Source organism: Mauremys mutica, chromosome 6 (genome assembly GCF_020497125.1).
Source record: "Mauremys mutica isolate MM-2020 ecotype Southern chromosome 6, ASM2049712v1, whole genome shotgun sequence".
NCBI classification, from domain to species: Eukaryota; Metazoa; Chordata; order Testudines; family Geoemydidae; genus Mauremys; species Mauremys mutica.
This window is the reverse complement of record NC_059077.1, coordinates 20644736-20788914: the sequence shown is the minus strand read 5'-3', so window position 1 is coordinate 20788914 and position 144179 is coordinate 20644736. Positions and strand designations below refer to the sequence as shown.

Here is a 144179-nt window from a genome sequence, read left to right as displayed (position 1 = left end):
TTATGGTGCTCTCTGTAATGCTTTCACCTTAAATATAAATGTTCTTGCTTGCAAAGGACGGTGTGGTAAGGTAACTGTTGGCAATTACAGCAAAGCATAGACTCTGGCCTGTTAAGGCAATCTGGCTTGATGGGGACATCACGGTGTAGTCAGGGAACTGTGCAGCCTGGACAAAAACCCAGTCGGGAAAAAGAAAGATGTAGATCTCCATCCAAGAGAGGTGACAGCTGAGGAGCCGGGAGCCTCAAGTGGTGATGCCCTCGGGGGACCACAGAGGGGGAATACAGGTACAGTTGCCCTGATCTATGATAATACTTATCAGAGATATTAGCATACTATTATGCTGGAAGGTGTTAATGACCGGCATCAAGCAAGTCTTTTGTTCATAGACAATCACAGTATGGTTAAAATCAACAAATGTGGTAAGCACCCTTCTTTCAGGCTAAATGGAAGGAAAAATTAAGCTACTTTACGTAATGAGTTAACTGCAAATAAGAGAAGCCACTGCCCAAGACAAAAGACAGCATGACAAGGCCTGATCAGAGGCTATAAAGTGGGCTGAGGGGTTCCCTGATTGAAACACAGGAGTTGGGGGATTGTTTGGCAAGCTGTGTAAGAGAGACAGAAAGCCAACGGATGACAAGAGAATCAGTCATGATTGTGGCCCTGACAGGGAGCCTAAGCTATTTGGGCACAGAATGTGCTAGAAAGGCAGGCATGGGAAATTCTGAGCAATTTGCCTGCTGTTATTTGTTTCTACCACACTAAGGGAAACAGGCCTTTGTGTACATTCTTTGTAAATAAACAGGGTTGCACAAAATAATTATACCTGACTCATCTCATCAGTTTCTCCTCCTAACAGAAACAAAGCTGTAAGGCCCCAGATTCACTTGGGCCAAAGGGACAATAATACTGTGATTGGATGAATGACATGATACAATCTATACATAACTGGATTAATGGCATCATCTCTCCTGTAGGAGTCACTAACATAAAGATGAAAGCAGCCTCTATTTCAGGGTACCCTCCCGGACAGACTCAAAAGGCCATCAGGGTGAATGCAAAACAAAATTCAATGGGTATGTTTTTCTAATTCAGTTTAATATGGCCCCAATTTGCCAACCATGCCACAGTATTTAGAGATACTAGGCTACATTCACCACAGAGCCCACATTGGCAGATAGTCCAACTGGGCTAATTTAGCAGATCCCCCGACATCTCTCTGACTGAGATTAAGGCTGCCATATTTTGGCAGAGCCGTCATGGGGAGGGTGCAGTTGAAAGGCCCCCAGTAGAGGGTTTTGTGTGGGAGGCCATGCTCCCTGCGACTCCAGCAGAAGGCTACATGTTGGGAAACACCCTGTCACCTCAGAAGAGGACCTCCTGCCACTTCTCAGCAACCCAAACCCAACAGAAGATTTTGTGGAGCGGGCCTCAGCTAGCACTCCATCAGAGAGTACTGCTAGAGAGGTGTCTCCCTCTCTCATACACTTGCATGCCAGGAGGAGGGCTCTGGCAGTAGGCCTGAAGCCTGTTAATCCCTGGACTGGCCCCTAGCCCACATGAAGGCTGGAGCAGTAGGCAGGAAGAAGGGAAAGTCACAGCTCTCCTAAAGACCAGTGGCAGTGGGTCAGACCTACCACCACCCTATAGTGGGCTTCTGTGTGAATGGGCCCTGCTACCACCACCCCAAGAAGGGGGAAAGGCCACGGTGTGTAAGAAGGGCATTTTAAACCCTAGTGATGGCCTTGCAAAATCTGGACAAGGAGAAACACCTTTGCTCTGACAAGGGAAGAGCACTGAAGACCTTTAAAGACTCTAAAGTCTCACCAAAGGAGAGAGTAAAAGAAAGGACAGACATTTCTCACTGGGGAAGATGTATAATTTGAAACCAATGATATTTTTCACTCTCAGGAGTTTGGAAATGCCAGATTTACACTGAGTCACTCCAGCAGCACTGAGTGGATTGCCAGAGTATTGCACTTGGTAAAATCATAGAATACCAGGGTTGGAAGGGACCTCAGGAAGTCATCTAGTCCAACCCCCTGCTCAGAGAAGGACCAATCCCCAAACAGATTTTTGCCCCAAATCGCCCCCTCAAGGATTGAACTTACAACCCTGGGTTTAGCAGGCCAATGCTCAAACCATTGAGCTATACCTCCCACCATAGTCTAGCTCCATCCTCTTTGGAACCCCCTTTCAGGTAGTTGAAAGCAGCTATCAAATCCCCCCTCATTCTTCTCTTCTGCAGACTAAACAATCCCAGTTCCCTCAGCCTCTCCTCATAAGTCATGTGCTCCAGTCCCCTAATCATTTTTGTTGCCCTCTGCTAGACTCTTTCCAATTTTTCCCACATCCTTCTTGTAGTGTGGAGCCCAAAACTAGACACGGTACTCCAGATGAGGCCTCACCACGTCGAGTAGACGGAAATGATCACGTCCCTCGATCTGCTGGCAATGCCCATACTCATACAGCCCAAATTGCCGTTAGCCTTCTTGGCAACAAGGGCACACTGTCGACTCATATCCAGTTTCTCATCCACTGTAACCCCTAGGTCTTTGTCTGCAGAACTGCTGCCTAGCCATTCGGTCCCTAGTCTTTAGCAGTGCATGGGATTTTTCCGTCTTAAGTGCAGGACACTGCACTTGTTTTTGTTGAACCTCATCAGATTTCTTTTGGCCCAATCCTCTAATTTGTCTAGGTCCTTCCGTATGCTATCCCTACCCTCCAGCGTATCTACCACTCCTCCCAGTTTAATGTCATCAGCAAACTTACTGAGGGTTCAGTCCACGCCATCCTCCAGATCATTAATGAAGACATTGAACTAAACCGGCCCCAGGACCGATCCTTGGGGCAGTTCGCTTGATATCAGCTGCCAAGTAGACATGGAGCCATTGATCACTACTCGTTGAGCCCAATGATCTACCCAGCTTTCTATCCACCTTAGAGTCCATTCATCCAGCCCATATTTCTTTAATGTCCCGGCAAGAATACTGTGGGAGACCGTATCAAAAGCTTTGCTAAAGTCAAGGAATAACACATCTACTGCTTTCCCCTCATCCACAGAGTCAGTTATCTCATCATACAGGCAATTAGGTTAGTCAGGCATGACTTGCCCTTGGTGAATCCATGCTGACTGTTCCTGATCATCACTTTCCTCTCCTCTAAATGCTTCAGAATTGAATCCTTGAGGACCTGCTCCATGATTTTCCCAGGGACTGAGGTGAAGCTGACTGGCCTGTATTTCCCCAGATCCTCCTTCTTCCCTTTTTTAAAGATGGGCACTACAGTAGCCTTTCTCCAGTCATCCGGGACCTCTCCCGATCACCATGAGTTTTCAAAGATAATGGCCAATGGCTCTGCAATCACATCCGCCAACTCCTTTAGCACCCTCCGATGCAGCACATACGGCCCCATGGACTTGAACTTGTCCAGCTTTTCTAAATAGTCCTGAACCACTTCTTTCTCCCCAGAGGGCTGGTCACCTCCTCCCCATTCTGTGCTGCCCAGTGCAGCAGTCTGGGAGCTGAACTTGTTCCTGAAGACAGAAGCAAAAAAAGCATTCCGTACATTAGCTTTTTCCACATCCTCTGTCACAAGGTTGCCTCCCTCATTCAGTAAGGGGCCCACACTTGCCTTGACCACCTTCTTGTTGCTAACATACCTGAGGAAACCCTTCTTGTTACTCTTAACATCTCTTGCTAGCTGCAACTCCAAGTGTGATTTGGCCTTCCTGATTTCACTCCTGCATGCCTGAGCAATATTTTTATACTCCTTCCTGGTCATTTGTCCAATCTTCCACTTCTTTATAAGCGTTTCTTTTGTGTTTAAGATCAGCAAGGATTTCACTGTTAAGCCAAGCTGGTCGCCTGCCATATTTACTATTCTTCCTACACATCGGGATGGTTTGTTCCTGCAACCTCAATAAGGAGTCTTTAAAATATAGCCAGCTCTCCTGGACTCCTTTCCCCCTCATGTTATTCTCCCAGGGGATCCTGCCCATCAGTTCCCTGAGGGAATCAAAGTCTGCTTTTCTGAAGTCCACCACTAATGTCTTCAGAGTGATCTTTTAAATAAAACTATTTGATTCAATGTTGTCTCTATGTATTCGCTGGTTGGCTTCAGTGTATGGACCTATGATCTGATTGGAGATAGATCTGATGGCAATCAGATCTCCAGCACAGAATAGCCTTTTACATTTTCTGGGCTCCTGCTGGGCAGGGCCGGCTCCGGGCACCAGCATTCCAAGCTGGTGCTTGGGGCGGCAATCTTCAAGGGGCGGCAGTCCCTGTTGTTTTGCCCCCAAGCAGCGCGCTGAATTGCTGCCGCGGACGGCGGGGGCAGTCCGTGTGCCCTTAGGGCGGCACGCGTGTTTCCACGGTGGCGGCAATTCAGCAGTAGCTTCTATATTTAGCTGTCCGCGGGGGCTTCAGCTAAACATAGAAGCTGCAGCCGAATTGCCACCGCCGCGGAAACGCACCTGCGGCCCTAAGGGCACAGGACTGCCCCCGCCGTCCGCAGCGGCAATTCAGCGCACTGCTTGGGGCGGCGAAAACTGTAGAGCCAGTCCTGCTGCTGGGGGTCAGAGGCAAGGATTTTACTGGGAGCAGGTAGTAGCCTATTAGAGGCAGTGAGTCCACGAGGTAAGTCACTCAAACAACTGCACATATCCTTCTGCCTATTTTGTGGCCACTGGCATATTTCTGAGCTCAGTGGGAGGCCATACCCTGGAGTGTGCATAAATACAAGTCCCCATAAGACCATTTATGGAGTCCCTCTGACTAGAGCTAATCAAGAATTTTGCAACAAATTCTTTTTTTGTCAAAAAAAAGAAAAGAAAAGAAAAAGAAAACCAAATTGTTGAAATTGAAAGTGTTCACAAAACAGAGTCAGGTTCAATGAATTTCCCTAGCTGAAAAAATGTCAAGAAAAAAAAAAGTTTCAAAACATTTCATTTAGACATTTTCAAAATAAAAACTACTGGTTTTCTATTTCAAAACAACTTTTTGTTTAGAAATTTACACTAACTATGCTGACAGAAAGTTAAAGAAAAAAGGTCAAAATCTAAACTAAATAAATTGAAATTATCAAAATGAAATGTTTTGATTGCCTGAAATGAAAAAAAAAATGTTTTTTTTCTGTGTGTAAATATTTCAAAGATTTCAACTTTTTGTCTTGAACAAGACTCTTGAACTCTTGAAATTATTCTCAGGATGGAAAAACTATTTCCGACCCAGCTCTACTTCTGACCATAAACACAGTTAGACAGTTTAGGTGATAATAATGGTATATAAATCAGCACTGTGTGTCTGATATTAAGTCATGCTGATGATGCTGTTCTATTGGAAATGTACCATAGCTTTACCTATGTCGGCAGGAGGATGCCATTTGCTTAATCCCAGACATTTCTGGACATGGAAAGGAAAGGGATGAATTTTGTGATTTATCTACACTTAAATAGGAATTTAATCTGACTTGGAATATAACATTCAGATTTTATTACAACATTACAGGTATTATAAAGGATTGTAGGATGGCTGGACCAGCCACCTGATAGGAGCATCACAGAGATGTTTGTGTTTTATCTATCTTCTTTCTCGCAATTATATGGTCCCTTTTATCCTTTAGGCCCATAGTACCTGCACACTACACAATCTTTAATGTATTTACCCTCACAACACCCCTGTGAAGCAGGGAATTACTATTTTCCCTATTTTACAGATTCAGAACCGAGGCTGAGAGAGACTAAAAACTTGTCTTCACTCAGTGCAGTGCTGACGTGAATTATCTACACTCAGGTTAACCTAGTTTGAGTGAGAAATGACAAACCACAAAACAACACTGGAGCTGCACAGATAGGGTGACCAGATAGCAAGTGTGAAAAATCAGGACAGGAGGTGGAGGGTAATAGGTGTCTATATATGAAAAAGCCCTGTATATCGGGACTGTCCCTATAACATCAGGACATCTGGTCACCCTGTGGATTAGCAGCACATAGTAGCTGAGTCCCTACTGCATTAGCTCAAGCATCTGCAGTACTCAAGCTTCAACCCCCATTCCCTTCCAGGCCAGTTAGCTCAAGCTAGAGATTTTTGTGTGTGGACAGGAGTCAGGTTAGGGGCAACACCCGAGTTATACCTTGAGCTAACAACTGGTGATGGCAAACTAAGTTATTTGCCCAACATCACAGAGGGAGTCTATGGCAGAGCAGGAAATCAAACCCGGATCTCCCAAATCCCAGGCTACTGCCCTGTGCACTGGTTCATCCTTCCTCTAGTAGTATCACATGCAGATCACATGGCTCTAACCACAAAGTACAGAGCTAATGGATCTTCTCATGGGCTCTGTAGTTCCTTCTGCTTACTAATGCCTGCAAATTCTATGTCACAAGCACCTCACTCAAACCTCTCCACGGGTCTTATGCATGCACATGATTAATGTCTAATATAACCAAGCTTGTCAGCCTGGGAAATTGAAAAATGCCTTTTTTGTTCCTGTAATGTGCCATATGTATGTTTTTGCTTCGCTTAATATTTATTCAAAGGCACTTGGATTATTGCTAAATTATTCATCTTACAATATCTGATTAGACTGTGGCTCACACTGCTTAATGACTAAGCCATTAGCCTTTTGCAGATGGTGCTATCATCAGCTATTTGAATGCTACATGTTCACCTGCATTTACACAGGCGTGTAGAAAGAAGGCTGGAGTTGAACTTTGTATATAGGATTAACTGATTATTTACTTCAACTGAGACATCGTGTCATCTATCTACTGGTGGCTGACTCACTGTCAAGCCTCCATTGCATTGTACGTGTGGTGATTCTCCTGGCCACAAACGCTAGGAGAAAAATTTCTCTGAATCCCTCTTCTCTGCTAGTCTGAACTTCTTTTCCTCTCAAAGGTAGAATTCCACAGTTTGGACTATATTGATGGCACTTGTCTTCAGTTTTATACTGTATCCGATATCTTTTCACTGAAATATTCAATCATTTTGTGTGGTAGAACATTTGCAATATTGTCCTTCAAAGCATCTGTTACTTCACCTCAGGCAATAAAATAGGTCAAAAGTGCTAATTATTATGGTCCCTTGCAAGTAACAGACAAAACCTTTCATCCCAAAGGACCTGAAGTGTCTCACTAAAATCTGGGCTCTTTTGTGGCTTTCAAAGCCATAGTTTCAAAGCTGCATGATGGGGACAGAAGAGGTCACACATCAGATGCAGATTCCAGCTGCATTTTAGCTGCTGCTGCAGTGCTGAGGCAAGCAAAATGCCTCCAGGATCATGCTTGGAATGACTCCTAAAGTGCTTCTTTGGAAGTGCAGTGTGTGCTTCTCCACCAATACATGGTTTATTCTGAAAGCCAGTGCCTCCCTCGCCCCTTCCTGCAGCTTTTGGAGAGACAATATCACTGGCAGAGCTATGACTCCCCTTCCCTTCAACTCAAGTTCAAGGCCTGCAATTGGGCCTGGCACCCACATGTTGGGGATGTTCCTGCATAAGGCCATGTTCCTTCATGTCTAGCAATCACTTCACCCACAACTGAAAAAGGGCAGCCACCGTTGCAGTGTAATTTGGTGTCTCTGGTAGCATTGCACACTAATGGAATAACTTTTTTAGGTGCTGAGCATCTGTGGCTTCCGTAGACTTCAGTGGGAATTATGGGGGCTGAGCATTTTTGAAAATCAGGCCTCAAGGATAGGGAGTGAAAAATGTTCAGACCTGCCAACTCTCAGGGTCTGTAGGATTTGTCAGGTCTGCCTCTATAATCTGAGGACTTTCAGAGCTGTAGCTGTGGGATATGGAAATAGGTCTTATTAAAACAGGCTGCAAAGAAGACACCATTTGAGCTCATGAAACATGTCCAGAGTCACTCAAGTTACATTATATATAATTTTCCTGATTAGAAAAAAATCCATTTCTTTTATGCCAATATTTCTGTATGTATATCTAAGGGCAAAGAAAAACCTTAGAGACAGGTGTGCAGGAACAGTCAAGATGCAAACCTCAGGCTTTTCAGTTGCCCACTGTAGGCAGGTGTGGCAATGCTGCAATTAATTGAAACTGCAGGTGTAGTTTAGATTGCACAACTATTATCATCCTGATTGTATTTGGCCAGGAAACCAGTTAAACTCCTCCTGTTCTTGCAAAACAGTCCACGGAATCTTAAATGCTACACCTGATCAGGACATGTCATCCTAAAAACAAATTCCAGCAGTCCCTCTACCAGTCTACATGAAAACTTGAAGTGCCAGAGTCAATTCTATAGCTGCCTTAAAGCTAATTTGGCAATAATCAGACCAGTGTGCTGTAACAAAAGCATCAAATTAATCTATTGCATCTTGGAAGCCAGCCTGCTGTACTGCTGCTTATTGCAACAAAGTGATGAACACTTCCTCTGAGGCAGAGCAGGAAATGGAACAAGAGTACAGCATGGCCTGGTGTCAAAGTAAAATTAATCCTAGAAATGAAAGCAAGCAAACCAAAATCCTCTGGCCATGTAGAGAGCTGCCCTTAATCAGAATGAATAACATTTTTGCTAGGAGACTCTTTCAAGCAAATGTGCAGAAAACTGGAGATTCATCAAATTTAGGGCTGGCTCCTGGCTTTTAAGACCTGCATAGGAAGCAGCACAGGACTATTAGGATGGTGCAGATTGTTCTCTCCTGCCTGCCAGACCTGCTCCCTTTGCTTCTGTGAGTGAGTGGAAAAAAAGAAGGCTGAAGGTTGAGGCCATGACCCCATTTTCTTCCCACCATTTATTGGAGTCTAGCTTCTCCCAGCAAGAAGTGGTCAGTGAGCAATGGCGCAGAGGGCCTTCACACACTCTAGTCCTCAATGTGCACTACCAACATACAGCTCCTGATAACATGAGGCACCAACAGACACAAGGAATACACTTGTATTTCCCAAGTGCTTTTTATGGCACAAGTCTCAACAGTCAGGAAATAATCCAATTAGGAACTGGAAAACAAGCAAAATGGACCAACAATTTGGTTTAATTGCACCTGCCTTATCTTTTGAGTAAAAAATGGTGCGATTAGTTCTCAAATCCAAGTTCCCCATCATCCCCCAAACCTGCTGATCAGTACGGAATGTGTGATGGCCTGAATCCTGGGGACGTGGACAGAGTGGGCACTGATTATGCTGGGCTCAGTACTTTATTAGTTTCTTGCCCTGGGAAAAAGGGGAGAGATGGAAGAGAGCTGAGCTAATAATTGATTGGGGCGGGAGGGCTGTGATGCTGTATACAAACCCCACACTTGGCCCAAAGGGGTTACAAGGCAATGCTGAGCAACTACGGTGGCCAGCTGTCCCAATTTTATAAGGACAGTCCCGATATTTGGGGCTTTGTCTTATATAGGTGCCTATTACCCTCCAACTCCATCCTGATTTTTCACACTTGCTATTTGGTCACCCTAGCTGAATCCAGGTAGCCCTGCCTAGCAGACTCCACCTGGAGGAGTGGGTTAAAAGGACCTCAGAAGCACAAGCAAAGGGTGGTGGACAGGCTGCAGGAGAAAATTCTTCTCCAGGAAGCCAGACAGAAGGTGGACTCTGAGAGGGGAACCACAGAGTAGATAAGGTTCTCAGGCAGAGCCTTCTTCAACCACCACTTCAAGAACCAGCAGATCTTGCAGGGCCCTGCTCATTTGGACTTTGTGAAGCTATTCACTGTTTGGACTATAGGGTCAATGCCCCAGATTGAAGGAGCACATAGATAGGAAGTAGCCCAAGAGAGCAGACTTAGACTCACTGCACAGAGGACCTTGCTAGTGTTACTTCCCAGAAGGCCCTGGGTTTGCCACCCAGTGGAGAAGGGAAGACCGGGGTCCACCTACCACACCCTACTTAAGGGCAAAGGCCCAGATGGAGGGGGAGGAGGTCCAAACACTCCCGACCTGAGGTCAGGAACCAGGTACTGCTATCTCCACCCTGACAGAGAAACAAGAGTTTGGAGGTCTGGGGCACTAACCACTAGGGCCTGGGGCAGAGCGGGGGTCGAGCACCACTTGAGAAGTTGGTGCCTCTGCTTCCTGGCACAGAACTTGTCAGGATAAGATGACATCCTCGATACACAGAGGTCATATAGGTTACAGAGATCCTTGTCAGTATGGGAGCATCGAGTATAGCCAAGACTAACGTGCTTACCCTGCAGAAAGAAAGCTAAATTGATAATCTTGAAGTAAAGGTGATCTAGGTTTCCCTTAAAGCCTGGGAAAGGCCCAGCTCATTCATTCTCAACATCCATTTCGATAGGTTATGCAAGAGTGACATTACTTTAACCTCCTTTCTGTTGTGTTTGCCTCAGGAAACACTTTCCTCACAGATAAAGTTGCCATTAGCAGTTGAGGCTGTCTGCGGTCACTAATTTAAGGCTGAATGTTATGTTCTTTCTACATTGAAGTGGATTTGAAAAAACAGGGGCATTGATTTACAGCCAGAACTTCTGAGCAATCAGAAACTTTCTTTAACCATCATTATCTAGTGTATGCTGCTAGAGGAAGGTGACCTGATTCATCGCCACCAAAGGTTATAAAGGATGAGTCTCATAAACTAAATGAGATTTATGTAGAAATACACGAGTTCTGTATTTGAGAATTTCCTTTTCTGATGCTAAAAGGACACTGCCTGTTCCTCTACTGAACCAAAACCTAATTACATAGTTTGACTAAATACCAACTAAAAAGGGGTAGGAAGAATGTGATAACCATCTACAAGCATCTGATAAACACCAAGAAAGGGTGGAAATTGTTTAAGGTGGCAAAGGAGGGGGATGCAGTTAGAAATAAAATGAATGATAGTAAGGAAAGGAAAATGTAATCTGAATGTCAAGAAAGACTTCCTGGCAGTGAGATCTATTAGGATGCAGAAGTGCCTTCTGAGGGAAGTAGTAGACACCCTTGCACTTGGAACAGCTTAATCTAGATGGAACAAAGCACTGGGGAATCAAGGTGCTGCAGGGTACAGTCCTTCTCTGGGAGGAGTCAGGGGAGGGAAAGGGAAGGATCAGAAGTTCTCAACTTGAAGTGTGTGGACCACTAATGGTCCACAGAAAGTTTGCTGGTCAAATGATGCTGGCTGCCCTCCTTTTGTCAAAATCCATAAATATTACTTTTCCATGGAAGTGTAACCCATGCTAACACCATATGACTCTCTGTCACCAACTAGAGCACATATAAAGGTTTAGAAGTCTGCTACTGCTTCTGAGCCAACGCACCTGGGGTGAGGTTCTGTGCTGCACCACTTGGAGACACAGCACAGAACTAACAGCCCAAGAGGAAGGGAAGAGAGGTTAAGTCTCCTTTGTATTTTCCCAATCCTGGGTTATTCTATAGACCCTAACATAATTTAGAAAGTCCTGGGACCATTGTGTCACCTGTCTACTGGTGGCTGACTCACTGTCAAGCCTCTACCACTTTGTATATGTGATGATTCTTCTGGCAACAAACATTAGGAGATGCATTTCTCTGAATCCTCTTCTCTAGTCTGAACTTCTCTTCCTTCCAAAAGCTAGAATTCCATAGTTTGGATAAGTGAAGTGCAAAGTATATTGATGGCACTTGTGTTCTGTTCTGCATAGTACCTGAAACCTTGAAATATGTAATCTTTTTGTATGGTAGAACATATGCAATACTGTTCTTCAAAGCATCCATTATGTCACGTAAAGCAATGGAAATAAATCCAAAGTGCTAATAATTATGATCTTACATGTATCATATAAAGCCTTTTACCCCAGACGATCTCAAGTGCCTTATAAAATCTGGACTCTACTGTAGCTTTCAAAGCCATAGTTTAGCTGCATTATGGGGACAGAAGAGGCCGCACATCAGACACAGATTCTATCTGCATTTTGGCTGCTGCTGCAGCCTGCAGTGCTGAGGCAGGCAAAATACCTCCAGGATCATGCTTGGAATGGCTCGTAGGCTGCCTCTTTGGAAGTGCAGTGTGTGCTTCCCCACAAAGACATAGTTTATTCTGAAAGTCAGTGCCAAAGGAGGGAGCCTCCCGCACCCCTTCCTGCAACTTTTGCAGAGTCTGGTGTCACAAGCAGAGCTATGACTCTCCCTCTCCCTTGCAACTCAAGGTCAAGAACTGGGCCTGTGCCACTCATTCAGGTGCCCAGGTGTTGGGGCTAGTCATTGCCCTGCCTAGTACTGTGGCAGAGCATTGCTACAAGCTACAGGGCTACATGCTGCAGCACCTCTAGATGCCCCTAATTTAGGACTTGGAAGACACCTTATGGCTGTGTTTGTCAGTTCCTGTGCCAGGACTATCCTCCATAAGCTAGATCTGGGGCTTTTAGCACCCTCTTAAGCCACCCTGGCTCTTTCATCCAGAATAAAGGGGCCAGAGCAGGCGTGAGACTCTCACCCCTGCCTCTTTAGCTCAAACAATAGAGGCACAAGTCTTTAGGTTCAGAGGACCCAGGTAGAGCTGGTTTAAACAACACGCTGGGAAATCTGTTCCTGAAAATTTTAGTGCAACGTTTGTCCCTTTTTCTATGACAAGTTTTCAAAACATTTTCAAAGAGCTCTAGTGTCTGGTTCAGTGATGACACCTTCCAGGGATGTCACTATACAAGCAGTTGCTCCAGTTGCCACAAAAGTGTTACGATGAGATAATGAGTGTGAGATGAAGTGGTCCATAGACACTCTCTCTATTAAAATGTATCTAAGATTTTTACATAGTTCCTATCACCGCTGAATCTAAGCATGTGGTCCCACACTACAGAAAAGTTAGAGAACTCCTGAGCTAAGAGACATAATAGACCTTTCCCAAAAAGTTCTGTGATTCAGGCAAATAAAGGTAGTGATACATTTCATAAGCTAACATGTTAAATTTATATATTACTCAATGTACATTGATTTAAAACAAGATTAATCTAAAATATTTTAAATACTTATAAATTCATCTTTATGTAAATCAGCTGAAAACCTTGAAATGTTTGATATTGCAAGCAAGTTTTTCCTAATGATTTTTTTTAAAACAATGTCTTTTAACCCATTTTAAAAATTACATCTAAATTGTTTCAACAATGCTGTAATATCTAATGGAAGCTCCATCTAACCCGTTGCATGGTTTACTGGGCGTAAAACATGATCTCTCTCTCTCCCTAGCAAAGGCTAATACTAGTTTTTCAGAAAATCAATTTACATTTCTTCTTTTTTATAAAAATCCAAACACTGCCATCATCATGGGTTTTTCTTTTCTTGATCTTTTCAGAATTTAAAACTGACTTCTGAAGTGATTTCAGGATTTGCATTCAGTGAGAAGGTAGGACTGGACAACAAATGTAAGCTTCAAACTGGAAATTAACTGAGACCCAACTGTTTCAGTAACATCTGTACTGGTCATGAGAACTGCTGATACCACAGGATTATGTACCATAGGGTTTCGTGATGGGGTGTATAGACCCCACGGAGCACCAGACACTAAAGGGTTAACGAAGCAAGCAACCACTCCCCCAGCTGTGGCTGAATGGTGGTTAGCAACAGCTGTGATCAAAAACTGCAATCCAGAGAAAGTAGGGCACCATCCTTCCCCAAAGGGAACCAATGTTCAGTGCAGTCGTCTTTAAACAGTACAAACATCCCTCATCCCCCCCAAACCCTGGATAATCCCCAGATCTGAGACACAAACCACCTTGTCAATTAGGGCAGACTCAGGAAAGGTAGTCTGCTTTCACGGTGGCAAGGTGGACCATATCAGGCAAGACTTCCCAGAGGTGGCATGCCATTATGCCACTCGCTAAATTAGGACTGATGTAATCCATCCACGTGGGCTCCCCAAAATAAAGATGACCAGGAACCTCAATGGGACCCCAGTCCAGGCCCCAGACTCCGGTTGTGAACAGACAATGATATGTGATGGGATCCTAGCACCCGACATTCACCCAGTTGATGTACTGTCACTGGCCCGTCTCCACAGGGACGTTTTGGAATACCCATGCATGGAAGTCCAGTTAGCAGCGGAAGGACAACTGAATCATGTCACCATCACAATAGTGAGGTGATTACAACAGTCATGCATATTGGAAAATGTAATCCCAAGTATACATACAAAAATATGGAATCTAAATTAGTGGTTACCACTCAACAAAGATCTTGGAGTCATCATGAATAGTTCTCTGAAAACATCCACTCAAAGTGCAGCGTCAGTCAAAAAAACGAACAGAATGTTAGGATCCATTAGGAAAGGGCTAGATAATAAGACAGTAAATATCATAATGCCACTAAATAAATGCAGAGTTCACCCACACCTTGAATACTGCATGCAGTTGTGGTCTCCCCATCTCAAAAAAGATACATTAGAATTGGAGAAGGTACAGAGAAGGGCAACAAAAATGATTAAAGGGTATGGAACGGCTTCCATACGATGAGAGATTAAAAAGACTGGGACTGTTCATCTTAGAAAAGAGATGAGTGAGGGGGGATATGATAAAGGTCTATAAAATCATGAATGGTGTGGAGAAAGTGAATAAGGAAGTGTTATTTACCCCTTCACATAACACAAAAACCAGGGGTCATCCAATGAAATTAATAGGCAGCAGATTTAAAATAAACAAAATGAAGTACTTCTTCACACAATGCACAGTCAACCTGTGGAACTAATTGCCATGGGATGTTGTGAAGGCCAAAAATATAACTGGGTTCAAAAAAGAATTAGTTAAGTTAATGGAGGATAGGTCCATCAATAGCTATTAGCCAAGATGGTCAAGGATACAACCCCATTCTCTGACAGATGCTGGGACTGGATGACAGGGGGATGGATAACTCAATGATTGCCCTGTTCTGTTCATTCCCTTGGAAACATCTGGCATTTGCCACTGTTGGAAGACAGGATACTGGGCAAGATGGACCATTGCTGTGGCCCAGTATGGACATTCTTGTGTTCTTATGTTCAATAGCCAAGAAGGACCATATTTGGGTCTGACAGGTTAAGACTGGCTGGATTTCTGACACCTGGTACAAATACTGATGGAAGAAATCAGGGAAACTCCCTCCCAGGTGGAGAAGACCCTGGGAGAACATTCTACATTTACAAATGGAGACTTGTTCATAGTTCAGACAAAATCTCATAAAGCCAAGTGGGAAAGAAGAGTCACCAGGCATGAAGACAGGGACCAGCAGTGGGAAAACACTGGCTCTTGGGTGAGAGAAAGTGCTAGTCCAACATAGATGGAAGACAACCTGACCCGACCCCACCTGGACATCCCGGCTGTATTGATAGGTGGGGAACAGGATCCCATAGATGTAGATAAATTGCTGGGTCCCTCTAATTCGAGCGTGGAGCAACAGAGTGAGGCCTTCCTCTGGAGGGTATACAAAGAAGGAATATCCCTCATAGAGAGTGAAGTGATTCAACTTGGTTGGGCAGATACTCCATTTTGAGCTCAAGGGCAATGTCTTTGGTCAAAGGAGATGAATTTTACACTCAGTTTATGGTACTTGGGCTGATGGACAGCCCAGACTCCCTATAACAATGAGTGCTACATGCACGCTCCCTTCTACCCCTGATTCACCTACCTGCCCCTGCCCATGCCTCCCAGCTCAACAGGTCCTGTGACGGTGAGCAGGATTGGACTGGTTACATGGGCCCTATGCTGTTTCCTGTGGTAGGGGCATTCTCTCACTGAGGTTCCCTTACAGCCCCTCTACACCACCAGAGCAGTGTATAGTGGCTGGAGCCAGGGGCAGAATCCAGCATGCAATGGGTTGTACTCCCTCTGCTGGTGCCACAGCAACACATATAATTACATTTCAAAAGAGAACTAAGCAAAACGAAACCAAAAGAAGTTATAAGTATCGGTTACAAGGTTCACAAGATACATACATAGCACATAACCAGCATAGACCCAGATTGGGTTGCGGGAGTTTTTAAAGCATCATTGAATAAGTGACCTTGGGTATGCCACCCAGAGAATGTATTTAGAGGCTAAGTCAGTGTTGTCGTAGCGAATAGGTACATGGGTGGGGTCCATCCCTTGGTTCGTCAGGGGAGGAAGTGGGTTATTTTCCCTGACCAAACTAATCTGATTTTTTTTCAAACTGATTTTAGACTCATTAGGGTCTTTTTGAATTTCCCATGTGGATGCATAATCACTCCATTAATATTTGGTGTGTTGCCACGGCTCTGAAAGAGATCAGACTGCCCACCAAACTGGTGGTGTAGCTCCACAGCTGTGCCAACATCATCCACAGAGCCACTGCACAAATTACAAAGAAGATAGTCAGTCTTGCAACTTTTCAGATATCACGTAGGAGGGCACCAGCTAAAGAAGCCAGTGTGCCTTTTGCAGCAGGATTGACAGTTGCTGAAAGGTGCAAGAAAGACCCAATATGGTGCAGAGGTGTTAGATTTAGCACAACACTGGCTGCACTCCAACAAGCAGCTGCATTCAAGGTCCCCATCAGATTCTTAGTACAGTAACAGAAATACTCTTCCAGCTGTAATTTAATTCTTAGCAAGATTCAAAGAAGGACTGGACTTTTATATGGATAACAAGAATTGCCAGATTTATAAGGGTAAATGCCAAATAAAAATGTTTGGAAGGGAAATAAAACCTCATGTTTGAAACCAATCTCTAACTCTTTAGGGAGAGGATAAGATAATCTGCCTGCTGTGGAGTTTTTATCGCTTCCTCTGAAGCATCTGGTGTTGATCACCATTGGAGACATGACACTGGAGTAGCTTCTCTACGTGTCTGGCCCAGTCAGCTATTTCTATGTTCCTTCCAAAACACATTCAAAGTGGGAGTTTCAAAAGTGCTTAAGGGAGTTTGATGCCCAACATCCACTGAACATAAATGGGAGCTGGGCACCTAATTTTACATGCTTTTGAAAATCTCACCATAAATTTTTGGATAAGAGCAAGCACCTGAGGCTCTCATTCAGCTTGGCTATTTAGTAGAGGAAAGCAAAGGAAGCCGCATTGAATTAATGTATCACTAAGCCTCTATCTTAAAGACAGAGTTTCAACTGGCTTCTGTAAATGGCCCATCAAATTCAACTGCATCTGCTCTCCTCCCCAATGAGCCCATCTCATTACTGAGCATTGGTTTTTAACTCCCTCTGCCTGTTCCTCAGATATTTATTTCAATATGAGTATTGGTTAGCCCTACCATTACTGCTTTTGATACAAGCCTTCCCTCGTCTGGAAAGTGAGGTGAGCTACTGTGACTAAGAGCTCAGTCGTGTTCTAAGCGATGTCAGTAACTTTGCCAATATTGGCGTGTTGGGAAGGAAGGGAATCACTCTGTACCAAAATGTGCCTACATTTTCCAGTCCCATGTGAATACATATGAAGAAAATGTATACTGGTCATTTCCACCATCTACTCTCTCTTTATGCCATCACTGTAGCCAGGTCTGTTCTACAATAGATTGGATTCCCCAGTTTGCCACATTCACTTTATGCTGCTTATATCACGCAATGAGAGCCTAAAGCAGCTGAAGATTTGCATCTGAGAATTCCTTGTATGTAGTGGACGTTCCATAGGTGTGAGGTGGCTACTCCACCTCTTACACCAGCTACTCTGTCTCTTGCACAGGTACCTCTTCTCTCCCAGTCAGCAGAGAGGAGGGAGAGGGTGTGTCAGGGTTGGGGGGAATAAACCAGAAAGAGTAGGGAACGCGAGTAAGAGGGCATGCTGGGGCCCAGTGGAGAATCAAGCCTAGAACAATTTAAAATTTCCAGAGACAACATTTCTTACAGTTCTTGTAGTGCTTTATCAGCCAGTGTTAGAACTCTGTGGCTTTTTGTCTTCACTGACACAAAGGTGTGGGGCTTTTTTTTAACAAGGAGATAACAAATATGGGCTAGTTACTTTGCTATAAAATCCTAGTAGAGACAAGGTAGTGGTAGCATTTACCATGAGGTAGCTAGGCAAGTTCAGCACTAAACACCCCACCCTTGATTGATCTCACTAGTTTACCTCACAGTAAAACTACCGTGCCTTACCTCCACTGTGTTTTTACAAAGGGATAGCTAACGTGCATTAGTTATCCTGTGGTAAAAGCATACCATTATTGTCAGTGAAGACAAAACTTGTTAGCTGAAGGTCTGCTGTGTTAGTGATTAGATTGTGTGTAATGTCAGGTTTCCTTGGGGAAACTATTGGCATACTGTGGAGACTGGTTCTTCTAGCACGTGTACATACTTCATGTTGGTAGCTATTGTCTCTTGTCGCCTTGCCCCTTTCTACTCCCAAGAACCTCTCTATCAGAAGCTCTTTCCCCTTCTCAGCCATTGCTTCCTGACTACTCAGCCTCCTCAAGACTTCACCTGACTACTTCAGCCTCCCAGACGTCACTGCTCAGTTACCTGGTTTTCACTGGATCCTAAAAAATCCCACTACTTCCCCTCTTGCTCCTTATTTTTCACTTGAAGGACCCCCTACAATTTTATTACCGGCTGAGGCAACAAGGGACCAGACAGGCAAATGCCACCATCTCTTTCTGTTTCTCCACACTATTAAGCACAAATTAACCCTCCAAGAGTTTGATTCCATTAGGAAACATTGAAGCCATAGATGCTGGAACTAGGGATGCTGGGGTTACTGCCGCACCCCCCTGGCTTGAAGTGGTTTCCATCATATTCAGAGTTTACCGTTTGGTTCAATGCCTCTCAGCACCCACACTGTACAAATTGTTCCAGCACCCTTGATTGAAGCCTCAATTTTTGAGTGGATTTGAAATCCTCACCAACACTCCTCTACAGCCCATAACGTTGGACTGTTGGTTACCTTCAATTTCTACCCACATAGGTGTAGGAAAAGAAAAATATCAGTTATCCAAAATTGCTTTATACAGTTTTATAGGAACACCTTGCCCCTGTATCTCCACAGAAGAACAGTGACACCTAGTGGCCAGTTACACTCATTGTACATGTGATGATTTTGGACATCTTAAAAATAGTACTACTGGATGGTGACAGAAAAAACCCAGAGTTTCTAATAATCATGAAGGGTCAAATGCTGTGCTCCTGACTGACTCAGGTTGCATTTCATAGGAAGTTTTACTTGACTTAGTCTTGGGTAAGGATTTCAGGATATGACATCTAAAGAACTTAGTCACTGGCACAAAATCTGTAAAATTAGAACATTTAAGCATTAGCTCTGTGTGTGCACACACACTTTGAGGTACACTTGGAGATACAGTTTCTCACAGACAAAACTCACACTGACATCAAAGGTGCAGGCCTGAAGTGTCCCCCCCTCCAGCTCTGATCTAATTGCCTTTGAAAATGTTACTTTAGAATTCCTTCCTGGTGAAGAGTCCCTCTTACCCTTTTTGAACGTCCTGTTTTCCTTTAATAAATTTGTCCATCGTGTACCCACACTGATAGGAAAGAAGTCTGAAGAGGAAACAATACACTCCCAGGAGACCGCATGCTACTGTATATAAAAACAAACACAAGAAAGTGTTGGAGTGGCTTTCCAACATCACACAGCAGGTCAGAGGCAGAGCCAGAAATACAATATCTCCTGGATTCTAGTCTCATAGCTTATCCACTAGAACACACTGTCCTCCTGAAAAGACAGAGATCTTTGCAGTCCACCTCATCTCTGCTACCAGAAATATAGCAGCTAAACTCAGGAGATACAGAACACAATAAAAGGTCCTACAACAGGGGTCGGCAACCTCTGGCATGCAGCTCGCCAGGGTAAGCACCCTCACGGGATGGGCCAGTTTGCTTACCTGCCACGTCGGCAGGTTCAGCCGACCGCAGCTCCCATGGCCATGGTTCACTGTCCCAGGCCAATGGGGGCTGCAGGAAGGGGTGCGGGCCGAGGGATGTGCTGGCCGCAGCTTCCCGCCACCCCCATTGGCCTGGGATGGCGAACTGCGGCCAGTGGGAGCCATGATTGGCCGAACCAGCTGACGTGGCAGGTAAACAAACTGGCCCGGCCCGGCAGGGTAAGCACCCTGGCGAGCTGCGTGCCAGAGGTTGCCGACTCCTGTCCTACACTATAGTTTTACTTTGATATGTGTTTTTATTCTATTTGTTTTTGTTAATGTCAGATTACATTTTTTGGATTAAAAATAAAGGTGAGAAAATGTGACTTACTGAAATCATGTAAAACCTATAAAGTTCAAAAGCTTTCACTTCCCACCAACAGAAGTTGGTCCAATAAAAGATATTACCTCACCCACTTGGTCTCTCTAAATATTAATCAGTTTTCTTTGAATATTTAAATATATAATATAAAATGAACTGTCAAGTTCACCCCTAAAGCTCAAATTGCTTATTGACATGTAACATTTAAGGATTCATAGTAAAGTTGTATAAAAAGAATCTTTAAGGAGCTGTGTAAAACTGGCCCTGTGTAATGGGAGAGTGATTACCTTGTCGTTTGGTACAGACAGCATTTGTTTGTCAACATTTAAATAATGTCAATTACATTTAAAAAGCATGAATCTTAGTTTAGAAACCTTATATTTATTTATTTCTTAAAAAAACCTTATTTTTGGCATTTTTGTCCATTAAACATAGTTGAATTATTGAGTTATTCAGCTATAACGATAAAATTCAGAGGACTGACCTAAATCTTATTTAGCTTATCATACCTGCAGAAACACATTTAAATGCCATAATATAAGCTTTTGCTGGCAGAAAAATTGGATTGACCTCTTTTAAAATCAACTTCCTCGAACACCTTTCAAAACAGGCAATAAAAATTATGACAAAGACACAGAATACAAGAAAGAGCTTGGTTTCAGATAATACAAATTTTACAGCCCCTCTTATCTCACCTGTGTGCAAACAATAATGTCTGTAACAAAACAAAACAATCGTGTGTCCTTATAACTGCCCTGTGCCACGTTTCTGATCACCATATTTTTATGGTGCTTCTTGCTACAAATGCTTAACATTACTTTAGCACTTTAAATGGTCTTACCTAATTAACACACAAATTGCTGTGTTGTATTGAAATTCTAATGATGCTTTTCATATATCATAAAAAAGACTCTTATCCAAAGTCTAGACATCTTCAGATGTAGTGGGGTGATGGAGTCTGATAAGAAATATATTAACATAGATTAAAATAAATTAGCCCTATTATCTAAGTGGCTTTGTTTAGTCTGGGAATAAATTGTGAGGGTATGAAAACATATCTTCTTACTGAGCCACCATCTGCTAATGTGAGGAATAACTCATTGATGCCTCAGTATCATTTAGATAGGTAAAAATACTATTGACAAATATTCTTAATATATCTTTGTATAAATACTGGAATCAAATGATCATCAAGAAGATAGTAAATGTTTAAAACATTTGCATCTAACAGTTTTTAAAATAAAACACATTTTAACTATCACTAGTTGAAAAATAGCAATTATTTTTCATGGGAAATTTTGAGAAAAAAAATGCTTTCAAAATTTCCCATGAAGAATAATTGCTCTTTTTCAACCAGTACCAGTTAAAAAAATTGTTTCAATTTTTTTCACCAAAAATTGGTTTTTGAAAATAAAAAAAAAATTGTTTTTGGTTTAGAAATTGATGTTTTCAGTTTGAAAACAAATATTCCACCAAAAATTCCCGCCTCCACAAATATTTCATTTTCAGTTTGTTTGGTTTTTTAATTAATAAATAATCTGGACCAAATAAAAAATTTGGTTTTATTTGAAAAGCCATTTTTTGCTCCCCCTAAAAATGTTTCAACCAGATCTGTTTATCGCCTATAAATTATATATGTTTGTTTGCATAATTTATATAAAAAATTATTCTATTATCAGTGGATTAAAATGACAGGTGAATAATCTCAATTTTCTAGTTTTGTAAAATCCACTAGAAGTTCCTGAAAATATGGTGGACACCACTGGTTCAAACCAAAAATTGGGGCCAAGACTGGGTAAAATCCTAGCTCCATTGAAATCAATGGCAAAACTCCCATTGACTTCAGTGGGGACAGGATTTCACACTGGGCCTTCTCCTATGTCTGTAGGATGATGGTCACAGCTCAGTAAATAATATTTTTACTGTAATTGGTCAGGCTTGTGAGGCCCCTACACTCATCTTGATGGCATTTCTCTGGTTGGATGTAACATGATAAGTTTGGAACACTGCATCTGTCAATTCCAAAATTTCAGGGAATCTTCTAGGCCTCAATGGGCAAAACCCTGCTGATTTTTGTGAACGTTGGAAAAACCAAAAGAGGGAAATGGACCCCTGGCATCTGGTTAGCAAAGCCAGCAGCTTCAATCATCTCTGTAATTTGCTATAGAGCAAAGAAATGGTTGACAGCAGAAATCAGCACATTCTATGTAAGAATAGTCTTCATTTTAGCTCTGTCCATGTCCCTCTTGAGGGTAAAATGTCAGACACCCTGAAAAGAAAGAATGGTGGGGGAGCAGAATCAGAAGACTTGAAGGGAAGGGAGGAATGAAGGGAGAATGTGAGGCCCTGGTAGGAAGGGGAATGGGGAAGCCCTGGCATGGGCGAGGGAATGGGGGATGCCCAGAACCTCTGGCATGAGGGACAGAGTGGGGTTATTACAGTAAATCCCTGAGATAAAGGGGGGTGAAAGGCTGACACACCAGCAGGTGGTATAGAGGAATGCACATAGAGCCCCTGGTGTGTGTAGTAAGCTTTGCTTACAGAAGCAATGATGCGAGGGACACCCAACTGACAGGTAGATTCCAGCAGGGATCACATTCCTCAAATTCCATCCCAATCCCAGGATACTTGAAAGTTTCCACGGACTGCCCTGGCTTTGTACGTGCTTCCAGGTGACACTCCAGGACTTGATTCCTAGCTAAAGACTGCCTACATCTACCCTCCTAACAATGAGACTTGCAAGAAAAATGTCAGGTAGTTGAGGATGCGTTTGATATGGCATAATGGGTCATTCAGAAGCTGCATGTTAGTGTAAGAACTTGGTGTGTCAACAGTGCAAGGAAAACACACCTGTAAGCAGGAGAATAAAGTTCCAGGAAAAGACTAATGGCAGTAAAGGTACAACATAGGCAGTGAGACGTGACAGGAAGACCTGCAACAGAACCAGGACTAACTAAGTAGCTCAAAAGACATAACTTTGCAGATGGTAACCTGGGGCCCAATTTGGCAAACACTCACTTTCACACATAATCCTTACTCACACAAGTGGTTCCATTGAAGTCAATGGGGCTACTCACATGAGTAAGGCCTGCTCATGAGTGAGGATTTGCAGGCACAAGCCCTCCATCAGGGTTCTCACATGGATGCAGGATGACTCCAGCAGAGGAAGGATAATCACGTCAGATGGATGTGGATGCAGGAGCTACCATTTCAATTGTATCAGATGCAGCACGTGATATAGCAAGCTCATTCATCATCCTCTGCAAGCAGCTTAAATTATGCTTCAGGCATTGATGGGGAAACTAGAGCCCATGCTGGGGGACTGTGGAAGTTATGGTGGAGCTCCAGAGACAAGCAGGTAGGCTGCCCCTATCCTTGTTAGCATGGAGGATCTTCAAGCCATGGCCCTCTAAAAATGTTTAGGGCTAATATGGCCACAAACTACACAGTGAGGGTAAAGCAGCTCGAATTCTGACTCCTCTCTTCTAAATTTCATCCCATTACTCCTAGTTCTACCACCCCGAATAGTGTAATTTCACTCTTGAGGGTTACACCTTCAAATATTTGTTGTGTTACCTCACCGATACGTCTCCATTTGATCTCTATGTGGGAACACTTGCAAATCATTAAAAAGCAGGAAAGATAAATCGTTCAATGGAAAACCAGGCTAGAAAATATAGACAGTGTCAGCTAATGTCAGTTTGGTTTCAGTCCCCATAATGATAAATGTGCCTTTTAATTATTGAAAGCCGTGGACAGATTCACTAACCCTGGTAGTGACAGGTTCTTGCATTCTGCTATTCGTCTGGACATGAGTAAGAGTGCTTGCTATATGTTAGATCTGTATCCACTGGAACAGTGGGCTTAAAAGTCAATGTTTTAATCTGTGAATTTAAATGGCATGTCCCTGTGCAAATGAGCAAGTTCATTAAAAGGTGTTTGCACAACATTTATATTATGAGAAGAAACAAACAATACAAGAAATGATAGCGGGCACATTAAAAAGCAGTGAAGATGAATCAATAGCCAGAGACTGCAACTGTGGGTTCCATATTCTATGGCAGTCATAGAGTGATGGTACATACAGCAAATGAAGAGGGCTGTCATTGAACAGAACTAATGGCTGTTTATTTCCTGTGAGCATGGGCTGATAAAGCTCCAGCCCGGTGGAAAATAACAAAGTGAGTGCCATATCCCATGCAAAAGTGAGCTGTCCCTGGGGCCATGCACCAGAGAAGTTAAACGAACACAAATGACATTTCCAGGGACTAACCGGGTGATATTTATCAAACACTGCAGGGCACCCACTTGCCATTCAGATTCAAAATGCATTTTCCCCAGTCTCAGAAGTCAGCCTTGTTGCTTTCCACACTAACGGCGGTGCAAGAGAAGAGCATTTTAGTTTTTAAAGAAGAGATTGTGGCCAGAAAAATAAACGGTGCAAGTTGCATGGAATTAGAGCTGGTCAGGAATTTTTCCATCAGAAAATGCCAATTGGCCAAAACTGAAAGAGAGAGGGAGGGAGGGAGAGACCCACACCCAGAATAACCTGGTGGATACTGGAGACCCCTGATTTGGACCAAGAACTTGAACCTGGGTCTCCCCACAGCCGAAGTGACTGTCCTAACCAGGAGGCTATTGGCTATTCTAAGGTGGAAACGGGGGTCTCTCTCAGGGTATGTCTATGCAGTCCATGGAAATGACCCTTCCAGCCCAAGTCAACAGCTCGGGCTAGCGGGCACTAGCACTCTAAACTGAGCTGCATAGACAGTGCTGTGACATTACAGCTTGGGCTGGGGCTCAGGCTTTGAAGTCCCAGGCTTTAGAGCCTGAGCAGAATGTCAAGGCACTGCCTACACAGCTATTCTTGGAGCACTAGCGAGCCCTGCTAGCCTGAGTCTGTCGACCCTGGCTGGAAGGCTCGCTGCCATGGGCTGTACAGACATACCCCCCGTCTCTAATGTTGTCACTGTTCCACTTGTGTGAGTATTAAATATTCAGTGAGTGAGAGAGAGAAACTGACTTCATGGGCCAGAGCGTCCGGTATTCACCTAGGATGTGGGAAATACAGGGACTCGAACCTGCCTCTCCTACATCCCAGGGAAGTGCCTAACCATCAGGCTATGTTTGGCCCGCCTGAAGGAGGGGAGTCTCTCTTTCAAAATTTTCACAGGATGGAAAACCCATTTCCTACCCAGCTCTCTCTATAATAAATAAAAAATAGGTGCATGTCTTTGGCTTGCATCCGAAGAAGTGGGTATTCACCCACGAAAGCTCATGCTGCAAAACGTCTGTTAGTCTAAAAGGTGCCACAGGATTCTTTGCTGCGTCTTCCAAGGAGAATTTTCCAAGGCTGTTGTCACTGAGATTCTATAAAGAACAGTAGGGGAAATTAGTCTAAATATTTAGGTGGTTGGTTTGTTTTTAACCTGAAAGCAGTAGGAAGGCTGTGCCTTGGAAGTGAATACCTTGTTATCTACCTAAGGTACTTATAAGGCCCCCCATCACCCTTGTATCTGAGCATCTCACAATCTTAATATATGTCTTCACAACACCCCTGGACAGTAGGGCAGTGCTATGATCCCTGTTATACAGACAAGGAACTGAGGCACAGAGAGACTAAGTGATTTGCCCAAGGTCACACAGGAAGTCTGTGGTTTAGCAGGGAATAGAACCCAGGTCTCTCAAGTGATGCCACTGCACAGCCCCAGAAAAAAAAAAGAGTCAACTTTCAATGAGAGATTGGTGGAGGAAGGACTGCTTAAAATCTGAGTAAGGACTTCAAGATTTGGGTCACAAAACATAAGGTCATCAGGCCACTGACCTTGTCCCTGTAGGTTTGGAAAGTGCTCTGCACAGTTATGGCACTATATCAATAAAATGATAATGTCACATGGGAAGGGGTAAAGGCACTTCAAAGGTTACCGAGTTCCTGTTTATCACATGGCTGATCTCAAGTGTTGTTAGAAAAGGAAAGGAGGTTACCTTAGGGGAAGGGCTCTTCTTGCAGCTGGCTGAAGCTGGAAAGGCCTCAGGTGGGTCTTACTCCATAGTTCAAGTTGATTTGTAGTGATTCAGAGCTTTGTTTTTGGAAATAAAACAAGCCCTGGAGAAAGGTATGGGGAGTGACCCATAATGGGAACTTTTAATTTTCCTGTAAACTGGTTTACAGTCAGGATAACAGCACCACTAAAATCCAGATAGAAGAGAACTGGTGCACAGCACACAACTCTGGTGGAGTGCAGGGCAGTAGGGAATGAATGGGGACTCTGACCAAGGACACAGGACAAAAGACCTATCAGAAAAGTGCCATGGGATAGTTAACGCCACACACAGCAGAGAACCTGAGTCAGAAGATCCTCATTCACACAGTACACCGCTTGGAACTTAGTTTTGTATTGGACTTGAGAGAGAAGAGGATTTGGGATGACCCTGCAGTGAGTGGTGAGAGATTAGGTATTTCAGACCTGAGGCTTAGACCATTATGCTACCACTCTCCAGCTGCGGGAAATCTATGGTTCAAAGGGAAAAACAAGATTCACTGCATTAAACAAACAGTCCAAGCCAAAATCTCTCAAGGTTTCTTTCGTTTAAAAATATAAATTGAATATATATTAGACTCTCACCCCATACCATGCTCTCGGGATCAAGCTGCACTGATCCTTTGTTTCAGGGTCTAAACACATCATTAGTTTTCTAAAAAGCTATCCCTCCTCCCTCCCCACCCCAGGAATTGACTCTTTATGCAGTACGTACACTCGCGCACACACACTTCACTGGTTCCCCTTCACAGCAGCTGGATTCTGTTCTGTCACATAATCCTGTGCACTGGCATAGCTGCTTCCCATGCGAGCCAACCACCCCTTCACCCTTAGCTGGAAGGAACAGAGGGCCTGTTGGGAGCAAGAAGGGGCATGATAGAGCAAAGTGCCATTATGCCTGATCCTCCAGGGGTGTAAATGCCACCAGTGGTGGAAGTTAGAACAGGCCCCACCCTACTGCTGTAACTTCTCCCAAGGCCAGGTGTCTGAGGATCAATGAGCTGCCACTGGCTCTCTGGGGTCACCACTCTCCATTCCATGCATCCGAGCACAGCACAGATTTGGTAGACAATTGGGGCTTATGAGTTTAGAGCAATCGCCTTTCTCAGGAATCCTCTTAGTTAACAATCATCATCATCTTCAACACATTTCAGGCAGAAGCTGCTTAATATTTGACACTAACTACAGCTGTAACACTAAATTGCAATCAGCCAAGTGGCGTGCAAAAATATAACACTTGTATGATAGCTGTGGTTTTTAGAGGACATACAGACTTTACATAGACACACTGAAAGAGGTTCTCAGCCCAGCTAAGCAAATTATATGAATGCACTGCCCTCTTGTGAGCCACTAGGAAATACAATTCAACAATTATGTTTTGTGGAGCATCTTCCATACACACTGTATCTGCAGCATTAAATACAGTACTGGATATTTGCTTGACTTTCTCTCTTCAAGGCCCAGCTGGCCTTGAAGATTCTGGAACACCAGTCTTCTCTCAGGTATGTGAGGTGACAAAATATATCAACTACTTTAGAGAAGTTACAAGTTTAAAATACTAAGTTTTAGCAAAAAGTTTTGAAAGAAAAAAGATTCCTTTTAATACTCAAAGTGGGTTTTAGCCATCTCTACAACAGTCCTTTCATAACGAGGCCTGGATCAAACACGGATTGAGGACATGCAGCAAACTCAGTGGCAGAGCCAAGAAATAGAACCCAAATCTTCTGTCTCCCAGTCCTGTACTCTAAACATTAGATCACACTGTCTACATGGATTGTTATTTTGTTTCTTTGGTTTTGAGAAAAGGAAATTCATTATTCGAACCACTAAAACTGGTTGCACCAGTGAATATCTAAAGTTAGGTTCCCTAGTCTCTATTCAGATACCTGGTCTGATTTTCAAATGTTCTTTGAATTGAATGGGAGCTTGTATACTCAGCACTTTTGAAAAATCAGACCACTTATTTAGGAGCCTAACTTTAGGCATCCACTTTTAAAATCTTAGCTCAAATCTTCCCTCAGCAGCCCTGCATCAGAAAATAGTATATATGGGAATACAGACCTTATATAAACTTTTAATTTTTTTTAATGGATTTAATGTTAAAAGCAACTTTTCTCTATCAAGGTGAAGATTACCAAAGATATGCTGTTTAATTTACAGCCTGGTTTCAAATTAGAAAGATTATTGTAAATTGTCTTGTTTGTGAAAATAACACTCATCATAAATTATCCAAATGATTTTTAATGCAGCTGATTGATGAGTGTCGAGTGACTAGTTGTTGAAAAGAACCATAGCAATCAGCTATTTTTATATGATTTGTGTGTGAAACTCTCCAGAAACTGGTGACATAATGTCATCTCACGAACTTTACACCCAGATAGGACCATGACAGCTTCCTCAGAAATGGTCTCTGGCACTGGATTTATTTATTTAGTGAATTAGTTATTATGGGGGGAGGGATAAGAGGTAGGATTGCCAACCCTTGAGGATTGTCCTGGAGTCTCTAGGAATTAAAGATTAATCTTTAATTAAAGATTATGTCATGCGATGAAACCTCCAGGAACACATTCAACCAAAATTGGCAATCCTAGTAGGAGGGGAGGGTCACGAATTCCATCTCTGTGATATTCACAGCACATATTTTAAAAATTGCAGGCTTAAGGGGGACTTTTCGAAGTTAATACGAGCTAAGGATGATCCCATTCAAACCTGACTGGACCAAGTTGCAGGACTGCAAGATAGGCCTCACACCTCATTTGTTTGAAGGCCTCACCTTGTGGGTAAACAAGTTACCTGGGGGAAGAATGATGTTCCAGAATCTCCAAGGCCAGCTGGGCCTTGAGGCAGGAAAGTCAAGACATCAAAAAACAGGCTACGTCTACCTTTGACCAGTCTCCCTGCACCTGAAGGAGGCCCACTAGTGAGAAGAGCTGTGCCAGCAGATCATCATCTGTCTTCATGACTATGGTCCCTGCTCCTGCTCTACAAGTTCAGAAGACTCAGAGAGCTAAAGAGTTTGCAAGCCCCATCCCACCCCATCATCTTAAGTATCTTATTTTCCCTTTTTTTGTCTTTTGTTTTCATTAGCTGAGAGATGTCCCAGCCTTTTTATATTTTTAACATTAGAGTATGAAATTGTGGCTGTCCATGTGTATAGGAGCACCCATAAAGTCCACACAGGGAAGGTGTCAGAAAGAAAGTTCCCCACTTTTAACTAGCCCCAAACATTGCCTCATCAAGATAGTCATTAAGGCATGTTCCGTGTCCTATGTTTAAAATTCACAAAAGTTGTCAGACTTCTGCTTATTAAATGCATTTTGTTGAAGTCTGGATTTGAACATCTCTGTTCTGGGAGGAGGGGGGAGGGTTGCCTACCAGAAAAGAATTGAAATCTAAAGAGGAAGCTTATAATTGGCTCTGAGGGTATGATTCAAACATTAGACAACAATTTGGCTTCAGTATTTGAACCACTTCCATTTGATTGCCTTACTAAAATTCTTTAATAGGGGTTTGTAGCCAAATGGACAACCACTTTCTTAGATCCCTTCTTTTAAATTCTAAGGATTGTTTGTTTGTTTTTTAAATTAATCTGAAGATGTAACTAATTTGATTAATTCCAATCCAGGGCTGAAACAAAGTTGCTGATTTATTGATTTGATTGTGATTTGATAGTTGTATTGCTTTATACTTAGTTTAGTTTATTATTATTAATAGTAGCTTAGCTTTGGTGATGTGTTTTTCTTGATTTTATCTTTGCTTGTGTAATAGTTTCAACAGAGTTTATAAAACGGATAGTGAAGCACATTTCTTTCAATAATTAATGGTGGGTGAGGGACCTTTGAGAACCTCTGTGGATCTCAAAGGGTCAACCTAGAAGCCTGGGCTGCTCCCACTAATTAGCCTTTGGTTGTCATGCCTTTAACTATCAAAGAAAGAAGAAAACTCATGAATTGCAGGGATTTTGAGATAATTCTTATTCATCTGTCAAGGAAGAATCAGGCGCAAACCAGTGTTATGTTTATATGCCACTGAATTGGTCCCAAAGTATATGTACATTTATATGGAAATTAGACACAACCCTCAGCTCTGGCGAGTTGCCAACTCAGCCTGCGGTATCAAAATGCATGTGCTGCTGGAGTGAATAGCCACCTACTGTGCTTTTTAGACAGCTTTGAATGCTGCTGTTTTCTCGCCATTGTTTTTCAGGAGGCAGAGCACCTAGCTGTGTGCTCACACCAATGTAACTATTGAGATCTAGGGGGTAGGTGAAGGCAGACTTACCATCACTTTTGTCATTTTCCCGCTTTCCATTCAGAGATTTTCTATCAGCACCTTTCCCTCCTCCTTGGAAGATTGAAATCATCAGTGATGTCAATAGTCCAGTCTGGGTCATAGCCCAACCCTGCAAAATACCAAGCGCCTCTTGTGAGATGCTGAATGCCCTCATCAACCAGCACTGACATCTTCATAGGGGAACCTTACAGGATCAGGCCCTTTGTTAGTAAAACTGCTTCTGTTTAGCCACTAGAGGGAGCATGAATGCACAAACCTGTTTTAGTCTCTGTCCTACACACACACAAACCAAAAGTGGCTATTATTTTACAGGGTGTTTACAGATTTTCCCAAGGTTACAGAGGAAATCTGTTAGAAATAAGAACCGAATTCAGGCCACTTGACTCCCAGCTCTATGTTTTAACTGCATGGTTATTCTTTTCCTAGTCGTGGCCTGGGTGTTTAAATTCTCAAATTTAATATGGACTTAATAGAGCTCTTTTGCTGAAGATCCGCTTCAAACAATGAGGCTAGAAAAGCCTAGCTTTTAATGTATAATCTTGATATTGGAATAATTGGGCAAATCACAATGGGAGGCAGTGTTGTGCCAAAATTATGCTTTGGTGGTTGCAGCACGCTGAGGTGGAATAGCAAAATCTAAAGTTAATATGTATCTAAATTTGCTGTGTATAATATCTACACTATTTGCATCTAATTTCCTTTTAATTTGCATATGTGCATATAAAACATGCAGCTTTCACTGACATTAAAAGCAATAGCAGTAGGCGAAAATTAGGGTTTTTTTAGACAGCAAATGCCAAAGGAAAGGATGGGCTGTTAAATTATACATTAGATGATATGGAACAAAACAAATCCTTTCTAGGGAGTTTTTTAGTGCTCGTGAAGTGTGTCAGATTGGCAGAAGGAAAAGAAGGTGCTCCATTTAAACTCTCTGCAGATTAGAGAGCAGCATGAGCTCCCCCATGCTGATTTGCCCTGAACTCTGATCTGGATGGACCTGGTGTCCACTTCCATTCAATTCTTTTCCTCTTTTCTGGAGTGCCAATTGTGGATTCTGTGATGTAGAAGTATCAGAGCGGTAGCCGTGTTAGTCTGGATCTGTACAAAGCGACAAAGAGTTCTGTGGCACCTTATAGACTAACAGACGTATTGGAGCATACGCTTTTGTGGGTGAATACCCACTTCGTCAGACGCAGTGGGTATTCACCCACGAAAGCTTATGCTCCAATACTTATGTGATGTAGAAGCCACTCAACTGAAGACAGGTCACTGACATTTCAAACAACCCACCATTAGAGCTGTTAGATGATAACTTCTGATGGCTAATAACATGAACCAGAGGCGAAAAGTATATGCACCAGTGCCAGTCCTCAGAAAATGTAGAGGATTCAAGTATGGTAGTTCTGTTCTTTCTGTTCCTTACAGTGCAGTATGCTCACAAGCCCTCATCAGCATCCATGCCTCATTATGCATTAGGCTGTACAGACACTCAAGAAGACATGATCCTTCCCCTAAAGCGTTTACAGCCTAAATAGCTTAGTGCACTATGACAGTGTATGTTTTACCTAAGTTGCTATATTACCTATGCATCTTTGTATGTCAGTCAGATTGAGAGAATCATTACATGTGTTTTTCTTCAGCAGCCACAGGCTGCTTCTCTGTAGCTTGGGGAGCCAGTACTTTTTTGGGAAGCTGCCAACTTGTTCTCCAGAATCTCAGCATTCACTGGGGAGGGGGGCAAATGTTAAGTACTAGGTTCTCCACCATGCCCAAGCTCTGTTAGAGCACAAGGGGTCTGCCAGGAGCTAGCTGTGGCTCACCAATCCTGCATTGGCTGGCCCAGCGGTAAGTCAGAGCAGTCATTGGAAGACAGGCACGGTAGAGTTCCCCTACACCAGACATAGGGGAAATGCAGCTGGTGCAGGAAGCAGATGGTGGGTCCTCTGCTGGTTTTACTCCAGCTGAGAGTTTCCTCCACAAGGAGAATTCTCTGCTGGCCATAATATAACTACTTATCACTGTCTGTACTATGCAAGCGCCTGTAGCAGACTGGAAAATCCAGCCCTAAGCCTTTAGCCTATAGAGTTGCAAACAAGCCTGCTCTGTGTGTAACTGATGTAGTAATAATTTGTAGCCTCATCTCATTAGGGTCCCAGTAAAGGCCAATAACAGTCATTTACACTCCAACGTTGTTAACTATTTCAGTGCTGACTGAAGCGCAAGAAACAAGAGGAAAGATCATATTATGAAGATCTGCCTAATTTACTGAGCACTGTATCTCACTTGGTGCCACAAGTGGGTGGAGCTTGTGTTATGAATAGAGCCCTTGTGAGAGCACCACAACCTCCTGCCCTCCCACCCTCCGAACTGACCAGTAGAGGCAGCAGGTCAGAGAGAAATAGACCTCCTGGAGGCCATCTAAACTCAAGCTCGAAGAGCCCAGCCAAGCCAGGGAAGCAGTAAAGGTTCACCATGAGGGAGCAGAGCCCCAGTTGACTACCGGAGCCTAGGGTGCATATCTAAGTCCAACTGAGTGGAATCCAATCCCAAAGAGCCCAACAGAACAGGTATGATCTTATTTTTGATATCTGCATAATCTTCTGTCTCTCCAATCCAGTGTAGTTCATGTGGGCAGAGCTTTGATAAGCACCACTGGGTTTTCTTAAGTCCGCTCCATGGCCATCAGCTTTATGCTTAGAATTTATCAGGGTTTTATACACTGAGCTCTCTCTCCATCCCATCCCATCCCATCCATTTCCATTATTTCTGGAGCACTACAGACATGTAGATTCCTCTCCCTCTCGAGGATATAAATCCCTCTATTGCAATGGATTGTTTTGAGTATTCTTAGTGAATTTTAATAAACATTTCAATTGCATTTAAAAATACCTATGTTGACTGAGCTACCTTGTAATAGTGTACGAGGCCCTTTGTGGCCCCCTTCTGGAGGCCCACAGTCAAACTACACTCTACTCCAGGAAAGGAGCAGTGAAGATGAGTCCTCCAAGCCTGCCTAGAGAGGCTGCACAGAAGAGCCCAGTAGGCTCAGATAAAAGGAGCTGCAGGGCTATAACAGGTCAGTTTCTGTCTGGGACCAGAGGAGTGAGGAATGGTGCACCTGTCCCTCAAGTCCCTTTGGCCAGACAACAAGAGATTAGTTCTGGCTGCATTTGCTGAAGCTGGGAGTGTCCTGCACTTAGGACGGAAGAATCCCATGCACTGCTACAGACTAGGGACCGAATGGCTGGGCAGCAGTTCTGCAGAAAAGGACCTAGGGGTTACGGTGGACGAAAAGCTGAATATGAGTCAACAGTGTGCCCTTGTTGCCAAGAAGGCTAATGGCATTTTGGGTTGTATAAGTAGGGGCATTTCCAGCAGATCGAGGGATGTGATCATTCCCCTCTATTCAGCACTGGTGAGGCCTCATTTGGAGTACTGTGTCCAGTTTTGGGCCCCACACTACAAGAAGGATGTGGATAAATTGGAAAGAGTCCAGCGGAGGGCAACAAAAATGATTAGGGGGCTGGAGCACATGACTTATGAGGAGAGGCTGAGGAAACTGGGATTGTTTAGTCTGCAGAAGAGAAGAATGAAGGGGGATTTGATAGCTGCTTTCAACTACCTGAAAGGGGGTTCCAAAGAGGATGGATCTAGACTGTTCTCAGTGGTACCCGATGACAGAACAAGGAGTAATGGTCTCAAGTTGCAGAGGGGGAGGTTTAGGTTGGACATTAGGAAAAACTTTTTCACTAGTAGGGTGGTGAAGAACTGGAATGGGTTACCTAGGGAGGTGGTGGAATCCCCTTCCTTAGAGGTTTTTAAGGTCAGGCTTGACAAAGCCCTGGCTGGGATGATTTAGTTGGGTTTGGTCCTGCTTTGAGCAGGGGGTTGGACTAGATGACCTCCTGACCTCCCTTCCAACCCTGAGATTCTATGAGTCTATGATAGAGGACCTGAGAACTTTAACCCTAAGGTAAGGGATGAAGATAAAAGAGCAAGGTGGGAAGAAGCCCAGAGAATTAGTAGCAATGAATTTGAGTGAGTGGTACATGGCTGCTGGGTATAGGGTTCCTGGGTTGGAACCTGGAGAAGTGGGCAGGCCTGGGTCTCCCCCTCGGCAAAAGTGGTGTAAAAACTCAAGATGGGGACAAGGCTAGTTCGGAAGCCCAAGCCAAGGGCTGAATTTAAAGGCCCAGAGCTGGAGATGTAGACCCTGGTGGGGGCAGACAGACAGTTTTGTTGGACTCTTTGCTACCCCAGAAGGAGTTCTTTTTGATTGAGTGACCTGGCTGGAGGGCTGAATCACTGAAGGCCTGCCAAGTAAGGCTGACAACTTAAAGGGGGTGCCAGGAGCTGGAAGAGGCCTGCAGAACTGCATGCAGCAGCAAGAGGTGCTCAAGAGGAGAATATCACCTGTAACTTACCTGAACACACAAGAAGCAACTACTTATCAAATAAAGGGCAAACAGCATATATATTTATATGAATTAGTCAACAAATTTAATGGAGCAGGAGGGGAATATTGATACCTCATGTTGTTAAGGATTTAAGTTCCCTTCCATTATCATCCACTGAGGAAAGAAGATGGACTGCCAACATCTCTGTTACATAGAGAACAAAGGGATTAATTTAATCTACAGCAGATCCCTTGAAGGTAAGAAACTATTGGCCTCCTGGCAGTTCAGAAATGAAACACACTAAGAACACACACAGAATTGATGGATGTTAAAGGACGTATTCATTGCAAACATAGGATTGTAGCCAGGATATAAAAGGTTAAAATGTCCTGCCCGTGTAATTGAATACCATGTTGTTGACATCCTCCAGCAGTTGTGATCCTGGATCAAGACTAGTTAGCTGGCAGTTGTTCCTATTGAGTTTGAAATATAATTTTAAACACATAGTGTTAACCTCAGACCATGACGCATCCTTTGAGAGAACAAGTTGCTGGGCACATACACTCTGCACATTACTGCTGCATGCTTTTCCTCTTACTAATTTTTGTCAACCTCATGAATGCATCACATCTTAATTTTTTTAAACCCTTACAGGTGGCTCATTTATATTCACTTCTAAATGAATTCACAAGCTTCCAAAGATCCTAAGCAATAGCATATAATATTGTAATAAACGTGGGGCTACCTAGGACTTCATCCTTGCCTTCCTGCTGCACACCAGGTAACTCTCAGCAGTAGTGAGGCTGGAATTCACGTCCTCCTGTTCTAAGAACACAGGCCCTTACGACAAGCTAAAGGAGAATCTCCCATTAGCAGTGTGGGGACTATGAGACACAGATTAGCAGTGCCGATTCCATCCATACACACTACCTAGCTCATTCCAATATAGGAAGTTAAGCAACATATTTTCAGAGGATTTGAAGGTGAAATATTGGGATGGTTTTTAGTTGACACTCAAACATATATATTTTGATGCAACTTCAAACGCTGGAATGTCGGGGCAAGCAATAGCTCAGAGAGCAGCAAATAACCTTAATTTGAAAGATCTTTTTAGATTTGCACTCCTGGAAGTTCTGACAACTCTCTATCCCCTACCGTCCACTGGCAAAGCCAATGTCACACACATTAGGGCAGCATAGTGTCCTTGGAAATAAGAGGCCAACATTGCTATCACTTGGGCTTTCTCTTGTAAAGCAAAGGAAGAATGTGCTTTAACAATAGCAAGTCTAGTATACACAACAATTTGCTCTTAGACCAATAGGGGTGCTATAACACAACTCAAAGGTTTCCCATTCCTCAGCATACACTAGGGGGCACTCACTGTATTTTGGTTGAGAGTCACTGAATACATGATGGGTGTCTTATAATAGGTTATATTCCTCCTCTTACTCCACCCTATATGCTTTAATAACTCAGATCCCATCTGCACTAGGATTCTATGGCTCTGGACATAATTATGCTGAAACCAACACCACCTTGAGGGATATATTTACCTCTCTGTCACCCCACAATATTTCAGACAGTCCCATCTTGAGGCGTAGAGGGGGATCAAATTGTGTTTTAATCATGTTCCCAAATCATGCTATAGACTTGCTAAAAGCCAATGGTAACGATTCAGAAACATGGTTACCAAATGGTTTGCACCTGTTTACACCATCAGACTAGACTGTGTTAACATGTCAGAGCACCACCATGTCATAACCAGGACACAGTGGTGAAGGCAGCCCTTTGAGCACAGCAGAGGGGTTTCTCTCTAATGAACAATAGATTTTTGTGTTACAAAACAATAATTGATTTTTGTGTTACAAAAGTCTCTTTCCCCTGCCCTCTCCCCCTTAATCAACAAAACCACTGCTATGATTACAACTCAGTGGATCAGTCACCTGCTGTACTCTACCTGCTGGCACAGACAAATGGCTTGGCATGAAGAACTGCTATTTTCTAATCAAAACGACCCCATTATTTCCACTCAGACCAAGTCTGATAATCAAAAAGCTCTTTTGAGCAAAATGTTTTCTTTGGAGATGCAGTGTTGAAGCAGAATATACAATGGTCCTCCATATATATCTCATTAGAGTGACCAGATGTCCTGATTTTATAGAGACAGTCCCGATTTTTGGGTCTTTTTCTTATATAGGCTCCTATTACCCCTCACCCCCGTTCCGATTTTTCACATTTACTGTCTGGTCACTCTATATCTCACAGATGGGTATAAAGCAAAATCCACCAGGCTTGGAGGGTAAGCAAGGCCATATTTAATAGGTTATAGTGTACTGTTGAAGGGGCTGTAATTAACAGTTCTTATAAAACAGATTTAGCACTTGCTGATAATCTCAAAGCACTCTCCGAACATTACTGGACTAAGCCCTGTGAGGTAAATATTGTGGGTATTTCTCACATTTTACAGAGAGGAAACCAAAATATGTGAAACGAAGGTCAACATTTTCCCAAGTGGCCTCTGATTTTTGGTGCCTTGATGTCTTGGTGCCAACTTTAGAGGGCTGATTTTCAGAGGTGCCAAGAACTCACAGCTGCCACTGACTTCAGCTGGAAATAGAGGTGGTTCAGCACTTCTGAAAATCCAAATGTCTCAAATTGAGCATCCAAAAACTGAGGGCAAAATCTTCAAAAGTTGCCAAAGTGACTTGCCCAAGGTCACACATTAACTCAATAACAAAGCTCCTGGCTCCAACTCCCATGATGTTTCTCCTAGACATTGGTGCACCTCTAATAAGTAGATTCTTCTATTCCCTTGGAAACATAACACATTGTATAAGAACATAAGCCAAATGACAACTAGCATTATCACCATTACAAATGGTGCAAATACAGAATTTGGGAGTTCCTTAATTGACGAGTGAGTCTATACTCCAGACAGATCATGTTGAATTTTTATTCAGCACTGTTGCTAAAATAACAAGATTATCGGAGTCTGCCAGACACTCTGCGTGTCATCAGGAACCCATAATTTTATCTTCATTTCTTCTGCCATAATTGTAGTGGGCTTGGGCACTGAAGTTACTGAGTCCAAACTTGTTCCTGATGCATCACAATGGAAGTCAGGAGTTTTCCAACAGAGATTAATCTGGATCATTGAGAGGAGCCTGGACAGTACCTTCCAACATTTAGTTCATGTAAAGGCACAGTCACTTGAGTGAGGCTAAAAAATTACCCATGCTGATATACAGTCAAATTCTGCACCCAATTTCTAACTCAATGGGGCTGCATGAAGTTCAAGTCCATGCAGAATGTGTTCTAGAAACAGAAGCATTAATGTTTGAAAATGAAGCACTAAAAAGTACTACAGAATACTTAAACTGCTCTTGCAATCAGGGCTGGCCCTAGACCAAATGGCACTCCAGGCGAGAAGCGTCTTTGGCACCCCACCCCCCAATCCATTTGTTAAGCTTTTGAATACCTTATTTTTAATTGCATTTGTAGCCCATTTCATGACTTTGATGCACGATTTATCCCTATCATATAGGATGATAAATTTGCATGCTAGGATCTGTATATCTGTATTTGTTCATGCCATATATAAGCAGATAAAAATAGTTTCTTTTAAGATTATAGAAAAGTTTTAATTTTTAAGAATAACTGAAATCGGGACTGTCCCTATAAAATCGGCTGTGAGGGGCCTTGAAAGTGAAGACAAATAGCTTACATGTGATGTGATGGAGAAGAGGGAAGTCCTTGGAGAGATACAAAGAGGGTGACATAGTTAAAGAGACAGGTTAGCAAAAGGATCTTTGCAGAAGCATTCTAAATGGATATGAGTGGGGCACAAATGCATTTTTCAGGGCCAGAGAAAAGGCTGTTGCAGTAATTGAGATGGGAGATGAGATCATGGAGAAGTGTTTTAATTGTGTGTATGGATGAGAAAGGCCATATCTTAGAAATGATTATGTGAAACCATCTGCAAGACAGAAGAAGAAAGGTTTGGAGCAGAGAGATAGATTTGTGAAGAATCCACATAGAACATAAAAATGGCCATACTGGGTCAGACCAATGGTCCATCTGGTCCGATATCCTGTCTTCTGACAGTGGCCAGTACCAGATGCTTTGGAGGGAATGAACAGAACAGAGCAATTACCAAGTGATTCATCCCTTGTTGTCCAATCCCAGCATCTGGCAATCAGAGGCTTAGGGACATCGAGTGCCTGGGCTTGCATCCCTGACCACCTTGGCTAATATCCATAGAGGGACCGACAGATGGCTGTTAAATTTGTGTTTATGAATGAGATTATCTAGAGCTAATTTATAGAGGGAGAAGTGAGGGGAACTAAGGACAGTGCCCTATAGAACCCTCACAGAAAGCTGCCGGGGCGGGGCGAAGAAATGAGGAGGATTCTCTGAAGGAAACGCTGAAGGATCAGTTAGAGGGGCAGGTGGAGAACTAGAAGAGGTCAGAGACCTGGAAGCCAATGGAGGATAAGATTAAGTGCATAGCTGATGGTGTCAAAGGTGGCTGCTAGCTGACGGAGGATGAAGATGGAACACTAGTTCTGAGATTTGTCTAGGAAAGGTTATTAGAGACTTTGCTGAGAATGGTTTCAGTGGAAAGCAAGGGACAGAAGCTGTTTTGGAGAGGGTCTAACATTAACTGGAGGAGAGGCACACTAGACAGCGTTCAATGAGCTTAGAGATGAAAGGGAGAAAACATATGGGATGGTAGTTGGGGAGACAAGTAGGGACGAGGGTGGGTTTTGTGAGCTGGGAGTGACTGAAGCATGCTTGTACTGTGATGGGGAAAAGCTAGAGAAGAGCAGAGGTGAGAGTAAGCCAGTCCAGTCTGGCATGCCGGCAAGAGCCAGTACACAGCCAACCATACCGGCAGGGGGCAGCTTGCCCAGGCCAGAAATTTAAAAGGGCCCTGGGCTCCCAGCAGTGGCCAGAGCCCCAGGCCCTTTAAATCACCACTAGAGCCCTGGGGCTCCTGGCCGCCACTGCAGCTACAGCTACCATGGGGCTCTGGCGGTGATTTAAAAGTCCTAGGGCTTCTGGCTGCCACTACCGCAGCCAGATCCCCAGGCCCTTTAAATCACCACCAGAGCAGCGCTGCCAGAGCCCTGGGGTAGCAGCAGCGGCCAGAGGCCCTGGCCCTTTAAATCACTGCCAGAACCCTGGGGCTCTGGGCTGCCGCTGCAGCTACTGCTACCATGGGGCTCCGGCAGTGATTTAAAGGGCCCAGGGCTCCCAGCCACTGCTACCCCGGGGTAGTGGCAGTGATTTAAAGGACCCAGATATGTAAAGGTCCCATCCAATGCCCCACGCCTTCTGCCTGAGCCCCACACATATCCCCCACACAGGACCCTTGCCCTGTGTACCAGTAAGTCCTTTAAGTTACTTTCACCCCTGGCAACAAGGTGCTTAGGTGAGCATAGCTTATATAAACTGTACCAGCAAAAAGACTTCTGCTGGTATAACTGCATCTACACCAGGGCTTTTGGCAGTATAGAAATGTCTCCAAAAAAAAAAAATCACACCCCTAACCAACATAACTAAGCTGGCAAATGTTTCTGGCCTCAAAGTTAATGTAGGTTCTGCTTGGCTAGAGTATGGTCCACTGTGATTTGGGACCTTGAAGGAAGGGAGAAGGATGAGGGCAATCTTGTATAAAGGGTGTCACTTCTCATCAGGGATCAGTTTAGAGCTTACAGGTAACTCCACTTGGCTTTGCATTTCATGCATGTCTTTCCCACCTACATTTACATTTTGGCCCATGTCCCAGAATCAAGTACAAAATCAGTCCATTCGAGAGTGGACTGACTCAGCAAAATCCGTTTATTTGAACAATGATCATTTTTACCAGCTGAGGATCTCCCCCCCAGTGCAGTGGGCACAGCTCTGTTATAATTCTGCATAACAATAAGCAATACTAATGATAATTTGCTCTATTACAGCATCTTTCATCTGAGCATCTCAGGCACTTCACACAATCCTGTGGAGGAGAGAAATATTGATAGATATTCTGTGGGAGAGGGAGTAAGTAACTTGCCCCTGGGAATGAAATCAGTGCCATAGCTGGGGACAGAACCCAGGAATCCTGACACCCGCTGTACCAGAAATGATCACTAGATCACAAAGTGCCTCTTCTTCCACAAACCACATGCAGTTAAGATACAATAGTGACTTTCACAGTGAAGTCAAAAGGGGTTTTGACACTGGATCTCAAAACTATATCACTATTGTTGGTGCTTCATTAATACATATATTAAATAGTAATAGTATATTTAGAGTATTTAAATACTTAGCGTCTGGAAGCACATTTTATAAGCCAGCTTATTATCATGTGGTATGTACAGTATAGTAAATTAAATACTGGATTAGTGACTTGTCATACTTGTTTCAATTTATGAGAAAAATCGCAAAGTTGCCGACACGATGATTAAAATTATTTCTAAGTAAGATCAGAGGAGGAAGTCATAGTCATTTCCTCCCGCGTTGTAACTCCTCTGAGTGACAAAAGTATGTGTGGAGAATGGTTGCTGTGGTAACACAAACCTCACAGTAATTGCCGTTTCTTGTGTTGGCTGTACATGGAAACAGAAATGAGGGGAAAGGGTTGTGGTTTGTTTTTTTTTAATGGCTTTTAAAATAAACCTGGTACAGATAAACTGCAACAGTGATACAATATAAATAAAAGCCATTTAATACAACTAATATAGAAACATGTTTGCTGTATCCATAGTCAACTGCACTTAATTTACTAGCTATTTTTAGTTTAAGTAAAAAACAGAACACCAAAAACAAACAAACCTACCACCATTAAAAACATAAGAACGGCCATACTGGGTCAGACCAAAGGTCCATCTAGCCCAGTATCTTGTCTTCTGACAGTAGCCAGTGCCGGGTGCCCTAGAGGGAATGAACAGAACAGGTAATCATCAGTGATCCATCCTCTGACGCCCATTCCCAGCCTCTAGCAAACAGAGGTTAGGGACACCATCCCTACCCATCCTGGCTAATAGCCATTGATGGACCTATCCTCCACGAATTTATCTTTTTTGATCCCTGTTATAGTCTTGGCCTTCACAACATCCTCTGGCAAAGAGTTCCACAGGCTGACTGTGCATTCTGTGAAGAAATACTTCCCTTTGTTTGTTTTAAACCTGCTGACTGTTAGTTTCATTTGGTGAGCCTTATTTTCTTCTTATAACACAAGAACTAACACTTCCTTATTTACTTTCTCCACACCAGTCATGATTTTATAAACCTCAATTATATCCCCCCTTAGTTGTTTTTTTTCCAAGCTGAATAGTCCCAAATCTTATTAATCTCTCCTTATACAGAAGCCGTTCCATACCCCTAATCATTTTTGTTGCCCTTTTCTGAACCTTTTTCAAGTCCAATATATCTTTTTCGAGATGGGGCAGCCACATCTGCATGCAGTACTCGAGATGTGGGTGTACCATAGATGTATATAGCTGCAATGTGATATTTTTTGTTTTATTATCGATCCCTTACTTAATGATGCCCAACATTCAGTTTGTTTGGGGTTTTTTTGTTTGTTTGTTTACTGCCCCAGCACATTGAGTGATGTTTTCAGAGAACTATCCACAATGACTCCAAGATCTCTTTCTTGAGTGGTAACAGCTAATTCAGAACCTGTCACTTGATATGTATAGTTGGGATTATGTTTTCCAATGTGCATTACTTTGCATTTATCAACATTGAATTTCATCTGCCATTTTGTTGCCCAGTCATCCAGTTTTGAGAGATCCTTTTGTAGTTCTTAGCAGTTTGCCAGGGACTTAACTATCGCGAGTAGTTTTGTATCATCTGCATATTGTGCCACCTCACTGTTTACCCCTTTTTCCAGATCATTTATGAATATGTTGAATAGGACTGGTCCCAGTACAAACCCCTGGGAGACACCACTATTTCCCTCTCTCCATTCTGAAAACTGACCATTTATTCCTACCCTTTGTTTCCTATCTTTTAACCAGTTACCAATCCATGAGAGAACCTTCCCTCTTATCCCATGACAGCTTACTTTGCTTAAGAGCCTTTGGTGAGGGACCTTGTCAAAGGCTTTCTGAAAATCTAAATACACTATATCCACTGGATCCCCTTTGTTCACATGCTTGTTGACAGGGGTGGCAGATTTTTATAATTTTTGGTGGTGCCCAGAATGAGTCCAAGTCCTGGGCCTCCCCCCAACTTGCCTCGTAAGCCAATATATATTTTTAAAATACTGTAAAAATGGATTGGAAACAGTAAGCGTTTAACAGTTTCCCTATATTGCACAATATCACTATAGTAAAAAAAATATTTAACTAAGAATATCAACTTTATTAATACTTTGAATACGGAAACAACCAAGCATTCTTGGATCAATAACCCTCAAAAGCAAATACTTTCTAAAATTAAAACAAATATAGCCCCTTCTTTTGTGATGTTCTTCAGGAGGCAGCAAACACTTTCCGTTGTTGTTCAGTTCCTGAAATGAAGTCATCCAGGAGACTTGCAATGTCCAATTTAGAAGTAGAGTTATTATGAACGTGCAGAAATCCAAGTGATTTAGACATTCATGGCCAATTGTTGTTCGCAAATAATTTTTCAGTCTGTGCAGGCAACTAAATGCTTGCTCTGCGGTGCAGGTTGTAGTCGGATGTGTAGAATAATTTCAGGAGAATTGTAACTTCTGACAAAAGCCTTCGTTTTGTTTCAGAAATTGCTTCACTTCGCTCACTGAATTAAGCTAGCAATTTCTCAATCTGCAAATATCACTCAGCATATTTAAATGAAGAGAGCCTCTCCATGTTAATGTCACCATGGAATGCTTCATTTATTGGGACAATGTCCTGTTTTGAGCCATTTGCTGCATCAGTTATATGCTTCTCCAATTTTACTGCAAATGTAAAGCTCTCTGTTGAAAACCTCTGTTCAATGGCAACTTTGCAAGCATCAATGATCCCAACATATATTTGACAAAAATACTCTTTGGGACCACTGAAGGTGTGAGGAAGGCTTCCATGATCGAGCCGTCTCGGTGGCTTGCATTTTCTCGGGAGTGTAAGATAATCTAAATAAAGATTTCTTGCCTTCTCTACTGTTGTTTCCCAGAAGTGATTGTATGGCAAGTCTGTGCGCATCCTGCTCAACATCTCTTGCAACAGGCCAACTTTCTCCATAATGCTTCCCAATGACATGTTTGGGCTTTGAATTCTTGCATTAGCTTCTTCTACAGGCCCCATGGCTTTCACAAGAACTGTTAGCATAAAGTATGTTGAAAAAGATTGAAGTTGCTTCGAGAATCCACTACATTTTGAGCCAAATCCATCAGAAGAGTAACTAAATTCATCTAGGCAGTTCATCAGGGCCTCGGAATTGTGGCACAATGATTTAATGCTACTGATCCTTAGTGTCCATCTTGTTGGGCACAATGTTGTAAAGAAGGCTCCCCTTCATTCTGAAACTCTCTGAATGCTGCCACACGCTTTGGTGACTCCCTGAAAGCGTTGATGAGATCTTTCACCATCGAAAACATATCACGACATTCTAGAATATTATGCAGGGTATCCTGTGTGGCAAGGTTAAGGGAACGTGCAGCACAGTCCACAAATTCTGCTCTCGGCTCTTGATCCTTCACTCTGGCTTGGACCCCAGTAAATTTTACGGACACATTACTGGCTCCGTTGTAACACTGCCCTCAGCAATCAGAAAAAGGAAAATCACACCTAAGAAGTGTGTCTTCCACAATTTTGAAACGAGAAGCAGCAGCCATTGCGTCAGTTTGGTAAAACCCAATAAACTCCTCAAATCTCCCAGTCTTCACAAAAAAGAACCTTAAAGAAAAACTTACTTGTTCTTTTGACAAATCAGTAGTCTCATCCATTCCAATGGTGGAAAACTTTGAAGCCTTTATTTTTTGCACAATTGGTCTTAACACCATCATTTCAATTATTTCATTAATAACCTCATGTGACAGCCACTTGTATTTTGTGCGACTAAGCCACTGTCTCAGTTCCTCTGAATCTGTACTGCATAGCAACAACAACTGCATCAAATTTGAATCACTCATGTAATACTATTCCTTGTTGAGCTAGGTACTGAACACTGGTAAAAGTTTTGTGCAGTGCATTCCTAGCTGATTGTGATTCTTTTCTGTAACTGGCCAACATTAGTGCAGAACCATGTACCTGTGATTGCAGAGCAGCATACTTCATTACCACTTCCTCGTGACAGGAGGATTTTTCATGTCTCCAATCTTGAAATCCGGACAAAATAAACGTAGGTTCGGCCTTTGTAGAAAATATTAAGATCTTCTTTTCAGAACAGTTTTTGCAGACTGAGCAAAAAGCTCTGTCTTATTTGCTATTGTACTCCAACCGCATAAATCTTGATAGCCAAGGTTGCTGAAAACTCCTTTTCTTATCTTGTAGATTTGCCACATCCTTCTTTTCTATAACTTTCAGTTTGAAAGCTGGGTGTCAAACTCAGGCTGTCACTTGATGAATTACCCTTTTCTTCCTTTTTCTCTTGGTAACTTTATTAAGAATTTATCCATTGTTGATTATCACTGGTCCTACAAATCAAGAATTTGTTGCTGGGATAAAATGAAGCTGCAATGCGCCGGCGCTACAAGATTTCAAGGGCCAAGTAAAACTGAAAGTCAGAAGCAACGCTCACCTGCTTCAATGCATTTTATTTTGTTGTACCCGTCTACAACCACTTATATACTTCAAAGGATGTAAAATAATGAAGTATTGTGCTAAACACAATCATACCCCAAACTGACCACTGATTTTACGTTGTGTGTTTTTTCCCCTCAGGTGAAGGCTCTGGGGGGCTGGGGTTGAAGGGTTCACAGTGCAGGAGGGGGCTCAGGGTTGTAGCTGAGGGTTGAGGTGCAGGGGGGTGAGGGCTGGGGAGGAGTTTGGGGTGCAGACAGGCTGCCCCAGGGCTTGGCCAAAGAGGACTCCCCCCCCCAACCCTCTCCCTGCTGGCAGCAGCAAGCTCCAGGGGAGGGGCCCCCCTCTTCCTCCCTGGCAGCCTTCACTGCATGTGCTCCTAGGGCCCCTCCCAGGTCCAGGAAGCCCCCTCGCCTCCCCTAGGGTGAGTGCTGTGGGGGAGGAGGGCTGCCATCACATGTGCATCTCCTTTCCTGCTGCTACCCCTCACTGTAGCTTCATTGGGGGTGGGGCAGGAGTGGTGACTGCAGGGCGGGGGGGGGAGCAGAGTATCATGACACTCACCCAAGCCCCAGCTGCTCAGGTCCAGGAAGCCCCCTTGCCTCCCGTGTGGTGGGTGGTGCTGCGGGGGAGGGGGCTGTCCTCACATGTAGCCTCACGAGGGATGTGGCTGCCCCTTGCCCATGGTGGGGCAGGATGGTGGGGGGGGGGGAAAACGGACGCGGATCACAGGGTCAGACACTTGCCCAAGCCCCAGCAGCTTCTCAGGTGAGGTCCAGACTCTGTCTCCTGGAAGCTCCCTCAGTGTCACCTCTCAGTGGATACCGGGGGTGGGGAGGGCTACCAATCATGTGTGCCCCTCCTCTCCTCCTCAGGTGCAGCTGCCGCCGGCACCGCTCATGTTGTAGCCTTAAGCAGCTGCGGCCAGCGGCAGTGGTGAGGGAGCACAGCGCAGAGTGGCAGGGCAGCCGCCCGCCTGCTTCAGGTAGGGATGTTCCGGGGCCCAAGGGAGGTGTGCAGCGGTGGCAGGCGGGGGCCGCTCCAGGAGAGGCATGCAGGAGCAGCAGGCAGGGCCGGGGGAGAGACCTGGCTCCAGACACTGGTGGAGCCGGGACCTCGGGCCCTGAATATTCCTAGAGTCCGGGCACCATGGGCCTATACAACTCGTCACCCCTGCTTGTTTACCCCCTCAAAGAATTCTAGTAGATTGGTGAGGCATAATTTCCCTTTATAAAAACCAAGTTGACTCTTCCTCAGCAAATGATATTCATCTATGTGTCTGACAATTTTGTTCTTTACTATAGTTTCAACCAGTTTGCCTGGTACTGAAGTCAGGCTTACTGGACTGTAATTGCCGGGATCACCTCTGGAGCCCTTTTTAAAAATTGGTGTCACATTAGCTATCCTCCAGTCATTTGGTACAGAAGCTGATTTAAATGATAGTCAAGTATCAGAGGGGTAGCCGTGTTAGTCTGGATCTAACACATGCATCCGACGAAGTGGGTATTCACCCACGAAAGCTCATGCTTCAAAACGTCTGTTAGTCTATAAGGTGCCACAGGACTCTTTGCTGCCTTTAAATGATAGGTTACACACTACAGGTAGTAGTTCTGCAATTTCACATTTGAGTTCCTTCAGAACTCTTGGGTGAATACCATCTGGTCCTGGTGACTTATTACTGTTTAGTTTATCAATTTGTTCCAAAATCTCCTCTAATGCTACCTCAATCTGGGACATCTTCATAATATATTCTAGGAATTGGAAAGATTTTACTTTGTACAATTTAAAACTGGGGGGTTTACACTGAGACAAAACATGCCCATAGTGTTCAGTAATTAATGATGATATAAAAGTAGTTCTGATGCTTACTGCAGGGAAATTGCTACAGCAGTTAATTGGCTGCCACAAGATGAACAAAAACAGCATCAGCAATACAGTGGAACTTGGCTCAAGCAACCACTGAGGGATTGCTTAATGGAGACAGCCTACTAAAACGTAAGACAAAATTGTGCTTATGTCTGAGGCTATATTGGGACAGTCTCTAAAGGAAGGCAGCTGATTAATAGCAGTGTCACTTCCAGAAATACGCATAGAGTAAACATGAAACGTACATGCAGATGAACCACTTTTTGCAGAGATTCAGATAGATCGCAAGTTAAATAGGAAGAACACTTGGATTGAGTGGTAACACTTGGGTGCTGCAGGAAATAGTATCAATGAAGGTGGTACTCTTCCCTTTGACTATATAGGACTAGCTGACTGGTTAATTCATTGCTTGTGTTCTAAGTTATGGACCCCATTGGCTATTTCTTTCCTGTATTGATATACAGGAGGAGAACATTTACCTATAAAAGCAGAGGCAGAACTAAGCACCAGCACTGCCATCAGACAGGGATATGGCCAACATCATGAGCAAAGGCTGAGGGTAAACTGCACCCTATACCTACCCTCTAGCATATCTACCTCTCCCCCCAGCTTAGTGTCATTCACAAACTTGGTGAGGGTGCAATCCATCCCATCATTCAGATAGTTAATGACGATGTTGAACAAAACTGGCCCCAGGACCGACCTCTGGGACACACTGCTTGATACCAGCTGCCGGTCCTTTGTTCAAAGCTTCAGTTTGTAGCAAAGTTCCTTCAGAGGTAAGATGCAGGACTGAAGACAAAGTAGAGGTGTTTCCAGGGCCTTTTATAGCTTTTGCCATTTGGATGGGATTCCATTGTTCTTATTGTGGAAAATTACAGCAACAAGATGGAGTTTGGATTCATATGGGCAAGTCCCATGTCCATGCATTTCACCTAGTTACAGCAGGAAATTCCATCAAGTATAGATAGGTGTCTCCCATGGTCCATTGTCAGTTAAATGTTCTTTTGATGGGTCACTCAATTTGAATAGTCCCTCCAAGATGTGCTGATTAGCTACCTTGTGGGCGGGACCCCAGGGGCAAACATTTGAAATCCAGGTATAGAGCCAATACTTATAACTTCAAATATAAAAATGATATATGCATACAGATAGTATAATCATAACCAGCAAATCATAACCTTTTCATAGACACCTCACTTGACAACCTTTGTACAAGATTTCCTGCAAATATATAATAGTGGTTGCAACCATGATCTATGTAGTCATATTTTAATCAGATAACGTCACACCCTGTTGCATGATCATTTCTCTAGGCTATGCCACTTAACATACACAGAGAGAAATCTTGGCCCAATTGAAGGTTTGCCAATGGTGTCAATAGGGCCAGGATTTTACCTGTAGGCTCAGTCCACTCCCAGTGTGGGAGGGCTGGAGAAGAAATTCACACACTGGAACTGCCTTTCCTCACCAGTGTGTCCAAGCAGCTTTCCTTCTTTACAGACTGTATTTTTAGTGTGTGTTTATAAGGTCTCCACCATCTCGTTATGTAACATTCTACAGTCACATTGCACCACTGCATTAATGTAAGAAACTCGTTTGTTCCTTAGCTGATTATCCTAAAACAGAAAACTTTTTTTTAAAGTTTGCCTTCATTCTGCATATAAAACACAAACTTACAGAAATCCTAGTAGCTAGGTTTCAGTCTTAAGTTTAAAAAAAAATTCTACTGCTGGTAATTTAGTGTCATTAAAGGGACACACAGGACATTTCACCCACGTAAAAAGCTGGATTACAGGAGTTTTGCTTGAGGAACAAGTGCAGAACAGATTCCCTGAATGTGCACTCATGTAATAAATGGTGATACACACTAGACCTGGTTGGAGGTTTCCTAATGGAACATTTTCCCTTTAGATAATGCCCATTCAAAGTCCCAAACATTCTGTGGGAACAATTTGAATTCAATTAACCTTCTGATGAATTCCTGGCAGGTTTCCATTGAGCTCACCCACCTGCCCAGGCCCTTCCCAACACCCATAGCCCAGCCTTTCTGGTGGGGAAGCTTGGGAGGCATCCAGGGTGCTAGGGATAGCTTATTTCATTTCAGAAACAACAAAAAGCATCCCCTCTGCAGGAGCATTTCAGTATTTTCAAAACATAATATTGTAGAACTTCACTTCTGAAATATCACTCCTCCCCCCGAGGTTTTTACTCTTTGTCCTGATTTAGGACAAAATGCTTTCCAAAACATCACAGGATTTTTTTAAAAAACAGAAGTGAAACACAGTTTCCCAGCCAGCTCTAATATACAGCTTTTACTCACCACATTTCCATGATGCAGTTAAGTGTCAGAAAATGAGGAATTTCCTGTGGAGAATTTAGACTTTTTGTTGAAAACCTGAAAAACAACCGTTCAGGTTTTTTGAATGAAAAAAAATCAAATTTCCATGGAAAGCTGACATTTTCCTCCAACATTTTCATTGAGTCAAAATTCCAGGTTTCTGTTCACCTCCTCTAGTTACTACCCTTGTTTTACAGATGTGGAAATTGAAGCTCAGGGATGTTAACTCACTTGTCCAAAGTCATACAATGCCCAGGCAGAGCTGGGAATAGAACCCAGAACTTGACTACTAGTTCTACCAGTGATGGGTTGGACCACCTTCTGGGATGCCTCCTGATGTACTGGGGTCCCACTGAGCCCACCCATTTCACCAGCCTGAGCTCCCTCACCCTGTCCTGTTGTGCCAGGCATGCACACACAGAGGTAGGGACACACCCAGCTGTAGAATCACACAGTCCGCAATCAGCTCTGTCAGAAGACTCAGCTCAGGTATTGCTCATCATTCAAGTGCACACACCCTCTGGAGTGTAAACCTAAAATCATATTGTCTTGCACTGTATAGAGATCTATACAGCGTATGATCATGAAATTCGCTCCCTCCCTCAACGTGGAGGAAGATATGCACAGCCTTTTTGCCCCCTCTCTAGGGTGACCAGATGTCTCAATAAAATCAGGACTGTCCCGATTTTGAGGAGTTTGTCCCACGCCCCAACCAGAGTACAGTCGGGATGCCATTTGTCCTGATATTTTGTTTCTTGGTCTTCGGCGGCAATTTGGCGGAGAGTCCTTCAGTCGCGGATGGTCTTCGGCGGTGGGTGCTTCTGTCTTTGGCGGAAAGGTTTATTACCCGCCGCTGAAATACCGCCAAAGACCGTCCGTGACTGAAGGGCTCTCCGCCAAATTTCTTCAGAACTCCTGGACGGGTGAGTGTAAAAAAAAAAATGCCCCCCCCCTCTGCGGCAGTACCAATATTTTCCCCTTAACATCTGGTCACCCTACCCCTCCCCCAGTTATGAATTGCACAAACTAGGTTTTAGAATAAGGAAAAAACAAGTTTATTAACTACACAAGGTAGATTTTAAGTGATTATAAGGGATAGCAAACAGAACAGAGCAGATCACAGAGCAACTAAATAAAACACACAAACTAAGCTTATTACACTAAATTAACCAGTTAACATTAGCAAATTCTCACCTGAAAAGTTGTTTCATGCAGGTTGCAGAATTTCTTGAAGGTAAACTGCACTGCATGCAGCTTAAATCTCCAGGTATTGCTTTTACAGGCTAGATCTTTCTCACTTGGGTTCCTCCCCTGCCCTCCCCCAGCTTAGTTCCCTTGTTTCTCCAGGTGTTTTCAGCAGTCTTCCTTCTTGGGCAGGGAGCCAGTGGAGAACCACCAAGATTAACTCACTCCCCAGCCTTAAATAGGATTGGCATATGGTGAGAATCCTTTGTTTCCCAGTTGCCCCCCTCCCCACCCTTTCTTAATGGAAAAACACGAAGTCCAAGATGGGTGTAATACCAGGTGACATGATCACCTGACCCTGCAGTGTCAAAGCGGCATCTCAGGAAACTTCTCAGGAAGGAGGGAGATTAGTATCTTCAAAGTCTTATTGTCCTTCCTAATGGCCCATCCAGACTGATTGCATACTGTCTGGTGGGTGTTCCCCATGTGTTGTAATTGTTACATAGTCAATTATGTCACACTACCTTTTAACTGCTAACTGGTACACCCTCTAAAGTGGAAGTAGCAAATCCAAAATTCACATAAGGTATAACAAGGTTCAACATTTAAAGCTAGACAAAGTCAGACTGGAAAAAGGTGTAAATTTTAAAACAGTGAGGGTAATTATCTATTGAAATAATTTATCAAAGGTTATGGTAGATACTCCATCATGAACAAATTTAAAATCATGACCTTCCACTCCCCATCTTCCACTTGTGGCTGCTTGCCCAGGGTCAGTTCCACTTCACTCAGATAGATCTGCCTCTGGAAACCCTTCCTGTTCAACGAACTAGCATACCCTGTAAATGTGTGTGTGCGAGTGTGCACACACAAGAGTCTTGTCTGGCTCCTGCCAATTTCATACGTCTTATTAAATAATTTTAACTTCTCTAGCACCTTTTATTGAAATATCTCAAAAAGCTTTAGATGTATCAATCAATTAAGCCTAGACACCCCTGAAAGGATGTCAAGAACTATCCATCCTCATTGTAGATGGGGAAACTGAGGTACAAAGATGATAAATTCTAAGTGTGCAAACAGGGCCTCCAGTTTTGGGTGTCCAACTTGAGATACCTACAGGGGCCGGATTTTCAGGACGTACTGATCACAAACAGCTCCAGCTGAAGCTAAGGGGAATTTCATTCAGATTCTCAGGCTCAACCATCTCTAAAGTTGGCCAAAACCAGACATCCAAAAACACTTGCAAATTTTGCAGAATTGGCCATGCAAGAATAGAACTCTTCCTACTTCTGTGACAGTCACCAGAAGATACAGGTGCCATTCTTGACTTTTAAGTTCCCTTTTTTAGTCACTATTCCCCCCGGTCTCTATTTCTATGATTTGCATTGTCTTTAACTGAAGTTTGACAGGAAGAGAAAAAGGGACACAAGCTACTGTATAAATCTTTTTGTGAATTACATTTTATTGCAACAGTAGAAAACAATTAAAAATTGTAATATGAAAAATAAAACTACGACAAACTTTTAGCTAAGTATCCTATTGTACTACATTGTATCTCAAGCTATAATTTTCATGTAAAAATCAGTTTATACAATAATAAATGCACAGGTATATTTCAAAAATCAGAAAATGTTTCACTATTTTATACTCTTCCAGAGAAGACTAAAAGCTAGTCTATTTGAATTTATGTTAAAGTTGTTTGTCATTTAGTAAATAAATAATACATTAACATAGAGGTAACGGACACTAGGGAATAGCCATCTTTCAACACAGATGAATTTATAGATTTTCATTAAACACCTACACACAATAATGCTATTAACCATTTCCAGGTGAGATTAGAGACATTCATTATTTCCATCACCATGTAGAATTACCATATGTAGAGTCTACTCAATATTCCAGCCAAAATATCAGAGAACAGAATTTGTTTTATAATAGGACCATAGAATTACAAGACTAACTCCTCCCCTCTAAACTAGATCTTTGTTCAATGACCACCTATCTGAAAAGCTTGGATGTGTTCCACCTAAACCTGTGCAGCATTTTAAATTGAATCTTTAATGTAGCTTATCAAGACCAATAAGCATTTATTCTTAAAGCAATGATTCATCCTTTATTTTTTCCTACCTTTTAATTTATTGTGAAGTTCTGCAAAAATTTTACTAACACAAATTATTTAATAATTGCATATACTGTACAAAGGAAAAAATGAAATGCACAGCTACTCAACCTGTTAGCAACATTACTAGAGAGGAATCAGGCTGATTTATGACCACACTTTTAATATACTTTCAGAGCACCAAGATATTTTGTGATATCTTTAGAAACCTATCTCCTATTGCTTTGAAACTAGTTTCCAGCCACACATCAAATTAAGGGTAAATCCCTGCAGCTTTAGTTCTAGTAATGAGCATGAAACCTATGGCCCTGATCGTACAATTCACTGAAGCAGGACAGAATCTTGTTGACATCAACGAAGCTACACACAGGTGTGCTGGTGTACTGTAAATTTCAAGATTGGTGCCTAACATGGAATGTTTGTGCAACAGTGCCTCTGCATATGTATCTTACACCTTTTGCAGTCTGACTTGGATGAGATTCTTGTCCTTCATATCACTTGGATGAGTTTGCATTAGGTAGCTGGGGATTTCACATTTGTGGGTAAGGTTTTTATTTGGAAAATAAATGAACTAGTTTTGGCCTTGAGGGGAATGTACAGGGTTATTTTTGTAACACCACAGCAGGCGTGTGTATGATTCCAGAGCAGAGCCTGGTGTGCAGGAGCATCACTCACATATTTGAGCTCAAACCCTCACCCAGCCATCATACATCAGGCACAAATTACTCCTGCTTTTACCAGGTCTTGCAAGACTGAATATAGGTCTCTGTTACATGTGCACTTATATTAATGCTAAACAAACCTAGGGCTTAAATTTAGCCTCATATCTCTTCTCCAAAACTCCAAAACAACAAATGGGGTAACGCTTATTTAAAAAATGTAAACCTAGTGGTAGTCCTGGAGAGGAAACTGTCATCTCTTCAGAAGTTAATTAGCAGCAAAGCTGTAACACTTTGGAAGAGCTTCCAAATATTTGATCCAAAGGTGCAAGAAGGAGTTTCTCACCACTCTAACACTATAGTGAGGCATCCAGCATGATTCTGTAGCTTCATTCCACCTCAATGATTTGTGGTACAGTGTCCTTGATAATTGGCGATATTGCTTTATTTGCCCATTCTTGAAAACATTTCCCCCTTTCCTACCACTTTTGCTTTTGTCTTTCCTGCATTGAGCTTGAGCCTACTGCTCTTCAGTCATCTGGTGATTTCTTCCACGCACTGGACATCAAGGTTCCACAGAAGGATGTTGATAAATTGGAGAGGGTTCACAAAAGAACACGAGAATGATTAAAGCATTACAAAACAAGCCTTACAGTGATAGACTCAAGAAGCTCAATCTGTTTAGTTGAACAAAGAGAAGGTTAAGGGATGACTTCATCACAGTCTATAAGTATCTACCTGGGGAATAGATATTTGATAATGGGCTCTTCAGTCTAACAGTTATAACAAGATCTAACATTTGGAAGTTAAAGCTAGACAAATTCAGACTGGAAATAAGGTGCAAAGTTTTAAACAGTGAGGGCAATTAACCACTGAAACAATTTATCAAAAGGTTAAGGTAGATTCTCCATCACGGACAAATTTAAGATCACAAATGGATTTTTTAAAAGACATATTCTAGTTCAAAGAGGAATTATTTTGGGGACATTCTATGTCCCTGTATTATAAAGGAGGTCAGACTAGATCACAATGGTACCTACTACTCTTGGAATCTATGAATAGTATGACATGCTCCGCTTGCACACAAACATTTTAAAGAAATTGGAAGTTCCCATTTTTTAAATAAAAGGAAAATTAGAATGTTAAACTCAACTGATGGTGCAAGTTAGAACAGGAAAGTCTAAAAATCTATTTATCATTTAGTGATTACTATGCTATTTTAATTACATTTATAAAGTATACATATAGCTTAGTTTAATTAATGTGGACATTCTTTTTACTGCTTTCCCTCTCTTCTCCTCTAACTGCTATTTTTTCCATTTTGTTTTTGCACAGGAAAACTGATCCCTTTGTAAACTAAAGATTAGAAACAGGTCCATTGTGCATGCCTTTTAAGACGGATGTGTCATTATAGAGATATGTCAGGAACAGCTGAGGACATCAAGGCTTCAGTATTCCTAGAGAGCCTGTGATACAAGAACAAGGCCTCTGCTGTGCATCTCCTCCCCACCACAAACATGCAACTTCCTCTCAATGCTACATGCTTGCTGCTCTGTTCTTTTGCTGGCTGGCACAGTTGCAGCCAATAACAGGGTGCCTGCTGGTTAGCTCCTGTGGGGGGTCCCATGCACCCAGCTCAAGCTACTCTCCACCCCATCTCTCTTGCCACCAGCTCCCCATGATTATCCCACACCCGTCTTCACTGCTGAAAAAAATTCAGGAGTGAAGAATTAGTTTATATTCCATTCTTGTCTCTTTGGATCTGAGAAGTTTCCAAGGAGATAATATACTAACCCATACCCAACCCACAATTCCCAGTACTGTCTTCTCTCAAAACATGAACACACTGCAGAGAATGTACAATCAGTGCTGGAGTGCCTTAGCCCAGGATTGAGGTTCCTGTACATTCTGCAGAGATGATAGCTACTGCTTTTTAGATAATCTGAGGCTGTTGGATAAGCTGAATCCCAGGTCAACAGTGTCATCAGTTGTCTCTACTGGTATATTATTCTTTCTTATGTGGGATGAGTAAGTCCATGCTTCTTGTCTTGAAGTTAGCACATTCAAAGTCACATTGCAATGGCATGCTTCTGGCTGCCTGAAATGGTCTGAATGAGCGGAGTTTGGATGGTGAACACCTGGGTAGGAATTTGGTTGACAGTGATTAGGAGAGAGGTAGTATTCAGCTGCCACAGGCGTGGATGCTTGGGTATGGAAAGGTCTGTTAGACTTGCAACAATTTTCCTTAAATCCATGATGAATGCCTAATTTAGCAATAAGAGGCTTCCCAACATTAACCTCTTTCCTTTCATCCAGGGAATCCTCTATTCCTGGATATTCATAATGCAGACAAACTGTGAAGATCAAGTGCTCCTGTGAATGACAGACAAAATTACTTCTTCCCTCAAAAACACAGTAAAACAAATTTTTTACAAAGTGATTATTTGTCTGAAGGAGCAATTAACACATTTAAAGTACAATAACAAATAGACCTATAATAAGCATAATTGCTGAAGTGCCATAAGCCTTGCAGATAAACGTATACCACACACACAGGGCCAAATTCTGCACTGATTTATACTCAGTACACTGACTGGAATCAATGAGGCTGCAAAAGATGTAAACACACTGCGAAATTTGGCACACTTACTTCATACTGCATTTAAATATAGCTAAGTTTAACACCCAGAGACCTCGTCACCATATCTTTTCCCCTTAACCATATGTCAGAGCACTAGCTGTTTCTTTAACAGAAAAGACTTTCCCCTGTCACTCTATGCGTGAAATTCTGTTAATGAAACAACTACAAAAGCACTGGGAGAAGTACTGCAGGTATATTCATGGGATGATTTCTCTCTTCCCCTCCAAATTTCATTTGAATTTTAGGTAACCAAATTCAGCAACATCTTTCCACCACAAAAGAAATAAGAGTATAAAGGTGCCATTTGCACCTTGCTTGAATGAATATGGGGTTTTCGGGTAACACTAACTAATGGTTGATCCTGATTTATTAACCTGCTGGCAGCAGGATAAGAAGGCACTCATCAGTATGGCACTCTTCATCCCACCCATCTCCTCAAACTCTCCAAGTTTTTGCAATTTCTAGAAGTGTTCGTGCTATCCTCTGGCATAATGTGTTGGAAAGCAAATACAGTAGATCATATACAACAGAGATGCCAAAGTCCTGAAAAGCCTATAGTCCACTTCTGATCCTTTAACAGCAACATTTAACTATGCAAAATGAGAGTGCTTTAAAACATGATGGGTTCAAGGACACAGGCTGGATTGTAAAGAGATTTATAACGTTTCCACTTTTTACTAATGACCTCAACTTATGGCGCTGCTTTAAGGAATCATGCTTAGTGAGCAATTAGACATGGAAACATGATATGTACAAGGTGCTGTGATTCCTCCAGAGAAGTCAATCAAACTTCTCAACCTATAAGGCACATTTTCCAGAGCTGTGTTTAAAGGGGACTTGTGGAATAATATGATTTCATATCCTTTGGCTCTCTCTTTGGAACATATTTTCAGTTTGCCAGCTACAGAGCCAAGTCACTGAAGTGTGCTCTTAGGCATTCTCTCTCTAAGCAGCTAGAATAAATGTTTAAATGAGCGAGTATGCTATGGGCAATTACTGAAAATATTCAGTATCCCTGATAACAATTACATATAGAATCCAGCTCTTTTACTGGAATTGTGAAGCAACATGATTAACCTGTACTGTATAAACAAATGGGCAAGACAAAAAATAACGCATTAACCACCTTTAGTTTCTGTAGTGAACTTAGTCTAGTGTACAGACAGTGTTTGGGAAGATCCTTTGATACTAAATAGCTGCCAGTTTCCTCAGGAGTCCCTTTATTTGCCTCTTTAGGATCTATATCCAAGTCCTGTTGCAAAAAAAAATTAAAAAAAAAAAAGGACAATTAAGCTGTAGGTATACAAAACTAGTAGAACAATGTGAAAAGGAAAATAAAAAGGAACATTTCTACTTTATGTGAAGTAGCTTAAGATTTGAGTTCAACTTACAACTTATTTTGACACACTTTATTAAAATAGTGTTTTCGTTTTCTTAAAAATATTCTCGACTATCAGTTACTTCCTCAGGGAAGTAACAATAAAAGGGAAGTAACTATTAAAATAGTGTTTTCGTTTTCTTAAAAATATCCTCAGGGAAGTAACTATTAAAATAGTGTTTTCGTTTTCTTAAAAATATTCTCGACTATCAGTTGAATCTTGTATGAGGAGAGTCGCCTAGGCTGCTTAATTCATCATCAGTCACAAGTAGGAGTAGTTGTTTGTGTTTTATCTCTTGCCTTCCTAAAATGCCTTCAAGGCGGATTCCTTCCCATTTCTTACAACTAAAAAAAATGCAAAATGTGCAAGTTTCATTTCCCCCCCTTTTCATCTCCTCTCAGGTATTTCCTCCTCTCTAGTCATCATTGTTCCAAGAGGTCAAAACTCAGGGTGTTGTTGCAAGCAGCTGGACTGCTGCCTATTACTACAGCTAGTAGTATAAAAAAACCAGAGCTTTCCTCTTCTAGATTTGAGTATACTAAGGTAGCATTAAAACAACTGATTAGTTTCCCTTAAATGTGTCATTTTCAGAGTACAATTGTTCTAAAGCTGCTATACAATTAGTACATTTTGATAAATTCAAATTAAAACACTATTTCTTCCAAGATGCCCAGGTGCCATTGTGCCCTCAGGGAAGTAACAATAATATTGACATAATGCAATAAACAAGTCAAAACAAAAAATGTGGAACCCAATAAGATACACACTAAACTTTATGACTTAGAATCTTGACTTTCAACTGCATCCCACTCCCTCACTTTCTTCTGTACTTTGCCTGTTAAGGCCCTGATCTGTCTTTGGATCTATACAGGCAGACGCCCAATGCCCATGCAGAGCCCATTGATCTCCATGGGGCTCTGATCATGCACTCCTTATTGCAGGATCAAGGCCTTAGAGTGTAAGCTATTGAGGGGCAAGAAACTTGTCTTCATACTCCTGTAATACCAGGTGGTCTGAACACTTCACAATATAGTATAAGGTGGTACTATAGTAACAGCACTGTAGGAGAGAAAGACAGTTATTTAATATGTTAATTCACAAATACGTACTTCTCTTTACAATCACTATTTAGACAGCACCAAAAGCATGCTAGGCACTTTAAAGGAATAAGAAAACAAGGCTCCTTTTCTAGGGAGTTTATAATTTAAGGTTCCAATCCTGCAATTCACTGCTCTCTAGCGATGATGACTTCAGTGGGGATCCATGAGGGTAGTAGTGCACCTGTATGTGGTGACTCATAGGAGCATGGCCTAAGTGACCGATCTTTTCAATAGGAACTGCAGGCATTTAGCACCTTGCAGGATCAGGCCTAATTTAGATTTAACAAGCAACAGAAATCAGGATGTGAAGAGAAGGGGAAGAAGAGAGTTTCAACAAGATCATAAGATTTGTTTTCTATATGCATCCTCTGCTTGGTTCAGAATTCAAAATTGAATTTTTTCCCCCCAAAGGTGTAGTCTGGCACAAGCAGACAACCACTAACTTAAATACAGAGCGATCATGAAACACAAATAGGAAACACTTACAAGTGGGAAGTCTGTAACATACGCTTTGCAAACTAGTATTTCAGGAGGTTTCTTTACTATCCTTGTGTAGATGATCAGGACGTTGGAAAACTCGGCTGCGAACCCCAGCTGAATCTGAACACCACACTTAAAGTCAAGATACATACTTTCTGGAAGTTCTGCAAATAAATGAAAAAACCTGAAACCCCTGGTTCTGACAGCAGAACCAGTACATTTCTCTATCCTGTGCAGTGATTAAAAAAAGGCCCAAGGATGAAATCACTAAAACACAGATATATAAGGGAGAAAATTGTAAAAACACAAATAGGAATTAAGTGCTCAAATAAAACTGGACACCTATCCAATCTATAAACTTGTAAAAGTGGCAAAGAGATTAGAGAGGAAAGAAAATCTTATCAGACTACTAATCTTCTGCTCAAATACATTACAGACAATTCAATACCACGTTCAAACCTATCAGGAAAAAAATAAGACTATTCTTGCTTTAAAAAAAAGAAGTCAGGGATAATGTCTGGTATGCTGCTCTTGAAGTTACTTCACATGAGGTGAATTTAGCATCCCGTATTTTTCATAACCATTTAATCCAGAGATAAACCCAAGCAAAAACCTCCAAGATCTGAACAGTCCTCTGAACTTTGTTCCTTGGGCACATTTCTACTCAGTATATTATAGCCAGCGAAAAAAGCAACGGTAAGGACTAGACACTATGCCTACATATATCTTCAATTGAGTTATTTATGCATATTAAGTGAGATAAAGAATTAATAATGAAATTAACATCTTGAAAGGGTGATTTACTGTACCGTGAGCTTTGGCCCACTGTAAGTTCCGTGCCAGGGACTCTGCAGATGATCCTGTTTGCTGAATGGGATCCGTTAATGCTCTCTTCTCAGATAAACTGCTGCGAATCTCCAAAGCCTGCTTGCCTTTGGTAAGGTGACACTTACCCATATCTAAAGATAAGATGCAAACAGTTTTGGAGGAATCAAAGCTCCTGAAATTATAATTAAAGCAGCTATCTCACTGGCATTATAGTTATGGTTGTGTCCGCATTTCTACGATGAACTCACTTTCAGGGAGGTTTAGTGATTGGCTATTCAAATTCACTCAAAGCTGAAAGGCAGCAATGCAAGATGTCTCACAAGAACAATTTTTTCTGTGTCTATTTTCAACATGCCTCCACATTTAAAAAAAATCTTCAGTATGGCGCTGATTCAGCAGGGTACTGAAGAACATGACTAACATTAAGTTTATTCAGTCACATTCTTCAGTACTTTGCTGAATGCAGGCCTATACATTTAAATGAAACAAGTCAAAGGTTGCTTTTTTTCCCTCCAGCTGTTTTTGGTGTGCATAAGATTAAGACCAATAGCTAATGAGTGATTTGAATTAAAATCAAGGTTTATAAATCGTGAATTCATATATGTGGACTATTCAAGTTTGGGATTAAACATTATTGAACAGTGGTCAATGTATTTTCCTTTCGAATATAACATTTGCCATACCTGATCAGTACATCAATACATCTAGTCCAATATGCTGTTTCTGACAATAATTCAAAGAATGTCAGGGTTGGAAGGGACCTCAGGAGGTCATCTAGTCCAACCCCCTGCTCAAAAGCAGGACCAATCCCCAGACAGATTTTTGCCCCAGATCCCTAAATGGATCCCTCAAGGATTGAACTCACAACTCTGAGTTTAACAGGCCAGTGGTCAAACCACTAAGCTATCCCTCTATCACATTACCTGATCCCATCCTTCACAGGGTCGTGACCCATACATAACCTGGACTTTAACATCCTCAAGGAGAAAAGATGTGCCTCATTCTCTTCTCACTTACATGGGTGTGAACCCATTAACTTCAGTATAGTTATTTTAAAATTCTAACCAGCATGAGAGAAGAAACAGACCCTGTATCTTCATTCTGTGCACTGTGTCCTCCTTTGCAGCTATGTAAGTGTTAAAATAGTAAGTAGTAATAATAACATTTCTGATGTCAGGGAAAGACACTCTATGATAGCGCCTAATCAGTTGTGAAATACTGTACATTAAAAGACTCCTACATAGTCCCTCACACACACATAATCAGCTGAAATCCTGAAGTTTGTGATCATTTTAAGATTTAATAGCTAAAACTCTTATTTGTCTTGAATAGTAGTCAAGATTTTCTTATAGCTTGTCATGAAACTTAATACAAATATTAAAACAATGACCTATCATTCCATATTTTCATATCTAGTTAAACATAGTTTCATATCTAGATAAGCCAGGTGGGGAAAAAATGCAAGAGAGGCAAGGAAGTAGCAACTGAAAAGTAACTATCATCTATAGATCCACACTCTAGTGGCATGGGTAAGTCATACCTCAACTGGTGGTGACAAAATTGTTAATCATGCAGCACATGTGCACTGCATGTGTTTATGCTCCAGCCAGTCACACAATCATCATCGTTTTCTTTTCCTCCCTATCGCGCTGGTTAAAACTGAATTGTTTTAACTTTTGTAACACATTTTCTACAGTCTGTCTTGTCAACAGCAAACCAATTTGGTTGCATATTTGAGATCTGGTTTGGACTTTTCTGATTTATGAATCCTTGTCAGATATGCACACTGAGCTAAATTCTGTCTTCACTTACAATCCTGTAGCCTCACTGAGTGGAACTGACAGAAGAATGTGGCCCATTATACAGATTTTAAGTCTCCAGCTGTTGGGAGACCTGGACAATATTTTTATTGAAAAGCCCCCCCCCCCCCAAAAAAGGACATCTGTGCATATAATCCATCATGTAAATGCTCTTGTCTACCTTTTCATGCTTTGAAAGAATGCTCACTCTCAACTAAGACATTCTCTTCAGCACTCTTCACTCAGGCAATACTGCCATCAACAACACAGGGAGTTTTGCCTGAGTGACAAGTGATTAATTGGGTCCTGCATTGTAGTCTAGTCAGTAAATAATGGTTATGCCAACAGATGTGGTATTAATACTGTATGTGACACACAGAATTCAAGCCTTATTAGTCTGTCTCTAGACAAGTCAATTGGGCTAGCAGTCACATTCAGAGACCACATGACAAAGGAGTGTGATTTTTGTGACCATATAATCATCTGTAAACTCTGATGAGAGTTGCATACTCACAAAAACTTCGAATAAGTAGTATGAACGCCATATTATAGTGGCTCATAAATAGCAGGGTTATTATGGTAAGGGGTACTTCTGAAATGCTTCAAAGATAAAAAAATATATATTCCAATTCTGTCTCACTTGAAATAGTAAGTGAAAATAAAAGCACCTTTTTTTGCATATTAAACTCTAGCCATGTTCAGAAATATTAGATATTAAACATCTTTTTCCTTCATGCACTTGAAGATTTTCCTGTAGGGAAAGCCTTAAACATGCTTTAATACTGAGCTTTTGAAGCAACAAATGAAATACAAATTCCATCACAAATGTATAGCACTGCATCCCACAGGAGCTCAAATCAGTTTACAGACAGGGGTCTTTATTAAGATGTTTCAGTTTTTACACAAGAGGTAGCTGCATTTTGATGGTGGGTTTACACAGTGCAGTAATAAGAATTTAGAGAAGGAAGTGAAGAACACTCAGTGTAGAAGAGAAGTTTTAGATAAGAAAAAAAGATTTTTTTTTGTAAACTGGAAGCTAAGGGAAGTTAAAATGTAGGTTGCCTTCACCTTCTGCAACTTCATCAAGTAACACAGTAATCTTCTTGTCCTCCAACATGCGTTCCTTCAAGAACTTCATGAAAATCCCATTGGCTAACCCAGAGTGCTGAATTTCAAAAGCTTCTGCTCCTTGGCATCTTTAAAGTATAATAAATAATAAATATAAGAGCAAAAAAAAAGATAGACAGTGATTAATTCGTAATATTTTACAAGACATGTATGATTGTGAGAAGAATGCTGCATGAAATAAGCAACTGCTGTATGAAGACTAAGTTGTATTTAGAACCTAGTTAATCTGGTCTTCACAGAAATGCAATATACATTTACAAACAATTCATTTGTGAAGAGTTCATATTTTCTACCAAATCACAGGAATGAGGCAAGATCAACCTAAAGTATTATTGCTCCTTGAACAAATTATCTTGGAGGACAATCCCAAAGCAGTGTCTGAAAAATGTGCCAGTACAAATTCCATTAATACCTCCTAGTTTGGTAAAACTCTTGACCACTTACCAGCCGAATGCTTTTGTATTTGCCATATTAAATCCACAATAACTGGGTGCTATCCTGAAACTATTAATCTAAACTTTATACAACCACTTCAAAATACTGGAATTACAGAATTAACTTTGTTCTTTGCAACTCCAGGAAGAAGAATTTGCAACCATTCTAAGTGCTGTAGCTCAGATAACGAAACCCATTTATTGTTATTGTAAAACACATACACACACGTTTACACACACACACACACATATATATATAAATAAATTTAAAATTTGTTCTGACAGTAAAAAAAAGTTAAACTGCACTTCTCTGTCCCCTCAGACACAGAGGTTGTAGTCTTTGTGTAAGATGGCAGTGATGGCAGGAAAAGCCATCAATTCCTTTTGGTTTCTGTTTTTTTTCCATGTCCTGGGACCACCATGGCTACAGTAAGACATGACACATACATCATAGTTCAGGGCAACTGCATCTGTATTCCAGCAAGGGCCCTCATTCTCAACTTCAGGCTCTCCGGCTGTCACCTCTCTTGGGTAGAGATATGCATCTCACTTCCTCCTGACCAGGCTATTTCCTGGCTGCATAGCTCTGATTATACTGCGAATTCCCCAAAGAAGTTATGCTTAGGCAGTCTATCTGCTTTGTCTTTCTCCTCAGAGATGGTGAACAGTGCAATTGCAACAGTTATTAGTTACCACACAGTACTTCCTATGCAAGCCTATTTTATTTTTAGGTATAATCGTTAGAGAAAACATTCAGTACAGTAAAAGAACCCACCTGCATGCTAATAAGCTTACTGGATATCACCCAAATGGTCTCCAAGATGGGCTCTGAAAGGTGAGTCCTTGAAGCCCCCCCACAAAGGGTCTCTTTTGTGGTTACAAGTTCATAACAGCCTTAGCTCAAAACTAGCACCCTCATGAAAAGTTTATTCCATCCCTCATATAGTTCAGGGGGTCTTTGAGCTGGAGTTTCCAGGAACAGACAAATAGTAGACAGTGGGTTTTTCTCCCTAGGGCGTGGCTCCAAAAGGTCTCCCTGTACTTCCTAGAAAACTCACTTCTCATGGGTTGTTCCAAACAGTTCTTTGAAGTTCCTAGAATTTAAATTGGTCACGTCCCTAGAAAAATTACATACAATCCTACAACTCAAACAATCACATTTTTAATACAATGACTCCCTGGGTATTAAACCTAATTTAATAAAATTCATATTTAGGATACTGTAGGAAATTGCTATCTGTCACAAATAAACACATTTCAATCATTATGGGCATATGGAGTAAAATTTTCTTATTCTCCATAGTTTTTAATATCAAACTAATGTTTATTAGAAATTAGCTGGAACATCCCTGAAGTTGACTATTAAAATAATTACAGGTGAGTCATTCAGCAGGTTAGGGAGATGAGCTGTAGCGTCTACTGCTTTTGAGGGCAGTAGCTCACATTTGAATGGGGAACAGCAAATAAACCTATTAAAATATACATCTGATACGTCTACACTCAGGCCATGTCTACACTTAAAACGCTATAGCTGCACCTGAGCTGCTATGGCACTTCAGTGTAAATGCACACTACAGCAACAGGAGGGGTTCTCCCATTTCTGTTGTTAATCCACTTCCCCAAGAGACAATAGCTAGGTTGACAGAGGAATCTGTCCTTTGACCTAGCAACATCTAACTGTGGGTTAGGTCAGCTTAACAACAGTCACTCAGGGGGTGTGGATTTTTCATACCCCTGAGCAATTCACTTGGGTCGATCTAACTTTTTAGTGTAGACCAGGCCATAGCCAGTACATCTCTAAAATATCAAGACAGAATTAAGGGCAATTTTAATCATTCATATAAATAGCCCATGGATAGCATAGGAACATATATTAGAAATGAGTTACTGGTCCTCTTACACTACTGAATGGACTATTATTTTTTTTTAAAAATCAACTAAATGACCACAGTGGTCCCTTCTGGCCTTGAAATCTGGTGGGGCTGGAGGAAGTTTCCTTACGTTGCATATCCAAAAACGATGTTAGCTGTAACCTTCAGGGCATCCAAGATTAGAATGGTATCATCATACTCATTTCTATAATAAATGGAAACGAAAGTTTAGAATGTGACTGACAATCCAATCATGCAAGTGTTACAGTGTACATCATAGAAAACAGATCATTTTTCTTTCTTTCTTAAATCAGGAATGAATCCACTGATGGTAAACAAAATTAGTTGCATCAACATTTTCATGAAAACAATAGTTAGACTAATATGCATTGACTAGATGAGAGCACCTCATATTAACAGCTGTTGAATTTGGCCACAGTCCTAGCAAGAAGTCTTTGAAACCACTGAAAACTGCCAGTCATTTTAGGCTAATGAAAACTTGATGGTTTTTCCTTTCAAAATGCAATATCAGCAAGGTTGAGATGTGAAAATCTGCCATATTTCTTACAGACATTTTTGTTTTGGCCAGTAGAATGTGATGTTTAATTGGGTTATTAATGTTACATTAGCAATGAAGTTCACAGACTCTGGAAACACTGTAGCAGTCATGAGGAATAATCTCTCTAGTAATAAATCACCAAGACTAGTTGATATTCACTCAAGAGTTCTGAAGGCACTCAAATGTGAAATTGCAGATCTACTAATCTACAGATGACTGGAGGATAGCTAAGTAACACCAATTTCTGAAAAAGGCTCCAGAGGTGATCCTGGCAATTACAGGCCAGTAAACCTAACTTCAATACCAGGCAAATTGGTTGAAACTATAGTAAAGAACAGAATTATCAAACACACACAGATAAATCCAATATGTTGGGGAAGAATCAACATAGCCTTTGTAAAGGGAAATCATGCCTCACCAATCTATTAGAATTCTCTGAAGGTGTCAACAAACATGTGGACAAGGGTGATCCAGTGGCTGTGGTGTAGGACTTTTTCTGAAAGCCTTTGACAAGATTCCTCATCAAAGGCTCTTAAGCTAACTAAGCAGTCATGGGATAAAAGGGTAACTTGTTTTCTATCTTTTAACCCACGGTGGAAATAAATTGTCTGTTTTCACAATGGAGAAAGGTAAATAGCTGGGTCCCCCAAGGATCCATAATGGGGCTAGCGCTGTTCACCATATTCATAAATGATCTTAAAAAGAGGGTAAATAGTGAGGTGGAAAAGTTTGTAGATGATACAAAATTACCCAAGACAGTTAAGTCCAAAGCAAACTTTGCCACCTCAGTTTCACAAAACTGGGTTACTGGGCCACAAAGAGGCAGATGAAATTCAATGTTGATAAACAGTAATGCATATAAGAAAACATACTCCCAACTATATACATGAAATGATGTAATCTAAATTAACTGTTACCACTCAAGAAAGATCTTCAAGTCATTGTAGATAGTTCTCTGAAAACATCAGCTCAATTTGCAGTATCAGTCCAAACAAACAAACAAACAAAAGGCTAACAGAACGTTAGGAAAGGGATCGATAAGACAGAAAATATCATAATACCACTGTAAATCCATGGTACACCCACACCTTGCATATTGCATGCACTTCTGGTCACCCCATCTCAAAAAAGACATAGTAGAATTGAAAAAGGTACAGAGGAAGATGACAAAACTTGTCAGGGGTATCAAACAGCTTCCATATGAGGAGATATTAAAAAGAGTTGGACTGTTCAGATTAGAAAAGAGATGACTAAGGGGTGGAATATGTTAGAGATCTATAAAATCATGAATGGTGTGAAGAAAGTGAATAAGGAAGTGTTATTTACCCCTTCACGTAACACAAGAACCAATGGTAACCCAGTGACATTAACAGGCAACAGGTTTAAATCCAACATAATGAAGTACTTCTTCACGCAACGCAGAGGCAACCATCCTAGTCATTGCCAGGGGATGTTGTGAAGGACAAAAGTATAACTGGGTTGAAAAAAATATTAGATAAGTTCACAGAGGATAGGTTCACCAGTAGCTATTAGCCAAGATGGTCACGGACACAACCCCATGTTGTGGGTGTCCCTAAACCTCTGACTGCCAGAAGCTGGGACTGGACAACAGGGGATGCATCATTGAAAATTTGCCCTATTCTGTTCATTCTTTCTGAAGCATCTGACACTGGTCACTGTTGGAAGACAGGCCAGCCCAGTATCCTAACCCTGTACAGCCACTGTTACGTCCTTAATAAGAGTTCTCTGGGGGGCTGACTGAAGAGATGACTTCAAATGGGAGCTGAATTAGGTACAGGGTTTGTGTGTGTTTGTTTTTTAATGTGAAGAAAGTCAACTAAGATTCTTTAAATTAAAATAACTCTGCTAAACCTTTCCATTTTTTAAACTTATATATATATTTTTCAGGAGGCAGGAGAAAGCATCATCCAGTATCACTGGCATACAAGGAGTCAACAAAAATCTATTTGTCTTCAAAAATGTCTAAAATGAAGGACTTTGCATCAGTTCCATATTATCAAAGGTTTCTACATATTAATTGAAGTGGCTCTTAACACAAAATCTTCCAGCCACAGCAGTCTTATGATGCGGCTGACTTAAAACTCTTATCAGTTTTATCTAGCTAGTTTGATGCTTTAGTATATTTCTCTTTAACCTGTTGAGTGGATAGGTTGTATTTGTACGCAAAAATACACAATAAGCTGAATTATCACATGGGGCCTGATCCAAACCGCAATTAAGTCAACTGAAAGATTCCAAATGACTTCAATAGGCTTTGGAGCAGTCTCGAAGATCTCTCAGAACCCATTGGAGCTAGAAATTCTCTCCAACTTCCATCCACCTAATTACTTACAAAAATATTTATAGCATGAAGTTCAACATGTGGTTCTAGCTTCCTCCCTATTTCCTGGAGGCAGCTGATTATTTGGTTTGTTTTTTTGGTTGGCTGGTTTTTGTTTGTTTTTTGTTTTTTTAAATATGTTCCCTCTTCTCCAGTAGTAATTTGCTGTTGCTGTGCGAAGGCTAAAGAAAATAAGAGTTTCACACTTTGTGTTTGAAAGTAATGAGATCTGTAGTCACCCTAGCCTTCTTCACCCTCCCACGAAAAGGAAACTGATTAATCCACAGTTACAATTTACAGTAAGCATTTCAAGACTAGAAATCCTACCTTTTTCTACACATATCCAGTAAAAACACATTGAGCCCAGTCTCTTTTTCCTGCATCAGTTTGAGTATATTCTGCACGCACAAACAGTTTGCAGACCGATAGGGATTTGGGGCATCAATCGGAACCATGAAACTGTTCCCATAGTTTTCATAGCCATGGCCAGCATAATATAATAAACCTGAAAGGAAAAGGCAGAAATGATTATATGGTATATGCACACACTGGAAAGCCACCACTGACTGCACTGGGACCAGAATTTTACCCATTACATCTATAGTATGTGTTTGCGAGAAATTAAACATTTTTGCTAATCCAGGTAGTTTTCAATTAATATCATCAATGATTGGGCAGAAAGTCAAAATAAAAATAGGCAATCATCAACCCTACAATGTGCAAACATAACATGAAGAGTTTGGGTAAGTAAAATTGTTTTACCACAAGACAGTAGGTACTTATGAAATAACATCGCTTTAGATTAACAATGTACTAGGGAAATATGGTCTAGATGAAATTACTATCAGGTGGATGTACATCTGGTTTAAAAACAATACTCGAAGAGTACAGTAGAACTTCAGAGGTACAAACACCTAGGAAATGAAGGTTGTTCTTAACTCTGAACAAAACATTATGGTTGTTCTTTCAAAAGTTTACAACAGAACATTGGCTTAATACAGCTTTGAAATTTCACTGCAGAAGAAAAATGCTGTTTTTAACCATCTTAATTTAAATGAAACAAGCACAGAAACAGTTTCCTTACCTTATCAAGTCTTAACCCCGCCCCCCCTTTTTTAAAGCAGTTTATAGTACAGTGCTGTGTTAAACATATAGTATTGGGGAGGGGGGGTGTTTTTGTTTTGGCCTCTGCTGCCTGATTGTGTACTTCCAGTTCCAAATGAGGCCTGTGGTTGATTGGTCAGTTTGTAACTGAGGTTCTGCTGTACTCATCAATGTCAAACTGGGAGGGTATATTTAGTGGGGTACCAGAGGGGGTCAGTCCTGTGTCAGATACTATTCAATATTCTCATTCATGATTTAGGCAATGGAGTGGAGAATATATTTAGAAAATATGCAGACACCAAACTGGGAGGGGTCATAAGAATTTTGGAGGGCAGGATTAGAATTCAAAATGATCTTGACAAATTTGAGAACTGCTCTGAAATTAACAAAATGAAATTAAATAAAGACAATTAAAGTAATAAAGTAAATTACTACAAGCAGAAAGGAAAAATATCAAATACACAACTACAAAATGGGGAATAACTGGCTAGGTCACAGTACTGGTGTAAAAGATCTGGGGGTTGTAGTGGTTCACAAATTGCAGTGGTGAACAATATATGATTCAGCTGTGAAAAAGCTTCATATCATTCTGGTGTGAATATTATTAACAGATGTATCATATATAAGATCTGGGAGGTAATTGTCCCGCTCCATTTGGCACTGGTGCCTCAGTTGGGGTACTGTATCCAATTCTGTGTGCCACACTTTAGTAAAGATGTGGACAAACTGAATTTAGTCTAGAGGAGAGCAACAGAAATGGTAAAAGGTTTAGAAAACCTCTTCTATGCAAAAAAGTTAAAAAATGGAGCACGTTAAGTCTTGAGAAAAGACAACTAAGTGGGGACCTTATAGCCTTCAAATATGTCAAGGACTTATTTAAAGAGGACTGTATCTATTGTTCTCCATGTTCATAAAAGATTGGAGAAGTACTCGGTTTAATATGCAGCAAGGGACATTTAGGTTAGATATTAGGAAAAACTTTCTAACTCTATGGTTAGTTAAGGTCTGGAATAGGCTTCCTGAGGAGGCTGTGGAATGACCTTTATTTGAGGTTTTTGAGAACAGGTTGGACAAATACCTGTCAGGGATGATCTAGGTTTACTTGGTCCAGCCTCAGCACAGGGGGCTGGACTTGATGACTTCTAAAGGTCCCTTCCATCCCTATATTTCTATGATTCTGTCATTCTACTGACTTGTATAAACAAGACGCCCTTGAAGTCTGAATATAATTATTTGTAAAAATCCATTTAGCAACTACAATTATGGACTGTTATGGGAAAATAGTGCTTAATTTATACCAGGGGTTCTCAAACTTCATTGCACCATGACCTCCTGCTGACAACAAAAATTACTACACGACCCCAGGAAAGGGACTGAAGCCTGAGCTCACCCGAGCCTCATCACCCCGGGGGGGGGGGGGAAAGCGGGGGCTTCAGAGCTGAAGCTCAAGGGCTGCAGCCCCAAGCAGGGATCCTTTAACTGAGCCCTGCCACCAGGGCAGGAGCCTTCAGGCTTCAGCTTAGGCCCCAGGCAGTGGGGCTCAGACTTAGGGCGACTAGACGTCCCAATAAAATTGGGACCATCCCGATATTTAGGTGTTTGTCCCGATATTTTGCTCCACCGGCAGCAATCTGCTCCCTTTTTTTTTTTTTTTTTGGTGCTCCACCGCCAACGCTCAGCTTTGCTCTGCCGGCGGACTCCCCCGCAATGTGTCCCGATATTTTTTTCCTCTCATCTGGTCACCCTACTGTCGGAGAAAAACTCAGTTCTCACTTTTTGGTTTGGTGCAGCAAAGTCAGATACTTTATTATCTCAAGCAATTGCAAAGAGGGGGGGAGTGCGCTAGGACACAGGGCTTCCCCCTCCTAGGCAGGCCTCTCTACAGGTAAACAATTACAGAAAGCATTTATACTTTTTGTTATATATAATAATAAGCAACAGCTGCATTTTGTTTATACATAGGCCATCTTGATTTTTTTTTTTTACTTTTATTTAGATACCAATCTACGTTCCTTATTATCAACACAAAATCACAACAACTTCTTACACAATTCTTTTCCTACTTCCACACTACTCAGACTTCAGCCCCAGACCCCAGCAAGTCTAACAGCAGCCCTGGCGACCCCATTAAAACAGGGTCATGTCCCACTTGGGGTCCCGACCCACAGTTTGAGAACCACTGATCTATACAAAGGGTTAAATTGTGCATAGGTGAGTGAGCAGCTGTATGAACTTGTATAATCAGCATCTGCACATGCACACCTGCACATCTGTACGTTCAGATTTCACGTTAGACTGAAAGGGATAATACTGAATTATATAGCTAAAAATTACAAACATATTTAACATTAAAGGGATACTGTCAACTTAAACTTGTCTGAAAACTTTCCCCCACTTCTATCATGAGTAACCAAAATTACTCTAACTAAACGATTAGAGAAGACATATTTCTATTTTTCCAGCTTGCTTGCTCTTTGCATTTGGCATTACTTTGTGTATTGTCAGTTTCATTGTTTCCACCACATAGCCAGCTTCTCCATTTGTATTTGTGAGGGTTGGTTTTTTTTGTTGTTTTTTGGGGGAGCGGGGTGTTAAACAGCAATAGGAGAGAGAAATATTCTGAAGTTTAGAAAAATGCAATTGTTACATCATAAAAAAGGACAGTTACCTGTTCCGTAACTGGCGTTCTTCGAGATGTGTTGCTCAGGAGTATTCCACAGTAGATGTGCGTGTTTGCCACGTGCACCGGTGTCAGAAGTTTTTCCCTTAGCAGTACCCATAGGAGGGGAGCACCACTGTGACCCCTGGAGTGGTGCCCCTATATCGTGCTATGAGGGGAGCTGCGCACTCCCCCCACCCTCGGTTCCTTCTTGCCAGACAACTCTGACAGAGGGGAAGGAGGGCAGGATGTGGAATACACCTGAGCAACACATCTCGAAGAACGCCAGTTACAGAACAGGTAACTGTCCTTTCTTCTTTGAGTGATTGCTCATGTGTATTCCACAGTAGGTGACTCTAAGCTATGTCTGATGGAGGTGGGTAGGAGTTTAAGGGTTTCTGGGATGGGGTACCGCCATACCAAACCCGGCGTCATCCTGTGCTTGGGAGACGATCGCATAATGCGAAGAAAAGGTGTGGACAGAGGACTACATGGCAGCTCTACATATGTCCTGGATAGGGATGTGAGCTACATAGGCGGCTGACGAGGCCTGAGCTCTCGTAGAATGAGCCTTAACGATAGGCGGCGGGAGAACCCTTGCCAGGTCATAACACATAAGTATGCACGAGGTGATCCAGCGCGAAAGGCGCTGGGTGGAAATCGGTTGTCCCCTCATTCATTCAGCCGACGCAACGAACAGCTGTGAGGATTTCTGGAACAGCCAGGTTCGGTCTAGGTAAAAAGCCAACGCCCTACGCACATCTAGCATGTGTAGGCAGCACTCCTCGTTGGAGGAATGGGGCTTAGGACAGAGTACTGGTAGGAAAATGTCCTGATCCATATGGAAGGCGGAGACCACCTTCGGGAGAAAAGCGGGGTGTGGGCAAAGCTGGACCTTATCCTTGTGGAAGACCATTTATGGGGGTTCCGAGGGCAAAGCCCTAAGCACCAAGACACGCTGATGTAATGGCCACAAGGAATGCTACCTTCCATGACAGTTGATACCAGAAACACATGGCCAAGGGTTCAAAGGGGGGACCCGTGAGGCGGGATAACACTAGGTTTAGATCCCATTGCGGCACGGGGCGGCCTAGCATACGGGCATGAATGATCCAGGCTCTTTAGAAAGCGGGAGGTCATACTGTGGGAAAAGACCGAGTGGCCCTGTACCAGCGGGTGAAAGGCCGAAATGGCCGCCAAATGCACCCTGACAGAGGAGGGAGCTAGCCCTTGGGTCTTAAGGGACAGGAGGTAATCAAGAATGAGTTGGAGCGATGCGGACGATGGGGAAGTTCCCCGCTCTCCCGCCCACCTAGAGAACCTAGACCGCTTGGCCAGCTACATCCGTCATGTGGACATCCTTCTGCTTTCCAACAGAACTCATTTGATGTTCTCCGAACACCTCCCCTCCTCATCTAACCACGGAGCAACCATGCTGTCAGTTGAAGCGTGGCCAGGTTGGAGTGCAGGAGGCATCCCCCTTCCTGGGAGAGGAGATCTGGGCGAAGTGGCAGCCTCCGCGGAGGAGCCGCTAAGAGTTGCAGGAGGGTCCTGTACCAGTATTGACGGGCCCAATCCAGGGCTATGAGGATGACCCGCGTCCTGTCTTTTACTTTTTGCAGGACTTAGTCTATCAGGGGGAAGGGTGGGAAGGCATAGAAAACTTGGCCCGACCACCGAAGGAGGAAGGCGTCCGAGATCGCCCCCCTTTCCGCCCCTCCCCTGGAGCAGAACTGGGAGCAGCGCCAGTTCTGGGCAGTTGCAAAGGGGTCAATCCAGGGAACTCCCCACTCTCGGAAGAGCTGTAGGGCAACCTCCCAGTGGAGTGACCACTTGTACTGGTGGGAATAAACCCTGCTGAGGTGATCAGCCCGCACATTGCGGGCACCGGGTAGGTGGAAGGCTTGTAGGGAGATATCGTGGGCTACACAGAACTCCCATAGGCTCAGGGCTTCCAGGCATAGGGCCAAGGAGCGCATTCCTCCCTGTCTGTTGATGTAATACATCGCAGACATACGTCCATGAGGACTCTGACCACCTTCCCACGAAGGTGCCCGCTGAAGGCCACGCATGCCAGCCATATTGCCCTGAGCTCCCTGACGTTCATGTGTAGGGATAATTCCGAGGCTGACCATTTCCCTTTGGTTTGAACATTCCCTATATGCCACTCCAGGGGTCGCAGCAGTGCTCCCCTCCTACGGGTATTGTTAAGGGAAAAACTTCTGACACCGGTGCACGTGGCGAGCACACACACCTACTGTGGAATACACATGAGCAATCACTCGAAGAAGAACTGGCAGGACACAGGACTAGGTATCTATTATTAAACTACTTTAACTCTTTTTAAAATAGATCTTGTCTCTAAGTTTGTTTACAGGTTCAGAATCCATGACTGTGGTGTGTGTGTGTGTGTGTGTGTGTGTGTGTGTGTGTGTGTGTGTGTGTGTGTGTGTGTGTGTGTGTTAATTAACAAAAACAAAAAACCCCCTTTTTTTTTTCAAGTTAAAGTCTTACTGGACTGGTTAAGGTAACACCTTAAAAAATATTTGAATCAAATCTGTAATAAATATTCGCTTATAGTACTATAAGTTTTTAAAACATTCTATAAACATTTAACAGAGAAAATTTTATTACACAGTTAAGTATTTTCTTACGGCAAAAGTTAACTTTAGCCCAAACCTTAGATTTAGCCTATTATGAATACAAATACTTAATATCTTGGCTTGATAACACAACCAGTTAAATCAAATTTGCAATAAAACTATCTAATCTCAGTATCAAAGACAAAAATTATGACAGTGAATATGATTTCTGCCTCTTGTAAATTTTTATGGTATATTAATTCTTTATATAACTCATGGTCACAGGCTTATATAATGTTGGAATTTCCTCATTGCTTCTTCCTGGTATTTCCTTAACTTATCTATTGCAGGATCTGGTTTTAAAAGGAACTTTAGTCAGCAGTACACTCTAGTTGCCAAGCCAGATCCTGAGTTCCTGAAAGTTATTATCGGTCAATTGAGGAGTTCTGACAATATATGCCAGCTATGGATCTTCCTCATAGCCCCTATGACTGGGGCTCTATACAAATAAAATAAATGAATGGAATTATGAAGCACACACTACCACAAGATTTTAGCATTCAGAATGTGAAAATAGCATAAGTACATTTAAAACGCTGAAATCACCTATATCAAAGTCAGCGTTTATATTTAGATAGCTAGATGTACATTTTAGTTATTGTAATAAAAGAAAAGCAACATCAACTCAACTATGGTCCTTTGTATTTCAGAAATACCATGATATTGACATGGCACTTCTAAGCTAAACCAACAATTTCAATTATTTATAAGCTTCCAAATCATTAACTACAGAGAGACCTTGAAAGTTGCTACATGTAATGAGCAGAGCTCACAACTCAATGAAAAACTGTAAACCTAGATTCAGAGAAAAGATAAGTGCACAGAAAGCAAATACAAAGCAAGTTAGAGCCTAAAAACTGTTTAAACACCATGAATTGTGATGCCATTCAAACCTGGCAGAAGCTCAGAGACTCACAATAGCATCACTTGATTAAAAAGGTACAATTCTAAAGGGTTTACAGTTGATATAACATCTAGTTAAAACAATTTACAATATAAATTAAATTAACAGTAAGACAATTATAAAAGATTCCTGTGGTTACAGCTGACTGGTGAGTTTTGAGAAGTTAGAAAGCAACTTGTGTGCCAAGCACCTGCTTAATAGGCACTTTGGGCATGATCCTAAAATACCTCATTCAAAGCTTGCTGTATTCAAAGGGATCCTTTAAAATGCTTTGGATCTGACCCTAAATTAGTAAGATTATTTATTTATCCAGGTCTAAATATGCAATAACGTACCTAGATATCCACTCACCCCAGACCATAAAACAACAACTGCTGAAGTACTAGTTAAAACAGCCCATGTGTCTAATGAACTGAGTCAGAGTCAAACCCCCTTAAAAAGAATGTTGCCCCAGACTTTTCTGCCCTATTGTATCAATCTAGTACCACTGTTATAGTGGCCAAACCATTCCACCATTCCACAACCCATGCCTGTAAGCAGATGAAAACAGCTTTAGTAATGACCTTTAGTAGTCACCCAACAACACTAAGAGCATATCATATGTTACTGGGGATGGAAACAATACAGCATTTCATCCCTCAACTCTAAATAGCCTCCCAGGGTCAACACGTATTTTACTTCAATATTGAAAATACTACTACTGTCATACAGATATGCTCCTGAGCCTAATCAACTTCCTAATCAGCTACCAATTCAGGATGCCTTCACATTTTACTTACCCCCATTCATTAGCCCATTGACTTCACTGGGACCAAAGCACATGCTTAGATGCTTTCCTGAATAGGGACGTTTTCCTGAATCATGGCCTTACATTGTTTACCCACCTGAACTCATAATTATACTCCTTTGGCTAGCCAATGTTACCAGCGATTTATAAGCACCCTCTCACAGTCAACCCATTCCTACCCAAGACCAAATGGAAAGCTGAAAAAATTTCCTTGTAGAACAACTCATGGAAGTAGCTATTGTGCAATCTAGGGCATGGCTACACTTGCAGATGTAGAGTGCTTTGAGTTAAACCAGCCTTCGTAGCGCACAGTAGAGAAAGTGCTGCAGTCTGTCTATACTGACAGATGCCAGCGCACTGGCGTGGCCACATTAGCAGCTCTTGCAATGGCCACAGAAAGCAGTGAATTGTGGTAGCTATTCCAGTATGCAAGTGGCTGCAATGTGCTTTTCAAATGGGGGGGAGGGTGGAGTGTGACAGGTAGTGTGTTGTGGGTATGTGGGGAGAGAGAGAGAGAGAGAGAGTGTGGGTTTTTGGGGAGCTGAGAGCATGTCAGCATGCTGTCTTGTAAGTTCAGACAGCAGACCTCCCCCTCCCGCCCCCCCCGCCTCTCTCTCACACACAGCATTCCACAGTAATGGTTCCTTTGTCTTGGAACAGATAAGCATGCCGGCTGTCAAATGGAGCTTTCAAAGGGCATATCCAAAACAATGACAAAGTGGCCACTTGACTTAAGGGGATAATGGGACGTTTTCGGAGGCTGATCAGAGCGCAGTAATGCAATACCTTGTTCACACTGATGCTGGGGTGCATCAAACGTTATTCTACTCACTGAGGTGGAGTACCAGGAGTGCTCTAGCCGTGGAGTAAGAGCACTCTACGTGCCTTACCAGTGTGGATAGGTAGTGAGCTAGTGCCCCCGGGGCTCCTTTAATTTGCTGTAACTCGCAAGTGTAGCCAAGCCCATAAAACACAATTCTTGGCACCTACTCAGGAGCGGCTCCAGGCCCCAGCACGCCAAGCGCGTGCTTGGGGCGGCATGCCACGGGGGGCGCTCTGCCAGTCGCCGGGAGCGACTGGCGCTCTGCCAGTCGCTCTGCCAGTCTGCCAGTCGCGACAGGCGGCTCCGGCGGACCTCCCACAGGCGTGCCTGCGGAGGGTCCACTGGTCCCGCGGCTCCGGTGGACCTCCCGCAGGCGTCCCTGCGGAGCGTCCGCTGGTTCCGTGGGTTCAGTGGAGCATCTGCAGGCACACCTGCGGGAGGTCCACTGGAACCGTGGGACCGGTGACCGGCAGAGCGCCCCCTGCGGCGTGCCGCCGTGTTTGGGGCGGCGGAATGGCTAGAGCCGCCCCTGCACCTACTCATCTAGGTTCAATTCAGAAAAATCTATTAAAGATTTTTTATGTTTGAAACCAGCTAGATTACAAACACCAATCCCTACAGAGGTGAGCACTTGCCTACTTCACATTCTCTGGTAACTGAAAAGTTACCACCTCTCCCACCACACCCACAAGAAATTCAGAGCCTGGCATGGAAAGTGGGAAGAGAAGATACAGGAGGTCTCAGCCTTCATTAGCTTGAAGAGGAATGGACCACATCAGTCTTAGAGAGTATAAGACCACATCTGGAATTCAATCTTTGATCTTCCACTTGAATTAACACAGCAGTACTATGAAATGATCTCTGCTGTATCACACTAACTTAGGTATTGAAAAGATTTTTTTTAAACTATGCAAATGAACATACTAGAGTGAATAATTCAGTTGTGGCTGTGCATGCGTACATATCGAAACCACAACAGAATAACTCTTGCATAGGTGTAATTTTAAGTAAAATAAATTCTCTTGTGTTTGTTTTAAATATACAGAAGTATTTTACTCAGGTAAGAGTGGGATACAAATAAACGTATGTCTAAATTAATGCCTTCCTTGTTTTAGCTAGTTATATCATTCTGCAAATGCTCTCCCTATATATGGCTGGTACCCTATGGCTAAACTATCTAGTTTAGTAACTGATCACCAATCATAGGCATTATCTACAAACTGGCTTCTAAGGCAGAACTTAAATCACTTGATTGTGTTTGTTTGCTCAATAGACTTGGCTAGTTTATTTTGGAAGGTCCTATTTTAACAAATCACTATTATGTATACGCTAGTTGAAATGTTGGAAATTGAATGCTTGACATTGCTTTTACAATGACGGTGAACACCTGGATACTTGTTGCAGCATCTGTGTTCCCAATTATATTTCTGCTTTAAGGATCACAGGGTCAAAGTAAAAAGATTAGGGGCCAAATTCTGCTCTTATTTACATCAGAGTACATGAAGAGTATCTTCACTGATGTCAATGAAGTCAGAGAGAAAGAGATCAGAATGAGTCCCTAGGTTTATGAAGTTTCTTCACTTTGCTCCATTAGAGAGCTGGTATCAATTACCATTCATGGTAGAAAGGTTTGAAATAACTGAAGAGTTAGCAATTTAATTTGTACTACTTAGCCATGGCCTGGATGCCATATGGTATTAAAACATATTTACCCAACTTTCAGCATGTAAATAATCCCAGTGAAGTCAGTGCTTACAATAGCCACTGATAAGATAGTATTAACATCTTGGTCCTTGGTATTTCTGGGCCAAATTTAGGCCCTATTCTGTTTAAAGGCAGTCAGCCATTTATTAATATTGTACAAATCATCATTAACATTGGCTTGTAGTCTAACCTTGACACAGAACGAGACAGAGCTTTTTATGTAGATTAATCCTGACAAGAACTGGAGCAATCAGTACTAAAGGAGGGGGTGACAGGATCACAGATAGGTTTATTTTAAAATTGTAACTAGATTTCTTTCCTGTCATGGGGCAAGTAACTGGGTTAAGGATATCTGATGAGCACCCAGCAAAAGTATTTAAGATGCAATGGTCACAAACAGTTATTGTACTAACATCAGGATCAGAAGTGAAGTTCTTCACAGAAATCAACATTTTAAGTGATCTCCAGAGTTTTCACTAAGAAAACAGCCAGATTACTTTCAATCTTTAAAAATATATGCTGTTACATCTCTTATCTCATTTATATATGATGAGCACAATAATTCTGCATTGCACTTAATATAAAATATATTGAGGAACTAAAGTACCGAGACCACCACCATCACCAATTTGTTTATCAGTTCTACTTTTAGGGAACAGTATTTGAAATGCCACATTCCTGGCAGCAAGTACTAATTACACAATGTCATGGTAAATATCATGAATATCTGAAAGAAGGTCTAAATGGGGGTAGCAGCTGTGCCTCTTATGTTTGGAGCTGTGCCCACTAACATGCAATAAATCACTCGCAATTTATACCCCGACAGCATATTTTATATGCTTCTGAGACACTAATAGTCACTAATGACTAATGATCATTTAAATGATAAAGTAGTTTATAAAGCTTTAATGCTAAAGTTTACTGGGAGATGCCATGCTTGGCTTTCACAAATATCAGCTAGATGGAAAAACAAAAGTTTAAACTGTATAAACGCATTTTGCAAATGCTCTCACATGGAGCCAGTATGAACTACATCAAAGCCTCTGGTCACTTAATTTTTTTAATTCATGTTAACAGCTAAGGTAAACAGAGAGCCTTAAAAAGAATAGGAGTCCATAGCTCCCCCAAACACACAAGAAACAACATAAGTATTTTACATGAGAGGCAAATGGAAGTCATACCATCAGAAAGTCTAGTGAACTTTACAGCCATAATAAATTTCCATATGATTGTGAGTCTTTGTTCTGATATATAAATGGTGAAAGATATTTTGAATGTCAGGTCGGCCAGTCCTACATGTATCAAGCATCAGGTATCACATGAGAGTGTGAAAGCCACACAAAGAAATAACTTCATGTGGGCCTGGCATCCGTTTCAGTAAAATACCAGATTAAGCAGTTTCTTGGCTGAATTTAGGTAGGGGCGGAATTCTAGAGCCTTTTGTATAGGACACAAGGTTAGCATTCTAGCCTCTGTCCTAAACCCTTATTTTAAGAGTAATTTACACAAAAACAGCTTTTAAAAAAAATCAAATCTAGCTAGTCAGCAGCAGACCTCTCTTCACACTCTGCATCAGATAATTCAGGGTGGCCCGCTTCCTAATAAAGTAGTAAAGTTTTGGCTGAACTGATCTATTCCGCTTCCAAGATAGCAGAGACAGTAACTCAACTTCCTCCTTCAAGATGAGACTTCGGAAAGACAGATCCATTTTCCATGCCACACTCTCGAGAAAACTGTTGATACATTTTGCCAATACAGCTCAATCTTCATCTCTTGCCCATTATCACAGTATTGAGCAATGAGCAAATAATAAGGCAAGTTTTTAATGACAATAAACTCCACCAGAAACTAGCATACACTTAATTTGTGACTTAAATCATAAACCTGTCCAGGGGGAAAGGAGAAGTTTAAACTCAATGTGACACCAGATGTGCAATATTCATCCTGTAAACTAGTTTGCACATCCATAATTTGTCAATATCTAGGGGATATCATAATAAATTTAAACTTATTAAAGTTAGCCCTGTGTTGCAAAGTACACTTTTATCTCAATCCTGAAATAGCTTATAGTTACCATTTTCTAACTTATTTCTCCCTGTGATTATCCACATATTGAGCTCCTGACACAATACATGAAGATATATGAAGGGGCAAATCCTGCAGTATTTATTCAGGGAGAGGTTCCACCAGAGGTGTTCACTAACAGTTCTGTTTGAGTTCTGCCAGAATTGGGACTGTGATGGGTTTGGTCACAGAGACCCCCTTGGGACTGTCACCTGACATGCTGAAATTACCTCTGAGCCCATTTTCCCTGCCAGAACCTTGCCTTGTTGAGCCAGACAACTAGCCTGCTGAAACACAGACCCAGATCTGGGCCACACCCCCAAAGCTGCAGACTTTAACCAAAAACTTTTCAACAGTTTACTTGCCTCCAGCACCCAGACACTCAGCTCCCAATGGGATCTAAGCCCCAAATAAATCTGTTTTACTCTGTATAAAGCTTATACAGGGCAAATTCATAAATTGTCCGCCCTCTATATCACCGATAGAGAGATATGCACAGCTGTTTGCTCCCCCAGGTATTAATCACTTACTCTGGGTTCATTAATAAACAGAAGTATAAAATGTAGGATACAGGTGGTTTCAAGTAGTAACAGACAGAACAAAGTAAGACACCAAGCAAAATAAAGCAAAAACACACAAGTCTAAGCCTAATACATTAAGAAATTGATTACAGGTAAAATCTCACGCTCAGAGATGTTCCAATAAGCTTCTTTCACAGACTAGACTCCTTTCTAGTCTGGGCCCAATCCTTTCCCCTCGCACAGTCTTTGTTAGTTCCAGCAGACATCTTAGGTGGAAAGCAGGGGTGTTTTCATGACTGGCAGTCCCCTTTGTTCTGCTCTCCCCCGCCTTTTTATAGCTTTGGCACAAGGAAGGAATCTTTTGTCTCTCTAGGTCCCCACCCCTCTTTATAAATGGAAAACTACCAGATTTAAGATGAATTTCGTTACCAGGTGACATGTCACTGTAAGACCTCATTCTTCATTACCCACAGGCTGGCCCACACGTACACAGGAAGGCTTGCAGGTAAATAAACCACCCACAACCAATTGTCCTAGTCAATGGAACCATCAAGATTCTAAACCATCATTAATGGCCCACACTTTGCATAATTACAATAGGACCTCACAGTTTACTTCATATTTCTAGCTTCAGATACAAGAATGATACATACATAAAAAACAGGAGAAATACATTCAGTAGGTTATAACCTTTGTTATGATATCTTTATGTGAAAGGTCTCTTGTAAGGTATTCCAGTTACATCGTATTCATACTCATAAGCATATTTCCATAAAACATACAGAGTGCAATGTCACAGGAACCTTAGGATTTAACACTATTTGATGAACCCTTGGCCACTTGAAGTTGCAGACAAGCAACAGCATCAGAAGTTCATAGCATTTCTTTCACTAGAGTTCCCAGCTTCTGTCTCTACAATCTAAAGGTGACTTATAAAGACAAACAAATTTAGTTAGTGTCCTTTTTGTTTCTTCATGATGTATACAGAAGGCCTAAAATGTGGTGTTAGCTTTTAAAAAAAGCTTTCTCAGCTTGTTTTTCAACATTAGAAATTCAGGTTTGTCTAGCCTTTCTCCCACAGAGAATTACTGCAGAACTAGGAGGACAACATCACAAGTACCAAGGAAGTGAAAACCACCACAACTGGGGAGGGAGGAGAATTTTTTATTAGCATCTATTTAACCTAAAATAAAACCTTGACAAAGCTGGGAGGAAAGATCTTTGTTAAAGATTCAATACCCTGCTCCATTTATAAAAATGTGGATAACATTTATTTTTTCCCAGTCTTAGTCTTGTTTATTTAGATTGCAAGGTCTTCAGGGCAGGGATTTTTTTAGTCTATGTATGTACAGCACTGAGCTTAACAGGGTTTCAAGTTGGGTTTAGGCTTCTAGACATTACTGTAATACAAATAAACTGTTATTATTACTACCCATGTAATTTAAGGCTGAGAAAGCTCCCCCCTCCAGTTTCCTGGTTTTCCAGTGAGACCTTCAGCAAAAAAAAAAAAGGAAAGACAGGACCTGATAGTCTCAAGGTAAACAAACAAGCAGAAAAGGAACTTATTTATGTGTCTTGAAGAAGATAACTTTGTACTCCTACAATTTAAAGATGATGTGCAAATGAGGAAAAAGTTAACAAAATATAGTGAGTGTAAAGTTGCAAATGCATGCAGCACAATGACTCAAAGGGCATATTCGTGATTTTGTAACCAGTTAGTGGCAGATAACTCTAACTGGTTACAAGTAACATTGTTTCCTCACAGCTTCTTTTCTGCCATTGCAAGTAGGTTTGTGCATTTATATCTGCTACACTGCCTAACTGTATTGGTGCATTCTGGGAAATACTACACAGCGCTGACTCTTGTTTAAGTGTTTTTTTCCCCTAGATCACAAAACTTATTATGCATGTCCCACTACCAAAACAAGCCACACAAATGCAGCAATCTTTAGCAAATAATAAACCTTTTTAATATGAAAGTATGTAGCAGTATTTAACAGAATACTACACATTTAGGTGTGGTTAAAAGAGGCTCAAAGATTTTATCTGTTCACTAATAAAAGCAACAGTACCTTTTACTCAAAGCCACAGGATGTGTTGGCGGGTGTTTAACTCACTTCCTCCTTCTCCCCATATACATGCTATTTACAGTGACGTCAGCTTTACTATCAAGTAGAATTTAGTGATCTGGCCGAGAGGTGTAATAAGTTAATGTCTGAGTATTCTCGACTCAGAAATTTTTTACTAAATTAATTGGACATGTCATGACTTTCTTACCATACACTCCTTTGTCCAAAAGAAGTAAAAATTCATCCACTGCATTCCGCATCTCAGATTCAGTAAGATCCAGAAGAGAAACAACTTTGAAATCCAACTGTCTCAGCAAGTTGGTCAATTCATAGACATCCACCATTGGAGCTTTCAGCTGAGGGTGATTCCAGTAGCTCATGTTTCCTATTAACAGAGCTACCTTGTCAATTGCTGCAAAGAAATGAAAATATTTTTATACATTCTTGAGTCAAATATGTGTTTTAAAAAAAAAGATGATCTATTCTCAAATCTAGTGCATGTACAATATTTAGTATATTTAAAAAAAAAAAAAGGAAAAAATTGGCTCTGTGCCAGCAAAGGACTCCCCTCGGTGCCTGGTTTAAAATTTCATTAATTTCCAGTCACTTGCTCTGAAAAAGCCTGGGAAACCAAACAGATCTTGCAGTATGTCCTGAAGGTGAACAAAGCTAGGTTCTAATGCATCCAAAGCTACTTAACTGGCTGTTCTGTCAATAAGTCAGTCACTACTGTATCTATGATTCTCTGCCTGCCTCAAGTTAGCATCTCTCTTGAAGCGCAAGAAAATAGTTCACCCTCCATAACAGTATTGAAATGTATCTGAATCAGTATTATATTGCATGTGCCAGTATGCAAATACTATACCCAAGTTTCCTATGCAACCCTATATTCATAGGCACGTAACTTTCCAAAACATTCCCACCATAAATCTTCCATGCTAGCTCTCCCCCAAAATGTGAAATTTGGAGGTCTGAGCAAGAATTCCTACAGCATTTTTAGAGCATTTGCGAGACTCTAAGTGAGAAGAGAACCCCTTCCTCCCCATTAATAACTTGCTATATTGTTTAGACAAGAACTAATTAAAAATAGCTGAGGTTTGAGAGTTTAATGTAAAAGTGGACAGTACTTATTGAAGACCGATGCCTTTATCTGATTATTCAATCAAAACTAATGTATGTTCCAAAAGTTTAAAGCATTTTTGTGCTGACCACGAACAATAGAGATTAAAAGGTACTGGTCTATTATGCCAGTAGAGTTCATGAATATCTTGGATATGAACTCAATGCTTTTTCTAGAAAGGGTTTAGTGCACGGATGTTTGAATAAATCCATGTAAAGAGCTTCTAGTTAAGGTCATGGAAGCACTAACTCTCAACTATGATTTTAATAGAAGAGGAGGTTGTACCTGGAATTTGTGTATTAGTTGCTAGTAAACTGGCTACCAGAATTAGATCCTATTATACACAATTTAATATCTGAAATCACATCACACTAAACTTTGGTAGCAAGCTTATTAACTCTAGTCAGTGATCATTCAAAACTGTTGATAAGAAGATTTAAGAGAGACTGAAATTGCATGATTCAACATGTAACTTCTGCCCAATAACTGACTGTGATACTGGGAGAGGTACTGGTAACAGAGAAAACCACAACATTTTTAATGAGGTACTGAGTTTCAACTTGTGCTGGATGTCAAGAGGTATCAGATCCATTTTATTTCTACCGTGTGGATTCTTCTGTATAAACACAACTGAATTGGCTCTGGCAAAAACAGCAATCAATTTCTCTCTGTAGTGACTTATTATGGCATGGAAGCCTGTCATTATGCACACAGCTTGTATCTTGCTGTTTCAACAAAATGCTTTGACCTTTTATTGTTACAGTCTATGTTTATTTTCTTTCACAAGGAAGGTTCTTAGCCAAAGAATCCAATTCCAGTGGACGTTTTCAAGCTACCTCAAAGCCAAATCCCATAAAAATGGACAATGGAGTAAGAAATTCCCCTTGTCTAAAAGAAACTGAGCCTCAAAGTTGTTGCTTAACTTAGACATTAGGAATTCTATGACTGTAACAAACATGGCACCAAAGGTGCTATGATGTGTCTATGCCCGAGGTTCTTTTAATTGCCTATTTATAGACTTTATGATTTCTGAGAATCAAATGCTCAAATCAGGTTGAACGTAGGCATATATTTTGTATCTGCCATTCAGGACACCTAACAATCAAAGATAGACTACTAAGGCAATCAGACTGTCAAAAATACGTAACTTAGAATGTTTGTAATGAAGAGGTAACATGGCCTTTTTTTGGGGGGGGGGGAGGGGAGAAGCGGGGCGATCAGAGATTTCCATCCCAAATGCAACAAACCTACACACAAAAGAGAGTACTGAATAAGGCCAAATGGTATGGTTATATTTCACAAGAAGCAAGACAGATTTTACAAGAAGATGGAAGTTCAGATGTGCTAACAGAGTGGTTTTAAGTTAATAAAAGACATGTCCCAATTAGATAGGCCCTTGTAACGTGCAGAGACCCCCTTTCACCTTCTCTGTCCCCATCACTTATCTCTACTTACAAGATTAAAATCACACACTAAAGTTAGAAAACATATTATACCTTTAGTAGGGTTGCCAGGCATCTGTTTGCCGGTGCAGCGGGGGTCCCGGCCTAAGGAAGGCTACGTGCCTGCCCTAGCTCTGCACAGCTCCCACAACAGGCTGCCAGGTCCTTATGGCCTCTGTGGGCTCCCCAGACTGCCCCTTCCCCAGTGCTGGCTCTGCAGCTCCCATTGGCCAGGAACCGAGACCAATGGGAGCTACAGGGGCAGTGCCTGCGGGCGCGAGGGCAGCACGCGGCGCCTCCTTGGCCACCCATGCACCTAGGGGCTGCAGGGACCTAGAGCCCACACCCCCAGTCCAGAGCCCATAGCCCCACGGCACTCTAACCCCCTGCCCCAACCCCACTCCCTCTCCCACACCCCAAACGCCTCATCCCTGGGCCCACCCCAGAGCCCGCACCCCCAGCCAGAGCCCTCACTCCCCTCCCACACCCCAACCCCCTATCCGAGCCCGGTGAAAGCAAGTGAGGGTCGGGGAGAGTGAGCAACAGAGGGAGGAGGGCTGGAGTGAGCAGGGGCGAAGACTTGGAGAAGGGGCAAGGGCTGAGTAGGGATGTTGGGTTTTGTGCAATTAGAAAGTTGGCAACCCTAACCTTTAATAAACTATAGCAAAACTCATCTAATAAGTGTACTGAAACACTTACTGTGATACTCAAACACTATGTGCGTGCAGTCAGTGCACATATTTCCAGCAGATGGCATTTGTTGCAGCCAAGGTGTTCATGTACTGACTGAGGAACACCTATTACTACTGTGCTGTTTATTTTTATTTAATTAAAAAAAAACCCTTGTTCCATCTTAATCTGAAGGTGACAACTCCCTTGTGTAGGCATAAAGCTGGTGTAGAACTGGCAGAACCATCCCAATGCCACCGCCAACACAGAGGACACACTCCAGCAGTCTCTGCTTGCACAGGCCATTGCCAGACAACATAAGTTATGGGAGCACTGCCACTGCTCTAACTTACATTAGGTCTGAATCAGCAGCCACTGGTGCCTAGGGAGCTGCGCTTATCCCAAGGATGTTACCCCTTTGCCTAGCTGAAGACACCCCAGCACCCTCATGTTTCATAAGAATCTGGTAAATTTTTCAAGCTTTGCACATGGCAACAGTGCAAACCAAAATATTTTTGATGCACAGATAAAGAAAGTAGCTCATAATTTTGTTTAAAATGATAGTACCAGATGCAAAGAGAAATGAGAAGCACATGCATAAGTATCAAATTATGTTGCAAAAAAAGGTGATCCTGCAACACAGAGGCAGGCGTGATGGAATACAAGAGAGATTCATACAGTAAGCTATTTGATGCTCAAACAGATTTATAACTCAGGTGTCCCATGCTAAGAAAAAAAATAGTGGAAGAGACAAAAGTTTTCACTTATCAGACAAAACTACAACCACCTTTTGTGTGAAACAATTCTAATTCTACCATCTTAGATTGTCAAACCATTCAAATACTGCACCAACATACATGTTGAGACCACAGACAAAAGGAGCTAGAAATTATGAGAACTGAAAGGCAATTCTATACCAATTAATTTTAAATACTTAAAGTTTGCTAACCAAAGCACCAATAAGCTACAGAGATTTTTATGCCTCTCAATATAGCTTTTAAGTATACTGCAGACCTATTGCCCTAGCAATGGTAGAAAAAGGCCACAATAACTGATTTAGATTCAGATGCACATTTCTTGTTCAAGATATACATTATTTATCATGGATATGAAACTACTCACCAGAAGGCCTGTCAGCTGATTGCTCTTGAAGGTCTATTTAAAAGAGAGGAAAAACCATGGATTATCAGTAGTTTCAAATGTAGTTGGGTACATTAGAGAAACAAGTGGTGCATTTGTTTAAGACAACTCCCTATTTCAGCTAGTTCTTTTCTATAGCTTGGTGTGGTCTTTATTTCCTTTCTAACTTTGCAGCACAAGTTTTCATTCTTAACGCCTAGCAATATGAGTTATTTGCTGTTATCCTAATTTCTCACCCTACAGCACATTTGATCTAGTAGGATATATAGGGGGGGGGGGTTATTCTCTGAACCTGAGATGGCAAGGAAATGTGGATTTTGATCTTACAAACTACATATTAGTATTTTCAATAAAATCTGAAATACTGTACAGTATATCCTCTCTGATCAGATGTATTGCAGGGAATCAAACAGATCATGAGTTGGGCTATGTTCTATATTCTGCAAGGTTGAGAATTTGCTTTGCTAGAAATTCTTTAATTTTTATTTCACCACTCGCGGTGGTATGGAAGAGCTAACAATGACATTCAGTGCTGAACAACAGGTGGGTGAAATGCCTACCCCTTTTGTTAACATGCATATATCATGACAACCCTGTCAATAGATTCTCTTGGAATATAAATTAACTCTTGGCAAAAGTAAACATGTCTTCTGTGTCCAGCACAGGAATTATATGGCCTTTATGATGTGACATTTTTGGGAACCCAGTGTCTGGGATAATCCCTAAAGGAGTAATAGTTGAATCTCCAACACAAACAACAAAATGTGTATCAAATTAGATTAGTTGATCTCCAATCTGATTGACACTATATCATCACAACCATTTATATGTTTGGCAGCCAGACACTTTAACTCAATAAGACTTCATTCTAGCAGTAGATAATCTGCTAAAAACAGCATCACGTTGAAACATCTCAAGTACAAAGATCACATACAGAAAGCAAAAAAGATTTTTTAAGACTAAGTGACTTGCTGTAGTTTTGCATCTATATAACCCAGCAAATCAGTTTATCTTCAAATTATACTAATTTATTTTAGTGCCCTCGACATGACAGTTAATATTTTCAATAGATATATGTGTAACGCTGGCAAATCAGATGCCAGTTTATGCCAAGGTCCCCTGCCCCACTTGGATACTAACAAACATAAAGCGGGAATCAGTCTAGTTCACCTGTATGTTAGTATTGATGAAATAGGTATTAGAGTTATAAAAATATGACTAATGTTTAGGCTTTATTGAATTCTTGTAAATTGCTGCATGTATTAATCTTACTTATATCATCATCTGTATCCCATATTGTAAGATATTTGAGCATTTGCATTGTAAGCCTCTGTAACTGTGTAAGTCATCAGACAGGAGAGAAACATTAACTAGTGTGAAAAACTAGTCTCCGATAGGACATGTTATCTCCCACCTGACAAAGAAGGTCCATCAACACCATACGAACTATTATGGAACATCAGAGGACAAAAGACTGTTGATTGCTCTGCTCCCCTTCTCCTCCCCGCCCCCATTCCCCATGAAAAGAAGAGGTGCAAGTGAATTCCTTTCACCAGCTAAGTTTGCAACTCCAATCAGAAGGGAGTGGGGGAGAATAAAAAAAAGCCCTAATGAGGAGAACCTCTCTCTTGGCTGCTTGGACTCTAGGGGTGCAAGATTTCTAGGCATAAGCAAGGCATCCCCAGCTGCTTAGTCTGGGTTAGCCCCAAGGGACACAATTATCTTGCTTATTATAGAAGCTTCTGTTACCTTTTGAAACTTAAGATAAGAACTCATTTGGGTATCTATGTTTACCTGCTTTAAACTTGTAAATAACGCTTATTTCCTTTTCCCAGTTAGTAAATCTTTAGATAGTTCATTACAGGATTGGCTACAAGTGTTGTCTTTGGTGTGAGATCTAAAGTGCAACTGACCTGGATAACTGACTTGTCCTTTGGGACTGGGAGTAACCTAAATATTATTGTGATACTTGATGTAAGAGACCATCTATCACAAAGGCAAGCTTACATGGGTGGAAAGATGGATCAGAGTCCCCAAGAGAAAGTGGTTCTCAAAGCCAGTCTGCTGCTTGTTCAGGAAAAGCCCCTGGCTTACCTGTCGCATCCTCAGGTTCTGCCGATCGTGGATCCCACTGGCGGCAGTTCGCTGCTCCAGGCCAATGGGGGCTGCAGGAAGGGCAGCCAGCACATCCTTTGGCCGGCACCGCTTCCTGCAGCTACCATTGGCCTGGAGCAGCAAACTGCAGCCAGTGAGAGCCACATCGGACAAACCTGCAGCCGTGGCAGGTAAACAAACCAGCCCAGATCACCAGAGGCTTTCCCTGAACAAGCGGCAGACTGGCTTTGAGAACCACTGCTCAAGAGGGCTGTCTGTGACTCCATGTTAAGGCTGTTATCATGCTTGAGGAGTTTACACTTGATACTTAAATTTCGACAATTTAATTATAGATTAATTATAGAACTCACAACCAATTTGGGGTTTGTGCCCTGCTTCTTATCAGTCTGCTCAGAGGTTGGCACTCATGCTCTTGAGTGACTGCCAGACAGCTTGACAGTGTGACTGAATCAAACCCCCAGATCTAATACACCTGGACTATGCAAATGAAACTTAAATTTTGCAGCTCTGATCTATTCAGTTTTTAATGTACATTTCAAATCTGAAATTAAAGCTGTTTATTTCAAAGCGTGTGCTACTTACCAGGCTTTCCAAGACTACTAAACTCTTCTGTAGAGACATACATAAAAATAATGAAATTGCAGTTTTGACAAACAAGAAGGAAAATAAACATTGGTCATAAAAGGGATCAACTATTGTATTCTGTACTTAACAGAAGCTGAAGGCTAGAAAAGCAAACTCTAAAACCTGGACAAATTATTTAAAAAAAAAAACTTGTATTTTTATAGTTTAGTAAATTTATCTCTTTGGAAGCTTCCACCACACCACACACACAAAACAAAAAACTACAAGTTGATTTACATCCAAATACGGAATATGATTAGTTACGGTACTCAGATTTCATTATAGTGTCTATATCAGGGAATAGACACAACAGAAACGCTAATGGGAAAATATATAGAATATACTTCACTCAATTAGTCCACAGACATTCAAGCAGCTTTAATGACAAGTGAGAAAACAAACGGAATCACACATATGAAGATATTTGTTTTTATGAACGTTCTAAAATAGCAACATACTAAACAAGAATGTATTTATTTAAAAAAGAAATTAAAGACATTTCTGGGATGATTTTCAGAAATATCAAACAAACATTCACAGGACTCTCTGATTTTTCATTTCAGGGATTTTAATAGGAGCTAAGGGAAAAATTTATTTCAAGTGCCAGGAAACAAAGAAATCTTCTAGACAGTCGGGCGAAACTCACACCAAAGCAGAGGGCCCACACAAGACCAATCTGACATTGAAGGTATTCGGTGTAAAGGGCTCAATACTGCAAGGTACTTAGCACCTACATGTTCCATTTACTATTGGCACTTGGCCCCTCACAGAGGCTGAACTAGTTCATTGGGCCTCATCCAAGCTCTGTATACTGGTGAAAAAATGCTTTCTAATAGTTTAACATTGCGCTCTTCCATTTCTTCCAATGTATCTGTTAATATTAGGACTGTCAAACGATTAAAAAAAATAGTCACAATTGCAATTTTAATCGCAGTTAAACAATAATAGTATACTAATTTAAATTCAGCATGGAAGTATGTCCTCTGGAATGGCGGTCAAAGCATGAAGGGGCATACAAATGTTTCACATATCTTGCATGTAAATACCTTGCAACACCAGCTACAAAAGTGCCATGAGAATGCCTGTTCTTATTTACAGTGTCACCTGAAAGTGAGAATTTATTTCCTGTAAATGTAAACAAAACTTGTTTGTTTTAGTGATTGGCTGAACAAGAAGTAGGACCGAGTGGACTTGTAGGCTCTAAAATTTTACTTTGTTTTGTTTTAGAGTGCAGTTACGTAAAAAAAAAATTTCTACATTTGTAAGTTGCAAATTCACAATAAAGAGATTGCACTACAGTATTTGTAGGAGGTGAATTTAAAAATACTATTTCTTTTGTTTTTTTAACAGTTCAAATACTTGTAATCAAAAATAAATATAGTGAACACTGTACACTCTGTATTCTGTGTTGTAATTGAAATCAATATACTTGAAAATGTAGAAAACATCCAAAAATATTTATAATACATTTAAACTGGTATTCTGTTATTGTTTAACAGTATGATTAAAACTGATTAATTATGACTTTTTTTAATCTAGTTAATTTGTTGTACAGTAATCGCTTGAGGTAACTGCGATTAACTGATAGCCTTAGTTACTACATATACATATTTTAAAAATTATGCTATGCCTGGTTCGATTGGAAAAAGTTAAATAAAATCTCCCTAAAATCTCTAAGTAAATTTCCTTTTGTACAGAAGCATACCATACATAATGTATAGTTTAAATAGTCAAGGCAGGAGATGGACATTATGGGCCTGATCCTTGGCTCTAGGTACATCCCCTCTGTACCATGGAGCAATGCAAAGAGGAAGTAAAGCTGCCCTAATAGAACAGCTGGGAGAAACCCCTTGTGTAGGCATAAAGCTGGTGTAGAACTGGCAGAACCATCCCAATGCCATCGCCAACATAGAGGACACACTCCAGCAGTCTCTGCTTGCACATAAGTTATGGGAGCACTGCCACTGCTCTAACTTACATTAGGTCTGAATCAGCAGCCACTGGTGCCTAGGGAGCTGCGCTTTTCCCAAGGATGTTACCCCTTTGCCTAGCTGAAGACATCCCAGCACCCTCATCTTTCATAAGAATCTGGTAAATTTTTCAAGCTTTGCACATGGCAACAGTGCAAACCAAAATATTTTTGATGCACAGATAAAGAAAGTAGCTCATAATTTTGTTTAAAATGATAGTACCAGATGCAAAGGAGAAATGGGAAGCACATGCATAAGTATCAAATTATGTTGCAAATCAATATGCTACAACACATTAAAGCCTTCAACTTCGCACACTATTGTAGTGATAGATCCAGCAATCTCCATAATTCCCAGCATCCAGGATTATTTTTAAAGCCACCCACAACCAAAGATTTACTTTACCTTCAGTGCATTCCACTGCCATAGCTTTTCTTCCTTGTATTTTAAGAGAAAAATCTAGGTATAATTCATGCTCTCAATTAGTATTAACCGCCAGAAGATGACAGTGGTTACTGCCAAACTGTATTGCTAAATATGGATAAATATTCATATTTTAAACAGCTCCATCTGGCGGTATTAGCACTGAAAAAATTTGGTTGCCAAAATTTAGGTGTATACAATATTAGAGTGAAAATACAAAAGGAAAAGTTATCATGTCTAAATTCATATTTACAATTCCAGTGCCTATGAAGACCAGTATATAAATTATTAGAATATATTTTTTCCCCTCTCTAGGTTCCTTTTGCAGGTGTACACATACACACACACCAAACTAGATTACACATTAATTTGCCTTCACTATGGGTAATTTCACCTGGTGCTATTTGTGCTTATGAAGGAAGTAAGCAACTGTAACTCAGTCACCACCACCACCAAAATTCTGTAGGTGAAATCTCAATAGTCAATCCAGGCTCATTCTCTTGTCAAAGCACTGGCCCTATCTTTTGTCCACAAACTATATGAATTGAATGACTTTTCACTATATACTAGCATGTTCAGAAACTTGATAAATTGCACAGAGATACTAGCAGAGGATCTCTAAACATTTTAAAAATGTTAAGTTTCTAAAAATCCCTGTGTGCTGTGCAAACTGGAGTTACAGAAAGGTTAAGTGACTTGTCCATGGTCATGCACTGGGAGCTCTGAATAGGAATTCTAATGCCAAGTCATCAGGTTTTATTTGCCAGCTTTTATTATGTGTCAAATTAACAGAACCATTACCTATCATGACTTCTATCTTCTTGCTTTCTTGATTGTCTTGATCATTAAACACACGACACCAGTAGGTCCCCTGATGTTCCATGTCCACATAAGACACCTATATAAGCATCAGAACCACACATCTTAAAATATATAAAATGCATTTTCAGTTAAACCAATAAAAAGGAAAAAAAGAGTCAAAAATTAAGACTAAACATCCTTCACAAGATTTCAAATACAAAGGCCATGATCCTGCAGCATAGGAATCTGTCTGCATAACTGCACTCAAAAAGAAAACAATGTAAAACTTCAGAGCCTACAAGTCCACTCAGTCCTACATCTTTGTCATAAACAGTTAGTTAAGGGTTAAGGTTTTTGTCTACCTGTAAAGGGTTAACAAGCAGTACCTGTGGACACCTGACCAGAGGACCAATGAAGGACAAGATATTTTCAAATCCCTGTGGAGGGAAGTTTTTTTTTCCTGTTCTTTGTTTTTTAGAGAGTCTCTCTTGGGAATTAAGAGAGTCCAGACATCTTAATCAAGTCCTCCCAGGTTTCTGCAATAAATTCTTCTATTCAAGCTAGTGAGTATTAGCAAGGAACTAGTATTCTTATACTTTTATTTCTGTATTTGCAATTCTGTGTTTTGCTATAGAATTTCTTTAAGTCTGTACTGTTATTGCTTTTACTGAGAAAGAAAGGAGGGGGAATTCTCTCCAGAGATTGATAAGTTTAGACCCTGTATATTGTTCCATCTTGGTTACAGAGACAGTGACTTTCTTTTATTTTTTTAATAAATCTTTTCTGTAAAGGACTTGATTAATCTTTCTTTGGGTGGATTCTCAGAGAAAGGGGAGGGGGAGGCATCCCTCTGTAGTTAGATCCCGGTATCTCTCCTAGGAAAAGGGAGGGGGGAGGAAGCAGGGGGGAATGGTTTATTTCTCCTGGGTGTAAGAACTCCATGGATTTGGGGCTCTTGGGATCCCCAAGGATTATGGGAAAGGACTGTGTCCCAATCCACGTACCTGATTGGGTGGTGGCAGCTTTTACCAAATCTAAACTAGGATTTTTAGTTTAGAGGGAAACCAGTGCAGGTCCCCATTTTGGAACCCAACAGATCTAAGTGGGGGTGAGACCTATGACATGGTGGCAGGGGTGGGATCATCTAGTGGTACTTGCCAGTACCCCTTGGTTAAATCTATTGTGGAGATGAACTGGGCACATTCCAATTTCTCCAAGAGCTCATGTAAAACTTCAGAGCCTACAAGTCCACTCAGTCCTACATCTTGTTCAGCCAATTGCTACAAAAGTGCCATGCAAATACCTGTTCTCACTTTCTGGTGACATTGTAAATAAGAAGAGGGCAGCATTATCTCCTGTAAACGCAAACAAACTTGTTTGTCTGAGCGAGAAGTGGGACTGAGTGGGCTTGCAGGCTCTAAAATGTTGCATTGTTTTCTTTTTGAATGCAGTTATTTTTTGTACATAATTCTAAGTTCAATTTTCATGATAAAGAGACTGCACTACAGTACTTGAATTAGGTGAATTGAAAAATACTATCTCTTGTTTTTTTAACAGTGCAAATACTTGGAGTAAAAAACAAATGTAAAGTGAGCACTGTACACTTTGTATTTTGTGTTGTAAATGAAATCAATATATTTGAAAACACATAAAACATCCACAAATATTTAAATAAATGGTATTCTATTATTGTTTAATCGCTTGACAACCCTACTACAAATCTATCTTGCTGATTTGAGATTAATTAAGCATGGGATACTACAGCTCAGATGAGTTTAGAAAAATATTTGCCATATACAACATTCTCAGGTATGGTATAGAGAAAAGGTGCTGCAAACATTTAGTCCAAAATATAATCAATAAATGCATCCTACATCTCTTTAGCCTTCTGTTAAATTAACACCACTCTAGCCTGGGATACAAAAGTATCTTCCATTGCCTCCAACCAATTAATACCACCAGAGACATGGCTCCCCTAATTAAACTTATTTTAGAACGCTGCACTCCAAAGGGACTCAAAACCACTATGGAAATACTAGCCAATGGGACACCAGAAAACTGAAAGTGTTCTTTATGCGATCTCACAGCTAAATGATTCTTATAATTTAGTCTCTGAGGCAAATAACTAAGATAAAAGTGGTTAAATTAGTTTCAGAACTCAGCACTCCTCAATAACTTACCGTATATACCTTTCTGTTCCCATTTGTCAACGGAAATCCATTTCTGAACCACTGGTAATGAGGAACTGGGTTTCCAACAGCACCACACTCTAGAACCAATGTGTCCCCAACCATCAGGTTTTGTGATTGGGGCTGAATGCAGACATGTATCTTGTTTTCAGGCAAACCAACCAAGCTTCCTTAAATTTAAAAAACAAGAAAAGAAAAGAAAAAAAACAACACACATACAAAAAGAATTAACTGAGAAGCAATACAAGGCTTTTTTACTGCTCTGTCTTAAATAGGGGGGAGTCAGAGACAAAAAGATAGAGAATGATTAGTTTGCCTTTTACTTACTTCAATTTCAGCATAGAAGGAGGTGCCTCTCCTAGTCTCTAGACCGTGGCAAACTATTATTATTAATAATATTTATTACATTAGTGCCTAAGGACCTTAAAAATACAGTAAAAACAAACCATTAGCCTTTCTCCATACAAATCAGATCAGCAACAACCAGATTTGCCCCAGCTCAGCTCCCACATCATCCTAAACACCTACAATAAAAATACTGCCCGCCCGGAACCTCAGCCTGTTCCAGACTTCTGATCTAACAGAAGGGCTTTGCAGCATGCCCTAAACAATAGCAAATACAGACTACACCTCTACCCCAGTATAACACTGTCCTCGAGAGCCAAAAATAATCCATGCGTTATAGGTGAAACAGCGTTATATCGAACTTGCTTTGATCCATCAGAGTGCGCACCCCTCCCACCTCACCCCCCCCCCCCCCGGACCGCTGCTTTACCGCGTTATATCTGAACTCATGTTATATCGGGTCACGTTATATTGGGTAGAGGTGTATTAAAAAAAAATGTATTCTGCCAAGCCTGGATAGATACAAATAGAAAGCAATACACTGCATCACATTGACAACAAAACATTAACATTCTCTTCTCCTCTTCCCCCCCCCCGCCAAAATTAAAGCCACAATGAAGTTTTATTTAACAGACATATGCGTCTAAAGCAAGAAGCTGGGGGATGGGGGGAGATGGCTAGCTTTTAGTGCAGTGGTCCCCAATCTTTTTCGTCTGGCTGGCGCCAGACGATGAGCCACGGAGGACCATGGCGGCGAATGAGCATCCGCTGAAATGCCACCGACAAACAACAACGTCAGTAGGCGTCACCGCTGACAAGCAGTGTCTTCCAGAGGCATTGCCGCCGAACATCAGCAGCATTTCAGCAGCAACGCCATGGATGACGCTGCTTCTCAGGAGCATTTCAGCAGATGCTCGTCCGCCGGCCGGTACGCGGGCGCACTTAGACGCCCCGGCGGGTGCCATGGCGCCCACAGGCACCGCATTGGGGACCCGTTTTAGTGTCTTTAGTGTTTTCCAGACATTGTAAGATATAATGAGGCAACAAACTGAGCCTATGGGGCTGGGAAGAAGTCTAAGCACTGTGATGCTGGATCCAATAGGACCTTTATTCAGCTTTCTTTATATAATACCATTGTAGTAAGAGGAGAGGCCCTAAGATATAAACCTTGGTATCAGAGGCCTGGTATGAGGCCTGAGGCCTGAACTAAAGTAATGGTCAAGACTTTGCTAACATAAAGCAAAGTTAAGCTGTGAGCCAGAGGCAGGCCCTGCTCACAGGAGCTGGCAAGGAAAGGGCTGATGCTGCAAGAAGATCAGTACCTTTTAGGTACGTAACATTCACATACTTGCACATTCCACACAGATAACAAGGAACAGGCTGGCCCATCCCAATGACAGGGGCAAAAGGGTAATATGATGGATAAAGTTGTTTTGTTCGAACCAACATGTACAAGGTAGAAGGCGGTGCCTTAATACGTAGAAGGGTTGTAACTTGCTACGTAGAGAGGTTGTACCTCAATACGTCAGGTGTGATGTGTAACTTGTTTGTATCGGTGTATAAGAATGCATCCCTGGGGAGGTGCCTTTGTCCGGCCGTAGGGGGAGTGGAAAGTCCCGCCACTAAGCCGGGTCCTTGCCAAGAGGCACTTTCTCGTAGTATGCCCTGAATTAGGCTAAGAAACCTACAGGGAACTGCAATTGTGTCCGAGGTCGCAATAAACCTAGCCCGATGTGGCTTTGCATCTTACTGGACTCTGTGGTCATTGGGGATTCTCGTCGGGTCTGCTGTGTCAGCTTCTGCAGAGCTGGGGCAGCACACAGAGGGACTCACACACGCAGCCGAGTGATATCAACAAGGAGACAGCAGAGCACCACACCGGTACCGCTCTGACAACACTGGTGACCCCGACCGCTGATCTGGTGAGTAAGCGAGCCTGCCGTGGTAAGAATCGCAATCCAACATGGCAGCCAAACCTCGAGCTAGGGAACCCCCTTATCCCACTCCCTTTTGAGCCCCACGGAGTTTGATAACTCCTGGACCCGCTGGATTGCCAGTAAAGGGGGTCCTTATGAATTTAAAAAAAGAGAGTGGGGAAACATGGACTGGCATATGTAGAGCGACGGTACAAACCGAGGCTCTGAGAAATAGTAATAAAAGTAAAAAAAGCAGTGAAATGGCTTAAACAGCATGCTGGCATGCTGGCCAAACAAGTAACAGTAACAAAGAAAGAGTTAAAAGAATCAAAAGAAGCTACACAGCCCTGGAATGCTCCCACGCCCCTTGCAGGGTGGCAAGCAGCCCCAGAGACAACCAGCACAGGAACAGAGTGAAACACTGGAAACAGCTGTAAGGAACCTACAAAAAATACATGTGCCGTCCCCTGTTATAAATATTGGTGGTAAACAGCAGGCTTCAGGTAGCTACCCTGTGCCTGAAGAATGGGGACAGAAATGGAAAAAGGTGGCCCTAGTAAAATTAAAACATGAAACAGGGTCCACTGCATTGCAACCATCACCTTATGATAAAAGCCAGGTTCCAGTTAAACTTAAACCGGAACCTAGACTGGTGCCTGTCAGAACGGGACAAGTAAGTGCACAGAAGGAAAGAGTAGCAAACAATACTCTCACTGAATTGGTAAATCAAATGAAGGAAAAAATGGAACAGTTCACAGAGCACATTAGGAGACAGGAGCTGCGACTCGATCGCAGGGGAGTGAATAAAAACGAATTTCAAAGTAAAAAACTAAAATTAAGTGGATTTACACCTAGAAGTGATGCATTAACACATGGAGTTGCCCAAAAAAAGTTAACTGCAGCAAAAAAGGGCACTCCCACTATCCATTTGGCATGCACACAAAAGCAACAGACACTGGGGGAACAAATTCAGGTTTTACAAGAGCAGGTAACTTACCCCCAATCTCCTCTCACAGCCAGAATAAAAACCAGGGGCGCAATTCCCAACTGTGCAGGTTCCCAATTGCTTTGACCCATGGAACCACACTCCGCGCTCATATCTGAAAGTATAACCTTCTTTCTCAAATATTTGTAAATACCAATTAAGTTTTGTCTTTTATATGTTTTATCAGTTTGCTAAACTTGCTGCTGCTGCCTGTACTTCCAAATACATTGATGGAGTTAATTTCTCTTGGCTCAGGTCTCGCTACCTTCCTAGGTTGCTCTTCACCCCTCCTCCTTCCCCTTTCTTCCCCCCCCTCCGTCTTTTTTGTTTTAAAAGTTAAGGAGTTACAGTTTTTACAGAAATCTCCAAAAAATAAAGCAATTAAAAACAGAACAAAACAAGAAACAAAAAGAAAACAAGGTAAAAACTTTAAATCCAGTAAATTAATTATTTTAACCCTTCAGGAATGCAACAGCTGGAATTATTCCTAACTTTCTTGAAGATATGGTTGCCAAGCAACAGAAATTCACACTCTGCTAACCACAAACCACTAACTAATATTTAAAACATGGGCTTTTTTATTTCCATATAGCAGAGTTTTTAAAATAATGTTAAATATAAAGTAATGTAAAATTCCTTGTTACCAAATACAATACAATACATTTGGCAAACATTAATATTTTTTTAATCAAATTATGCTACAAGTTTTAAATAAGGTAATAACTTTTTCCTTTTTTTTTTTGGTTATGTTATTTTGTATAGTTATGAATAGAATTCTGGCGCCATTTGTTTTAATTGTAAGTTTGTCCTGTATGTCATGTGTGTGTTTTGTGTCTATGTTGTGTGTGTCACGTGACTATTTTTTTTTTAATTATTTTTATTTTGTTGCAACAAAAGTCAATTTTATACCCTTTCAAAAATATATATAACATGTGGTACCACACTATTTTAAAATCATGGTTGGGGTAAAATAGTAGTATTAGCACCAATTTTTGTGCAAAGTTCAAAAAAGGTTTCAGTTACAAATATATGTACATATATTTCTGCCTCAACAAATAATGCATTGCAAACAAAAAGAATTCTCTTTTATCAATCACAGTTTTGTTTTTTAATTTTTTTTTTAATTTTTGTCCAAAGAAAAAATGTAAGGTAAAAACCTCAACATTAAGGTAAAGATAATACTAACAAAATGTCAATTTCTTGTTTGGGCTTTTTATAAACTTGTTTGCACTTTTAAATATAGTTATAAGAATGTCATAACCAAAATGTTTTAAAATAACAATTTATGCATAAAGCTAACCAAACAATTTTAACAGGTTTTAACATTTTTAACAGGTTTCCACCTTTGGCTCCCAAACATAACAGAGCATCATGAAAGTATACCCTCAAATACCCTCAAAGTATTTGCATGTATCTGTATTTAAAATTTATTTTGGTTTAATTTTATAGTTGGTTTAATTTTATATGCTTTTCTTTGATGTTATGTTATGTTAATGGGATGCAATGGTGTTGTAAGGTTTGTGTTTCTAAACAGTTAACAAGAGTGAAGTTGGTATCACAAGCAAATTAACTCTAAAAAAGCTAGTTAAAATTATGTTACTAACTCTTTTGCTGAAACAAAGTGTTTTAGCAAAGGGAAAGCAATACACCTTCTTATGGAAGATTGTGAGCATTTATTTTAGCTGTTAAGCATTATATTTACTATGAAATATTAGTAATGCACCTCAAATGAAAATGAATGTCTATACAACAATTGCAAAAGTATAGCTTGTGTTATAAAAGACTCGGTCCCTATTACATTGTTCTTATTACATTGTAAACAAAGTAAAGTTAAAACTGTGTATTAAGTTTGGGTTATTGAAAACAAAAAAACAACAACAACAAAAACCTTTTACTGTTAACTAACAAAAGTTGTTTAAGTTGCATCCCACAGACCAAAGACACCAGAAAATATCACACTCTGAAGACACCAGTTCATATCTGTATACAGTGAAGAAACCCCCAAGCATCAAGAAAAGAAAAATGAAGTGTTTTATAAATAAGAGACTGGTCAATTAAACCTCTATCTACAAAATATGGACAATTAAATTTAACAATCAGCTAAAAACCACTAGCTGGACCAAAAAAAAAAAACTGTCATTTAATTTCAACTTGGTTACTGTGTAAAAACAACTGTATTATTGCTGTACTACTGTATTATCACTGTACTGCTATATTATTGCTGTACTACTGTATTATTATCGTGCTGCTGTATTATTGCTGTATTGTGTGATTGATGTACAATATGTATAACCTTGCTAAATTGTTTTAACCAACACACAGGTAAAAATCAACAAATGAATAGCAGCAAACAACATGAAGACTAGGAAAAAACAAATTGGTAAAAAAACTAAGTTACGTAGTAACTACAAATTGGGTAAACAAATTGCCTGTTTAGTACCAGTCATAATTTGGGTCAGTAACACTGCATCCTAACTGAGGCACTTGTTATTCAAAACAATCTTGTTCAGTGTCTGGGTACCAATATTAAATCCTGACACAGCAATATTTGATAAAGTGGTTACTGTCCATTCAGTAGGTTATCTGGAAGACAGCATCCATAAGAAACAACTGGATCTACATCAACCAATGGAAACACAGAAGATACCCACTTCTGTTTCCTGCCCAGTAAAGCTGACCAGAGGGTAACAACCAGCCTTAAGGATAACCTATACCATGAATGGACAGTACATGTAGTAACTAATTACAATATATTTATATATAAAGGCCTCAGTGGTAGTGTCACTACTCCAAATTTCTGTTTTATTTCTTATATACATAGCGGTGTGGGACACACTATCACAATCCCTATCCCAGTATTTTAAAACACTCAGCCTACTACTAATAATGAAAGAAATAGTCACTAAAATTGCCCTAATAAGAGTGTGTTTCTATCTGTGTCACAAAAGTAAAAGGGCCAAAGTACACTAGCACAATTAAAAAACATGGTTATGCTTGGATATAAGGTGGTGTCATATGTACACATACATACTATACATATATGCCCATACACACTACAAATATATATGCCATATCCATATAATTCATATATATTAATTATTTGGCAGTGCCTCTAAGGCTCAATCATAATATTACATTCCTCAGTCATGGTCCCGGGCCTAACATTCCCAGGCCCACCATAAGGGACAAAAAATAATTGGATAATAAAGTCTGTCTAATAGTCGTACGAGGGAATGTGCAGACTAAAAAGACAGATGGGGCATGAGTGTATGGATGGTAAAATAAGGTAACCACATAACAGTGTTTAGCCCACTGGGTTATCTTTAGTCCGTACATTATGCTTTTCCGGGACGATGGGTAAACATCCTCCCCATAAAAAGACAAAAAGTGGGGGAATGTAGTAAGAGGAGAGGCCCTAAGATATAAACCTTGGTATCAGAGGCCTGGTATGAGGCCTGAGGCCTGAACTAAAGTAATGGTCAAGACTTTGCTAACATAAAGCAAAGTTAAGCTGTGAGCCAGAGGCAGGCCCTGCTCACAGGAGCTGGCAAGGAAAGGGCTGATGCTGCAAGAAGATCAGTACCTTTTAGGTACGTAACATTCACATACTTGCACATTCCACACAGATAACAAGGAACAGGCTGGCCCATCCCAATGACAGGGGCAAAAGGGTAATATGATGGATAAAGTTGTTTTGTTCGAACCAACATGTACAAGGTAGAAGGCGGTGCCTTAATACGTAGAAGGGTTGTAACTTGCTACGTAGAGAGGTTGTACCTCAATACGTCAGGTGTGATGTGTAACTTGTTTGTATCGGTGTATAAGAATGCATCCCTGGGGAGGTGCCTTTGTCCGGCCGTAGGGGGAGTGGAAAGTCCCGCCACTAAGCCGGGTCCTTGCCAAGAGGCACTTTCTCGTAGTATGCCCTGAATTAGGCTAAGAAACCTACAGGGAACTGCAATTGTGTCCGAGGTCGCAATAAACCTAGCCCGATGTGGCTTTGCATCTTACTGGACTCTGTGGTCATTGGGGATTCTCGTCGGGTCTGCTGTGTCAGCTTCTGCAGAGCTGGGGCAGCACACAGAGGGACTCACACACGCAGCCGAGTGATATCAACAAGGAGACAGCAGAGCACCACACCGGTACCGCTCTGACAACAACCATGTGCTTGTGCTTATATAGTGACTTTACTCAGTATATAAGTGGCCCTTATAATTGCCAGCTGGCATTTTCAAAGGTTAATGGGAGTTAGGGATGTAAAACGTTAACCAGTTAACCAATTAACTGATAAGCATCAGTCCTCTCGATAAAGCATTCTGGTTAACATTTAAACTCTGGCTGCGGGACTCCCCTGTCCCCCAGCCCCCTGTATGCCAGTTGCTGCCGCCCCTCCTCCATGCGCCACGGATCCTGGCAGCTGCCGGCCCCATGCCTGGGGCTCTGTACGGGGCGGCAGCTGGGACACTGGGCACGCAGGGCAGCAGCCAGGACTCCAAGCACGGGCCCAGCAGTGACTGGAGTCTCTGGGTGCTGGGGCGGCAACCAGGATCCCCGGCGTGTGGGGAGGCAGCGGAGCCTAATGTTTAAACGGTACAATTTTAATACTTTAAACGTTTAATTTTTTAAAACATTATTTACATCCCTAATGGGAGTTGGACACCTGATTTCCTTAGGCCTTTTTGAAAATCTCCGCTCGCAGCTTTACCTAAGAAATGTTTTCCCCCCCATTCCCCTAACCCTGCTCCACCAGAGGATAGAAAGGACAAACCTTGCACCATTTCTGTATCTTAAGCTAAGCAACTAAGGTGCCATCCATTGGGCTCTGATTAAATTTAAATAAGAAATAATGAAGCCAAAGAAAGAGGCAGCAACTCTCAGTGGCCCTGGGTTGGCATGTTTGCTGCACTCCTACTTCTTTTATATGTTGAGCACCCAGGAAGGAGGCTTTGAACCCCTCCATTTATAACTGATGCTAACCCTTACTAATTCTTTGACTAGTTAGAGAAGCAGTTTGACTTGGATTTTGTGGGACAGTGGATAGACGATAATTTCTGCAGCTGCAGAATTGCAGCAAATGAACTCCGGTTATGACTCTAGAACTTGAAGTATGTGTGGTACAACTGTTTTGCCTCACATCATCCACAGACAGGGAGACAGTTTTAAATCTGTACCAAGCCAAAGAACTTGGAAACATACAGATGTCTATTAGGCCATGAGGAAAGTGGATTGAACTGAAAAATTTGTGGATCTAAAGGTGGAGGAGGCCTGGAATTACTTCAAGTCAAAGTTGCAGAAACTATCAGAAATCTGCATACAAAGAAAGGCTGAAAAAATCATAGGCAGGAGTTGTAGACCAAGCATCTCAGAGAGGTGATTAAGAAAAAGCAGAAAGCCTACAAGGAATGGAAGATGGGAGGGATCAGCAAGGAAAGCCACCTTATTGAGGTCAGAATATGTAGGGATAAAGTGAGAGAGGCCAAAAGTCATGTACAGTTGGACCTTGCAAAGGGAATTAAAACCAACAGTAAAAGGTTTTATAGCCATATAAATAAGAAGAAAACAAAGAACGAAGAAGTGGGACCGCTAAACACTGAGGATGGAGTGGAGGTTAAGGATATCTAGGCATGGCCCAATAGCTAAACAAATACTTTGCCTCCGTCTTTAATGAGGCGATAATAGCAGGGTGATAATGGTAGGGTGATAAATGGGAATGAGGATATGGAGGTAGATATAACCACATCTGAGGTAGAAGCCAAACTCAAACAGCTTAATGGGACTAAATCAGGGGGCCCAGATAATCTTCATCCAACAATATTAAAGGAACTGGCACATGAAATTGCAAGCCCATTAGCAAGAATTTTTAATGAATCTGTAAACTCAAGGGTTGTACCATATGAGTGGAGAATTGCTAACAGTTCCAATTTTTAAGAAAGGTTAAAAAAGTGATCTGAGTAACTACAAGCCTGTTAGTTTGACATCTGTAGTATGCAAGGTCTTGGAAAAAAATTTGAAGGAGAAAGTAGTTAAGGACATTGAGGTCAATGGTAATTGGGACAAAATACAATATGGTTTTACAAAAGGTAGATCGTGCCAAACCACCTGATCACTTTCTCTTAGAAGTTAACAGAGATTTTAGACAAAGGAAATGCAGTGGATCTAATTTACCTCGATTTCAGTGAGGTATTTGATACGGTTCCACATGAGGAATTATTAGCTAAATTGGAAAAGTTAGGGTTTAATATGAAAATTGAAAGGTGGATAAGGAACTGGTTAAAGGGGAGACTACAACAGGTCTTACTGAAAGGTGAACTGTCAGGCTGGAGGGAGGTTACTAGTGGATTTCCTCAAGGATCGGTTTTGGGACCAATCCTATTTAATCTTTTTATTACTGACCTTGGCACAAAAAGTGGGAATGTGCTAATAAAGTTTGCGGCTGAAACAAAGCTGGGAGGTATTGCCAATACAAAGGAGGACCGGGATATCATACAGGAAGATCTCGATGACCTTGTAAACTGGAGTAAAAGTAATAGGATGAAATTTAATAGTAAAAAGTGCAAGGTCATGCATTTAGGGATTAATAACAAGAATTTTGGTTATAAGCTGGGGACACATCAGTTGCAAGTAACAGAGGAGGAGAAGGACCTCGAAGTATTGGTTGATCACAGGATGACTATGAGTTGCCAATGTGATATGGCTGTGAAAAAAAGCTAATGTGGTCTTGGGATGCATCAGGCGAGGTATTTCCAGTAGAGATAAGGAGGTGTTAGTCCCATTATACAAAGCACTGGTGAGACCTCATCTGTAATATTGTGTGCAGTTCTGGTCTCCATGTTAAGAAGAATGAATTCAAACTGGAACAGGTATAGAGAAGGGCTACTAGGATGATCTGAGGAATGGAAAACCTGTCTTATGAAAGGAGACTCAAAGAGCTCGGCTTGTTTAGCCTACCCAAAAGAAGGTTGAAGGGAGATGTTATTGCCCTCTATAAATACATCAGAGGGATAAATATTAGGGAGGGAGAGGAATTATTTAAGCTCAGTACCAATGTGGACATGAGAACAAATGGATATAAACTGGTCATCAGGAAGTTTACACTTGAAATTAGAAGAAGGTTTCTAACCATCAGGAGTGAAGTTCTGGAACAGTGTGCCAAGGGGAGCAGTGGAGGCAAAAGACATATCTGGCTTCAAGACTAAGCTTGATAAGTTTATGGAGGGGATGGTATGATGGGATAGCCTAATATTGGCAATTAATCGATCTTTGACTATTAGCGGTAAATATGCCCAATGGCTTGTGATGGGATGGGATCTGAGTTACTACAGAGAATTCTTTCCTGGGTGTCTGGCTGGTGAGTCTTGCCCACATGCTCAGGGTTTAGCTGATTCCTTCCTGACCCCAAATATGGCAATTTCCCCCCAGGGCAGATTGGCAGAGGCCCTGGGGGTTTTTTTTGCCTTCCTCTGCAGCATGGGGCACGGGTCACTTGCTGAAGGATTCTCTGCACCTTGAAATCTTTAAACTATTATTTGAGGACTTCAGTGGCTCAGATATAGGTTAGGGGTTTGTTTCAGGGGTGAGTGGGTGAGATTCTGTGGCCTGCGTTACGGAGGAGGTCAGAGTAGATGATCATAATGGTCCCTTCTGACCTTAAAGTCTATGATTCTATGACAGAATTCTGCAATCAAAGTGTCTGAAGCAACAAACCACTGCAAGCTGATATAAAGTAATAAACTGTCAGTATGACTTCCTCACGTAGGTGTGTGTTTCTGCAGTTCAATAACACAAGCAATAGTCTTAGCAAGTGTCTGCATAGGTTTTTAAGTTGACCAGTGTTGAAAGCTGGATGTTAGGCCTGCCAGCCTTTACAGTAGCTCATTTCCTTCCCCAGCAGCGAGCTTTGTATGGGGAAATCACATTCTATTACTTTTTATGCAGAAATCAGTTGTCCTCCACAGCCATTGTGAAAATTGGTTGAAGCTTCCAGTTAGTCTTTAACTCTCTTATCTCTGGCTCAAGCATGTGTGTGTTGTAGGATCCCTGAAATACACTGTGCTGTACATGCTGTGTTGCTCAGACATTGTAGAACGGGACAAAGAGAGACCAAAGGGAGTCAATGCATACAATACATATTGTTATGAGCCCTTAATCCACAAGTGATTGACAGATTAGATGCCAACATGTGTGTGCATATTCTGGACCTTTAATCTAAACACATTGACATGAGTGACCACAACAGCTGAGCCAAACGCTTCATGATATATTCTCTCTGGGGAAGTCTTAAAAAACTCCACAACAATAGCAAGTTCAATGTTACCAGACATCCCATGCATATTTGAATTCCTCTCAGTGAAGTTGCTTCTGTATGTACAGTAGAAATATATTTAATCTTGATATTTTAGCAGTTTCTATCTTAATACATTTGTGAACAGAGTTTTGTTTAAGAAGAAACTTTATCTAGGAGTTAGAACAAAGAGGTGAGTGGGGTTTATGAAGCACTTCTAGTACTATAGAACAGCCCATTAATTCTCTTGTTGTTAATAGATTCACTGTCAAACTTGACTATTTGAATTAAAGAAATATTGACATACTAAACTTGGTGACATTATTGCAGTTTCACTGAAACCCCCTAAAATTTTCACTTCCAGCCATCTGCAGCAAAGTAAACTGGTGGTGAGAGGAATTTAGTTCATGCATGCACATCCCTGCGGGCAGGTCATGGGGGCTGCAATGCAACTCTCCACAATCACCATTCTTAGGGCTAGTCTACACTTACCAGCCGGGTCGACGCGGTGAGTTCGACTTCTCAGAGTTCGAACTATCGCGTCTAATCTGGACGCGATAGTTCGAACTCCGGAAGCGCCGCGGTCGACTCCGGTACTCCACCACTGCAAACGGCGGTGGCGGAGTCGACCTTGGAGCCGCGGACTTCGATTCCGTGGCGTCTGTACGGGTGAGTAGTTCGAACTAGGGTACTTCGAATTCAGCTACGCTATTCACGTAGCTGAATTTGCGTACCCTAGTTCGACCCCGCTTCTTAGTGTGGACCAGCCCTTAGTAGCTACTGCTGTATACTGGGTCCCTCTGCAGGAGTTTTGGACCACTTTGAATTTTGTATCTGGCGTAAAGGAAGTGGGCTCCCTCTGTAATTCCACTGTAGGTACATAACTGATACACACAGAGAGCCTTGACAGTGCTTTCTTCTAGGTTAACTTTGCTGTGTATGTGCTTGTACACCTTAATTAAACAACTAGAAAAGGGTTGCTGCACATTTTTATGACACACTAAGGAACTTAATTTTCATTAAAAGCTGATGCTTGTGTAATCTAGAAATTCTGGTGAAGTGGTAAAATGATTACCTTGAAGCGTACCGACTATTGGGTTGATTTTTGCTGCATGTGCGCAGAACTCCCTGTAACTTGAATGGCAAGCCTACATTGAGAGGGTGAAGGGGGTATAAGTAAATAGTCCAAAACAGTAACTTCCATTGCTTTATATTTAAACCACTGATCGTGAAATCTACAGAATGAATTTCTCGTGTAGCCCCAGTGTTAACCATTTAATTTTAAAATCCCTCTCTTCAGTTTTAAATGTCTCTCAGATCAGGGCCACCCAGAAGATTCAGGAGGCCTGGGGGCCTCGGCAGCGGGGGGCCCCGGCTTCAGCGGTAATTCGGCGGCGGGGGGCCTTCTGCTCTGGGACCCACCGCCGCAGTGCCCCAAAGACCCGCAGCAGGGAGCCCCCGCCGCTGAATTACCGCCAAAGACCCAGCTCTTCGGTGGCGGGTCCTAAGGCGGAAGGACCCCCTGCCGCGGATCTTTGGGGCATTTCAGTGGTGGGTCCCGGAGCGGAAGGACCCCCCCCGCCGCCGCCGAATTACCGCCAAAGACCTGGAGTGGAAGAAGCTCTGGGGGCCCGGGCCCCACGAGAGTTTTACGGGGCCCCCGGAGCGAGTGAAGGACCCTGCTGCAGGGGACCTGAAAAAAATATCTCATGGGGGCCCCTGCGGGGCCCAGGGCAAATTGCCCCACTTGCCCCCCGGGTGGCCCTGTCTCAGATTATAGCTTTGTGCTAAAAAGATCGAATATATAAATATTATGTCAAATAAGTATTGAAGGTGAAACAAGAAGACTTGGTTTTGGTTATACAAAACCATGTCAGCTGGGTTTTGGGGTGTTGTAAAAATAAACAAAGAGTTGTTTGAATCTGGATTTCATTTTATCTGAACCACAAGAATGTAGGCAAACAGGCAAGTTGTGTCCTGGATTAGGGTTTTTTGTTTTTAACAAGCAAAACCAAAATCCTATGTTTGGTTTATCTGTAGTCAAAATATTTTACGTTGGTAATACTTACTCTTGTTTCACTGAAAGTCAAAACCAGCAAATAAAGACAACCATAGTATACCCTTAAAGCATAATATACTCCACTGCACTGAAAATATACTTTGGGGGCACCGAAAAGGGTCAGAATCTGAACTGCAGCTGGTTTCTGTAGCAAACAGTTGTAATTCTGGTTCAGTAACAGCAGCTGTCAAATTTTCAGAGTTAAGATACTGATCCCTGCATGCTGTGGTAGCAGTACATCATGAGCATTCAATTCATAACACTGGAGGAGCTTCCTACAGAAGAGCATTCAGCCTTGAATATTCTGTGGTTTGGATTACTGTCCTATAATAGATCACAAAATGGCACTGGGGCTTATAACATTATTGGGAGTTGTCAACTAATGCTATTGAATATAATGTTACTTGTTCAGGTAAACAGAACCTGTAGGAGACATTTCAATGGCGGTGCACTTCTTTTTAGATGCTGAGGATATCCTCAGTGAAATCTTCTACCTAAATCTCACTCTAAGACTCTTTATCAGGTCTAGCTGCAGCGGATAGAATATATACATAAAAGCATGCAGAAAGTGATATGTTGGCAACATATACCACTGATTGTGGGAGATGCAGAGCTGCATCCGCAATGTACTAAGTGCCTTAAACCCTTCTGATGACTTCAACAGGAGCTAAGACCGCTTAGAAGCTTGCAGAAAGTACTCAAAATCAGGTCCTTAACAGTATTATTTTCAATATGAATTGCTAAGAAAAATCTGGATAAAAGGAGGATCGGTTTTCCAATCCTCCAGCCATGCATACTAGTCCCTAGAGAAAAGAGCGACTGTTATCTGTTTCTAATCTTAAATTTTCTGTCTTTTCTCTGTATGTATGTATGTATATATGTATTAATTAACACAGAGTGTGCGAGAGAGAGAGTTCAGTTTGGACTGCTATGAATAATGGACCAGATCTTCAGCTGGCGTAAAGTGGTGCAGCTTAATTGACTTCAGTGGTGATACACCAAGTGAGAATCTGGCCCATAAATTGAATAAATCAATTTTGTTACGTATGGAGCCAAAATAATACTTTCCTCCCTCACTTATGTAAGAATTGATAACTGACAGAGATACCCCTTTACCCCAATATAACGCAACCCGATATAACACAAATTCGAATATAATGCGGTAAAGCAGCGCTCCAGAGGGGCTGGGCTGCGCACTTCGGCGGATCAAAGCAAGTTTGATATAACGCAGTTTCATCTATAACACAGTAAGATTTTTTTGGCTCCCGAGGACAGCATTATATCGGGGTAGAGGTGTAATTTCAATGGATATATCAATGTTTATTTGTATCTATCTTAGTTTTCACAGTTCTGCAAAAGCTATTGGGTTTTAAGCATTTTTTCCAATTTTTATCAATTTAAATGTTCACAGTTCCAGGAAATTGGGGGAGGTCAGATAATTATTTAATTACAGTAGATGTTGAGATTCAAAAAGTTGAAGCTTTATAACCACTAAAACACAATTTGTCAACATCACATGTCAAAATATACAAAGTAAATATCCTTCAATCAAATTCTAAGTTCTCAAGCAGCATTCTTCTTACTTTGCCTCTCTATAAATTTCTGTGATCTTTTTCTGTTAACTTTTTTGTGTACAATGAAATCAATGTTTACAGACATTTACTGATGATCTAATCTCTCCATACCCCTCTATCTCTCTTATATATCCATTGCTCTTTAATCATCAGAACTCTTGTGCTACCTCAGTGAAACCCCCCTTTTGGGGGGGGGGGGGTTAGTTTCGCTCTGCAGTTTTACTAAATAGCGAAGACCCAGTCCACTAGGGGAGCCAATATTACAAATCAGGATGATTTAAGACTGTTAAAAAATAGCTCCACTTTTGGTGAGGAGGGGGAAGACAATTGTTCAGATAATATCAAATTGAGTAATTCTTTCATTTCAGATGTTAAAAAGGTCTCTGTTTTAACATTAGTCCTTACAACATTAGTGAAAGTTTGCTCAGTGTTCCCTACACTCTTCTCTTGCCTGGAGTAACATGATAAGCAGAACACTACTGTAGTTCAAAAAGCCTATAGCAAAGCATCACCTACGAGTTGCATAATAAAGTAAAAAGTTCTCTCTTTACAGATTGAAGACGATTTACTTTCTTTTTTAACTTAGCACATTTCACCTCATATCAGTAGCTCAGTGAAATGCCAAAACTTCTAAGCAAGGCAGTTAAACAGTAAAAATGTTGCTATTAGTTGTTCATCTGTAACATTCATTACAAAAGTTCCGCGTATTACCCTACCAAAATAACCACCAAAACTACGCAGCCTCTGAAACTGGGAGTAATGAATGGTGTTAGCACAATAAGGCCTATGAAGTGCACTACAAATAAAAAAAATACTGTATACTCCCCCCAACTTTGGTACCAACTAAATGGATACAAGTGAGCAGATTTTAATCTTCACATCTTAATTTTCTCTTCCCCTTTATCTATTCCTTTCTTCCTGAATTCTCATTTTCCACATTAACATTACATACTTTATACATGATTTTCCTACTACAGGTAAACTTGAACGATATTTGTTACTTACCTGAATATCTATCATCAGATGATCATAATGGTCCCTTCTGACCTTAAAGTCTGATGCTATGATTAGTATATTTAACTGTTTCGTTGTAAACTTACAAGAATTCTAGTCACACAGAAAACATTAACTCTTTATTTTACTCAGTTTATAAAATAGACAAACACTGGAAGCAAAACATACTTGTCTACATTAAAGTCACTTTTTTGACTTACCACTCCACACATATATAGCGGTTTATATTCTCTAAGTGCTGTGTGTTAGGACTAGTTCACAAGTTAATCTCCCTTTCAATTTCTCTACTGCTCTGGAGAGGGTGTAGAGACTGTGCTGGGTCTATGCATGGTGCAGCACATGTCTGCTGCTGTGCCAGCACACTATGCTGAAGCCTGGCAGGCACATTGGGAGGGATGGAGTCAAGGCTACATCCATTCTTCTCCCATTCCCACCTACTTGGAGGATGGGGGGAGGACAACAACAATTCATAGCAAGCTCTACAGAACCTGTTTTCCCTCCCTCTCTATATGCTGTGATATGGGTAGCCAGAACAAGGCAGTGAGGCATAAAACACCCCCTTCACTAACTTGTGTAATCATGAGTGCTGAACCATAATCTGGGCTTTAGCTAATTAAGTTGTTACTGCAACTCAAACACACTTCCACAGCAGATTGAATTTGTCAGATGCATATTTACTTTAAGCCTACTGAATTATGATCTGGTTCATCTTCCCCACCCCCAGATCTGAACAGAGGGGACCCATTGTGAAAGGTATTTGCAACTCACCATAAGACACGCCCTGGAGATCACAAACGTCCAGTTGTGCCCACCGACTGAACACAAAGGAAGAATCGCTGTTCACTCGACAGATGTAAAACCCAGAATCATTTACACTCACTGGGTTAAAAATCAACTCTGGGGAATTCCCATGTGGAACCTGTGTTACATAAGAGCCACAGAAAAACTTAACTGACTGGTGCTGGTTTGGAGTAAACATAAGAATATTTGTATCTAGCAAGGACAGTACTCCTGACTACTATCACATATTCTTAAAGCCTATTTCAAACGGTCAGAAGAGACAAATCTTGTCCTCAGCCTTTAACATCTTAAAGACAAAATACTGATTCAAGGACAGATTGGTGTTGCTGCTATTAAATAAAGAGATATTAGAAATTTTCTTAGAGTGCACATTGTTTCAGGAACTTCAATTCTGAATCCTTATCCTTCCACAAATAGCTGGACGGGATTCCCAAACCATTATCCCAGTCAGCATTCATGTTATATCAGTACTGTCATAAGCAGACATATCCAACTCTGACTGGAAACTGTTAGAACTCTTTTTTGGGGCTGCAACAAAAGACTATACATGAAAATAAATGTACCTTTACCAGATAAGAATAAAAAATGTATAGTAAATAGTGCATTGATTACACATTTCAGTAACATGGAGACAATCTCTATCTGGATCAAACTAATTTAACATGTTGCTTGAGGCCTCAAAGTGACCTAACATTACATCTTAAAAATGGACTTTAATATCATTGCTAATATAAGGGTTCATCAATAGCCATTCCTCTTACAGGAAGATACGCCTGGATAAAAGAGGGGGAAAATGTTGGAGAAAAGTTGTGTTCCTTTTTAACTGGGGAATGCTACCCAGGCTATAGGAACATGGGGCGAGTGCAGGAATTTAAAATTTGACCGCTTTTGGAAGGGCACGTTAAGCACATTATGTTATGAGGAAAGACAGCACACCCTCTCTCTAACAAACCCCTGGGGATCCAAGCCATACGACCATTATAGGAAAAAAAAGTGGGGGCGTGTCACAGCAGGGAAAGCAGAGCTCCTCCAGCAGGAGCTAATACCTCCTCCAGCCGCAGTGGTCCTGGGACCGGAAGAACTCCGCTCTGTGACCCCGCTGCAGTCCCGGGGCCAGAAGAGCTCAGCTCTGTGACCCTGCTGATTATTGGAGGGTTGCCAGTCTGGAAACTTTCACCATAAATGTTCTTAAAAATATCTTTGAGCCAGCTGGGAGAGGAGGGAAGATGGACTCCAGTTTTTTGTAAGGATTTATATTCTGCAGACTGACTTTTATGCAATACCTCCATCAAATTCTTGAGATTTCCTATATTTGGTTATTACCTCTTTTTCCTGTTTGAACCACTGATAATGCAGAAATGGATGTCCAGTTGCCCAACAACATAGCTTGACTGTTCGTCCAGATAGTACTGACTTAGGGTCTGGCTGTACAACAATCTTTATACCTTAAAAAAAAAAAAAAAAAAAAAAAAGGAGAAGTTAAGACATTGTAACAAGAATGAACTTGCTTCCACTTGTCTTTTGTAAGTTAAATATTGTTGTACGAGTAGAACTGTGCTGTTGTATTTTTGCAGTATACCTACTGCATGTACTTTACAATTGTCAATTGTTTATTTTAAATACAGTGATGAAGTTTAGTTGTAAGTGGTACATGGATGATTAAATAAGGTTTTTTTAATATTAAAAATTGTTCCCTTATTTAACATTTTTACTACCACAATTTTAACAAACTTGAGGTTGAGAGTCTGTTGCGAGAGAAAGGATTTAACTTTTTGTACATTAGGCAAGTTCTTTTAAAATATGTATTAAATATAAAGGAATTCACAAATTACACTTACACCCACTATGGGGCCTCAACACACTGCCACAGTGGAATGTAGGGGACTCAGTATGAATGAGAATCAGGCCCTTAAAATGTTTTGTTCTGTTCTTGATATGTTACTAATATACCTTATTTTTATTATCTATGGTTGAATTTATCAAACAAAAATTATTTTAGTCAAAAAGGGACATTTCTAAACTGAATTTTCATGAAGACCTTTTTTCCTCCAAAAATGTTTTTTGCATTTTTGACAAAAATTTTAAGCGTACATATATGCATTCACCTGTTGGCTTTTTGGTGAAAGTGTGTATGTGTGTGTGTTGAGGGCCTTTTCCCCCTATTTTGATTAATCAGTCTAGTCACATGGTGAGAATGTTTCCAAGATGAGGAAAGTAGACATGAAGGAAGGTCTCCAGTGCTTAGGGCATTAGACTAAGATTTGGAAGACCAGCATTCAGTTTCCTGCTGTACCACAGACTTACTGTGATCTTGGGCAAGTCACTCAGTGCTTGTCTGCATGGGGAAATTGACCAGAATAGTTAGTAAGGAATAAGCTATTCTGCAATAGCTTCCCATCTGGATACTCTTACTCCAATATACGTGTCCACTGGGGAGTTATTGTGGAAAAGCTACACTTCTACTCCGATATAACACTGTCCTCAGGAGCCAAAAAAAAACAAAAAAAAAACCTCTTACCGCGTTATAGGTGAAAACATGTTATATCAAACTTGCTTTGATCTGCCGGAGTGTGCAGCCCCCGCCCCCAGAGCGCTGCTTTACCGTGTTATATCCAAATTCGTGTTATATCGGATCACATTATATAGGGGTAGAGGTGTATAACACTTTAAATTCACACTAACTTATCCTAAAATAGCTTCCTCATGTAGACAAGCCCTCAGTCTCTGTCCTTCAGTCTCCCATCTGTAAAAATGGGGATAATAGCACTTTCCTACCTTAAAGGAGTATTGTGAATCACAGAATCATAGAAAGGTAAGGCTCGAAGGGCCCTCAATAAATCACCAAGTCTAGCCCCAGCACTGAGCAGGACCAAGTAAACCTAGATCATCCTTGACAAGTGTTTGTCTAACCTGTTTTTAAGAAACCTCCAATGATGGGGAGGGATAGCTCAGTGGTTTGAGCATTGGCCTGCTAAACCCAGAGGTGTGAGTTCAATCCTTGAGGGGTCCATTTAGGGATCTGGGGCAAAAATCTGTCTGAGGATTGCTCCTGCTTTGAGCAGGGGGTTGGACTAGATTACCTCCTGAGGTCCCTTCCAATCCTGATATTCTATGGGTATTGCACAACCTCGCTTGGAAACCTATTCCTGAGCTTAACTAACCTTATAATTAGAAAGTTTTTCTTAATATCTAATCTAAATCTCCCTTCTGTTGATTACTTCTTGATCTATCTTCAGTGGATCTGAAAAACAATTGATCCTTCTGTTCTTTACAACAGCCCTTAACATACTTGAAAACTTATCAGGTTCCTACTCAGTCTTTTCTAAAGACTAAATATATCCATTATTTTAATCTTTTCTCATAGGTTAGGTTTTCTAACCCTTTTATCATTTCTGTTGCTTTCTGGACTCTCTCGAATTTGTCCACATCTTTCCTAAAGTGTAGCACCCAGAATTGGTCACAGGACTCCAGCTGAGGCCTCACCAGTGCTGAGTACAGCAGGACTATTACTTGCCATGTTTTACTTACACCACTTTTGTTAATACTCAGAATGATGTTAGCCTTTTCACAACTGCATCATATTGTGATCCATTATAACCCCAGATCCTTTTCAGCAGAACTACCACCTAGCAGTTACTCCCCATTTTGTAGCTGTGCACTTGAGTAGTCCTTCCTAAGGGAAATACTTTGCACTTGTGTTGATTTCAGACCAATTCTCCAATTTGTCAGTCATATTGAATTCTAATCATTTCCTCCAAAGTGCTTGTGACCTCTCAACTTGGTGCCATCTGTAAATTTTATAAGCACACTCTCACTCTTCACTCCATTATCCAAGCCATTAATAAAAATGCTGAATAGTACCAGACTCAGGATGGACCCCGGCAGGATCCTAGTTTGACAGGAAACAAACAGTTAATAACTACTCTTTAAGCATGGTCTTTCAACCAGTGGCACATCCACTTTATAGTAATTTCATCTAGACCACATTTTCCTAGTTTCCTTATGAGGTTGTTATGTGGGACTGTATCAAAAGCTTTACTAAAAATCAAGATATGATCACATCTACTGCTTCCCCCCGTCCAGTAAACCAGTAAACCTTGACAAAAAAGGAACTGAGATTTGTTAGGTATGATTTGTTTTTGACAAATCTACGCTGACTATTCCTTACAACTCTGTAGAAGCAGCAAAGAATCCTGTGGCACCTTATAGACTAACAGACGTTTTGCAGCATGAGCTTTCGTGGGTGAATACCCACTTCTTCGGATGCAAGTACTGCACCCACGAAAGCTCATGCTGCAAAACGTCTGTTAGTCTATAAGGTGCCACAGGATTCTTTGCTGCTTCTACAGAACCAGACTAACACAGCTACCCCTCTGATACCTTACAACTCTATTATCCTCTAGGTGATTACAAGGTAGACACATTAAAGGTTTGTGAGACACTCAGATACAGCCGTGATGGGAACCTTATAATTACTTAAGTAAATCATTTAATTTTCAAATGTAAATTTTGAAAAAGATTTTTTTTTAAATAGTCAATACTTCTACAGAAAAACTGGAACAAACTCAAGCATTAAAAAAAATGTTCTGAATTTTCAAAAATGTCCAGAAATTTCTTTTAAATCAGCTCCAGTTGTCGCTAACATTTTAATATGCAAGAAAACCAAGTTCTGTGGAGATATTACAGTAACACTAGCAAGTTCTGAGAAAACTGATTCAAAATTTAGTTTGTTTTCCTGTAAACGTTTATAATTTCACCTTGAAGTAAATATTTTAGCATAATACAATTACCCTCTTACTATAAGAAAATGTTTAAGATGTATAATTTTTGCACTACTTTGTAAGATTACAAATGGGTTTTACTGCTTCACGAACTTCCTCTGAAAGATGAAATGCAGAAGTCAAAATGTGGTTTTACCTTGAAAAGTGGCTAAAACTGCTGTGTCATTATTTCTGTTTGTCATCTTTCACCGATTTCTACATAGTTTACAAGTGTCGGTTCTGAATAAACTCAACCTCAACATTGAACAAATTCAGATTGACTTGCTTACATTGCCATGGGAAGAGAACTTTAGGCAGCAAATACCTCTGCCTGACTCACTGAGGTTACAGAAGGCTGGGAAGTATTATTGCACAGTCTGACAGTTGAGCCCTTGTCCTTCCTGGATAAGGAGCCAGTAAACTGAGAAGGAAGTTTCTTCTTTGGATTTGGTTTGTTGATTTTACTACAGAACTCCAGGAGACAGAATGGGCAAATGAATGACACAGGGAAGGAAGATCTTGTTTGGATTTTTGTTATCCCAAAAGGGGAGGGTTCATATTTTTTTAGTTTTGCTGGGGGGAAACTGAGACAGCAGGCAGGTAAGCCATTGATGGAGGCACATGTAGCAATATTCTATACATGTGAAGATGATGGATAAATCTGTCCATTTTCTTGGGCATTACCACCAGTAAGAAGATTCTTCAAGCAAAATTTTGCCTCAGTTATACCTGTGCAACTCCATTGTCTTCATTGCACAGGTGCATCACTTTCAAAGAGACTACCCTATAGCATTAATAGTTAACAGGTTATTCAGATGATGTGTAAGTTCAGGAAAAGTGTGCTTAGGGTGAAACTAAGCTGAGAAAGAAAAGTCTATAGCAACACCCATGATAATTAACAGAGACAGCTACTCAATTGTGACATTAAATGATCCAGCCACCAATTTTAAAAAAAGAAACATACACAACATTCAAGTAAATTTGTGCACTCAGCCTTGCTTGGATCATCAGATCAAACTTAGGGAATTACCAGTACATTTTAACCTAAAGTTCAGGGCCAATCCAAGTTTCTAAGAATAAAAACCTGGATAATTATCAGGAGTTATTTTTTCTTTAACACACAACAACAGAACCCAAACCCAGGAAAATTCTACTATTTATAAAAGCTGTTTGTTAGAACCAGTCATAACATTTGCTTTGTCTTTTTCAAAACCTTGGGGTCTGAATTATCAGGGCCACTCTAAGCCAGCAGATCTAGCCAAATAACTCTTAGTTAAACAAGATAGATGACGTTACACCTTTTTGATAGATTGTAGTGTCCTCACTCTAGAATGAACTACATATTGTCATAGGCTGGCCTATCAGCAGAGTTGAGAGTGGGTCCTGGAAAGTCATACCAATTTGGGTGTCCTGCTGAGTCACCAACATAGGGATATATTCACTGTGCCTTCGTCTGATTCAGGTCCAACGCCACAACTGATAGGAAGTGATTTACAACCATGAGATGCAATAGGGATCAGGTTGCTAAAGCTGTAACTACTCTTCCCAGACTCTGAGAGCATGCCTTCACTACATACTTAACTAGATTGTTGCCCCATTTTGACTTGTGTACACACCCAACATCCCTGCTTTAAGGCCTGGTCTACACTACGAAGTTTTGCCAGCACAGATATGGGCTAGGAACATGGGGGGGAGGGGGAGAGCGGGTGAGAGAAGGGGCGGGTGCATGGCAGGGGACAACAACCCACACACTTCAGCCAGCTACACCAGCAAAACCCCAATGTAGATGCAAATACAGCTATGTTGTCAGACACGCTGTTCTGCCAGCAATGTTATTAGGGGCGAAGGTGTAGCTATGTCAGCAGATGAAGTCCTTCCAGCTTATGCCACATCTCTACTAGCAGGGTCTGCCGGAACTGCTATGCTGGCACAGCCATACCAGCAAGGGATCTGTAGTGTGGACCGGTGGTTCTCAACCTTTCCAGACTACTGTATCCCTTTCAGGAGTCTGATTTGTCTTGTATACCCCAAGTTTCACCTCACTTAAAAACTACTTGCTTACAAAAATCAGATATATAAAGTGTGTCAGCACACTATTAGTGAAAAACTGGTTACTTTCTCATTTTGTCTGTATGACATTTTAGTTTGTACTGACTTCGCTAGTACTTTTTATGTAGCCATTTGTAAAACTAGGCAAATATCTAAATGAGTTGATGTACCCCCCGAAGACTTTGGTGTACATTGGTTGAGAACCACTGGTGTAGACAATGGCCTGAATGTGGTGGTGCATTAAACCTGAGTTGGCTCGCCCAAGAGGAGACACAGGCAAAAGCTCAAGTGAGCACAGCACCTCAGCTGCTCACATGACCACTCTGAAGAGTGGATACAGGCTAGCAGCACTTGAGTGCCATTAGTCCTCCAGTGACTTTCCATGATTCCCCCCACTGGCCCAGAAAGGACAGACATGTTCTCACACATTATACTGCAGACCAATTCATAGTGCAGCTCAGATTACTACAGCGCTAAGACCCATTGCATATGTCCCCAGAAGTCTTAGTGCTACCCACAAGTATGTGCAGTGCTAGTGTGGACACAGCAACTCAAGTGTTATTTTGCAGAGCAGCCACTCTCACTCGAGCTAGGTTAACTCAAGGGCTGTAACGCTAACGTAGGTAACTTGAGTTCTCTTTAGTGAAGACATACCCAGACTGAGACCAACACAGAGCTGGCTGAGAACAGTATATCAGCATCACCTAGATGACATTGCTGCCAATGTCTAATACTTTATTAAAATAAATTGTATTAAGGTTTTATGTGATAAAGGATGCTGATGAACAGGAACAGATGTCACCCTATCCAAAGAGTCCCCCTTAGTCATTTATCAAGTTGTCAGATGTGACATCTTTTGGGACGGGATAAGGCAACTTTTCTTTATTGCTTATTAGTCCCAATGCTAGGAATAGACTCTTGATCTTGTCTATCTCAGTCATCATCAGGGGAAATCCCAAAGGGACATGACATCCTTGCAAACTGAGCACCACCCAAATTGATCTCTGGCAAAGCATTTAAAGTGGTGTGGTTGTATAATCAGTTCATGTCCATCACTGGCTATCTTGTCACGCCAGCTACGCTTTTGACACCTACGATCATCACCTGGGTAGCAGCATTCCTTGACACACACTTTGGAATTTCTTGATCTTCCATTCTAATATGTCCTTAACAAAAAAGCCACTGAAACCAAACCAGTGCTGATAGACGTGGTTGCTAGCTTTGGCTTGGAACGTCCTTATTTCTAATCTTGTCCTGCCACTCAATATAAAGCAGTGGACAAAGACGTGCATCAAAAACATTAATCTGATGTTCTTCCAGCTTTCCTCATCACCCATATTTCATTGCCAAAAACAGAGTTGGTGTAACTGTGGTTCTACAGACCCACAGCTTTGCAGCAAGCTTGACATCACAATGTTTCAACAGAGGCCACTGAAGGGCTGAAACATACAAGCATCTATATCTTCCAAGCATCTTCCAGCACTATATATGACACTGCACCCAAATATCTGACAGCTGCCACCTGCTCAATGTTCTGTCCAGAAAGGTTAATATTGAGCTGGTTGTAATAAGGAAGAGGCTGCCTGATACCGGGGGGAGAGATAGCTCAGTGGTTTGAACACTGGCCTGCTAAACCCAGGGTTGAGAGTTCAATCCTTGAGAGGGCTGCTTAGGGATCTGGGGCAAAATCAGTACTTAGTCCTGCTAGTGAAGGCAGGGGGCTGGACTCAATGACCTTTCAGGATCCCTTCCAGTCCTATGAGATAGGTATATCTCCATATATAGACTTAGTTTTATCTGGATTAATAACGAACCAATGCATGCTGCTTCTTGCCTGACCAGACTGGCCATAAACTGCAGCAATTTACCAAACTGAGCCAAAAAGACACGGTCATTCAAGATCTCAAAGCAAACTGGTATTCAGCTCACTTCCAACTACCCCCTCAAAAACTTATCCATCAACACTAATATTGAACAATGATGATAACAAAACAAAGCCTTGCCACACTCCTATGGGGATAGGAAACCCAACTGACTCAAATACAGCTTTCTGTTCCATTATAAAGCTCTTCTATCAATAAAGTTATCTTCCCAGGAATGCTTTTAGAATATCTATGCAGCAATAAAAAACCTGTGGCACTAAGGCTCAGAGGCCAGACTGTGGGGCTAAAATATGCAACACAGATGTTTGGGGTCAAGCTGGAATCCAAGCTCTGAGACTTGCCCCCTTCATGGGGTTTCAGAGTCCAGGCTCTAACTCAAGCCTAAACATCTACAACACTGCAATTTTTAGCCCCACAGTCTGAGCCAGCTGACCCAGGCCAGCCATGGCCATACTGTGGGTCTTTTATTGTACTGTAAATGTACCTCAAGTCTAATCAGATCCCAAACAGATCTCCTGGACATTGCAAACAGACCCAGCTTCTTTGCGTCCTGCTCAAAGGAGGCAAAATATCAAAGGAAGTACTGGTCCTCGACCATAGGAAGGTCTAACTCCAACAAGCATATAGCTTACTAAATTGCCTGATTGTTATCTTAAGTGCATATCCCTAACAAGATAGGCACATTAAGATTTCAATTCCTGTCTGCACATGACTGTACATTTTAGGGCCTGCAGTAAGTAATCTAGAGAAAGGAATGTATGGACCATCTTAATTTCTTTAACATCCTCCTCAGGCATACTCATTCCTCACACACACAATGAATTGTTTCTCTGGCTACTGTTATTGCGGAGTATGACCGGATCATTGTTTATGTTCCCACAATCATAACCTAGGGGATGAAATTTCTCCTTCCTTCCTTGTGCACCCAAAACAAAAGCAAAACCCCCCATGTTTTCACCTGTTCATTACTTTACACTTTCTTTCACTCAGACCAGGTCTACACTAGAAAAAGTTTGCTGCTATAGCTATACTGGCAAACCCTCCTAGTGTAGATGCAGCTTATACTATCAAAAATGTGATTTTGCCAATATAGCTTTTACAGATTCAGTAAGCAAAACAAGGTATACTGGCAAAAGCACTGTATGTTGGTATAACTACACTTAGAATTATAAGGACAGAAGGGACTACAAGAGTCATCTAGTCTAATCCTTTGCCAAGATGCAGGATTTATTGTGTCTACACCCAGGGGCGGCTCTAGGATTTGCGCCACCCCAAGCAGGGCGGCACGCCACGGGGGGCGCTCTGGCGGTCGCCCGTCCCGCGGCTCCGGTGGACCTCCCGCAGACGTGCCAGCGGAGGGTTCGCTGGTCCCACAGCTCCAGTGGAGCATCCGCAGGCGTGCCTGCGGGAGGTCCACCGGAGCCGTGGGACCAGCGGACCCTCCGCTGGCACGTCTGCGGGAGGTCCACCGGAGTCGCCTGCCGCCCTCCCACGGGACGCCGCCCCAAGCGCACGCTTGGCGCGCTGGGGTCTGGAGCCGGCCCTGTCTACACCATCCAAGCCATTCTTTTGAAAACCTCCAGTGAAGAAGCTTCCACAGTCTCCTGAGGCAGTCTGTTCCATTGTCTTTCTGTTCTTACACTTAGGAAGTTTTTCCTGAGATTTTATCTAAATCTGCTATGCTGTAGTTTGAACCCATTGCCTCTTGTCCTGCCCTCTGTGGCAAAAGAGAACAACTTTTCTCCATCTTTTTTATGGCAGCCTTTCAAGTATCTGAAGACTGCTATCATATCCCCCTTAATCTCCTCTTTTCCAAACTAGCCTTCAGCCTTTGCTCATATGCCTTGCATTTCATCCCTTTAATCATCTTTATCGCTGGCCTCTGGATCCTTTCCAGTTTCTCTACATTCTTTCTATACACTAGTGACCAACATTGGACACCGTACTCCAGCTGAGGCCTAACCAGTGCCAACTAGAGCGGTACAGTACTATCACCTGCCATGACGTGCATGCTCTGCATCTGTTAATACAACCTAAAATTGCATTTGCTTGTTTTGCAACAGCATTACATTGCTGACTCATGTTGAGGTTGTGATCCACCACAACTCCCACCCAGATCCTTCTCAACAGTGCTGCTGCCAAGCCAGTTTTCCCCAATTCTGTATTTCTGCATTTGGTTTTTCGTCCCTAAGTGTAGCACTTTACATTTGTCTTTGTTGAATTTCATTTTGTTGTCTACAGCCCAGTTCTCCAATTTATCAAGATCCCTCTGAATTTTAGCTCTATCGTCCAAAGTATTGGCAAATCACCCCCCAGCTTTGTGTCAGCTGCAAACTTGATCAGCATGCTCTCTATATCTACATCCAGATAATTAATAAAGGTGTTAAACACCACCAGGCCCAAAATAGATCCCTGTGGAACCCAACTTGAGACCTCTCTCCAATCTGACGTCATTCCATTAATAGTTACGCTTTGTTTGTGGTTGTTTAACCAATTATGTATCCACTTAATGGTACTTCTGTCAAGCCCACATTTCTCCACTTACACTAGGGATTTTCCCAGTATAGAAATGTTGTCCCATCTCCCCAAATCACTTCCGTACCTGACATTGCTATACTTACAAAAGTCTTGAGTGTAGACCCAGTCTTAGTAGGTTTACACAGATTCACTTTCATTTAGGCTGTCACAAAAGTTCATTATACCTTTGAATGCTTCACATTACCCTCCTTTTACACAGAGCAACACACTGCAGTTCTAATACTGATCTTGGCAAAAGCAATAATTCAATTGTAAAAACGTAGGCACAGTGAATCTAAAACACTACTGTTATTCCCACATAGCCTATTTAAGAAACAGAATAGGATGACTAATTAAACTAGATTATTTTTTCCTAAAACAACAATTCCTATATGAATTCATCACAGATTTAAGGTTTCAAACTATAAAAACTAATGTTAGAGGGCCAGTTTATAGAACAAAACAGAATTTGGCCATGTGTTTTTGGAATACATTATAGGTAGTAATGAAAAACATTTATTCTCATAAATGAAGGACAAGGAGTACAAAACTCACCTATGATTCTGACTATTGCTCTTGTACATGCATTAACTTTTTCTGTTTCTGAAATCTCATTAGTTACTATCTAGAATTCATAACGAGACATTATTAAAACACAGCAAAAGACTAGATTCAGCAAGATGACTGCTCAATTGTGGTCTCCTTCATAGATTTGCTATTTTAACACACAAGAATTCTGTTGAAATTTATCATTTGCATTGCATCTAGGAACCCAAATTAAGGATCAGCACCCCATTTTGTTAGCCTTGTTTTGTGTAATAAAGGACAGCTGCAAATAACGAGGGCTCCGACCTCTAATAAGTTTACTCAGGTTATGTCTACACTTCAGCTGCACAGCTACAGCATGGCGGCAATGCTGCTGTAGTGCCATAGTTTAAATGCTTCCTACAGCAACAGAAGGGGTTTTTCTATCAGTGCAGTTAATCCACCTCTCTGAAAGGCAATAGCTAGGTCGACAGAAGTCTTAAGCCATACCTATACTATGGGCACAGGCCCGCCGACAGCAATTCCGGGCCCCAGGGCCAGGGCCATCCTAGGGGGGCTTGGGGCGGAAGTGACGAATCCATCACTTCTGGGACTGCCTGTCACTTACAGGACTGGCCAATCATGTCAGCCCACGGGGCCCCCCAAAGCACAGGGCCCGGAGCGGTTGGGCGTGCCTAGGAGCCCTGCAGCCTGCTCGGGCGTTTTAAAAGGGTCTGGGGCTCCCGGCTGCTGCTAGTGCGGTGGCAGCAGTGGCTGGGCGCCCCCGGGCAATTGCCTCCCCTCTCCCGGCCTGTATGGGCACTACGCCTCTATAGCATAGATGCTTCCTACATCGACAGAAGGGTTTTTCCATTGATATAAGTAATCCACCTTCCCATGCAGCAGTTTGGTTGAGTGAAGAATGTTTCCATTCACCTAGTCAGGTCTACAATGGGGGGGTTAAGTCAGCTTAACTAAGGCACTCAGGAGTGTGAATTTTTCACACCCCTGAGCAACCCAGTTAGGTTGATCCAAATTTTAAGTGTAGACCAGTGACAGTTCTGTTGAGACAGAAAAGAATCCACTCTTCCAGACTTCTGTGTGGTCCTGGCTGCAGGGCTTACAGTAGTAAAAAACAACCACATCCTTCACCTTACTTTTTAAATAACTAAGTAAGCAAACAATCTGCCTTCCTTCCCAAATATACCTATTGTCTTTACAACAGACTCTTCTGTTCTGCCCACCTGTTCCTAACACTATCTATTCTGGATTCTTACATAGCATTGCTAGCTTTTACCTATAAATTCTTCTACCCACTATAGGACCCTTCACCCCAGTGAGTTTCCAGCATAATGCATATAGATGGTGAATTTAGGAATGAAAATTAACCTGGAGGACTGAGACACTGAAGGGCCTCTGTGTGTTCCAGGGCCTGTAAGAATTCCACCAGTTCCACCACAGTGCAACCCCTTTCACCCATTAGTCTCAGGAGACTCCAACTGGGGCTTCCTTCTGGCTCCAGTACTTTGAGAGAACATTGTTCCAACTCCAGAGAACTGCAAAAATTAAAATAAAACAAATAAGTTAAGTGCATTTGTATGAATGCCAAGTGATCAATTAAAAATGGAGAAAGAGAAACCTGATCTTTGTACTATACTCATACCTAATTTTGCCCCCAATGAGACTGCCTTGTAAGGAAATATTGATAAAACTGAATATATGAAAGTAAATATTAATTTTTGCAGGGGAAATTACTGATAGGAATCTGGTGTTCATTACTACAAATACAAGATCTTCCTAATGTACACGTCTGACTCCCATTAAGCGGTGGATTTACACATATGAATCTAGCAGAGTTTATTCTACTAATGTGAGGTATTTCCCAGTTCTATATTATATTGTTTCCTAGACGTATTTAAAGTATCTTACACACACGCAGCATCTCAGGTCAAAAGGATTTCAAAACACATGACAACTGTATACAAATCATACACCACCACTTTAATTAAGCTGCCTGAAATGAAGGTGAACTGCATGCCACACAAAGGATATTTGTGTGAATGGCAATTCTACTCAATACACAGGGTAGACTCCTACACTTGTAGGTAGGACTTCTGTTTTCACTATCTCTTCTGAAAAACCAAATACCTTTGCAAAAACCTTTCCATTTACAGTGTGACTACTTCAGAAGCAATAAACAATGAGTCACCAATAGCAGGATTTAAACTGTGGTTCCAGGAAGACACTATTTCATAGATTCTAGGACTGGAAGGGACCTCGAGAGGTCATCGAGTCCAGTCCCCTGCCCTCATGGCAGGACCAAATACTGTCTAGACCATCCCTGTTAGACATTTATCTAACCTACTCTTAAATATCTCCAGAGATGGAGATGCCACAACCTCCCTAGGCAATTTATTCCAGATATGATGCTTTCATAGCTGATGTACTGCTATAGTGTAAGAAAGATTAAATATTAGACATTTGCCTAGTGGGTCTTGCCCATGTGCCCAGGATTTAACTGATCACCATATTTGGGTCAGGAAGGAATTTCCCCCAGGTCAGATTGGCTGAGACCATGGGTGGGGGTCTGAGAGTTTGCCTTCCTCTGCAGCATGGGTCACTTGGAGGTTTAAACTAGTGCAAATGGTGAATGCTCTGTAACTAAGTCTTTAAACCATGATTTGAGGACTTCAGTAACTCAACCAGAGGTTAGGGGTCTATTTCAGGAGTGGGTGAGGTTCTGTGGCCTGCAATGTGCAGAAGGTCAGACTAGATGATCACAAAGGTCCCTTCTGACCTTAAACTCGATGAATCTACACTTCATTGCCAATCTGTAATTTCAGATGTAGAGATCTATGCATTAAAACTTCAGTCTTAAACCTTCAGAGCTTCTAATCACAGAAATAAGTATTATAACCTTTTCTGGATAGTCTCAACATGTGAAGAATTAGGAAAGGATCAAAGTTTTGGAAAAACATGAAGTCATATGTCACCACAAGAAAGGTCTGTTTAGAACCCCTTTATTTAATTACCATGTACTTGCTACAGATTAATTGATAAGGTTGTGATGAGAAAGGGTTTTTATACTCTTAGGGGAAAAAAAGGACACTAATATAATGCAAGATTCAATAAACTTCAGCAGCAGAGGAGCGTGAACACATCCTGGCAGGAAGAATACAAAACAGAACAATTTGTATGAGTATATTTTTTCCCTTGCAACAATTTTCACGTTGTCCTCCTGTTGTCTCTGTAAAAACAGGAGAGACACCATTTAAGACTGTAGGGTTACTTATTCTGCAAAGCAGTTACATCATTAAACTCCTTTGCCAAACTGCAAAGGCATAATAGAGAATAATTCATGAGAACAATTCATCTACCTTACAGAATAAGAACAGTGGGCATTTTTGCCACAAGAATGAAACCAATAAGACAGTGCATCCCATCACAACAGATCATCACCACATGTTGCATACACCAAATCTGTTGCTCACGTGGTCCACTTGCCCCAAATTGGCTTATGTCTCTGTGTCAAGCCTTGCATGAATCCTTAAATTGCTCCCTGTACCAGCTGCCCACCCCTGCACTCAGCTAGGAACCTACTGAGAATCTGCACCTGTCACTGCTAAAGCACCCCAAGTGTGCATGCCAGGCACTCCTTGCCTGAGCATTCATCAGACAATGCTGTGGCTTCCTCACTACATGCTCTAAAGTCTCTTCCTTGAGGTGACATTGCCCCAACAGCAGCTCTCCCACTGCTTGTGCCAGGGCCCCCAGCCATACCCTCCCCTGACACCGCAGGGCTTTCCCACTGCTTGTGCCAGAGTCCCCAGCCACCCCCTCACCTGACCCCCATGGCTCTCCCCTCCCTGTGCCAGGCTCCCAGCCACCCCCTCACCTGACCCCCCCCCCAGGGCTCTCCCACTGCCTGTGCTAGGACCCCCAGCCACCTGTCATAAACATATAGCTACAGGTAGCATAAAATACCTCTTTACCCTGCAAAGGGTTAATTTTTCTTTTACCTATAAAGCATTAAGAAGCTCAGATAAGCTGGGTGACTCCTGACCAAAAGGACCAATAAGGGGAGAAGATACTTTCAAATCTATGGAAGAAGGTTTTGGTCCGTCTCTCTCTGAGCCAGCCAGGAAACAGGGAAGGGGAAAATACATCTCCCTAAACTATATCTGAACTAAGCATCTAGTCTTGCCGAAAAAGTAAGTAATAGCAGAAAATAAATGTGTTCGATTATCTTTTGTTTTAGCTTGTGAATTTCCCCTGTGCTAAGAGGGATGTTTATCCCTGTTTTTGTAACTTCAAGGTTTTGCCTAGAGGGGAAATCCTCTGTGTTCTTAAGTCTTTTGTTATTCTGTAAAGTACTTACCATCCTGATTTTACAGAGGTGATTCTTTTACCTTTTCTTAAATTAAAATTCTTCTTTTAAGAACCCGTTCTTAAAATCCAAGTGTTTGGGTCTGTGTTCACCTGTACCAATTGGTGAGGATATTATTCTCAAGCCTCCCCAGGAAAGGGGGTGTAGGGGCTTGGGGACATATTTGGCAAAAGTAGGGCTTCAAGTGGCCCTCCCTGAATGTTTGTTTAAATCACTTGGTGGCGGCAGTGATACTAAGGCAAGGAAACAAATTTGTGCCATCCTTGGTAAAGTTTTAACCTAAGCTGGTAAATATAAGCTTCAGGGGTCTTTCATGCAGGTCCTCACATCTGTACCCCAGAGTTCAGAGTGGGGAAAGAATCCTAAGACACCCCCCTCACCTGACCCCCGGGGGCGCTCCCCTCCCTGTGCCAGGACCCCCAGCCACAGCCTCACCTGACCCCCGGGGGCCCTCCCCTCCCTGTGCCAGGACCCCCAGCCACAGCCTCACCTGACCCCCGGGGGCCCTCCCACTGCTTGTGCCAGGCTCCCGCCGGCTGCTCCTTTCACCTGAGCCTGCCCCATGTGCCTCTCCCCCGCCCGGCGCCAGACCCACTGTCCCGACTCGCCCGGGCTCCCCCGCGCCAGGCACCCCAACGCTCCTGCCCCCCGCTGCCTCAGCGCCCCCGCGGGGCTGCCGCTGCCCTCACCTCAGCTTGACCCTGCCGTGGCTCCCGGCTCGCTGCGCCAAGTCTCTCCAGCCCCTGCCCGGAGCTGCGCGGTCCAGCACGCCACTGAGCCGCCGGAGCAGCGGCTCCCCGAGCCGGTTAAGGGGCAGCGACCCCGGCGGGGCCGCGGGCGAGACCGACATAGTGAGGAGCAGAGACCCCAGCGAGCGGCCCCGGGAGCGTTTGAACCTCCCCAGCGCCTCACGCTCCGGGAACGGAGCGGAGGCGGCGCCTGCACCCGGAAGGAGCGAGTCGGGGATTCCCGCCCGAGCAACAACCCGCCGGGCGGGCAGGGAGCGGCTGGGTCTCCTCTATCCCCGCCCGCCGCGACGCCCCCGTTCCCTGGGCCAGCCCCTCTCCTCACTCAAACCTGCCCGGGCTGAGGCTCCTCTTTACTCTGTCAGTCCCTTCGGCTCTGTGCCCCAGCCTAACCAGACTCCCACACACCTTGGTGCCTGAGCCTGAAGCGCCCCCATATCTGTGCCAGCCCTTCCCAAAGCTGCCCCTATGAGAGGCTGATCCTACCGTGGTTCTCCCTTGTGCCCCCCTCATCTCACCTCAGCTTAGCCGTGCTGTTCCCTCCACTCCCTATGCCAGCCCTGCCTCAGCACTTGCCCTCATCTCCCTTTCCCTGCATGACTACCTGATCTCTGTGCCAGCCCCCCAAATCCCCTTTTCGTGATCCTCACCCGGCTGTACCTCCCACCCACATATACTGGGCCAGCTCCCCACAGCCCCTCCCACCATGCCATGACTGCCCCACTCTTTCAACCTGTCCTGGCCTGTCCCTTACTAAAGCATCACCCTGCTATGGCTCCTCCCAGGGGCAGCTCCAGGCCCCAGCACACCAAGCGCGTGCTTGGGGCGGCATGCCGCGGGGGGCGCTCTGCCGGTCACCGGGAGGGCGGCAGGCAGGCTGCCTTTGGTGGCATGCCTGCAGAGGGTCCACTGGTCCCACGGCTTGGTGGAGCCGCGGGACCAGCAGACCCTCCGCAGGCACGCCTGCGGGAGGTCCACCAGAGCCGCGGGACCAGCAGACCCTCTGCAGGCATGCCTGCGGGAGGTCCACCAGAGCCGCGGGACCAGCAGACCCTCCGCAGGCATGCCTGCGGGAGGTCCACCAGAGCCACAGGACCAGCGGAATGTCTAGAGCCGCCCCTGGCTCTTCCACAACCACTCACCTCAGTTCAGCCAGACCCTGGACTGGCTTCCCACTCACTGTACCCATCCATTTCACCTCAGCCTGAGCCTGCCACAGGGCCTTGCTCACCTCCAGGTCCCAACCCCTCTCACTATTACACAAGCCAGCAAGTTGCTAAATTGTTGTAGTAGCTAATTAGTAGTCAGAGACCCTCCCCCCCAGATGGAGTATGGATCATTAGACTGATAGTTGGGAAGGCCTGGCATCCCTCAGGCCAAGCTCCAGGGACAGCTTTGAAACTCCCAGACCTACCAACAGGAAACAGTGCCTACATCTGGGTGAAACTTACATAAATATGTATTTGGAAGGTTTTTGATTCTAGAAACATTAGGCTGTAATTTCAATCTGTGAATGAAAACTTCAGCTGTTCTAACAAGTTAAAGGGAAGTAATGAAACCATCAAAGTTTTTGTTATGCTCATTAGGAAACAACAAAAGCCTAGAAGCAAATGTTGAGGGTGGGAGGCAAGCACAGATGCATCTATGTCCCCATTCCTGCTCTGCTTAGGCCTGCTGCAAATAAAAGCAGCTACTGGCCCTGCCCTTTGTCATGATGAATTTGACAGTACCTAGACATGGGGCAAGGCTTTGTGATGAAAAACGAAACAGAAAGGGGAGAGTCAACCTGGTCTAAAACAGGCGAAATTAGCTTTATATTTCAGACAATAAACCATTTACACTACTTGGGCTTCACTTTTATGACAGGTGACTAGCAGTTAAACATGAGTTTAGCCACACGTTAAGTTGAATTCTGGATGCCAGGGGAGACCCACTGGCAGAGGCTGCCCAGAGGATGTGTATCAATATAGATTGCCTGTCATTTGTTTCAATCACTTAAAAATACATTCTCTGTATTTTACCATCTATTTCAATCAATTATCAAGTTTTCAAACTTGTGTGCCTAAAGTTAGTCACCTAAATAAGTAGCCTGATTTTCAAAGATCCCTAGCAGCACCTGCAGCTCCCATTGACTTTAACTGGTATCTAGCATCTATGAAAATCAGGCCACCTATTGAGGTGCCTAAATGTGTAGTTAGATTGCTAACTGTAGGCACTCAAATTGGATGATTTTAGCCAACGCCGTGTACTCTGATTCTTATTTGTTCACATTTTGTTTTTCTTGAAACACTACTAATCTGAAAGCAAGATAATTGAATTGTTAAATAGCAATACTTTGTTCTTCAATATTACTTTCTGTCTCAGGAGCGCACGCCGCCAATGTGATATGGCCGTTAAAAAAGCTAATGCGGTTTTAGGATGCATCAGGCGAGGTATTTCCAGCAAAGATAAGGAGGTGTTAGTACCGTTATATAAGGCACTGGTGAGACCGCATCTGGAATACTGTGTGCAGTTCTGGTCTCCCACGTTTAAGAAGAATGAATTCAAACTGGAACAGGTTCAGAGACAGGCTACTAGGATGATCCGAGGAATGGAAAACCTGTCTTATGAAAGGAGACTCAAAGAGCTTGGCTTGTTTAGCCTAACCAAAAGAAGGTTGAGGGGGGATATGCTTGCTCTTTATAAATATATCAGAGGGATTAATATTAGGGAGGGAGAGGAATTATTTAAGCTTAGTAACAATGTGGACACAAAACAAAACGGGTATAAATTGCACACTAGGAAGTTTAGACTTGAAATTAGACGAAGGTTTCTAACCATTAGAGGAGTGAAGTTCTGGAACAGTCTTCCGAGTGGAGTAGTGGGGGCAAAAGACATATCTGGCTTTAAGACTAAGCTTGATAAGTTTATGGAAGGGATGGTATGATGGGATAGCCTAATTTTGGCAATTGATTTTTGATTATCAGCAGATAAGTATGCCCAGTGGTCTGTGATGGGATGTTAGATGGGATGGGATCTGAGTTACTACAGAGAATTCTTTCCTGGGTGCTGGCAGTTGAGTCTTGCCCACATGCTCAGGGTTTAACTGATCGCCATATTTGGGGTCGGGAAGGAATTTTCCTCCAGGGCAGATTGGCAGAGGCCCTGGAGGTTTTTCGCCTTCCTCTGCAGCATGGGGCACGGGTCGCTTGCTGGAGGATTCTCTGCAGCTTGAGGTCTTCAAACCACAATTTGAAGACTTCAATAACTCAGACATAGGTTAGGGGTTTGTTATAGAAATGGATGGGTAAGATTCTGTGGCCTGCTTTGTGCAGGAGGTCAGACTAGATGATCATAATGGTCCCTTCTGACCTTAAAGTCTATGAGTCTATGTGGTTTATAAGCCACATGGCACCTCTTTTTAAACCAATGTGACATGTTAAACTGAGGCAAAGACATGACAAGTGCCTTGACTTGCTGGTTACATGTAATGATCTAAGCCAGGAATAGAACACAGGAGCCTTCCCAGTCATGTGCTGTAACCAAGGAGACAGTTGAGTATACCCAGCACCTTTACTCCCCTGAAAACCAAACCACTTTTACTTAGATGCCTAAATATATGTTTACAGAGATTTTCAAAGGGACAAATGGCAACTAAGTGGCTAACTCCCAATTACTGTCAATGGGAGATAGGGCCCTAATTGCCATTTGTTCCTTTGAAAACCTCCCCTTAGGATGTCTAATTTCAGGCACCAACCCTGGAATTTTTTGCAGAAGGTGTCCTCAGTTAAAAAATGTTTTTAATTTCCAAGCTAACCCGATCATCTGGATATCCAAATGCCTCCATCTGTTTGTCTTGTACCATGCCAAGATCATTGCAGACACTTAACCAATAGATAATTAAAACTGACCCTTTAAAACCCCCTTTATTAACCTCCAGATTTATGTAAGATTGTGGGAATTTTTCCTGCATGTTGTTTTACTGATTATTGGCATTTCTCTCCTACTTGATGGTGTTTGTGTTCTCTTTAGCAATAGCATGTGCAGCAATGACCACTCTGAAAAAGGGTGAGCATTATAATAGAGCACCTTTCATAAATAGGGGCAGTGTGCCCATGCCTGTGACTGGCTGTTATAGGATGTATAATGCTAGCACTTTAGGTTTTTGTTGGTTTCAGTGCTTTATCACTTCCAGATGTGCCCTTCATTCCCCCAGTATTCTTCCCCTGTAAAAGAAGCTTAAGCAGAACCTTCAGTTTTTAGATCTTTTTTTCCCTCTTCTAGTGAAGACACCATGGGATGAAATTAAATTACTTAAAGTTAATGTAGCCTGGATTTCATCCATGATATTAAGGTACATTCATATGCAAATATCTGCTGAGGAGGAGGAGGAGGACTTCATTATACATTGTGGTTAATTACAGTCCATATGATTAATATTTGCAGTAGGTTGCTTTCAAAATTGTTTATTGTGTTATCCCTTCATCTAAAAGTTATTTTTTCTAAATTGTCTATCTTCAGACACCATGCTGTAAAATATAGTTAATGAGGAGCAGCGTATGAAAGTCTTTACTACCTGACAGCTCCTTGGTGGCCTTGAAGTGAGTTTGATATGTCTCAGTCCAGTCTCTATTGAGCAATGATTGACCTGATCACAAAAACAACTGCCCCAGTTGATACTAATTGACACCCTTGATGGCAGTTGTAAGTTCCAGTTAACATTCCCTTTGGACCATGCTTATGGAACAACCAAGAGAAAGATTATCAGAGACTCCAGCCTAGGTTTTACACAAAGCTGAGGCATCCTGAGACAGAACTAGCTACATACTTAGCTACCTAGCTTACCTAAGTGCCTGATTTAGGCCTTGTTTACACTACAGATGTCGACACTCAAAAATTGCTATAATAATAATTGGCATGTCATGTTCACACTCATTCCCTCTGTTGGCAGAGGGCATCCACAGTTGGGGCAGTATCATTGACTGTGTGAGAAATGCATTGTGGGTACCTATCCCACAGTCCAGCTCGACACCTGCTGCTGCTAGGTGTTGTGGGAAGGTGGAGCGGATTGCAGCGCATCTCAGGACTGGGCTCAATGTGCTATGATGCATTGCTTTCTGTCCCAGCATTCTTTCTTTCACTACATTTTTCAATGGCCCTTGTTTGCTGTGCACCCAGGCATCTTTGTGAGAAGGGATGAATTTTGCACTGCTCTCCTATGCTCTGATAACTGTCATGAAGACATCGCAGATGGCAGTGCAGTTAATCACAAAGTTCCTAACTGATGAAGACTCCCAGTTGCTTGACATTCTGTGTGACATGGATAGAAACAAGTTTAGATTGCTTTTGGCATTCACAGAACAGTTGCAGGGACCGTCGCACTGAATGGTGGGATCATATAGTCATCCGTGGGTGTTTCACTGACATCAATGTGGGCTGGTCTGGGAAAGTGCATGACACAGGCATCTTCAGGAACACTGGCCTGTATAGAAAGCTACAAGCGGGGACTTTCTTTCCAGACCAGAAGATTACAGTGAGGAATGTTAAAATGCCAACAGTGATCCTGGGAGACCTGGCATACCCCTTATAGCCGTGGTTCATGAAACCTTACACGGAAAAGCTGGACAGCAGTAAGGAGCAGTTCTACAACAGGCTAAGTAGATGCCGGATGACAGTGGAATGTGCCTTTGGCAGATTAAAGGCGTGCTGGCAATGCCTTTATGGCATGTTAGACCTCAATGAGGATAATAGTCCCAGGGTCATAGCCGCATGTTGTACACTGAATAATCTTTGGGAAGCTAAGGGTGAAAGGTTTGCTCAGAGGTGGAGTGTTGAGGCAGACCACTTGGCTGCTGATTTTGAGTAGCCAGATACCAGGGCTATCAGAGGGGCCCACAGGGGGGGCAATTCAAATCAGGGAGGCTTTGAGGCAACACTTTGAAAATGAGAACTAGTAATGTATATCTCTGATTGGTGTTGCAATGTTAAATTACATGTAGTTTTACTAAGAAACAATGGTGACATTTGAGGCCTTACATTCCAGTAAGCTAATGATTATACTGTATATATATTGGTAGTGGCGGCTATCTCAATTTGTAGGAAATAAATGAAGATGAATTACTGTTCAAAAACTTTGCGTTTATTAAATAAGAAACACACACACAAAGATGCTTGGTGGGAAATGAGGTACCAGGAAAGGGCAGACTTTCAGAGCTGTGCATAGGTCCAGCTGTCATTTTGAAAGTTGTCCAAGGGGGTGGTCTGAAGTGAAAACCAAGAAGTCCAGGAAAGCACTATGTGGGTGGAATTTGCGGGGGCATGTAAAAGAGTTCTGAATGTGCTGCAGGAGAGGGCGGGCACGCATCTGCTCAGTCTGTAGCATTATTAAGCACTTCAGCATCTGCATTTGCTCCTCCATGACTTTAATCATCTGCTCAGTAGTGTCCTTTACAAACTCCTGATTTTCTTTTCCTGTCTTTCTGCTTCACTCCACTCCTTGAGTTCCCTTTTCTCTGCACTGGAGAAGTGCAGTACCTCCCGGAACATGCCTTCTTTGCTTCATCTAGGGCACTTTCTTATCTGGCAGCAACGCTCAGCCAGTGTGTGGGGGGTGTTCCTGGAGGTTACATCTGCTGAAGCCCAAGGAACAAAGCACAGAAACATGATTGTTAAGTTCACGCATAGCATTGAAACATTTCAGTAAAATACACCTCTGGTAACATAACAATCACTTTCTCATGGACCCTTGGCAAGCACACATCTCAGCCAACACCCAGAGCATGGTGAGTGTTGGATGGGAGGTGGGTGCTCTACATGGGGAAAAGAGCACTCTGCAAGGGTTGCGGTGCAACCGACTAGGGAAAAATTTCTAAAATTCTCCTGCACTGTTACAATGACCCCACAGGCGGGGGTAAGCTGAGGGTAAGCAGGGAAGCAAGGGTACATCTACTACACGCTTGTGGTTTCCACTCTGGTCCCTACGCTGCTCACATGTGTGCCGCTTTGGTCCCTGCACAAGTGATTGCCGAATGTCGCGGGAAAGTTTCCTACACTGGGGGAGGGAACAAAGCAGCTCTGCCAAGGAATTTTCGGCAGAGGATTGCTGCGTACTTCCAGGAAACTTTCCTAAAGATCTCTCAAGAGGATTCCCGTGAGATCTCGGTATGCATCAACACCCTGTTCCACCGTAATGATTAGCTGCATGGGCAAATGTCTAGCACACAGAAACACAGCCAGCCTTGTACATTTCTATACCCTGAACCCACTTCTGAACTACACAAACCACAGCCACTTACCAGATATCTCCTCTCCTGCTTCTTGCTTGACAGAGAGCAACTGCTGGGACTGGCTAGATACCTCCAGAGTGCTGAACAGTTCCTGGCTGCCTGCCCCACCAGGCAACCCCACTGGGAGCTCCACATTGTTGTCTAACTCCACCTCTTCATCAATGACTTCATCCTCTGGGTAAGGTCCTCTTTCCGCCACCTCCAGGCCCGCCTAAGTATCCACTGGGCTCTTGGCAGTGGAGGTGGGACAGCCACAGAGGATAACGTCCAGCTCCTTATAGAACCAGCAGGTCTCAGGTGCAGCACTGGAGCGACGGCTTGCCTTCCTCACCTTATGGTATGCCTGCCTTAGCTCCTTTATCTTCACTCTGCACTGTAGCGTTTGCTGATCATAGCCCTTTTGCACAAGCCTCGAGAGATCTGCCTGTAGGTATCAAAATTCCTATGGCTCAAGCAAAGCTGCGACTGCACAGCCTCCTCTCTGCATATACTTATCTGATCCAACAACTCCACAGTGGTCCAAGCGGGACAGCGTTTGCTGCGATAACCTGCCATGGTCACCTGGAAAGATGCGATGAGACCTCTCCATACTGAGGCAACAGGAAATGGAATTTCAAAAATTCCCAGGCCTTCTAAGGGGGAGGGGCAGATGGTTATTTACCTAGCTGCAAGGAAGTGAAGTTCAAACTGCTGACCAAAGCGGTCAGATTGGGCATTGTGGGACACCTCCTGGAGGCCAGTTAGACCTATCTGTAGTCAGAGTCACAGCAGTAGGGTCAGCAGAATAGTCAAGAATAAAATGGGCACAGAAACAAGCCTCTCAACTCTATCCAGAGCCCAAAGGCAATGTGGAGCCTCATCAAATTCCACTGGGCTCCTCCTAGGGACAGGGTCTGCCTTTGTGGCACTCATCGCAGGATTGGGGCCAGATTCACAAAATAATGTATCAGTTAATCATTTCATTTGAAGGGTCTGAATTTTTTGTGATTGTTAAAATTCACCAGACCCCCTCTGCTTTCTTCAGCCCACTTGTTATTGGTAAATGTATAGATGTTCAGTTTTATATGAATGTGAACACTTGCAGCAGTTGTTTTGTCCTTTTTAACTTGAAACAGCAAGTCCCTGGAGTTTTCTCAATTTACTAACTCCTCCAATTTAACCTACCACAGTTTCTGAGTGAGCTCATTGACATCAATGCCACCTACATCACATAAAAACCTCTATGGATTCATCACAGACTAGGGACACTTTTGTGGGTCAGCAAAGCCTCTACGTATGTGCTTAACTTTTAAGCATCCAAACTTAGCAAAGAACTTAAGGACATGCTTAAGAGACTCTAAAAGCAACCCAGTATCTTAGTATGAAAACTTAAGATCAAGTCCTGCTCTCACTGAAGTGCATGGGGAAATTCCTTGCCTTGCCACTACTCTCCTTCCAAAATTACCCAGGGAAGAGGCACCTGCTGTGGTGTGATGAAATAGACTCGCTTAAAAACACACACTGCATTATGATCAGACCCAGCCAACCAACACTGAAATTTTCAACTACCTGCAGCACTGTGGATCAAACAGATACTCTATTTGTAAAATTTTCTTATACCATAGGATCAAGCCACCAGCCTGGCCCTGTCATAGAACCCCAAGTGTAAGTACATGCATTTACAGTTTCAGACATTCAGTTGTTTACTTGAGGTTGCTAAAATAGAGCATGTGGTCATAAAACAAAAAAACCAGAAATGCGGAGCATATTTATTCTTTGTGGAATCCATTTGTACAGTAGTTTATATTGCTTAAATACAGGAACTGTTGTTTGTTGTTTGCTTGTGCTAATGTTTAGTCATTTCTGTTTAGCTTGCTAAATTTTGCTAAGCACTTTTTATTTTTCCCAATATTTTGGGCCAACTCCCAAAGTCCTGACCCAAGTAAAATTCCCTTTGATTTCAGTGGGACAAAGGAGCTTTCCAAAATGCATAAAAAGACAAGGTTCATGCCCTGAAAAGCGTATCTATACTAGATGGGCAGAGATATTCAATACTTCTTTTCTAAGTAAATATTGCATTCTTTGCCTATTGCATTATTCCTACTCACTACGTGAAAACTCTGAGAAAATATGATAATTTTGTTAGCAGATATCTATAAAACTAGACTCAAGAAATTGCATGTGTTGAGAGTGTTACTTGATAAACATTTAAAAATAGATTAAGACAGGATCAGCATTAACGGCTGCTGCTGTGATTGCTTACTTTACATTAGTCTTCTTTAATTAAAGCACAGACAATCATTTATTCCTGTCACGACTAAGTGATTAATCCTAGTTCTGGCGATTCCTTTGTACTAGGCCTTGTGTTGAATATAGACACTGCAGGAAGGTTTGCTGGAAAATGATTTATATGCCACAAGCATTGCTAATTACCATACAGGAATAATTGTCTATTGGGAAGCAAAGTGCTATGCATATATAAAATTAACATGATTATGGAGGAGAACATTTTGGTGCAAATGTTAGCAATTTAAAAAACAGCTGTCTGGAACACATTTCATTGACTTAATAAAATGTTAGTATAGTGAGTATTAAGCATTCTAAAAATATACTACTTTGGATTTTTAGTTTGATCACAATCCCATTAAGATAATATTGTGATTTATTATTTGTATTACAGTAGTGCCTACGGACCCCACTTGTAGACCAGGACCCATTGTGCTAGGCAGTGTACACACATAAAACCATAAGAGTGTAAACTCCTAGGGGCAGGAACTATCTAAACTTTTAATTTAATCCATCTAAGATCAGACTCTGCAAACTGCCATATAATCTTTGGTTTAATAAAAGTATTTTTCATGTTGTTTATCTGAATTCAGCATTCAGAACAAAATTTAAGTGGATAGTGACAGGAGTCCAGGTGCCAGCAGTCTGGCTTAGTGGTTTAGAACCAGACTGAGGGGGGCTAGGAGCTAGAAACCAGGGAACCAAGCAAAGGGTTGGAGCCAGAGTCAGGAACCAAATAAGACTTGGGCAGGGGATGGGGTTGGGAGTAGAGGATTACTGCAGTTGCAGACAGAAGTATCAAGGAGCTAGCAACCCACTGCTGCCGCTGATCTTAAAAGCAGGCCTGCTGGCTCCCTTCCACCCAGATGAGCCCATTAATCAGCCTGGTGACTGACTTGGCTAGTTCTCAGGTTCAGCTGAAGGTGCTCAATCCTGACAGATCCAACAAGAGTCTAGTTTTTGTTGCCTGGGAGATCTTATTTACCATTTAAAAGGTGATAGCTCTGAGGAATGCAGGAACCTTACTGCATTCTGGGGGTAAAATCTTCCTGTACTGATGAGTACAGCCGGTAGGAAATTTTCCAATGGAACATTTTTCTGTTGGAAAATACTGATCAGCAGAAAGCATTTTGATAATGTCAAAACATTCTGTTCCAACCTTTTTTCAATGGAACTTTTTAATGTTCAGTTTCAAAGTGACTTTGCATTTCAATTATGTATATATTATTACATTATGTTATATAAAAAGTTATAATCAGAATGAAACTTTTTAAGTTTATTGGAACAAAATATTTTGGTTGATCCCAAACTAATGTTTTTTCAGAATTTTGTTTTGTGAGAAATTTCAAAGCATTTTGCTTTTGCTCTATTTCAGAATGAGAACAAATTTCAAGATTGTGGCATTTCCCACAAAATAAAAAATCAATTTCTCATACAGTTCTACTGTTGAAAGCTGCACCTTAGGAGGAGAGTGGAGCAATGCTTGTGTTCCAAGAACTATTCTGATGGCACTTATTATTGATATTTATGTTTAAAAGTTGGTTTCAAGTTGTCTCTTCCATTTTGACACCTTATATCTCAGGAGTACATTCATCTTTGAAAATAAGTTTACTTTACATCTCTTGTTCCCCACCTTGTGAAGACTGCTTAGTTTTAAACACCTGTAGTAATATAATAAAGGGGAGATGTAGTTTTAAAGTTACCAAGTCACTTAATCTTTCTGTGCCTCAGTTTCCCATCTGTATAATGGGGATAATAATACTTCCATTCTCTCATACTTGTATATTTAGCTTGTAAGCTCTTCAGGGCAGAGATTGCCTCTTACTATATCAGTGGTTCTTAGCCTATCAATCATTGTTGGCCATATATGCGTTGAGAACCACAGCACCCCTCCACACACCACTATGTCCAGAGCTCCCCAACCAGAGACCCCTCGACAGAGTGGGGCCAGTAGCAGAGTCTCGGTGGTGGGGCTGGGCGGCAGGGACCCCGGACCCTGTTGTGCAGGGCCAGGCAGCAACCCCAACCCGACCCTACCACTAACCTGATCCCTGCTGTGTGGGGCCGAGTGGCAGCCCTGACTCCAGACCTTGCTGTGTGGGGCCAGGTAGCAGCCCCGATCCCAGACCTTGTTGTGTGGGGCCAGGCAGCAGACCCAATCCAACTCTACCTCTGACCCTGCTGTGCAGGGTCAAGCAGTAGCCCCGACTCTGGACCTTGCTGTGTAGGGACGGGCGGCAGCCCCGACCCCGGACCCAACTGCGTGGCAGCCCTATCCCTTTTCCCCGCCGTGCTTTAGCACACAGCTGGACTGCAGCTGTGTGCTAATTGGGCCGCATGCGGCCCATGGGCACAAATTGAGAAACACTGCACTATATGTTTATACACTGAAGCCTTGATCTCAGTTAGGGCTTCTATGCTCCACTGTAATACAACTAATAATAAAAGTGTACCTTTAAAAACATTGTATAGATACAACAATTAGTAAATGGATGAATTTTGAGAAGAGTTGGTACATAAGTGTAGTTCTTGAAAATAAATATTTAAGGTGATAATTTCAAGTTATTCATCACGGCTGGAAATATACAGCTCTATGTGCTGTATAAATTCTCTGTTTCAGTAAGCCATTATTGTTGACCTGCAGAAAGGCATGGATAGAACAAAGCAACTAAATGTTAGGCTAAATTACTTGCCATTGTCACTTTTAAATGTCTATCATTTCAGGGAATTATGGAGAAAGTAAAAAGGTTTACAGGGAAAGTGGACAGTAAAGGAGACAAAGGAGTTTCAGGTTTTTTACATTCAGGTTCATGTGTCACAAAATCATGATGGACTCAGTTGTTTTTGAAGAGCTCACCTTATTTTCTATTCACTTTGCCATTCTCTGATACAGCTTGGGAAGTCAATGTCTGACTTACCTATGAAATATCTGATAATCTTCAATGTCTACTAATCTAATAAATATATCTCAGATCAAATATGATAAGTGTAACCTATGCCTGCTAGGCATGGCACTCCGTCCCCCGCTAGTGGTGGCTAGGCCAGCTAGAACTTGACAAGCCTGCTATAGCACTGATTAAGTGAGACGTGTCTTTTAGCTCAAGCAACAGTGACTGATATTAAGTTCAAAAGGTCCCTGGTTTGATTCCTGCTGCTGACAATCCACCCAGGGGATGTTAGCATTACATTTTTTTTAAAAAAGCCTTTATAATTTTATGTAGATAAAGACTTATGCATGATTTAGAAAGATATCACTGTTCAGTTGTATGCGGAAAAATCATGGACAATATCATAAAGGCTAAGGGTACGTCCAGACTACCTGCCATATCGGCGGGTAGCAATCGATTTTTCAGGGATCGATATATTGCGTCTCATCTAGACGCGATATATCGATCCCCGAATGCGCTCCCGTTGACACGTAGCGGAGTCGACACGGGGAGCCACGGACATCGATCCCGCACCGTGAGGATCCGAGGTAAATCGATCTAAGATACTTTGACTTCAGCTACGCTATTCACATAGCTGAAGTTGCGTATCTTAGATCGATACCCGCCCCCCACAGTGTAGACCAGTCTTTGGCATGAAATATGTTACAACTAGCAAGGGAGATAAAAGGCAGCAAGAAGATATTCTGTAAATACATTAGATTGGAAGTAAAAACAAGACAAAGAAAAGTGTATGTCCATTATTTAATGAAGAAGGAGAGCAAATAACAGATGACAAAGACGAGGCTGAAGTGTTTAATGGCTATTTTGCTTCAGTCTTCACTAAGCCCTGGTCTACACTGGGGAGGGGGGGATCGATCTAAGTTACACAACTTCAGCTACATGAATAACATAGCTGAAATTGACGTACTTAGATCAATTTACCATGGTGTCTTTACCATGGTGAGTTGACTGCTGACGCTCCCCCGTCAACTCTGCTTGCGCCTCTTGTGGTGCTGGAGTACAGGAGTCAATAGGAGAGTGCTCAAGGGTCGATTTATCGTGTCTAGACTAGACGCAATAAATCAATCCCTGCTGGATAGATCACTGCCCGCCAATCCGGTGGGTAGTGAAGACATACCCTAAGAAGATTAACTGTGACCAGGTGCTTAACACAATTAATATTAACAATTGGAAGGATCTCAGGTTAATGGGAACTTAGGTCCTGTAGGGTCTGTCCTGAGACCAGCACTATTCAAAATGTTCATGAACAACTTGGATGATGGAATGGAGAGTATGCACACATGACTCCAAGCTGGGAGGAGTTGAAAGCACTTTGAAGGACAGGATTAAAATTCAAAATGATCTTGATAAACTGGAGAATTGGTCTGAACCCCATAAGATGAAATTCAATAAAGACAAGTGCAAAGTACTGCAGTTAAAAAGGAAAAATCAAATCCACAAATACAAAATGGGAATAACTGTTTAGGCAGCAGTACTGCACAAAAGAATCTGGGGGTTATAGTGGAAAACGGATTGAATATGAGTCAACAATGTGACATAATTACAAAAAAGAGCAAATGTCATTCTGTGATGTATTAACAGAAGTGTCATATGTAGGAAATTGGAGGTCATTGTTCCACTCTACTTGGAACTGGTGAGGCTTCAGCTGGAGTACCGTGTGCAGTTTTGAGCATCATACCATAAGAAAGATGTTAAAGTAGAGAGTCTAGAGGTGAGCAACAAACATAAGAGGTTTAGAAAATACGTCCTATGAGGAAAGTTTGAAAATTTAAAAGTTTGAAAAATGTAAAAGGTTGTTATAAAGACGATGCTGGATAATTGTGCTCCCGCGGGGTAGGACAAGTAGTAATCAGTTTAATTTG

General features: G+C 41.9%; 1 protein-coding gene across 1 annotated transcript; it reads right to left on the bottom strand.

Moving 5' to 3' along the window:
- Positions 1–54633: 54633 nt before the first annotated feature.
- Positions 54634–129943, bottom strand: MALT1 (MALT1 paracaspase). The gene is made up of 16 exons (XM_045020300.1): positions 129783–129943; positions 126096–126262; positions 114296–114417; positions 112940–113090; positions 95989–96167; positions 93809–93905; positions 90573–90599; positions 87858–87890; positions 83713–83916; positions 68555–68732; positions 65458–65532; positions 62963–63090; positions 60077–60226; positions 59274–59431; positions 57435–57560; positions 54634–56040 (listed from the first exon to the last, which is right to left on the bottom strand). The coding sequence occupies exons 1-16, from the start codon at positions 129941–129943 to the stop codon at positions 55591–55593; spliced, it is 2406 nt and encodes an 801-aa protein (XP_044876235.1). The 3' UTR covers positions 54634–55590.
- Between the last annotated feature and the right edge of the window lie 14236 nt (positions 129944–144179).

Coding starts and splice junctions, on each gene's coding strand:
- MALT1 (XM_045020300.1), bottom strand. CDS start 129,943: ATGTCGGTCTCGCCCGCGGCCCCGCCGGGGTCGCTGCCCCTTAACCGG. Junction 65,533..68,554: donor CTGGATATGTGTAGAAAAAG/GTAGGATTTCTA, acceptor CATTTATTATAG/AAATGAGTATGATGATACCA. Junction 56,041..57,434: donor GTTCACTACAGAAACTAAAG/GTGGTTAATGCG, acceptor TGTCATTCACAG/GAGCACTTGATCTTCACAGT.